Genomic DNA, 129,410 nt, shown 5'->3' on the forward strand with positions numbered 1-129,410 from the left:
GGTGCTCAGCACTCAGCAGCCTCCACACCTCGGCGGCCAGGGCCATGGTCTGGTTAGCTGGGCCGCGGCCAAGTAGTTGGAGCCCAGACCTTGAGTCGGTGAGGAGGCGGACCGACTTGGTCGATGCCAACTCCCCGTCCTCCAGGCCGGCCACAGCCGCGAACGCCTCGCGCATGGCGGTCAGTTCTGCTCTTAGGCTGGAGCAGACCGCCCCTGCAGGAGCGCGCACGGTCTCTTCTCTGTTGAGGTGGTGGAACTGGATCAGCGCCTGCGCCGCCCTGTTCCGTCCGCCGCGAGCCGAGCCGTCCGACCAGATAGTGACGTCCGGGTGCGGGAGCTCTGCAATGGCTCGCAGGGCAGCTTCCCTGCGGACTGCAGGCGGGTCCGACCGGCGGGTGGCCACGGGCAGGTCCACCCTGAAGGTGATGCCGCTGCGGTGGCCCAGCCATGGCGGGTCGCAGCTGTAGAACGCCGAACCTGTAACACAATAGAATTGCAATTGTAACAAAGACCTGCATGGTCAGCACACATCTGTCATCTGCAGTGACTGTCATCCCAAGTTGGTATGAATTGGCACAAAGTTGGGTCATGGTAGCACTAGCAGACGTAGCACAAGCTGTTGTGATATGCCATACCGTAGGACTAGGTCGTAGGTTGTAAATTTTAGGTTTAAGGCTGTAGGTTGTAGGTCAGGTTAGGTAAGGTTTGGTTAGAAAGACCCATTCTCGTGCATCGGGCAGCTTGTGCTACATCTACCTTACCAATACCCAATTTGGATTCCCAAAATTGATGGCAAACAGGCTTTTTGTATAACAAGTGTGGTTAATTGTTCTAATCCCCGCTGCAATGTGAGGGTAACTGCTTTTCTACAATCACAAAATTTGAATTCATATAGGTAGGTGTTTACATGTTCAGAAAATGATACAAAATATGACACGATTATAGCTGCAACTGGATAATGGATACCAACCTCAACTAAAAGTTTCTGCAGCCTTATAACCTAACAAATGACTAAATTGCCAAAATAAATCCCTTAGTACAATAGCTTGACTCTAAAAAATAACAGAAATTTTGCATGCAGACCCTCTGAAATGGAGGGTTTATGAAAAGTAACAAAAATAAACATTCACCAATATCAATATGTTGTTATAAATTTCATATGTAGCATAAGCGCCAATACTGCCTTCATTTACAATGTTGCTACTGTTTTCCACTCACAAACGCTGCCCTCCGTGGACAGCAGCAGCAGCAGTGAAACGTCACCCGTGGTGTGACATCATCACCCATGACGTAATGGAAATCCAGTTGTTACCAAGGCCCGAAGTTGAGAGTTGAGGTAGCGGAGGACGTGGGTTGCCGTCGCGGTGCTGCGAGGTTGGAACGATTGAAATAAGAAGGGCCTAAAAAGGGAAAAATATTTGGAATAGGTAAGTTTGTTATGTTGCAGATTTATTCATACTAAAGATAACGTGGTACCTAATGAAAATAGGTACAAGGTAGTTTATCATTATGTCGCATTTCCTGTTTCAGTTTGTTTACATGAGCTCATTCAATTTGTTTTCCTCCTTCAAGTACCTACTTATGTGAAAACAGGTAATGCTGATCATTATTATGGAAATGTCATCCTCATGAATCATGATCTGATGATTTATCAGGTCTGTTTTCTTAAAAGATCTTAGGGAAGTACTAAGTAATTCATTTCTAGAAGGTATACCCATTGTGTCAAGCAATGAAAAATGAAACAGTTGAAAGTTTTAAAGCAATCTGTCACCCGGTGTAGTTATGACAACCATTGGAATTTTTCTGAGGCGAGGTCATGTTACGAGACCTGGCGAGTGGTGACCTGACCTTGACTTCCTTGAGAGACAGGTGTCTGAAATTTTCACAATGTGCAGGAAAGATCATGATAGATTTGCCAAAAACGGTAGCTCTATGCGCCTCCATTTTTTAGATATGAAAACCGCAGGGGATGTTCAAGCATACCCCCTTTCCCAGCAGAGAGTGGGCTAGTGGCCTTTCTGCATCACTCATTGTGGTGAATGAAATAAAGACACCATTTAGATCATTCAATTCATCTACAATAGGTACAATATAATTTTGCTTACAAATAATATGTCATCACTGATCATGGTATTGTTGGCATGCCAATGTTTTAATGGTTGATTTGTTTAAAACTTTGTGTGAAATATCACTGTCCACTGAAATGTTTGAAGCTGCTCTCCAGTGACAATTGTTTGTTCCCTGTCTTGCTTTCCAGGTATCTGACTGGCCCGCATTTTTGTGAGACCGTAGAGAGGCCCTGAAACAGCAATGATCACTGACGTGCAGCTGGCAGTGTTTGTCAACCTGCTGGGAGTCTCCCTCTTTTTGCTGGTGGTTGCATACCATTATGTTGCAGCCAACAACCCTAAGCATGCCTAATAACTGGTGAGTGACTACCTGGCACTGACATATTGGAAATGTGAATCCATGTGTAGAAAAAAACTAAGAGACATGGAAAACATTATGGATAGACATTATACATTCATGATTCAAGAGACACTTTGTTGTTGTAAAGGGTACTTTTTCAATGACTTAAGTTTTTTTAACCCGCGCCCGGCTGGGGGTCCTGGATTTCCACGCCCTGCTGGGGGGGGGGGGGTGGTGTTTGAACACCCCCCCCTTTCTAACTCGGCTCCTGGGCCACGTAGCGATACGCGGAAGGCGGCGTTCGAAAGAGCGTCAAAAATAATGAGGAAATCACTTCGGTTAATTTTTTGGTCAGGTCAAAGGTCAGGTCACCAGAGGTCATTGAAGGCAAAATTTCGCCGATTTCCAGGTCGAATGTCGAAAATTTCCAAGAAGCCAACGCATAACTCGGGAACCAATAGAGCTACAGCGCCGCGGAAAAGCGCATTCGATAGCCCTATTAACGCCCTTTCTGAGTAATCCTCTCAGATTTGACCTAACGTCAACGGTTTTGCCTGCAGGGGGCAAAAACTGCAAAAATAGCCGATTTTTTCGGAAACAGTTTTTCTGCAATAACTTTTGACCCAAGCCTTGTACGAGCTTACTTTTACCGGCATCGTGTTCCTCTCGTCAAGACGCATCGAATGAACTATAACTTGACCTTGAAAGGTCAACATGAAAATTTGACCTCAGGTCAAGGTCATGACCTGACCGGAAAGGGTCATGTTGCATATCAGTCGATCCGTATTGTCGAGCTGAACACATCTAAGGCGTTTTCATCGCTCTAGCATGCCTCTATCAAAAGTTATTTGCGAAAAACTGTTATATACCATTCGTGACTTAAGATGACCTCAGGGCATAAACAGGGGTCACGGACACCATTTTCATATACAGTGTGTCTAAACCACTTGTAATTCAGTGTTTGGGAGTGTTTATAATGTCTTTCGTCCAAAAGAGGCGCATTTCAATTTTCTCCCATTGACTTATAATGGGGAGGTCGCAAAATTGACCTGACCTTAGGTCATCGATATCAAAATTTTGAGATATACATTTTGTACATGCTATTGCTCTTAGCAATCGCTGAAAGTTTCAAAGCGATCGGTCACTCGGTGTAGCTATGACAGACATTGAAACTTTTTATGAAGTGAGGTCACTTCAAGTGACCTGGTGACCTGACCTTGAATGACCTTGGTCTGAAATTTTCACAACATGTGTAGAATTGATGTATAATAAGGTGTACCAAAAACGGCGGCGCTCCGCGCCGCCGTTTTTGAGATATTCGCGAAAAACCACAAGGGGGGAGGTGTTCAAACACCCCCCTAGCAGGGCGCGGGTTAAGATCTTGCCTGCATTGTTATTGAATTTCTTGGTGATGTGTCAGTGAGCCCACTTGATGACAGCAGTATTTAGTCATGTACTATCAGTGCTGATGATGAGCTGTGTGATTGAGTACTACAGCCACCTGCCACACAGTTATAACATTTTTTAATGCGTTATGTCGCACATTTTCAGATTGCTGGTTGCTGCGGCAGTGGAACTACTGCTGCGAGTCTCGGGGAAATGCTCTACCCATCTGCCACCGCACACAGCTCTGCACGCGGGCGCATTCCGGTCGGTGTGCGCCATTCCATGTCACATTTGGTGGGGTCCGTTTCAGTGATACTTTGCTTATGATTGCAAATAAAACGTGTGAAAACTGTGGTTTAGTTTGGAACTCGTTTGACTCTATTGTAGATTATTGTCGTATTTTATAATTATCCTAATGTGTGGCGTTAAAGCCACTAAGCGGGGCACGTAATGCTCCGAGACGAACGCGTCTAACGTTTTAACCGCTAGCTGAGTATTTGTTAAAGTTTTTTTTTTGCGTTAGGTTGCGTTTTTATGGTGCTGATTGCTGTTGTTCCATATCTTGGGAATTCGATCGGAGTTCAGGTTTGCCGCACGTTTGGACGAGGGCTGCCCTACTAGAGGATGTTGATGTACGACGTTGGGTCCTCAGACAGTCTTAGTAAAATTCTCATGGACAGGAGTATATCAGCCGACATGCAATGACGAGGTGGGGTGTATTATTACATAACTGCAACAACACCAATTTTCCGCCAGTAAGACGCCTTTTGGGGCGACAAACGAGCGATCACGAGAGTGAGCCCTGCACGTGCGAGAGTGCGACGGGACGTTTCCAACAGACTTGTGCACGGCACCGTACCAAACGGTCTTTAGCGGTTCTTGAATTGTGGAAGCACGTGCAGACTGGGTCTCTCCTAACTTTTGCGCACGGCACCCTACTCGGTGCCCTGCACCCTATTCCCCAAGATTACTTTACTACTCTGCAAGCTACTCCCTGCAAGTGGAGTGCAATGGACCCAGCTGTTCTCTATAGTTGGAAGCGACCCTTGCACGTATGCGCCGCAGTCACCTCATCCGTGACACAGGAATTGCTCTGCTCCATTGGTGCCTACCCAATACCCATATGGCATGTTGAACGTGATGCATGCGTTAGGAGTCGCCCACACAGTCCATGACTTGGTACCTAGAAGGGATGAAGCTACCCTTCAAAAATCACATATGAATCGGTCAGGTGGTTGCTGGGCCAGTGGGCATAACAGAAGCGCCGACTCGGGAATTTCCGTGATTTTAATAATCGTTACAAGCGACTTTGCTTCGCTCGATCGCTCGTTGGTAACAAACATACCTACAGTGATCTGTTTGACGGCTCAGTGTGTCATCACATAAATCGATTTCATGCTTTCAGAGGGCCCTTTCGTGTACCCAGAGCCTTTCTTTAGTTTAGAGGGCCCCCGTCAAGCTATCAGGGGCCCTTCACTAGCTCTGAATAGGGTCCCTCGGAATTCAACCTAACTATAAGATATGAATATTGAATAAAAATTAAAAAAGAGGTCCCTAAAAATAAAGTGTCTGAAGTCCGCTCTAAAGGGCAGGATACATAGGTAAAGCCCCCATACCTACATGTGGCTTCCCCGATTTGAAACAGCCCGTCCCGGAACTTTTGAAACTTCGAAGGGCCCTGCCGTCAGCTTCGGGGACAGGGGCACATGGAAGGCCCCTGGCCCAAGGAGGGTCCCTAGGGACCCCCTTCGTTACGCCACTAAGGGGGGGGGGGGGCACACCATAATAAACATAGATCAACCTAGGGTACCCCCAAATCTAGTTTTATCGCCGGTTATAGGCCACTTTTTATCCCTTGGCTTTTTCAACATAAAAGAAAACATTTGCAAAAAAGTGCAGCATTCCGTCTCAAAGTTGCGGGAGCACCGCCCCCACGGCCCAAGCCTGCTGTCCCCACTGCCCCCCCCCCTCCCCCGGTTCCCGCGCCTATGGTGTGATCTCGATAAAGTAGACGCACACGAGGGCAGCTGTCGGTGTCTCAGGGCCCTGTCCCCTCCTGCTGATGGGTGAGCGCTGGGTATCGCTGTTGATTGCGGCCAGCCCAGTGGGACAGACTGGCAGTCAGCTTTTGTCGCTGCACCGGCAGTGCTGACACCGCGGACGGGGCGTTTGCGCTGACTGCTCAGTGACTGTCGAGGCCGGTCTGACCCGCACCTATCCGTCAGCCGTCCCCTGCCTTTCCGGCTACCGCTCCGCCCCCCCCCCCCTCCCCGCCCCTTCCTCGACCATAGGGTAGTGTTCCACCTGCCCTGTCAAACATGTCCAGCCATGATCCCCGTCATTTTTCCATTAGGGGAGACCGGAGCAAAGGGGACGCCCTGTGCTTTAGCCTTTTTAACTCGCGCCCTGGTGGGGTATTATTATAACGCGACCTGGTGGGGGGGGGGGCTATTTTTGCCCCTTCTCCTCGTCACTCTGAAACTACTGGACGGATTCGTAAATCTCTAACGGCGTTCAATAGCCCTTTAAAAACTGTTTCAGGGAAATTAATTTCATTGAACTCGGGGTCACCGATGACGTCACAACTCACAAGTCACGTCAAAGCAAAAGTTTTCACCGGTCATGGGTCTTGTAGGGAATGCGTTACCTATAACATCGCGTAAAACGCATTTTATCGAAAATCGTCGATAGAGCGTCAGTTGTTTACATATGTTGCTAAAAAAGTTCACTGATACCAGGCCAGGTCAGCGTTCATGAACGTTCATGAGCGTTCACGAACTGTTCGTGAACAGACCACGGCTCGTGAACATGTGACCTTGAATGCCCAAGTTCGTAAACTTTCAAATAAACAAGCAAACATTATTCACGAACTGTTCGTGAACAAACATCCGATCACCAAACCCTGATAAAAAATCACGATTCCATGCGCATGACACATGATAGGTATAACATTGGCAAATTTTACACTACCTACACAGACACAGTAGGTAGGTAAAAAACACATAAAAACATGCCTGCAACTGTGTGTGTCACTGTCTGACTTTCGAGAGCGATAGCGCGAATGCTATCGGAAATGATGAATTGTTCATACGATCGTGAACAGAGAATTATTCTGTAACCTTCAGAATGAACGAATTCGTTTACTATCAAATTAACCCTCGCCGGACCTATTGGTTTTCTACATACGAGCCGGCCGAGGGGGGTATGTAAGTAATATGTATGTACGACCCCCCTCGCCGTTTCGCCCCTGGTGGAGCTAGCGCGTCGCTAAAAAACGAGCGTGTGCGACGTTACGAGACGCAGAGATTGATACCCGATTTTAAGGTCCTACTATGCTTTTCAGACCCCATGAGACCCTAATTTTCGGCGATAATTTATTTAATATTTGTCCAATTTGCTTCAAATTTTCACAATGCACATTTCAGCTCAAGCGCCAATTTTCGCCAATATGGTCTCTTAACAAAATATCAAATTTTAGGGTACTTGTCGTTGTCTCGTAATGTTAAAATCGGCTCCGTAAATCCGTCAGTGGAGTAGAGGCTATCCGTGCGTAGGTGTGACGTCACAAACACGTGACCATTAAGCTCCGCCCTCCCGGCGGACGGGGTAGTGACCTTGGCCGGTCAGTCGGCTGCGTGGAGCGGGCGGGGCAGTAGCTGTCGCACCGGGGCGGCTCGCATGGACCGTAGCTGCCGTGCAGTTGTCGTTGCAGCCGTAATTTCATCGAATGAGCTAAATAGCGCGCATAAGTAACGCACCAGCTGAAGCCCTCGACTAATTGTATCTATCACAAATATACGCTGAAGCCCTCGACTAATTGTATCTATCACAAATATACGTACACCTTGTTCAGTCACAAGAAATATATATTTCCACACAAGATTCGGGGCTTGTGAAAAAAAACGCGCCTAAAAGACGCTGTTGATTTCAAATGATTGCGTAAGATTATGTAGGTATCGCGTCAGACTACGTCAAAATTGCAAAACAGAATCACCATTGACATGATGCAATTTATGTGTTTGATGTATGAAATTTGATTAGGAATGTATGCCGGCGTGAACGATTTATATCATCCCGGTGCAACTAAGCATTGAACACCTTCAGGACTAATCCCTTTGATCATCGACTTAGGTTGGGGAGGTCGCCAGACTAACGTTGCCCCCAGAGCTTGTGTGTTGAAATGCAAACATGAAAAATAAAAGCCTAGAGATAGTTTCCTCACCATTGAGGACATACCTACTGTTACTTAAGTTTTACAAAAATAGATACGAGTTTATTGATGATCGTTCTCGTGTAGTGCCCAACGTCCGCCTGCCACATTGCTATTTGTTTTCGTGCACGTCTTAACAATATAACACACACATGACACCGCGATAAAGGCCATTTCTACCATACGACACATTACGCTTCTGCCCCACCCGGCGCCCCGCACCGCTTCACGAATCACGAATACGGTCGTTTCGCTGGAGCGATGCCCCAGGCAATCGGCCGTGCCCGAGACTCTTCATCCTACTCTGTTGCTTTCTGCGCCTTCCTCAGAAACATTTATTGGCACTGCCAAATATCCAAATATATCAATATTTTTGGGTTAAGCATAGGCTTACACATGATCTTATAGGTAATCGGGTAGTGACCTGGCCGAACCTGACGATGAGATATAGGTGCAACTCCGGCTTAAATAAATGTTCAGAGTCTAAGAGTCTATCCATCTTTCCTTCTACGGCCGGTTCCGTTCCAATATATCCTACCTTGATTCTGATCATTCTGAATATTCTGAGCTACTGAATATTCTGAGTTCGACGTTTAAATACCAAAATGAGGTGAAGAGGATACCAAATGCCCTCAAACGGGACGCCGGTGAAAACAGGGCGCCGGAGGGCATATTAGTCACGTGACATTTGTAACTTCATCCCCTCCGTGGGCCTTCTACATGCTAAACGTCACGTGTGAATTTCACGAACCTTGATCAAATCGCCCCAGGCGCCCTGTTTTCACCGTCGTCCCTCAAACGGATAATTTTTTGGCTTTCGTCCCGAAACAACTTTGCCAGCTTCACTTGTCTCCAGTATGTGGTCCCGCTCCGACCTCTCCGCGGTGCTGACACCGACTGAAGCGGCATAGACCCATCGCGGTCACGGCCAGTGGGCGGAGTTTAGTTGGGCCCGGCGCAACGTGATTGGCCAGCGCTCCTTTCTAATCCGGTGCGGTAGCGAGCGAGCCTCTATCCGGGTGCAAAAACTGATTAACATTACGAGCCAACGACAAGTGCTCTAAATTTTGATATTTTGTTAAAAGACCACATTGACAAAAATTGGCGCTTGAGCTGAAATATCGTCTGCCAAAATGTCAAGCTAATTGGACAAAAATTGAAGAAATAATCGCCGAAAAGCAGGGTCTCATGGGGTCTGAAATGCATAATTACCCGATTGGTACCCGATTTTAAGGTCCTAGGTCAACCGGTGACCTCTGAGGTTGTCGCGGCAGCTGACCGGACCCGTCGCAGTCGGACACACAGCGCATCCGGCCGTCACTGTATTCCGAACACCACTGACCCCGGCCGCCCGGCTCGCGGCCGACCCGAGCACCACGTGACCGGCCCAGGCCAAGGTCACCTGAAAGGCGCCGCATCAACAGGCGCGCCCTCGACATTTCCCCCCTTTAAAAAAAAAACGGAAACGTTTTCTACACAGCACAACAAAATATGATGCAGTCACACATAAGTACAACAGAACAGTTGGCGCACATAAACACCCTGTTTTCGACGTTTCCGGTTTCACACAGGACACTCAAACACACGCTTCATATTTCGCATGTGCGTACGACGAATGCGACCCCGATCATCCTGTACGTCTACATGGCGACGGCCCACACGTTGCACCACAACATAAGGTCCCAGCCAAGGATCATCCATCTTTGACCTAGCTCCAAAATTTTTACACAACACGCGGTCACCAGGTCGATATTCTACATCCTTAGCTCGGTGCCGCCGGTCATAATAATGTTTGTATTCACACATTCGCTCAGACTGCCGCTCCCGAGCCCGCTGGAATACCTCCGATAACAACCGCAACCTTTCAGAAATGAAATCATCTGAGTACTTTCGCACGTTAGGCGGCACGGGCGGACATCGATAGCAGCGCCTCTATCGGTCACTAGGGAAAGCTGGGCTGTAGGCGACGAAATGCCGGCTGAGTTGTCACAAGTTAAATAGGTTTATAGACATCCGTCTTATGAAAAAGTTGAACTTTTGCCTTCAATATTTCTACAGGCAATTTTAGAAGTGCCTTCACATAGATTACAAAACCGTTTAAATTATTTCATTCACTTCAAGCCTTCCCTATTGTTCTTGATGATGCAGGAACTATTTCTAATTAGTGTTTCTAGCTTAGTTAAAGAGCATATTGTGCAAACGATGAAAAAAGCATAAATGGAAGATTTTAAATGCAATTTTCTGTAACAAATAATGGTAAATTCTCTACACATCAAGGAAAAGGTGCATGCTAATTGATAATTTAAAGTTCTTGGGGCGAGTTGGTTTCTTCTTTTCTTACGTCGCCCCAATGGCCGCGCATACACTTGTGATAACGCCTATCGACTGGACGAGTAGCTAAATCAGAAATAGGGCAATGAGGGTATCGTAAAAAGTACAAGAAAAATGGGCTGAATCCGTGTGTCCGGCAATGGCATGGCTCATTGTTCAACGAAAACAGGATTCCCGGAAGGAGCAGCTCCCAATCGGCTCCATTGGAAGACGACAGTGCTCTGAGACGCCGTTTAATGTCTAAATGTCGCCGTTCAATTTTGCCCACTGCCTGATGGCAATAGCCCACACTGACTCTGGTCTGAACCCCAAAGAAGGTACACATTTCTTTAACCCTGTTATTTTTCAAAAGGTTCGAACCAGCATCGCATTCAGTGCGCTCAGGCGGACCAAACGTCAGAAAGTGATGAGCTAGTGCATCAGCTACACAGTCCGCCGAACCCGTTTCTAACGGGTATGCACTAACAAATCCTGAAAATTTGTCAATACAAGTAAGCAACTGGCATTTTGATGAAATGGTACTACGAGGCATAGAAACGATATCTATGACTAGGACCGCATTTGGGCAATCAGCCCCCTGTGGTATCAAAGGCGGATTTTGAGGGCGTGTGTCCTTTTTCTTGCTGCAGCGTCTACAGCTACGGACGTATTCCTCACAAAGACGTTTCATACCTGGCAGCCACACCCGGCGGCGAAGTACCTCGCACATCTTACCCGCACCGCAGTGCGCCGCTGTGCTCACGTCGTGATGACAGCGCAGAAGCTCGAACCGTTTGGCCGCCGGCCACACGATCACAGGCGTCGTCTCAAACTCGCGCTGATATCTGACAAGCACCCCGTTCTGCAGCGAGAATTCCGCTATACATTCCCGTCTAAGCGCCACGGGAGTGGATCGAGGCCATTTACCATGCCGCAGACGGTGAGCAATGGATCTGCAGTCCCTATCATGTTTTTGGTACCAAATCAGCGATTCTCTGGTAAGCGACAACTGCGATAGAAAATCTTCAGAAATCAGGTTAATTTCCCCTGATTCTGAATCCTCGTAGGCTTTGCCACGACGATCTGCTTCAACAGGAGTTGCAAAACCAGCACCTCCGTCGCCCACAGACGCCTCTTCCCTCGCCGGCTGAGGATCCGGTGCTGTCGGCCCGCACCGGCCTGAAACACCGCTCTCTGTGGCGGCACCATCCGCTGCAGCCGGACCCGCCGCGCTGCCGCACCCAGACGCCCGTCTATCGCCGCCGGAGGCGCCACAGCCGCGCTCCGGCCGGCTCAGCGGCTGCCTTGATGCACCGCCCTTGTCAACTCCCTCCGGGGGGGAGTGAACCGAGTCCTCGTCTGACACATCCTCATCGGACACAGACATTTTCCCGTCAGTCCGCTCATGAAAACGCGAAATTGCGTCCACATGTTGCATTTGCGATGCAGGCCTATGCTCGGTTTCGAAGTGAAATTGACTCAAAAATGCTCTCCATCGAATCAACCTCGGGTTCACGCAATCCTTGTTTTTCAAAATTTGTAGGGCGCTTTTACAATCACAAAGCCACTTAAACTCCGCGTCGGCTAGATACTTGTACGGGGACCCGCAGTTGCTACTGTACACGAACCCCAACTCTAGCCGTCTGCCCTGTCCAGTAACAACCGATAACATTGATATCGACTGCCGGTCCCTGTACAAGAGCAGCTGAGGTTTTCTGTGCGTGCCCTCTGACAGCTTATCGTGGTTCCCTGTGAGCGTGCTGGGACAATTTACTCAGGGTCGCTGTACAGTAGCAACTGCGGGTCCCCGTACCACTTTTTAACCGCTTGAATAAAAGAAAAAAGTTCCAACTCGAAAATGGTCCACTTCCGTTGAGCCCGGCTATACCTGTTTCCACTGAAAGCAATCAACCGCTCTCTGCCATCAGGGAAAATCTGTGCGAGCATTTGACCAGACCCAGTGGACGAAGAGTCCGTATATAGGAGAAAAGGGTAGCCCCTCTTTGGATAGCTCAATATTCTATTTCCGCACAGCTCTGCTCTTAGATTATCAAAACACCGAGTTAATTCATCATCCCAATAATACTTCTCGGCGTTGCATAATTTTACCAGCGGCTCGGCTATACTTGAAAACGAGGGGACATATTTTCTAAACCAAGAAAATAAACCAAAAATTCTCTTCGCTTCTCTTAACGATTCGGGGCGCGGCATGTCCCGGATCACGCGAATCCTTTCCGGATCCATCCCGATCCCATCTGGGGTAATCAAATGGCCCAGATACTTAAGAGATGTCTGAAATAATTTGCATTTCTCAGGCGCTACTTTCAATCCTGCTGACTGTAGCCGCTCAAACACAGTATGAAGTAACTTAAAATGGTCTTCTACGGTCTCAGACACCAATAGGATATCGTCACTGTAAAGGTAACATCCTTCAATGTCCCCCAACACTTTTCGCATTGCAATGTGCAAGAAGTACGAAGACTGCATACACCCCATGGGCATTCTCCGAGGGTAGTATGTACGTCTTACCGAGTGCGTGGAATGCGCAAATCTTGCTCGACTCGTGTGACAACTGAAGACACCAAAAGGCGTGGCGCAAATCTAGTGATGAAGCCACTTTCCAACCTCCCAGAGAAAAGACGAAATCATCTATTTCAGGAAAAACAAATCGCTTTGGTAGCAAGCATTTATTCAGCACCCTTAAATCCTGTACAATGCGATATTCATTCGAACCCTTTGGAATCAATAAAATAGGACTGTTCCAGTTCGCCGGCTCACCTTCCTCTAACACCCCGCAGGACTGTAATTCATCAAGCTGAGATTTTAACTGCTCCTCCCGAGACCAAGGAATAGGATAGGGCTTGACAAATTGAGGGCTTGTTCCTGGCTGTAATTCTAAATTTACATCATCACCCCTAAACTTGCCAATGTCAGCATAGCCGCGAGAAAATACCTCCGGGAATGTAGCTAGTAAGGCAGCGAGTTTGTCCCTTTGTGCGCCTGTTATCGGGTCACCTATCACAAATTCCGACAAAATTTCATGTGTCCTTGCCAACAAACCGCCCATCATCCGCCGAAAACGAGTTCACCTCAATGTTGGGCTCATCGGCAGGCTCGCAGCCATCAGGAGCGGCAGCGGCGTCACCCTCACACATATCAACATCTGCGACTGCTTCTGCATACCCGATCACACTCCGCCTGTGCATTGTAATCATCTGATTAGTGCGATTCCTAATGTATATTGGAATCACGTTGTCGGAGAGGGGTTTCAACAAAGCATCAGCCACTTCTACGTTACTGGACCGCTGTCCAACGAAAAGATATTCCGCATCCGACAACTTCCGATCTATCTTAACCCGCGCCCCGTAGGGCTACCGGCGGACCCTACCACCCGTAGGAGGGGGGCCGTTTCGGCCCCCCCTAAGATCTCGGAAAGTTACCGGCCGATTTTCAAAATTCAAACGGCGTTCGATAGCCCCACCCAGGAACTACCTTGTGACCAAATTTCATTGACCTAGGTCAAACCGATGACGTCACAGGTCAGGTCAAAGGTCAGATTTTCACCGTTCACAGGCAATTCAAGAAATGTGCTGTGAAAGCGAGTAAATTGGTAATTTATTGAAAACCATCGATGGTACATTGTTCGTCAAACACATACTTTGCTATCTGAGGTCACTGATACCAGGTCAGGTCACAGCGAGGTCAGGTCACCGGGGGTCACAATATGAATGTGTCGTGTGATACATGTTTTATGGTCCATTTTACATGACAAATGCGATTATGTGGGTTAGGCAGCCTTTGGGGCCAGCCTAGGTCACGTTTTGGTGAAGGTCAGGTCAAGGTCAGGTCAAATTAGGTCAAATTTCAAAGTTGATATTTTTGCATAAAATGGGTATCGATTCGATGCAGCTCGTCACGGGGAGTCTAATGGTGGTCTTCGTTTTGCTCTACGAGTTCTAGAATTGCCAAAAATTGAGTTTGAAAATTTGACGTCATCATTTTTGAACAGTTTTTTCGCTATAACTTGGCCAAAAAAACGAGGTATCGATCTGAAATTTGGTATGTAGATAGAAGACGGTAGGCACTATCACATATATTCCGTTTTTTCGAAACTCAAAAAACTTTTTGGATTTTTTGGCGAATATATCCAAAAAAAAAATGCTTTTTTGATTTTTGGGGGTCAAAACTCAAAAATTTCAAAAATTCGAGATAGCAGTTTTGTAGCCCTGTCAATTCTACACCTTTTAGGTCCGATCATTTTTCTGTATCTTTAAAGCTGTAGTCCTGACAGGTCTTCTCGCGAAGGTCTTTTTTCGGTCGAAAATGACAGAACATGACGTCACTCTGACGTCATTTGTGGCCAACCTATCATAGCCTCTGGTAAAATTTTTGGTCACAATGTGTAAAATTGATGCCCGAAGGGGTCCTGAAAGTTTGGTGGCGATATCTCCAGCCGTTTAGGAGATATCGACCGAAAAGGACAGGGGGGCCGTTTCGCCCCCCCCCCCCCCCCTACGGGGCGCGGGTTAACCTCTAGGCACACCGCTGAACGAGGGGGAACATTGACAGCCTTTTACAGCCTTAACTTAATCTTAGCACTTTGAGAAGGGGAACAATTAAGAACAACATGGTTATCAGACAAAAACCGCCACCCGAGCACAACATCATGGGTCAGGTTGTGCACAACAACAAAATCAACACCTGTCAATGTTTCACCATTCCCCAGCACGTCTACACTGAGACGACAGGTTCCCAGCGTGTTCAGACTGTGTCCAGAAGCAGACACTAATGGGACGGGCGGCTCCAGTTTCGCGTTAGGGGCGAGGACACTGAAAACTCTACTGTCAATGAGATTTTCTGTCGCCCCGGTGACTAGAAGGCAATCACTCACCGCGAAACCGTTGATGTTCACTTTGGTGATAGGAAGGTTTACCACCGTCCGCCCCGGCGCACGTTTGGGCAGTCGCGTTTGAGATGCCCGAAGCCTCTACACGCATAGCATTGCGGCGGACGTCTGCGCTGGTGCTGTTCGTCCTCTGGTGAGGACGAATCCCGCCTGTCGACCGAGGACCGGCCCCCGGCCCGCCGGCCCGGCGAAGATCGCGGTGACGAGGCGCCCAAAGCGACGCCGCCCGGTGACCGGCCACGTGAGTCACCACGGCTCCGCCACTCGTCACCAAAGGGCCGCCGCCCCGGGGAGCGGCCGGGAGACCGGCCACCTCGACCCAGCGGCGGGCCTGGTGATCGTCGTCGGAATCCACATCCGTCGCGCCCCGGAGGCACGTTGTAGCGTCGAGAAGTCGTCACCCGGTCCACGCTTTGACGCCGATCCTCCCGGGCTCGAGGCGGCTCCGGCCGGCCGTCGGCCGCGTCCACAGCATCACACTCGGCCCAGTGAACTCTGGGCCCCTCGGCCCTAACACCGCCGTCCTGAAGAGCTTCCTCTCGCAACAACTCGTCGACAGCTGCCTGAAACGTCGCAACACCCTGGCGAGAGAGGAGGAGCTTCTCCTGGTCACTGAGGCCCACCAGCAGATGTCGGTAGAGAGCCGCCTGATAACTGGTGCCACAACAGTTTTTCACTTTCCCTGTCGCGTCGAAAAACTCGGGACATGCCAGCCGTATCATTCTCTTCACTTCCAGAGAATACTCGAGGGCCGACATGCTGCCCTTCTTGAGGCCGCTCAGCTGCGTGGCAGCGGCCGCTGTAGAGGTAGTAGAAAAGGCGTGACGAAGGGCTGTCGTCACCTCTGCCCCGGCGGCTGCGCCCTCGACGACTCGCTGTGCCAGTCCGCGGCATCTGGCTGCGATTATACTCGGCAGCTGCGACACCGGAATACCACCCAAGTGAGATAAGCGCTCACACTGTTGAAGAAACGACTCCAGAGACGTTGAGCCGTCAAACAGCGGAAAATCCCCAAGTGCCACTCGCATCACCGGCTGGCTGCCGGCGTCGGCTGCTTCGTCCGGGTTCCCCATGGCCGAATATCACCGAGACACTGTCTAATAGTCACAGAAAGCGGCCACACCGACTAACAAGACCGATCCCACCGCTGCCACCATGTCGCGGCAGCTGACCGGACCCGTCGCAGTCGGACACACAGCGCATCCGGCCGTCACTGTATTCCGAAAACCACTGACCCCGGCCGCCCGGCTCGCGGCCGACCCGAGCACCACGTGACCGGCCCAGGCCAAGGTCACCTGAAAGGCGCCGCATCAACAGGCGCGCCCTCGACAGAGGTCAGGTCAAGTGCCCCAAGGTACGGTTCCGTGGTGAATAACTTAGCAAAAAAACGCCACAGAGCCGTGATTTTGGCAGCATCGTGTTCGCCTCGCTCAGGCGCGTCGAATGATATACCTACTTTTTGTTTGGGTGAGGTCAACTTAGGGTGTTGATTGTTGACCTCAGGTCACGGTCAGGTCAGCGCCCCTAGGTCACGAAGTTGGTTGAAAGAGATCATGTCGCATATCATTCGATTCGGCAGGTCTTCCTGAGTCCATTGGTGGCTTTCCCGACTCGCTAGCTCAATTTGATCGGGAGTTATTGACGAAAAACTAATATGACCCTAATGGCGTCATAAATGACGTAACGCAAGGTCAACATTGCAAAAGTGACGCATCAAATCTTGCAAGGAGTGCATCAGCCATCAAATCATGATTCTGTGTGCTTGTGATAGTTGGAGATCGTTCCCGGCGCCAGAATAGCAGTTTTCATTTTTCCCATTGACTTATACCTAATGGTGAGGTCACGAATATGACCTGACCTCATATGACCTTTAGGAACAATTCGAGATATGCAAGTTGTGAGACTGGTAATGGGTACTAGATCCTGCAAGTTTCATTTCCCTGTGAAAGCTCCTCTGGCAGTGAGGGCGTTGCGAAGTTGCGACATCTGAAGACCGTGCAGAGGTTCACTTATGACGTCATAGGTCAGTGATCTGACCTGACCCGAAAATGCGGTTGGTTTCAAAAGTTTCGTCTTGGAGCAACGGTCATGCATGCCAAGCTTCAATTTTCTATCGCCAGCGTGTTCGGAGCTATCGCGAAAAAAAAACCTATGGGGGGGCGGCACCCGCCCTCCCGTCGGCCGGCGAGGGTTAAAGGGACCCTCCCACCTTAACATTAGATTTGAGTTGAGATAGCCAAAATGGGGTCCCTGGCTCACAATTACCGGTTTCGACACTCACAACATCGAGAAATGCCTTAAATCGGAAATATTGAATTTCAAAATTGCAGCATTTTGATTCAGAGGGGCTAATGCATAGGAATACCCCTCTGAATGTGTGACGTCAGCGCAGATATCTAACGATTTTTAAATGTTTGACTAAAACGTTTTGTAGCACGCGGTGGTATATGCTGCTTTGCGCCCAACAAGTGCCGCACTTTCAGCTGCCAAACTATTGCTTCCAAATAAAGTCGCTAGGAACAGCGGAGATCCCAAAAAGTAAACAAAAGTAAAAGTCTAATACCTATCTTGAAAACCGGTGAATATTTTTCTGTGAAATTTGGTAGATATTCGTTTTCGCTCTTTCTGAACCGAGCGACATCACTTTCATGCCAATTCATAAACTTTTTTGAAGGTGGGAGGGTCCCTTTAAATGATATTATTGCTTAACCTTCCAGGCGGTGGGGGGGGGGGGGCAATTTTTTGCCCCCCCCCTTTAGTTTTTTCGATATATCTCGAGAACCGCTGCGCCGATCGTCACCAAACTTTCAGTACCCTCCCGGGAGCAGCTAGCGCACATGGTGACCAAAAATTTTTCCAAAGGCTATGATAGGTTGGCCGCTAATGACGTCAGAGTGACGTCATTTTTGCCATTTTCGACCCAAAAAAAGGTTTCGCGGGAAGAGCTGTCAGGCTTACAGCTTTAGAGATACAGAAAAATGTTTCAGACATAAAAGGTGTAAAATTAAAAGGGCTACAAAACTGCTATTTTGGTTTTTTCGAATTTTTTGGATTTTGACCTCCAAAAATCAAAAAATAGATTTTCTGAATATAATAGCAAAAAAATCCAAAAAGTTTTTTGAATTTCGAAAAAACCGGAATATATGTGATAGCCCCTACCGCCTTCTATCTACATACCAAATTTGAGATCGATACCTCTTTTTTTGGCGAAGTTATAGCGAAAAAACTGTTCAAAATTGATGACGTCAAATTTTCAAACTCAATTTTTAGCAATTCTAGACCTCGTAGCGCAAAACAAAGACCACCATTAGACTCCCCGTGACGAGCTGCATCGAATCGATACCCATTTTATGCATAAATATCAACTTTGAAATTTGACCTTTTTTGACCTGACCTTGACCTGACCTCCACCAGAAAGTGACCCAAACCGTACCTGATGGTCTTATAACCAACACCATTGAGTTGGAAATGAAAAACTGGCCATAAAACATGCATCGCATAACCTTAGTAAAGTTGGGCTCATGTGGTGACCCTTGGTGACCTTTGGTGACCTGACCTGTGACCTGACCTGGTATGACCAGTGACCTCTAATAGCAACATATGTACTAGACAACTGACGCCTTATCGCTGATTTTCGACAAAATGCGTTTTACTCGGTGTTATAGCGCTTTCCCTAGAAGCCCCGTGAACGGTGAAACATTTTATCTTTGACCTGACCTGTGACGTCATCGGTGACCCCGAGGTCAATGAAATTTGGTTTCCCTCGACAAATTTGACAGGGCTATCGAACGCCGTTTGAATTTTCCGGATCCGTCCAGTAGTTTCGGAGATACGGGGGGGGGGCAAAAAAGTGCCCCCCCCCCCCCACCGCGCGGAAGGTGGCTGGTAGGCCCACCGCCTGCCGGGTTAAAGCTGATCTAGCAAAAAAAGTAGCCATATATGTACATATACGTTCTCTGAAATATCTCTTTGAAACACCATCGGTCGTTTATTTTACGTCTATCTTCCGCAGTTTTTGAGGTAATCACATTTGACCCCTCCCTCCACCACGTTCCAGTGAACTTGTACCCCCAACGTGTCACGGTTTAATTGACAACTACTTGGTTGGTGTCTGATAAATTCAGCATAGGTCACCTCACACCTGAACGTTTCATAGCGACGCTTTCCTTGGATTATTTCAGACGCAACGTGAATTTAATATCGTTTGACATCATCAAAGGTGATATATGAGTTGTACCTGAACATACAAATCTTAAATGGAAAATGGGAAGGACATAAAATCAACCTCAGAGTGTGTTGGTCTGATCACCGTAGGCCTCGCACCGTTTTCCTCACGCGAACCAGAACGTTCTGTGTCCGGTTTCTGCTGTCGCACCCAAACAAAAGCTCACGTTTTTATATTTTATTACAAAACGTATAATTGGTCTATATGTTGTTCAATGGGCAGTCAGCGAGGGCAGGTCGAGCGGCCTCTCTGTATAGAGGCCTGCAGTCACGAATCACGATCAGTTCACGGCCGACGGCCAGGCAAAGCTGCCCGCCCGGGTGGACTGATTAGGACAGCTGCCGCCCGGCTGTCCGCTATAGGTGGGCGGCCTGGGACAGCTGCCGCCCGGCTGTCCGCTATAGGTGGGCGGCCTGGGACAGCTGCCGTCGGGGCCGGCTATTTGGTACATGGGTGAGATGTGCCGGCCGCCCGGGCCGTCTATTTGGTACATGGGTGAGATGTGCCGGTCGCCGGGGCCGTCTATTTGCTGGGCGAGCTGGACTTGCAGCACGACCTCTTGCAGCCGCAGCTGCCGCAGGAGCAGGATCCGGCCTGGCAGCAGGTGCCCACCGAGCAGCACACGTTCTCTGCGGACAGAGGGTCAGAAGGTCAGACCGTCAGCCCGGTCAGAGGGTCAGACCGTCGCGTCGGCCCGATCAGAGGGTCAGACCGTCGGAGGGTCAGAGGGTCAGACCGTCGGCCCGGTCAGAAGGTCAGACCGTCGGAGGGTCAGACCGTCGGAGGCACTGGCGGTCGCAGGGGGGGGCCACGGGGGCCATGGCCCCCCCTTTGGTGCCGAAAGGTGGGGCCATACTATCTTTTGGCCCCACCTTTCAGATCGAACAAAAGTCCTAGAAAAGCTTTTCGTATGTTTCATTTTCTTTCTTGCGCCATCAAAGGACGTAAATTTCACTCATAAGTGGGCTCAGTTTCGCATTCTGTCAATTTGGCGGTCAGCGTCGCTGGCACCGGTTCACGAGTATGGCCGGATCTTATATGGAATATCAGCGTGGGTTTACTTGAGGCTCTCGTAGGCCCAGCATTCAGCAATGGCTGGCATGAGACCCTCTTCGGCAGTGGCGGGTGGGCCCTGCTAAAGGAGATTGGCTCCAAGACACTAAAGTAAGACCTCATGGGTTGGTGCTGTGCACCTCAGAAGCTCGGTGGTGACGCCGTATGCCGGCTTGGTTTCTTAAGGATTAGCGTGGGACCTACGGGGCCTGCATAGAGTTTGCATGAGCTAGTATGTAATCTCAGAGGCATGTGTGTAATGTGTACACAGTGGCGGGGGCCGGGGGGGGGGGGGACATCAGGGCAATGCCCCCAAAGGTCAATAAAGGGGGCCATCATATCATTTGCCCCCCTCAAACAACCAATTGGCCCCCATATAGGTGTATGGGGCCCTGGCAATTATTCGATCGTCACGAGGCTAAAAAAAAAACCACGCCCAGCTAATAATACAGCTCCCACACCGGTCTTTGAACGTCCTACACTGACCTCTGAGGGAACTTCAGTGGCGGTCAAGCGCCCACGTTGACCGCTAAGAGCCTACATCAACCTCTGAGGCCCCACATCTGGCCTATGAGGGCCCCTAACCAGCCTCAGGGGTCCCAACCGGCGTCTGAGGGTCTCACACCGGTCTCTGGTGGCCTTATTTCTGTCTCTGGTGTCCCAAGACGAACCTTTAGGTGCCAATAAGGGCCCCGCACTGGCTGCTGAAGACCCGATGCCGGCCTCTAAGGGTCTGCATTGGCCTCTGAGGAGGGCCAATCTTGGCCTTTGAGGGCCCTCTGCTGGCCTCTGGGGTCCAACGACGGCTCATGCCGGTCTTTTAGGGCCCCACGCTGACCTCTGAGGGCCCATGCTGGCCTGTAATGAGTAAGGACCCACATTAGCCTCTGAGAGCCCAACTCGGTCTCTGATGGTCTCAAACTACTGGTCTTTGTAGTTTGCAGGCCCTGTACTGGTCTCTGAGAACCCTAAACTAGCCTCTACATGAAAACATACATGGGTGGGTTTCTGAAGATCAGAGGGCTCACGCAGTCTCCGGCACAGCCTTACGTTGGTCCTGATCGAGATTGCTTTACGTCCTGATGGTCCCGCGCTGATTCCCTCATATTTCGAGGTCGGGACCCCATGAGCCGGTGTGGGTCCTGGGGCTGGCAGAGACTGATGAAGTCCTTAGGGCTCAGGGCCAGTCTTTTTAGCAGTAGGACTAGGCAGGTTGAGTGAGCCCCAACAGAGCCGTTGCGAAGCCCCGCAGGAGTCGCGCGCGGCCCTCAGATGCCAATTCTGAAAGCTCGGAACCTGTGGGGGTCTCCAGAGGCCGGTGTACCTACTCTCTCCCGCCGCCACACAAGTAGGTACCTATATGGGTAAATGTCATAGTCTAAAAATGCTCTCTGGGTTTCACATGCTTGTTCAAAGCAAAAGGTATCTGTACTTTTTAGCAAGATGTATCTGTACTTTTCCGAATTGTTTTATAGTGGTAAGGTCATGAATCCGCGTGCCTGACCTTCCAGTATACCTATGCTGGAAGGTCAGGTCCTATACCGATCCGTCGTCATGGACGGTGCAGCGGCCCGACCGGTGGGCACACCGTGAGACGGTAAATGGAACTGGTGATTTTGCCTTAAATTGAGCTCAAAGATTTCACGCAAGAATGAGATGGATGAAGCATAAGTAATGCCAACTGTGCGGCGCCTCGTGGACGTAAAAAAACTAGCCGATCACCCCCCCCCCCCCCCTCCCGGTGACGGATAAATGTTATGTCCCGCGAGTGACTTTGGCCCCCCCTTTTGCTAGCGGCTGCGACCGCCAGTGGTCGGAGGGTCAGAAGGTCAGCCCGTCGGCCCGGTCAGAAGGTCAGACCGTCGGAGGGTCAGAGGGTCAGAGGGTCAGGGGCCGGTCAGCCCGTCGGCCCGGTCAGAGGGTCAGCCCGTCGGCTGCCGGCGGCTGTGGCTGACTGCGGACTGTGAACAGTCAGTCCGCTGACCGGAGACCAGCGTCGGGCCTCAGAACGGCTTTAACGCGGCGCCGCCCGGTCCAACGGAGCTGGCAACGGAGGACAATTCTCCACCCGGGCGTGCTGATCAAGGTTATTGCAGGGTGACTAGGGCCTATAGCAGGGACAGGGATGGGGATGGGTGGCTTGTTCGTAGGAAACCGTCTACCTAGGTTCACGGCTGTGGACGTTTGGAGTGAGCAATATAGCTCGGAACAACGACATGAATCATAGGTTCTGAGTGTACCAACACGACAGCCTTACATTGTTTCTTTTTAGTTCATTTTACCTATCTTCAAAGGAAAATAAAAAATAGTTGTGCTGGAGCCGACTATGTTGCTTATTTCCGTTTACCTTCAAAATTTACCCATTCTTTCAAATTATTCCCCTCAATCATCCTATATACCTACGTATGTGCCTATAAGGTAGGTACAGGTCTCGCGGGTTTTAGCGGTAGATTTTGCACCTAGAAAATTTAGTGTACTTCAGGCTATATCTTTGTCGTCTTAAGCTTTTTAGTGTTGAAGATGCGATCGACTTGTTGGGTAACAAGCCGGCCATGATCGTGTAAAATGACTTCATCGTAGATCGATTAGTTTCTGAGCTATAACCAGAAATGTAAAAGTGCAAAACCTACCGCTTAATCTCGCGAGACCTGTACGTCACTCCAAAGATTGTGTTTTGTTTCCCAGATTATAATAATCGATCAAAATACTCTGATCGATTATGAGATATCTCAACATAACAATTATCAGAATACGTCTATGGGCTGCTGCCCAACATTTCCAAAGTGTTCGCACGAAATCTAGCCGGAGGCCGATTCCCCCTCCAGAAAAAAAAGGTTGCACCGATCACATTTTGGCCAAACTAGGTGTGCCAGTACGTTACTCACTGTTGCAGCAGCAGTTTCCGCACTTCATGTTGATAGTCAGTGGTGTCCGTCTGTCTTCCTCCAGCGCCCGAAACTTTGTGAATCAGTGCCCAGCTGCGACGCGCGGTCTCTTTATACCCGAGAAAACTGCAGGCGTTAGTGCCGGGTGCAAAACTGCGCCGCCGCCAACGATCCGCTCTGCGCGGCGCGGACGGTACTGGGAAGCGGCTAGTACTGGGTGCAAAGCCGCAGTGCCGTGGGCAGCGGGCGGGCGGACGGGCGGGCGGGATGCGGACGGTACAAATCCGGCCGCTCCGCTCCGGCGGCCTGCGGCGGCTTAGTGAGGTAATTACACTTCCGCGGCGCGGCGAGGGGAGGGAGCCATCGGACAACAATGCCCGGGTACCCACACCGAGGCGGGAACATGGCGGGGCTGACGCAGGCCGCTATACCGCAGTGTTACTCACCGAGCTCACTGGCGTCAGAGAGAACCGGCAACAGTTTCTAAGGCCCCCTGGGTAGGCAAGGTCCATTCTAAACAAGCATTTCAATTTATACTTATTCATATGATCATAGTTAGCACGATTCATGTACTGTACATAGGGGAAAGTGGGGTAAGACGGTCAGGGACGGTAGGCAAGACGGGCATCCCTTCTGCAGACCAAACCAATAGCGCTACGAGCGAGAAAATTTTTGATCAGAATTGCCTTTCCCGCTACACACCACCATTGAAGTCTGGTGAATTTGTGTTCAGTCGATAACCTTTTATTTTGATTTCTTTAAAACACTCATTTCATTGAAAATATCCATAATGTAGGTATTGTGCAAGCTTTTGTGTGCAGCAAAAGGGACTATCCCACCTTCTAAAATGTTGTTAAAACCAGTTAAATTGTGCCCGACTTTATAGATTGGATGACCAGGAATACGGTTCTGGCATTTATTTTTCATTAAACATCTTAGGCTTCCCATATTCCAAACACAAACTTTCAAATATGTGACGTCACAGCCCAAAATTACCTCCTTCCCCAGGCCACATTACCAGGGCTCAAAAAAAGCTCCGTCCTGCCGATGAGGTCGGCGACCACGAATGCTATAACATTTCCCAGTGGTGCGACCAAAAACGCGAAATATCAAACAAATTTTCGAAGAATATCTTTAAAAACTATATAAATATTGTTAAGAATATTGCCATAACTTCAGCATCACTTATGCGCATCATTAAGTCATTGGTCACCATGGTTCTTCCACGATACAACCTGGACACTGGACGGTGAGCAAACATACCACTGTTGTAGGATAAACTACCACCTTCCGTACACGGGAATACTACCACGTTTCCCCATCGGCGCTCGTCGGCGTTTTCTGTGCGACCACCCGTGTTAAACCAATGGGGAAGAGCGGTTGTCAAAATCGCCGACGAGCGCCGTTCATTGGTCGCCCAGATGGTCTCCTACTACGCAGTAGGTACGCGGCGTGGCGTATTACGGGACGGGACGCTCACCCACCGCGCCGGCCCGCGTATTTACAAATTGCAACCGAGCTCCGCCGTGGGGTAAGGTGGGCAGGGGTTTTCGCACTACGGCTGCGGTTGAACTACCGTCTGTGGTAGAAACTTCAGGACGATGGCGCGTTTCATACGAAATCTGGCGCAATGTTTGTTTGCTTCTGTACTTGTACTGTTATTTGCTGTGAATTCTTGAAGTGGGAGTGTTTCAATAACAATTTATGGATTATTTGAGTTTCTTTATATAAACATAATACTGATATGATCAATTACTTAGTTTGGGAATTGATACACATTTTGTAGAGATTTGTCTGGCAAATGGTGTAACAAACCTCAAGCCTATCATGATCTGAAGCTGTTATAGGTAACATCAAAATTGCTTCAATGTTACCTTGTACCTTGTTGGAAAGACTGGAGCATGTTTCAAGATGATGCGTAAAAATTCAAGATTTGTGCGAAAGCTTGTGACTGAAGAACGAAAACAGTTTGATATGATGGCTCAATCAAACGTGGAAATGGACGACAAAAGTAGAGTTTCAACATTCCAGCATGTGAGAATAACTTCAGAAATTCATAGTTCTTGTAGTATTGCATTCTTCTTATGTACAGTTAATAGGTTTTGTTAGGGTATTTCAAATTCATTGTGTCAGTTGTGAGTTGAGACATAGATGGATTGCGGAAAGTTTTTTAGAATCATTGTATGGTACCTAGCTAGGTACCTACTTGTTCGGTAAAAAGGTATGTGTTGAATGCCATGAGAAGGTTTTTTATGATTTAATATATGGTCGTTGTTGTACCTACAAAAATGCAAGCTTACTAGCAACTAGTTTCTGAATCAAATTGAAAGTACCTATTTGCCATGAATGTAAATATGTACCTGCAAAGTATGTCAATAAATTTGTGTGATGTTGACCAGAGAGTTTTATCATCTGGGCATTTATGTCGCTTCCTACATTAGGTGTTAAGCATAGTAATTACGGATGAACTTTGTGCCAATATCTTCAATGCACATTGCACAATGTATTAGCATGTCTACAACCCTCACTGATCCTGCTATAGCTATAGGCATTTGGCACCAGCTTGACCAAGGGCATGAACTTCACAGTTGCACAACCTTTTGTTTTGTCATGTACCACCAGTCATTTTTTTGTGCACCAGTCACTTTTTTGTGCACATAGCAGTGCACACAACAATGTGCAGAGGGCCTACACTAAAACAACATGATTAGTGTGCACTATGCACAGCATTGTACCCTGATTATTTGAATATTTTGACCACTCAACAGTCAACAGTCAGGAGATAATTATTTAATATCACATTTATTATACATCACTTGTCAAACAATAGCATGATGACACACATTTTGACAAGCATTCATGGTAGTATTCCAATAAGTTGGACAGTCACCTCCCTGGGCGTCATTTTTCCGGGAAGGTACCTCTGCAGTGTTGTGGTAGGCTAGGTTGAATTGGGTTAAGTTAGGCGAAGTAAGGTGGTTAGGACCAGGTCAGACCGTAAGGCCTGGTCAGGTTGATTTTAATCTTTCATTCTAATTTGACATAGATACCTATTCCCTATGTTTTTGCTCCAGCCTGAATTTCATTAGGTAATGAGTTAGTTTTGCTTTGTTTTTATCTGTCTTGTTTTGTGTTTTTGTCCCTTATATTTTGCCCCATAGGCAAGGGTGGATCTTTTCCAGGAAAGGTGGTGGAGCATGATTGGAGGCGCTCAACCAGACGGCATAGGAGGGCTCGATTTCTGAACGCGCACTGATGCCTGATTCAAGCCACGCTGTCTTCATGCGGGGCGGCGCGCTACTTAAAAGTCCCTAAAAGAACGGGAAATGATGCCGATAGAACCTTCAATCATTCTGGGCTAACGCTTATGACTTGGAAAAAGTCGCGATCCCAATTCAATCGAAAACCTGTGGGCTCTTGTTCAGCAGGAGGTGTATGAAGAGCCACCCGCCATAAGCACTGCTCAACCGCAGGCACAGGTTTAGACGGCGTTGGTCCGCATCAAAGCCAGTGTGCTGGAGAATTCATTGGCTGAAATGCTCCAGAACGTTCACCACTGTGTTTTTATGAAAGGTGGCTACAAGCTCAGTTAAAAGAAAAAGTACCAGATTGTTTTGCTTTTTAATTACAGCGGGAAGAAAGGTGTCCGGATAATTTCGTTACACCCCCTGTAATGTTCAAATCCTCCTCCTATAATTGGGACAACACAAGAGCCCGTTGGAGGGAGGCCTGAATAAAAAAATAGTTGCTAAATTCGAAATCAGCTCCAAAAACTAGCCTAGAAACATGTAAAACTCGAAAAAGGAACCGAGGTCATCAAAGGTCATTGAGCTGACCTGACCTTCAGGTGACCTTGACACCCACCCTAATGCATGGGACCAGCATCATATCACATGTTTCAACGCTTGAAACCACGTGAAGACTGCAACCGCGCGGCTAATGCGATCCGACATACGCCGAATCGCGATTCGGGCCAAACATGGTCTCGAGAAATAGGTCACAGGTCAAAGGTCATTTAGGTCAGGGTCATGAAATTTTCAGGGTAGGTGTAAAATTGATAAAATCGGGGGCATTGAAATTTTCGTCGCGATCGGACGGTTTTTACACGAGTTACTCACGAAAAACCGATAAAGCGCACCCAAAAAGGCAGAAATATGCACAAGCGATATCCTATACTGCAAAAAAGTGCATCATTTTTTTAACGTCGCCGACAAATTGTAATTACCCTAAGCTCAGGCAGATGTATGGTAGAAAATGCCCCAAGTGAAATACACTACGGCGGAAATAAAATACCCTACGGCGGAGCTCGGTTGCAATTTGTAAATACGCCCGCGTGCGTTAGGCTCCGCCCATAGCTCCGCCCACATGCGTGACGTCATTCGTGTTAGTGGACACACGCGGAGATAGGGGACGACATGGGCCTGCCGGCCGCCGATCGTTGACTCGTTGACAAGACACTAATTTCCATTCTGACAGCAGGGGAGGATAGTTTGGGTCTGTATTCGGCCTGAAATTGATTGCTTACAGTAAGTTCAGGGTTTTTGTATGATTCTATGAAGTATTAATGTTTGTATCTCATAATTTGGGCTAGTGTGTTTATGGTTATCATCTCCTAACTCAACAGTCTCTCTGTGCCGCAAATGTCACAGTCGCGTCATATGACAGGTTTTAGGTAGAATACGATCTATTTTTCACTAAATCGGGGTTAAGGCTATTTCCTGATGGAATGCAAAATGAAAAAAATATAAAACAGTACCAATAGATATGGCGGTCCCGCAGGCCGCAGGTATCCTTCCTCGCTCCTCGGAGTGCACCTATTTACTTATACTTAGGTAGGTAGTAGGTACTTACTTATACTTATAATGTTTGGAATTTTGAAAGGCCACTTGGCCTCAAGGATCCAGTCCTTTCAAACTCCTTACTGACTCATTGTCCTGACTCAGTCATTTAGGTGAGTTGTGTGTTTCAAATGTGCCCAGTGTTTGTCCAGGGCACGTAGGTCGAAAAACAAGGCACACTGGCCCAAGTTCAAAATCCGCACCAACCCTTCAAACTGAGCCAGAAAATTTGCACCAAAGCGGGCCGAGAGCCCAAAAATCCGCACAGAACCCATAGCAGTAGGTGGAACTATGGTCATGAGTACCCAAATATAGGAACGTTCCCATTTTTGGGAACGGAGTTCCCAAATATGGGAACGGGCGTTCCCATTTATGAGAACGGAAGGTAATTTTTCGGCCGTTCGCCCACTAAAACTCATTAGTGCATCACGTCTCAAAAAAGTGCATGCTAATTTAAGTATCTACTAAGTCTCTATAAAATTATCTTTAATCTGACCGTTGAACAAGGAAATTGACCGTCGAATGATATTTTTAATGATTTTTTGAAATGACGGAATGGTGAAAACATGGGTTATGCTACATTTAGCATGCAATTTTAAGGAAAATGAAGCGTTTTTTACATTTTGAGGTCAAGTATAATAATTTTCGCCTGGTTATGAAGTTTCATACTAGCGACATCAGATGCTGACATATGCAAGCGAACACGCGGACAGTCCCGAGGTAATATTGTTGACTTTTCGTGTCGGGGCGCACGACCGCGTGGAACGTCAGTGATTTTACCGAACTACTGTTGTAAACTCAGTTTCAGTGGTTTAAAATTATTCAGCTGTATTTTATCATCCCGGAAAGACATATTTTATTTGGATGCTAGCTGTTTAGCGTTGCTTTATAAGGAGCGTCACGAGCGTGGTTTTTGTCTTCCGTGTTTCCAGGCATGATCGTTTTGGGGGAATTTCTCTTATATAGGTCGCTCTGTGTGGCTTATTTATAATTTTTATGCTGATTTCGATCATTCCTCGTGCCCATCCTACCAGGCCTTTTGCCACTTACACTCATTAAGAAAGGAAAAAACTAGATTTTCATTGGGACTAGGTGTTTTGAGGGTGTAACATATTCAGCGTTCCCATTTTTGGATACTTCCTTGTGCTCGTCAACTATCGGTGATAAACAGACAGGTGCTTGACATGTCTCCACCCTCGGCGCGGACGGTGGATATAGGTATGGAAGACCTTGTTGAACATCGCTGAGCGTTGTGAATTACGTAATCCTGCAGAGGGGGGCGTGCCCGCTGCGAGATCGACGGGAATAAAAACGCAGAAGACCGGGCGAAACATGCGACGGTCTTGCCGAGGGGTGTTCACGGGCACCGCACACTGCTGCGTGCGGTGTGTGCGGTGCGTCCAGCAGGCGTGGGGGTAGGGGATGGGTAGGCGGCTCTGACATCACGGCTGCGTGCGGTGGACGGTCCGCTGTGGCCAGTCCCGACCGGCCACAGCGATCGCTGTGTGCGGTGACGGAATGCTGACGTAGGGACGAAGTGGGTGGAGCTTCGAGGCTGTGTGCGGTCCGACCGCACACAGGGCCCGTGAACAGCCCTCCGGAAAGGTCATCTGATGATTGTTGCGTTAACAATAATTTGCGGCGTTGGACGTGATGCTTGTTAATGAAAAGAGCCCCTGAAAGGCGTCGGTGAAATCGTTCCCAATTTTGGGTACGCCGTTCCCATAATAAGGAACGCTTGCAGCGCCAGTGTACGAGAGCGTTCCCAAATTTGGGCTCGCGGCCCGGATGATGGACTGCTTTAGAAATAGGGGAACGATTTGAAACTACGATGGGCCTTACAATATCAAACTCTTTCCCAACAATATTGATACAAATATCAGGCGGTTCACGATCGTTTTATATTTTTTGGACGTCATTTAACGGTTCTTTTTCTTGTTTTAAATAATGCCTACATGGCGTTCCCATATTTGGGTTTATCGTTCCCAAACATGGGAACGAAAATGCGTTCCCGAAAATGGGTACGCTTGACCATAGTTCCGCCTACTGATAGGCAATTATAATGCAAGGGACTTAATTCATCTACTACTAGATGGCATGTTTTGCGCTCTAACTGTGCGTTTTGATATATGCGTTTGATGGGGCATTAGTTTGGGGGTGGCAACTTATGATTTTTATTTGTCTTATTTTGCCGGAGTTGGATATTTGTTTGAACGGCATGGTATGCTGGTGCTGGTTGCGGGCTGTTAGAGCCTTTCTCATGGTTTGCCTTTATGGAACTCAAACCCACCCTACCCTACCCTAACCTACCCATACCCTACCTTACTCATAACCTACACATAGTTACCCTTCTCATACTCGATTAAAGTAACGTACCAAATTTGAGCGCAATCGGCCCAGCCGTTATTGAGATATAGAAGCGGCACACTGCACGTGCGCATGCGCTAGCTGAGATTCCAGATGACTTGTGCCAGCCACCTTTCTAAATTGTCCCCAACAGTGAACAAAATTTGAGCGAAATCGGCCCAGCCGTTCTTGAGATGTAGAAGCTGACCCCTCACGTGCGCACGTGCAATCGATCCACCCTACCTGTGACAAACGACCATGCATCGCCAGGTGAGTGCCCCCTCCACCCACAGTCCAAGTTTCAGCTCAATCGGCCCAGTAGCAGCTGAGTTATTCCTAGTACAATCATGTGCTGTTTCCTGGTAGGCGCTTATTTGAAGCATTTGGGTTTCCGCTGGGCGGGCGGTGCATTGCAGCCCATGCTTTGATAGCTATTGTGAAAAAGTGGACTGACCTGACGGACATAGCCATCGATCGGATTTTGTCGAAAAATACCTGTAACGTTAACAAAACACGGTCGTGTGTTTGAGTCATTTTCACAAAAGTTTATTGACTTTTCGACAATATTTTGGGTGGATATTGGTCAGAAAAGAATGCTCTTTCCGAATATGTAGGTTTCATAGCGATTGATCTGCGTTTTCAATGCGTTTTGATGTTGTAAAGTACATCGCGCTCCGCACGAATTAAATTTTCAAACTAATTTTTCATTAATAAGGAAACGGTACGGATCATCACTTATTATCTGCTATCCGCTGATTACACGTACATTTGCCTGCAAAATGGCACCACACCGATTTCATTCCGTCAAGCCGTTTTCCAGCGGCATCGATTTTCCCGTCACAATGCACGAAATCGGTCATTTTTTCGCAACCGCGGGTATTGCCTTGCACGTGACGCGTGCTATACTATGAAACCATATCAATACGCTAGGCCCATCTCTCCTCTATCCATTGGTGGCAGCCGCTTCTCTCTGTGACCACCGGTTGCCGAGATCTAAGCCCGGAAAGCGATACATGTCGGCCCGTTTTTCGCCCGTCGTTGGTGGTTTGCGCCGGCACCGTGTTATCTCTATGGAAGCGACCTTTTGCACGTGCCGACGGCGCACCCCTGGGCCAATCCGTCCCAAATTTTAATCCAGAGGTGACATCAACCCACCGATTCGGCATGCCAAATTTCACGTCGCTACGTGCCGCCGTTCCGACGCAATAAGACACATAAGACATGACACACGGATGGAGAACGCACAGACATGTTATAAATCATAATGGGTGGAGACTTCCATTTCGCGTCTAGCTAGACGCGTCTAAGTCTTAGACGCGTCTAGCTGGACGGCGGCTGCGTCTATCTGGCGACAGCTAACTTTAGACGCGTCTAGCTTGGAAGTCTCCGTCCAACAGTTAGACGCCAAGTTAGACGCCAACTTGGACGTCTGCTCAGTTAGACGCCAGTTGGACGCCAGTGGAAGTCTCCACCCAATATAGATAATTATTTCCCGTGCAATTTCAGTTTCAATTACCGCTTGAGCAACACTCACCACGGGACCGCGCCGCGCACTTGTACCGGAAGTTTGAAATAGAGCAAATAGACGGACGTCTGTGAAAATAGGGCGCTGGAGGGCATATTGGGTCACGTGACATTCGGAACTTCTCCCCCTCTGTGGGCCTTCTACATGCTAAATGTCACATGTGAATTTCACGAGCCTTGATCAAATCGCCCCAACAAACTTAAGTATGAGTAAAAACAATGATGTCATTCCAAAGTAGCGCGCTGATTGGCAATCCAAACCAGCTGATCGCAAATGTGACATATATAGCACACAATCACCAGGGCAGTCACCACCGCAACCAGTCTTCGTTCTAATGACGTCTTTCTCACGATAATTCCCGAGGCGAGAATGGATTTGTTCTGCCGCAATTGTTAGTTCATAGAGTAAATTTAAAACTGTGGTCCGTCACCGTGCGTCACTGTGGCTGGCACGCATTTATAGGGCTTTCCAAAGAACAGTCAGGTAGCCCGGCAGGGAACCCGGCCGAGTAAGAAGACCAAGCGAAGTCCGCACCGCACCAAGGTCCAAGCCAAATCCGCACCAGCCGAACAAGCCCGCACCGACGAGATCTCGTCGAAATTGCCATACTTTGCAGTCTGGCTTTGAAGGCGTTCAGGTTGGGGGCATCGTCAACTGATGGCGGGAGTCCGTTCCAATCGTTGATGACTCGGAACGAGAAGACTCAAGACATTTCGATGCACTCGGAATACAGCCCTCGGTTTTGACAGCTTCCATTGTTGTCCATGGGTGTTGCCTGTCGCTGCCGCCGCAAAGAATCCCTCTGCCTCGAGGTCAATCCCCTGTATGAGCACCTGATAGACAGTTATCATGTCGCCCCGGCGTCGGCGATGGTATAGAGACGGCAGGTCGAGAATCTGGAGCCTCTCCTCGTATGGCTGATTTCGGATGGCGACAACCAGCTTCGTAGCTCTCCTCTGGACCTTTTCTACGCGCCTCTGTTCCTCCCGATTGACAGGTCCCCAAATGGAGTTTGCGTATTCCAGGTGAGGTTCGGAACAGCAGAGGCAGTGTTCTCGTCTAGGAGGGCGAAGCTTCGATGGATCACAAACAGGATATGACTTCGAAATCGCCGCGGCTGCCTGCTCACGGAACTTGAGTTGGTGGTCCACATAGATTCCGAGGTCCTTCTCCACTTAGGTCTGGTCCAGCTGCGTGGTGCCCAATGTGATAGACGTGGTTTCCATTGTGGGAGCCCAGATGCGGTGACTTGCATTTTGTTCGGTTGAAGTGCAGCTGCCAGCGTTCCGACCATTCAACAAGTGTATCTAGGTCAGCTTGGAGGGTGAGAACATCTGATGCCCGGTTGGCACTCCTGTAAATTTTTGTGTCGTCTGCGAACATCTTAATTGAGGACGAGACTTCACCGGGCAGGTCGTTGACGTACACGACAAATAGCAGCGGCCCCAATACGGTTCCCTGTGGTACCCCGCGGCCCATTCCGACCTTGAGCTGTTCACACGAACCCTCTGTTGCCTCCCTGTGAAGAACGCCTACACCCAGTTCAGAAGCTTGCCATCAACACCGCAGGCCTGCAGCTTCAGAAGCAGGCGCTGGTCACTGGCGGATCCAGGCTTGCGTTTTTTTTTGGGGGGGGGGGGGGGCAACTCATGCAGGAGCCAAACCTAGGGTACCCCCATATCCTGTTTTCTCATCGGATTTAGGCCACTTATTTTTCGTCACAGCCCTGACACTATGAATATTTTTTTAAGTAAAAAGAAAGATATATAAATGGTAGCCCACCCGACCCATGCCTTTATATTACTTTGTAAACACTTACCATTGCTTTTGTCGACCAGTTCAAGTTAACCCGCTTCGAGTCAGTGCTTGGGTCCCTTTGCGGGCCGGGAGGTGGTAAAACACGCCCTGTCTAACTCGGCTCCTGGGCCACGCGCTGATTGAACTATGTTTCATTATCGTTTGGGGGAGGGGGCAAACGGGCCACTTTAGGCCTCTGGGAAGGGGGCATGGCCCTAAATGCCCCCTCCTTGGATCCGCCAGTGTAAGAGACCATTGGAGCTGCAGTTGGGTACCTCAGACGTCAGGGTACGCCCTCAGATGTATAGGACTCGCGTCGAGACCTCTTATGCTATAGTGGACTGAAAGGACCAAAAGGAGCCCGTCTAGGGCTCCCGGAGATAGACATGGGCGCTCAAGAGTCCGCCAGAGCCCCCAATGAGGGATAAGTGAGGGATACCAAGTGCCTGCAATTGCATATTGCATAAGCCATAACGCCTTTACAAATCAATATATTATGTATCAGTGGCAGATCCAAGGGGGGCCACATGGGTCATGACCCCCCTTGGTGCCCGGGGGCACCACAGGCCTGTCAGGGGCACCACCGGCCTAGCAGGGGCACCACCAGCCCGCCAGGGGCACTACAGGCCTAGCAAGGGCACCACGGGCCTGTGAGGGGCCCACAGGCTTGTCAGGGGCACCCCAGGTCTGTCAGGGACACCAGAGACCTGCCAGGGGCACCACCGGCCTCGCAGGGGCACCATGGGCCTGTCAGGGGCACCAGAGGCCTAGCAGGGGTACCACAGGCCTTACAGGGGCACCACCGGCCTTGCAGGGGCACCACCGGCCTTGCAGGAGCACCTTGGGCCTGTCAGGGGCACCACAGTCCTGTCAGGGCCCAGGGGCACCAGCGGCCTAGCAGGGGCACCGCAGGCCTGTCAGGGGCACCACCGGTCTAGCAGGGGTACCACCGGTCTCGCAGGGGCCCCATGGGCCTGTCAGGGGCCCCACCGGCCTCGCAGGGGCACCACCGGCCTCGCAGGCATCACGGCATCACGCAGGGGCACCTTGGGCCTGTCGGGGGCATCACGGGCCTGTTGGGGGCACTTTAGGCTTGTCAGGGGCACCACAGTCCTGTCAGGTCCCAGGGGCATTAGCAGCCTAGCAGGGGCACCCTAGGCCCGCCAGAGGCACCACAGGCCTGCCAGGGTCCAGGGGCACCACAGGCCTAGCAAGGGCACCACGGGCCTGTCAGCGGCACCCCAGGCTCTCGTGCCCCCCCCCCCCCCTGGATCCGCCAGTGATGCCACACCACGCGAAACACCGCCAACTGCCAGCTGCCGCGCCATTAACACGTGCCAACAACAGTCTTTTTTTTTCAAGGTCGACTCCGCTCGCGCAGCTTTTGACTGACCCTCACTGCTACCATATTGCTTCCATATTATGTTGTGGAAAGCTTTACTTCACCAAGTGGCTAAAAACCTCCATCAAGGTATATTTTCTTAGCAATTTTTCTAACGTTTTTTTTTTTTGGGGGGGGGGGGGGGGTTAACAGGCCACTTTAGGCCTTTGGGGGGGGGGGGGGGCATGGCCCTAAATGCCCCCCCTGGATCCGCCAGTGGCGCTGGTGTGGAACGGAGTTGAACGCTGGTGTTTTATTCTATGTATAAATGATTTTCTGAACTTAAGCAAAAATTTTACTGCCTATGTGTATGCAGATGATACAGCAGTCTTTATGGAGTGTGCAAATGAAGCAGATTTACAAAGTTCTATCGATATCATTGTGCCCGAGATATCTGAATGGTTCTCTGCAAATCAGCTGTTGCTATCAGTCAATGCTGATAAAACCCTGTCCCAAATATACTCAAACAAGATCAAGAAAGACAAACTTAATGTTATGCTGAAACTAGGAGGTGTTGAAATAAAAAACTGGAACTGTTAAAGGTAGTGTGCCACCTTCCAATGATTTCCCATTTTGTTTTTCCTAGGATAAGAAGCTTCTGTTTTTACCTGATATCGCAAAAAATCAAAAATGGGCCTAAAATAGTGCTTTTTTTCGCCTAAAAGTTTATCGGTTTTTCGATATGTATAACAACTGTAGTGGGCTGACCTGCAAACAGGCATCGGCAACAAACGCGAATGCGGCGCACATGTGACAATAAGCAAAGGTCATTATAGAGTTACGACGTACGGGAATGAGTTATCAGCTGTCTAATCGTAGACAACACAATGTCGAATTTAACCCTATTCCTGGCGGGCTCCGCCGGGACAAGAAACTGGCGGGGGGGGGGCCCGATTCGGCCCCCCCCCTGAGATCTCGAGAACGAAGCAAGATAGCGACAAGCGGTAAACGGCATCGGATACGCACGGCCAAGATCTACAATTTTTACAAAGGTCATTTTCAGGTCAGGTCAAAGATGACGTCACAGGGGTCGAAAAAGTCAAAATGGCGGCGCTAGATATGGAGAGTTTTTCTCGAATAACTTTCGAATTAGTCAAGATAGGAACAAACTAAGGGCATCATCGTGATCCTCTCGTCAATCCGCATCGAATGATATATATGTTGACCTCGAAAGGTCAAGGTCAAAGGTTGACCTCAGGTCACGTGACCTCGAGGTCATCATGTATATCATTCGATGCGTCTTGACGAGCTGAACACAATGAGACCATCCACGCGTCTGTATCTTGTTCCTGTACGGAGTTATTGGCCAAAAACCTTTGGTGACCTTTGATGACGTCACATGACCTCACAGCTGCCCAACAGCAAAACAGACCTCAAGGTAGTGAAGGTTGATCGTATATGAAGTCATGTATGGTATATGGGGCCATACCGACCCGTTTTAGTGGTAAAAACAGGGAGTTGATTTTTCCCCCATTGACTTATAATGGGGAGGTCGCGAAATTGACCTGACCTTAGGTCACCGATATCAAAATTCCGAGATATACAAATTGCACATACTGGTACCCTAACTAAACCCTGAAGAGAAGAAATTGATCGGTCAAAAACTCTAGCTCTGGCGTGATTGCAAACTTTTCTGAGGTAGGGTCACCAAACCGCCTCTGGTGACCTGACCCGAGGTCAGATCAACTCAAAATTTTCAGACATGTTGCGTAGAAGCCTTTTAGGAAAAGTCAGAAAATTTGAGCTTCCTAGCTCAACGCGTTTGGGAGAAATAACCAAAAAACCTCAGGGGGGGGGGCTCCTGAGGCCCCCCCCGCCAGGAATAGGGTTAAACTGTAAGCCTGTATTGGTATTGTTTCTTTAATTTGGCTGTCGAACATTAATTTATGGTTTGAAATATTATTTTATGTAAAATAACTGATATGAAACAGCCGTCTCTAAAGTTATGACCCCATCTCACCACATGAAAGTGGCAGAAATGACAATGATCAGCTGACGCATTTTTCTTGGCCGAAGTCAGAGCGCGCGGCCCGACGCACCACCACCGCACCACAAAGTATGAGCAGAAGCCGCGCCCAAAGCCAGGGCCCCGGTAACGTGAGGTAGCCGAGTCGGGGCAGCGTGCGCTGATCCAAGCCGGGGCCGCGGCTTTGGGCGCGGTCTACCGCATCCCCGCGGGCAGCCCCGGGCTATCACATGATACCGGGAGGACGCGCGGCCCCGGCTTGGGTCAGCGCACGCTGCCCCGACTCGGCTACCTCATGTTACCGGGGCCCTGGCTTTGGGCGCGGTCTACCGCACCACCTATCAGGCGTGTTCGAAACCGCAGGAGATGATGATGAACGGGTTTATCGAAACTTGATTGGATGAGCCTATCGGTAATAGCGATTTCAGTGTGTGCATTTATTGTTCATAGTGGTGTGAAATGTGGTTGGGGTACGACCGACAACCCGTCGGGGCGAATTTCGCACTGGGGTACTCAAAATTTGAAGAATTTAAGACGTTTCCATGAGTTTTGAAGGTATGGATAAGTTCTAAAAATCCGGTTCTCCTTATCTGGGCCATTAACTCCATTCGGTCCAGGAAAGCTGGCACACTACCTTTAAATACCATGGGATGTTTATTGATGATGATATGAAGTGGAACACACATTGATAAACTATGCTCCGTGTTATGGTAGAAATGTTGGTATGATTACCAAAGTGAAATATTTTCTTAATGACCATTTATTAATTATTACTGCTTTACAATGCTTTTTTCTTGTCATATGTCAATTACTGTTGCTTTCTTTATAGCAATAAATACGCCTCAAGCTTATCCAAAATTGAAAAAACTCCAAAAACGAGTTGTAACTTGTAAGAGTTATAGATGGTCAGCCAAAGACGGCACATGCTGATCACATTTTCAAAAAACTTAAGTTTCTCAAAGTAGAAGACATAAGAAATCAACAGATGCTACTCATCTTGAATAGAAAAATATGCAACAATTTACGATATGAAATAGATCGGATGTTTCGATTTCATCGCATCGGCAGGAGCAATCGATCTCCTAGACCTTTTTTTACTTACAAAAAGTTTAACCCTCGCCCTGGCAGGGCATTTTTCATAACACGGCCTGGCAGGGGGGTTGATGCGACCCCCCTTCGTGATTGGCTCCTATGGCACCTAGAAACACCAAATTAGGTAGGTAGGTGGGCCCCCTGGAGTTCTCGCCCCTGTGCAAATTTGGTTGCTCCAGGTCAATTTTTAGGGGGGTTTTGGGGGGTATAAATGTAAAACTTTCGCTAAAAACAGGTCAAAAGTTTTTCGCTTATATCTTTTGATCTAATTAAGATAGAGAAAAAAAGAAAAGCACCAGTGAACTCAGCACGTCAAGGCGCGTCGAATGATATACTTTTTTGCTTGCTTAAGTGTACTTAAAGTTTTTCTTAATTTTTAAGTAAACTTTAATTAATTAATTAAGTTCAAGTTAACCAAATTGCATATTGCATATCGTTCGATTCGGCTGATCACCAGGAACACAATGACACCAGTTTTTAAGCTCTAGCGTCATCATGTGCCAAGTTATTGGCAAAAATGTCATTTGACCTCAGTTGACCTCATTTGACCTGACCCATGGATAAGTACACCAAACAAAGAAGCACCAAGTGACCTGCTGTTAATTACTATGGTTTCAAAGCACAAAAGTGATGGAACAAAGCCGATATCTCCAGTATTTTCCGAATTTAGTATTTTCCCATAGGCTTAACATTACGACGTAATGACCTCTAACTGACCTCAGGTCAGTGACATAAAAAAAACCCGAACTATATGTTATACAACTCGTTGAACTTAGCACATCCTCAAAGTTTGAAGGAAATCAGTCCAAAACTGTGAGTTGGACAGGTGCAAAAAGAACATTGAAATTTGACCATGACCTTGTACCGGTCTTTATGACCTGGTGACCTGATCCAAGGTCACCCGGACCTGAAATTTTCAGGTCGTATGTAAAAAGGTTGCCCCAGAGGCTGTGCCAAATTTGGTGCCGCCGCCGTTTTTACGCTATCTTCGAAAAACCTTAGGGCTCAAGCAATAACATGGACAGCACCTAGAGTTTGGAATAAAGTTATAACCCCTCTGTTTCCTCAAATTCAATCAGTTCCTCCTTCCAAACATGCAGTGAAAGGGATTGTAAAGGAGCGTTTAATTCATCAATACTGAGTACTGATAGCCGCACTACTCACAGGTGATGTCCTGTCCTTGACTAAATATATAGTACCATGGTATTGGAAATAGATATATGTATTTATATATGTATGCAATTATACATAGTGTATGTAATATCCACCTATGTATATACATGTACATTGTAGGTACATGTATTGTGTATTTGTACCTGCCTGGATTGATTGTGTTCTCTGGAGTATATACATATTGTGTAAATGTCAGCCGATATTGGTTTCAGTTGCTTTGCGGGTGTCCCAAAGGCCAAAACTGGTCGTAAGCTGGTTTTCATTTACCTCTTGCCGGAAGATGCTACATATATTTTCGACTAGATTTACATCCTAACTGTACACAGGCTATGAGGCATTCTTCCTAAAAACAGAAAATCTGCTTTCACCACTGTTGCGCTGTTTACCTACATGCCTGAACATGGCACGACCATTGGCTTCTGGCAAATTTGGTTTCCAAAACTAACCTATTCGTGGCAATTCGGCTCACGGCAGTCAGTTTTTTTGTAATGCCAGAATGTTACCGCAGTTGTACTCTGTTAACGGTCGTGTTTGGGGCATCAAATGAAGCTGAATGAGTTCACCGTGGCTCCAACTGTCTCACACTTTGATTTTTGACGGGTGCCCATGGACATCTCCGCTGCTGCGGCGTTTTCGCCATCTGACGTCCACACACGACTTTTTTTGTATATTTTAAACATTATAAGCTCAAATCTCATCCCGTAGTTCTTTGTCGGAGAAGCTTCATCTATTTCGTTGCACCAGCTGCTCCGTGCGACCATTCACCACTCATCATTCTACCCTGTTACTTATTCTTGTGATATTTTGCCGAAAACCCTAGCAGCGCTCCAATGTAGGTACATCAGACCAGAAACATCGTCACGGAGCAACCACAGACTGTCACAGTGAACCTTTTCATCCATCGCCCGGAAGGCAAACGCTCCACGCCGCGCTGGCTGCGAGCTGACAGCCGTTTCTTGTGACAGGCTGTGTGACCCGGCCGGCGGGTGCAGTTCTCGGGGCGGACCATGGACGGCGTGTCGGCTCGAAACTCTGTGGTGCCCACCCGCACGGCGCGCATCATGATGGAGGGCGTGGGCGCGCGCGTGATGCGCGGCCCCGACTGGAAATGGTGCAAACAGGTGAGAGAGGGGACTGGGAGACGGTGGGGGCAGCAGTGACCGACTGTCGCCATCAGTGGAGCAGTGCGAACCAGACGTAATCGTTAGCTAGTAACTAGCTCGTCGTCTGACTCCAAGAGTAGTACCTAGCTGCCAGTTTGTGGATCATCTTGTGTGCAGTCGAATTGGGATCTTTTATTTACTTGTGATCTAGTTCTGTCCAAATTAGCATCATATGTGCTTTAATTGTTCCATTAAAGTTTTAAGGATTTCAGTATGTTTTTACTTGTTTTGCCATTTTAATGCCAGGGACTACCGATTGCTGATTCTATGCAACTTTGTGTTTGTTCTGTGTAATCTCGAGGAGCGTATACCATTCACTGTGCAGCCGACTGTTGTTCTCTTTGATCGCCGTGCGATGCAGCTGTGTGGCTATGTGCTGTGTCCCGGACACCCAGTAACCGCGCGGCTGGCCGGCAGGACGGCGGCGAGGGCCACGTGGGCACCGTGCGTAACTTTGAGTCCTCTGAGGAGGTGGTAGTCGTCTGGGACAACGGCACGGCGGCCAACTACCGCTGCGCCGGCGCCTACGACCTGCGTGTCATCGACAGCGCGCCCACCGGTGAGGGATGCACGCCGCCGCCGCCGCCGGCGGACACGTCCGTAGGGACGGCGGGTCTCCGGCCGGGATGGAATGGAAGGGGGTAGCTGACCTCGGCGGGCGGGATGTTAATATCCCGTCTTTTGTTGGCTTATTTCATTTATTTTACTTGATTTACATACTTCATGGTTATTAGGGTGGTCCTTATTTTCGAAAATCGTATTTGGATACCTTGCGCCCCTTCAATCGGTGCCGTTTAGCGAAAAAACATGTCTGTCAAAATTTCAGAACCCTACTGCATTATTTACGGGTAGTTCAACGCTCGTTCGTTCGTCAATGTTCGCTCAATGTCCGTTTCGTCGATCAACGTTCGTTCCCTCTTCCTCAGGTGTAACGATTGTCTGCGTCGCAAACTTCTGGGTACATGGTGTCCCCCAGTTATGAACTCCTTGGCTCCAAGTTCCCAGTAGCGGCGGAACACCTTCAATTAGGGGGGGGGGGGGGGCACTGCCGACTTTTGGTCCCATTCTTTCCATGCAACGCCCATCGGGCTACTAAAATGGCAAAATTAAGGGGGGCACGGCGCCCCGGTGCCCTCCCCGTTCCACCGCCTATGCATGCTCCCATCCCGCGGCCAATCTCTCGCCTACTTCCTCCACCGCCACCAAATCCTCTAGGAAACGGTCCGGGAAGCGGCCAACCGGACCTTAGAGAAGGTACTATAGTAGAGGAGTTCTGGGCCAGGGCCAGGAATCCCACCCAGCACAAAGGGAGGGCGGTCAAGAAGGTGGAAACTCTCTTCGACGAGTGGAAACGCCTGAAAAAGAACAAGAACAGGACTTCCGCCACCCAAACAAGCAACGAGGACGCATTCAAGAAACAACTGGAAAATATCTTTGATATCGCCCACGGTGATGCAATGTCCTTGATACCTAACCATCCCGGAAGATCGCGCCTTCCTTCTCGCCCAACGTGAACCAGGGAGACGGGATAGAATGGCAGAGGCAGACATGGCGCTCCATTCCCAAGAAAAGAGGAAGAGGAGGAGGGATGACGCCGAAGAGAGGAGGAGGAGCAAGGCGTCGCGTCGGAGGAGGCGCGGGCGGCAGCCGACCAAGTGGAGCTGGAAAGCATAACCTCGAGTAGCTCCGAATCGTCCCCACTTCGCGGAGCCGTGAGGCCTGGCCCCAGCATGGGTACAGCCACTCTGTCATCCCGAAAGCGTGGTCGAACCACGGCCATCACGCCGCAACTTTCCGCTAACGTCTAACGTCTAACGTGTGTGTGTGGGGGGGGGGGGTCGGTTAGACCCCTCTGCCTTTTGGCTCCAGATCGCGCTAGAGCTTTGCGAAAAAACGAGCGTGTTGCCCGTGACGAGAGCAAGAGCTTCGTACAGTGAAGATGTATTGTTTTTGGGGGTGCTGATCACGAATTTCATGCTAGTTTTGATCACATATGATGTCTTCGTGCATTTAGACCAGGTCGGGTCAGGTCAGGTCAGGTCAGCCATTAGGCGTCCTGCCGGCTACCCATAATAGGTCTCAACTACCACTGGTGGCGTCGTAACACATAACAAAGGCACCAAAACTACTTCGTAAATGTTCAAATGGATGCTAAATTCGAAATCAGCCCGAAAAACTGCCCTAGAAACATGTATACCTCGGAAAAGTGACACGAGGTCATCATAGGTCAATGACCTGACCTGACCTGACCTTCAGGTGACCTTGACACCCATCGTAATGCATGGGGCGAACATCATTTCACATGTTGGACGTTTATAATCGCAAAAATATTAGAAACACGCGGATAATGAGAGCTGACATACGCTGAATCGCGACTCCAGCCAAACATGGTCTTGAGAAATAGGTCACAGGTCAAAGGTCATTGGGTCAGGGTCATGAAATTTTCAGAGTATGTATAAAATTGATCATCTCGAGGATACTGAAAGTTTCGTCGCGATCGGCCGCTTTTTACGTGAGTTATTCGCGAGAACTCATGGGGGTCCATCCCACCCCTACACATACGAGGGTTAATATGCATTGAGCCACCAAAAAGCATCCGCCGATTTCGCTTTTTTGCTCTTTTTCCACGTTTCTAGACGAATGGCATCATTTGAGGGGGCGCAAGCGCGAAAAAATACAAATAAAAATTTTGTATGGAAATAAGGACCACCCTAATGGTTATAAATAGTTTGAATGACATACCTTGCGGCTCGAAAATGTGTATAACGTAAGATCTTTCTAGTAACCAAATGCAGAGCCGTCCAGTGTAACGGCCTCGGGTCTTAACCCTCGCCCGCACATGGGGGGGGGGGTGGTTGCCACCCCCCAGGTAGTTTTTCTGCTCTGCACTCAACATTTTTAGAGCTAGAAGGCTGATTTTTCGTATAGCTGCTCGTCTATCCTTTCTTGATGTCCACTGAAAATTTCAAGTTTCTGTGATTTTTGGTTTCGGAGATATGACCTTGTTTTTCAGGTCATGTCATGACCCAAATGGCCAATTCTCAACATCTTGCGTTTGCCATGGGCCTTGTGAGCTTTTGACACCCTGATTTCGGCCTTTTTTGCCAGTCTTACCTCCCACCTATCATGGAACATGTTGTTCGACGATGTACAGGGGTCAAGGTCAGGGTCAAGGTCAACCTAGGTCATCTAGGATAATTGCGTTTTAGGCAAGCTGAATTTACTTTTTGTGAAGTTTTTTGACTGCATTTTTGGTAAAAGCTTCTCAGATCATGATTTCATGTGATATGGACCCAAAAACAATCGGTGCACACATCAGTATACACACAGACACACACAGACATACAAACACATATAATTGACCTTGACCTAACTTGACCTGAAATGACCTCAGCAGCAAAATTCTGGTCGGATAGTGTGACAAAGAGGTTCTAGCTGGCTTGGCACCAGAAAACAGCATCGTCATCGGTATTTGATAAGCAGCGCACTTGATATCCAACGGTGACCCAAAACAGCAACATTTTTTAGTTTGACCTGACCTGGAAGGTCAATGATTGACCTGAGAAGGTAAAACTGGGTATCATTGGATTCGTCTCTTCCCAAAGAATCTTTTGGTCTTTACTGCTAAGCTCTATCTCCAACAGGAACGAAATGGCGGGGGGGGGGGTGGCAACCACCCCCCACCCCCATGTGCGTTCTAGGATGGGAAAATGGCATGTGCGGGCGAGGGTTAACAAAGGTGGCATTTGCATGTCTTTGTGGTGTCACAGTCATGAGATACTGTGCGTCAACCATTCACGGTTGTATTCACAGAGCTAGTTCGGAGCGGTTTTACTATACGGAGCGTGTGTTGCGGTCTGCGCACCGCAGCTCGGCGATTTGACCTGACCATTGCCCCTGTACGACAGGCACCAAGCACGAGGGTACTATCTGTGATACCTGCCGGCAGCAGCCCATTTTCGGGATCCGCTGGAAGTGCGCCGACTGCTCGAATTACGACCTGTGCTCGGTGTGTTACCATGCCGACAAGCACCAACTGCGTCATCGCTTCTACCGGATCGCAGCGCCCGGCTCAGAGAGGTACGTGCGGCGCCCGCCCCGCACCCGGCTCAGAGAGGTGCGGCCGCCGCCCCGCGCCCGGCTCAGAGAGGTACAGCCCGCGCCCGGCTCAGAGAGGTGCGGCCCCCGCCCCGCGGCCGGCTCAGAGAGGTACGTACGGCCCCCGCCCCGCACCCGGCTCAGAGAGGTGCGGCCCCGCGCCCGGCTCAGAGAGGTACGTACGGCGCCCGCCCCGCGCCCGGCTCAGAGAGGTACAGCCCGCGCCCGGCTCAGAGAGGTACGTACAGCGCCCGCCCCGCGCCCGGCTCAGAGTGGTACGTACGACGCCCGCTCCGCGCCCGGCTCAGAGAGGTACAGGGACCCGCAGTTGCTACTGTACAGCGACCCTGAGTAAATTGTCCCAGCACCCTCACAGGGAACAACGATAAGCTGTCAGAGGGTACTCACAGGAAACCTCAGCTGCTCTTGTACAGGGACCAGCAGTCGATATCAATGTTATCGGTTGTTACTGGACAGGACAGACTGTTAGACTTGGGGTTCGTGTACAGTAGCAACTGCGGGTCCCCGTACGTACATCCGCCGCCCCGCGCCCGGCTCGGAGAGGTACGTATATACGGCGCCCGCCCCGCGCCCGGCTCAGAGAGGTACGGCCGCCGCCGGCCGCTCGGCCGAGTCTGGGCCGCTCCGCCCCTCGTCGAGGCGTGGTGGGACAGTGGAGGGTGCGAGGGAAGGCCATCCGGTCCAGCCGGGTGGGCGGTGGATGACATGGTGGGCCTCAGCAGGGTCGGAGTTTGAGCTGAGCCGCTGAGCGGATGGCAGGCACGCGACGAGGAAAGGAAGCTGTATGTAGATGGCAGCACGCCTACTCAGCACTCACTCAGCATCAGAGAACGCCTTGATTCTGATGCGCTGTTCAGGGTCTGGATGCAAGCCGGCTGGTCCGAGGGGCTAAAGTGTTTTGTTCGGAAATGCGAAGTGTGAACTTGGAGAATGTTAAGCATCGGCTTTGTTCGTAATTCGCTCGTTCTTAAGGAGTTGGTAATTAAACTGTGTAAGCGTGTTCCTGTTGAATCCATAGATTGCATTTTCCTTGCCTAGATAAGACCGAAACACGTAGTGCGAAGTGAGTTATTATTTTGCAGTTCCTGTTGAGTTCACGAAGGCAGGGTGGTGAGCACGCAAAGGCAGTACGATATTACCGGCTAATATTCGCGCATCACAATGTCACTAGCTGCTCACACTGTCTGCCTGCCTGCCTCCAGAGTGCTGGTCGAGCCGCGTCGGAAGAGCAAGAAGACGTCCGTGCGGGGGATCTTTCCGGGCGCTCGGGTGGTGCGCGGCGTCGACTGGCAGTGGGAGGACCAGGTGAGAGTCGTACTGCTCCCTAGGCTGGCGGTGCAGATCAGCTGCGTGGCCGCAGTTATGGTAATAGTCGGCTGTGGTCGCATTTATGATAACTTATGGTCGCAGTTATGGTCGCGGTTTTCTTGTTAGAAGGTCCCCAACCTCCCAGCCAAGAAGTCCCTATCATATTTTTTTTTTTTAGGTGTTGATATTTCGCTTCATGGTCAGTGCTAACCGTATCTAAAGTTTTTCCTGACGCTGCACCAGTGTTTACTTTCGACCGGTGCCCGAATGAGCAGCGGCAGCGGCGGCGTCCCTGTACCGCTCGACGCCACCTGACGGCCACCGCCGCTGCTGTCCACAGGACGGCGGTAACGGGCGGCGGGGCAAGGTGACCGAGATCCAGGACTGGTCGGCCGCCAGCCCGCGCTCCGCAGCCTACGTCATCTGGGACAACGGCCAGAAGAACCTCTACCGGGTCGGCTTCGAGGGCATGGTGAGCGCCCGTCTCGGAGGGCGGGAGCAGGGATTGGGATGGTGTTGAACTGGTGATGTGTATGTGGTGTGGAATGATTACGTTTTACCCTGGCATCTGATTGTAGTGGCAGCAGTTTAGTGCCAGCAGATCGGGCGACCGATGGACAGTACAGACCAAGTCTAGACCAGTCTAGACCGAGGATCGTTACCATTAGCTGTTAACGCATGAAACACGAAGTTCATCTTTGAAAAAAATTATGTACGCATGTAATCCAGTCGATGCCTTCTCTGTTAGCTTCCTATCTCCCCCGCTCTGTTATACCCATCTTTGTCTCTTCCTCCTTCCATCCATTCCGCAGTTTGTAAGCACTCTACTTACCAGCTCTAACTGTATGCCCGCACAGGCCGACCTGAAGGTGGTCAATGACGCCCATAGTGTCACGGTCTCCCCCTTCCTCCATATCCCTCCACTGTCACTAACCAGCTCTGACTGTATGCCCGCGCAGGCCGACCTGAAGGTGGTGAATGACGCCAAGGGCGGCACCGTGTACCGGGACCACCTACCTCTGCTGGGGGAGCAGGGACCGGGCCGCAGCGCCGGACACGGGTGGAGCATCGGCGACCAGGTCAGTCGGTACTTTTGAGCCGCTGCACGGACTGGGAAACTTGTGCGGCTGCTTTGAAACTCACATGTTTATGTCATATTCCCGGCTCAGGCAGTTATAGAGCCCAGTTAAGCCATTACCACTCGCTTTTCCTTTTTCTTGATCTAGGAAATAAGCATTATCTTTGTATGGGTTTCATTGCAGTTTCTTTGTTACTTCGCTGAGTGTGAGTGATTTGCCTTCTGGCTAGCTCCGCATTCATCCTCCATGGTTTGGTAAATGCTCAATCACTCGGCTGACTGTATAACTGAGCTGACTCCCCCTCCCCTCCACTGGTCATGTATTTACCGTGGTCTAACGTCCGCCCTGGCCCCGACAGGTGAACGTGGACCTGGACCTGGACATCGTGCAGTCGCTGCAGTACGGCCACGGCGGCTGGACGGACGGCATGTTCGAGTGTCTCGGCACGGCCGGCACCGTGGTCGGCATCGACGAGGACCACGACATAGTCGTCTCCTACCCCAGCGGAAACCGGTGAGCGGCGGCGGCGAGCGATGTGGGGTACACCCGGCGGGGTGGGACAGGGGGCAGTGGTTGGGGCGAACGGTGGGAGCGACTCGGCTGCTTTTGTGACCCGTGTCTCAAAGGAGAAGATGCCTTTTGATGGTGACCTGGTTGCGCGATTAATACCGGTATGTTATTGCGCGGTATGTTTTTCTCGGCTGTATTTTTTACATGATTTCCGTGTTTTCTTATTTGATTCGTAGGCACAATTTCCTGAACAGTCAGTGGGAGGGGCTGACAGAGTCTGTTGTTATCCCGATTCTGTCAGCCCCTCCCATCCAATTCTCCCGCCGCCGACCACGTCCTCTGCTCTGACCGTACTGTCCCTCTCACCGCCGCCGACCACCCCTGCTCTGACCACACTGACGTCTGACCGCCGCCGACCACCCCTGTTCTGACCACACTGCCCCTCTCACCGCCGCCGACCACCCCTGCTCTGACCACACTGACGTCTGACCGCCGCCGACCACCCCTGTTCTGACCACACTGCCCCTCTCACCGCCGCCGACCACCGCTGTTCTGACCACACTGCCCCTCTCACCGCCGCCGACCACCCCTGTTCTGACCACACTGCCCCTCTCACCGCCGCCGACCACCCTGCTCTGACCACACTGACGTCTGACCGCCGCCGACCACCTCTGTTCTGACCACACTGTCCCACTGACCGCCGCCGACCACCCCTGTTCTGACCACACTGTCCCACTGACCGCCGCCGACCACCCCTGCTCTGACCACACTGCCCCTCTCACCGCCGTCAGCTGGACGTTCAACCCGTGCGCGCTGAACAAGGTGTCGAGCGCCAGCAGCGGCGGCCCGGAGTCGGCCGGCAGCCAGTTCGCCGTCGGCGACCTGGTTCAGATTCACAGTGACCTGGAGCGCATCAAGGTGCTGCAGCGCGGCCACGGAGAGTGGGCCGAGGCCATGCTGCCGGTGAGTCGACGATCCCAGGGAGCGCTGGAGGGCCGTGCTCACCGCCGACCGCTGGGCTGCCGGGGGTGGGGACTGGAGGCGCCAGTGAAGGGCTGGTGGGGACTGTGTGCGCGTGGTTAGTGACGGTCCGATATTTGAGTGTTGTCGCCGAAGTTCTGTCGCACGAAGTTAGCCATTGCTGGTTGCAGAGTGGGTGGCCAATTAAGTCTTGACTCAATGGCAAATTTTGTGCTTAGGTTCAGACTTCAGCTCATTTCATCATGCTCGCGACTGGTTTTTGTTTTGACAAATTTCCGCCCCAAATAAACCTCCACGACCAACTTTTTCCTACTCGCTTTCTTTCTCCATTCCCGACTAATTTATTTTGTTTCAACAGTTCCCTCTCATCCACCCCGGTCAGTTCTCCCCAATAATTGCATCCCCTTTCCCCGCGCATCTCTCTACCCTGAGTCCCTGCGTCTTACCCTGGTCCGGCCGCGCCGCCAGACGCTGGGCAACATCGGCCGTGTGCAGCAGATCTACCACGACAACGACCTAAAGGTGGAGGTGTGCGGCACCTCGTGGACCTACAACCCGCTGGCCGTCACCAAGGTGGCCTCCGAGGGATCGGTGGCGTCCTCATCCAGCGGAGGTGACCGAACGGTGGGGGTCGGGGGGGGGGGGGCTGAGGGGTCGGGGGGGGGGGCTGAGGGGTCGGTGACAGCGGAGATGAGCGGCAGAGAGTGTGGTCGCCGGATGGGGGGATGGAGACACTGCAGGGCCGTCTGCTGAGCTTGGTGTTCGTTTGAAAGATGCGGTGAACATGCGTGGACTTTTCCTGGGAGCGTTATTTAGATGGCGCTTCTATATTTTATCAGTGGTAATTTGTCATCTAGGTTTCGACATCTGCCAACTACTTTTTGTGCGCTTATTTAATTCAACTAACTAGTTAGTAAATCGTGCTTTGAATGGACTGTGTGAGATAACCAGCTCATGGTCTTTGTTGTAATATCTTATCAGCCATCCTCGGCTTCTTTGTCATTCTTTGTCAACTACGACCTCTTAATATAAGCGTCGATCCTGGATTTGGCTGTATAGCAGATTGCCCAAGCTCTGGCTGCAGCTTTGATCGCTTACCTTTCACCTTACCCTGTCTCTCGCCCATCCGCAGAGCGTCTGACGGCCATGTTGAAGAAGCTGTTCGACTCTCAAGTGTCCGGCGACGTGAACGAGGAGCTGGTGAAGGCGGCCGCCAACGGCGACATCCAGAAGTGTGAGGAGATCCTGAAGCGTCCGGACGCGTCGCGGGACGGCGTGTTCGCCGGGCACACGGCGCTGCACGCGGCCAGCCAGAACGGCCACCAGGAGGTCATCAAACTGCTGCTCATGCACAAAGTCGACACCGAAATCGAGGTGAGAGGATAGGTGGCTTTGTAGAGGACTGAAAGGATGGTTGAGGAAGAGGGTGTGATGTCTTAGTATAACTGCAGTGAGAGGGTGGGTGAGAGGGGGATACAGAATATGTACAGGGATGAGACGGCGGGCGGGCGGGGGGGGGGGGGCGGTAGGATGGGATGGCAGTGTTAAGATGAGATTGAAGTGGGTTGGAGGGATTGAGTTACTGAAATGAGAGGTGAACGTGTGATGTAAAACTGAGCCGACGGTTTGCACGGGCTAGCGAGAGATCGGCAGTGGGGAGGGGTGGTGTAATTCTAGTATAGTGGTGCCTGTGTGCAGGATATGATCACTGACCGGGCGGCGTATGTCTGTATAGAGGCTCACTGACCGGTCGGTGGTCTGTTCTCAGGACAAGGACGGGGACCGGGCCGGTGTATGCCTGTCTCTGATCAGGCGAAGGTAGCTAACCGGTCGGTGTGTCTGTTAGTGAGGGAGTCTGTTAGGTGTCTTGTCCTTCCACCCAGGACAAGTTCAGTGACCGGGCGGTGTATGTGTCTGTGTCTGACCGGCCGTTGTCTGTCTGTTCCCAGGACAAGGACGGTGACCGGGCGGTGTATGTGTCTGTGGCTGACTGGCCGTTGTCTGTCTGTTCCCAGGACAAGGACGGAGACCGGGCGGTGTGACTGTCTGTTTCGGAACAAGTTGGGGGACCGGACGGTGTATGTGTCTGTGGCTGACTGGTCGTTGTCTGTCTGTTCCCAGGACAAGGACGGGGACCGGGCGGTGTTGTCTCCGTGTATAGGTGGTCACGTCGGTATGTCTGTTCTCAGGACAAGGACGGAGACCGGGCGGTGCACCATGCCGCGCACGGCGACGAGCCGGCCGTCATGGTGCAGCTGATTCAGGCCGGTGCCGACCCGAACGCGCGCAACAAGCGCCGCCAGACGGCGCTGCACATTGCCGTCAACAAGGGCCTCTACAACCTGGTGCAGACGCTGCTCGAGAACGGCTGCCACCCCAGCTTGCAGGTCAGTTACTGCCCACTGGTGCGGGGTACACACCGCCGACAATAGGGTATCTGAGAACGGCTGCCACCCCAGCCTGCAGGTCAGTTACTGACGCCAGGGTAGCTGAATGTAGAGGACGGCTGCCACCCCAGCCTGCAGGTCAGTTACGGACGCCAGGGTAGCTGAATGTAGAGGACGGCTGCCACCCCAGCCTGCAGGTCAGTTACGGACGCCAGGGTAGCTGAATGTAGAGGACGGCTGCCACCCCAGCCTGCAGGTCAGTTACGGACGCCAGGGTAGCTGAATGTAGAGGACGGCTGCCACCCCAGCCTGCAGGTCAGTTACGGACGCCAGGGTAGCTGAATGTAGAGGACGGCTGCCACCCCAGCCTGCAGGTCAGTTACGGACGCCAGGGTAGCTGAATGTAGAGGGAACGGCTGCCACCCCAGCCTGCAGGTCAGTTACGGACGCCAGGGTAGCTGAATGTAGAGGGAACGGCTGCCACCCCAGCCTGCAGGTCAGTTACGGACGCCAGGGTAGCTGCTGAATGTAGAGGACGGCTGCCACCCCAGCCTGCAGGTCAGTTACGGACGCCAGGGTAGCTGAATGTAGAGGGAACGGCTGCCACCCCAGCCTGCAGGTCAGTTACGGACGCCAGGGTAGCTGCTGAATGTAGAGGACGGCTGCCACCCCAGCCTGCAGGTCAGTTACGGACGCCAGGGTAGCTGCTGAATGTAGAGTGAACGGCTGCCACCCCAGCCTGCAGGTCAGTCACTGGTTCGGGGTACACACCGTCGACGGTCGATAGAACGGCTGCCACTCGAGATTCCAGGTCGGTCACTGACGACAGGATCACTGACAATCACTGACAACAGGCTCGCATTAGCCACGCGTTTGCAAGCTTTTCGTGGTTTCAAACGTTCAAACATGTGATTTGATGTTGCTCCCATGCCTAATTATTATTAATCCTCCATAATTATGCACACCATTTTTCGTATGATTGCGATAATGATGAATTTTTAAAAAGTATCGTCACGCAATATTTCAATTCACCGTCATTGTCATGGCCCAGAACCGTTCAATTGCCTAGCACATCTGTACTCTTAAAAAGTCGAAACTCTTTATGTTTGAGTACGTCTTTTAGGTATCTTGGTTAAGGAACGTTACGCAAGGTCATGATAAGCTGCAGCTTCTCGAAGTTCTTGTATGTTCCTTGCTGTAGTACACCTGCCTGCGCACGAATTCTGCTCGAATGCGGCCACAGCTATGAAAGAAGAGTTATAAGAGAAGACAGAGGGAGCAGAAATTATGTTCGAAAATGAATTAAACCCTCCCGTTTCTTTCCGTTTTTCTGCCGCGTCCTTCCCCGCTGAGCGCTCTCCTCGTGGCGCCAGGAGAGCTGCCGCGCTGCATGATTAATGTCCGCTGGGCCGCCGGAGATGGATGGGGATCCAGGACCTGGAAATTGCTCTGTCCGGGCGCCGGACGGTCCCCATTTCTCTTTTTTAACATACGCGCTTACATATTTTTTTAAATGTCTTTTAAATCGATTCCCCCTACAAAACGCGCATATTTGTCTAGTGTGTACTAGCAAGTTGAATTGTTATTCCATTAGTTGTAAAGAAAAAAAAAATAGTCGTGGGTGTTTTTCTGCTAATATGACGATATTTTGTGTGATTTCTTTATGATAACTTTATTCATGAACTTGATCGTGACAATGAATGAGCGTCGTTCCGACCTGACGTCGCCCCGTCTCTGAGCCCCGTCTGGTAGAATTTGGACCGGGTGGCTCGATCCGAGCAGCAGGCATCACTCTATCACTGTCAAGACGTGACTGCCGTCATTAACGTTAACATCTCTGGGTCTTTTAAACATCCAATATGCACGACATTTTATGTCTCTTTCTTTGAACTCAGCCACTCGGCACTAAATTAGGGCGGTTTATATTGAGTCGGAGTGGCACACGTAAGTGCTGGGTTCCTGCCTGGTGCAGCCAAATTACCGTTTCTCTGATGAGTCGGCCGGGACCGTGTTATTAATGCAGCCGCTCGGCCGGGGGGGGGGGGGGGAGGGGGCTGTGCGTCAGTGGGTCGGGGGGGGGGGGCAGCGCGTGCGGCGAACGGTCGCTGGCTGGCCGGGTGGTCGGCCCGCCGCTTTGATGGCGTCTGATCCAATCAGTGTCGGCGCTGGGTGGCCGAGTGTCCCCCCCCCACCCCCCCTCCTCCCCGGACGGGGGCGGAGTGCCCTCCCTAACCCGGGCGGAGGCCGAGCCCGGGCCGCGTCCGAACGGCCCCGGCCGCGGGCGGGCCGTCCACTGCGCCGCGGCGGCTCAGAGCTGGATGTGGCGCCCGTGTAACTTCCTTATGGGTTTCCAGCACACCGTGCGGCTCTATATTTCATTAGCTAATTCTAGTTCGGTTCCTAACGGCGGTATATTGAACAGACCAAACTAAATGCGCTCGCAAATCTGCAGTTAATTTCTATCGAAAATGATCAGTAGCTGGATAGATGGTTCCCGAAAGGGTATAGTCGCACAGGTCGGCGATCTAAGAAAGGCGATGATTATTGGTGTGGAGTAAGATGCAATCCTTTCCACATAAAATCACAACGATGCTTCTACGTTTGTGGTGTTGAATGAATACATGGATGATTTTTTCATCGAATCCATATTTTAATCATTTGTCTGTGGCTCGTCTTGAAACCAATCGTCGCTAGCGAAGCTGCGATCTTCCCCCTCCCCCAGAACCGAGCTTTCCCCATGCTCGTTACCCGTTAGCAGCGGCTGTACTGACCGTCCCTTCCTTTTCCCAGGACCAGGACGGCGACACGGCGCTGCACGACGCCATCAGTAAGAAGCGGGACGACATGGTGTCGCTGCTGCTGGAGCACAGCGCTGACATCACCCTGGCCAACAACAACGGCTTCAACGCGCTGCACCACGCCGCGCTGCGCGGCAACCCCAGGTCAGTCACCGGACACCTCTGCGGCCCAACCCCAGCTCAGTCCCTCGACACCTCAGGTCAGTCCACGGCACTGCGCGGCAACCCCAGGTCAGTCCACAGTCGGTTCTGCGGCCCGACCCCAGGTCAGTCCACGGGCACCTCTGCGGGGCAACCCGAGGTCAGTCCACAGTCGCCTCTGCGGCCCAACCCGAGGTCAGTCCACCGACACCTCAGGCCAGTCCACGGTCACCTCAGGCCAGTCCACGGTCACCGTGCGGCAAACCCAGGTCAGTCACCGGACACCTCTGTACAGCACCAGGTCAGTCTACGGTACTGCGACCCAACCCCCAGGTCAGTCCACGGACACCTCTCTGGGGCTACTGGTCAGTCCACGGACACCTCTGCGGGGCCACTGGTCAGTCCACGGACACCTCTGCCCAAACCCGAGTCAGTGGACGCTTCCGCTGCTGGTATCATCTATCCTAAGACACATTTTGTAAACGATCTGTGTCGGGAGCTCATACAAAAGCGCAGGTTTACGTCATCAGTGTTATTTAACCCTCGCATGTGTGCGGCGTTTGCCAGCTTCTAATGTGTAGTGGGGGGGGGGGGGGGTCGGTTGGACCCCCCCCTTGCCGTTTGGCCCCTGATCGAGCTAGAGCTTCGCGGAAAAAACGAGCGTGTTGCCCGTGACAAGAAGAAACCGATGATACCCAATTTTAAGGTCCTAGGTCATTGGTTGACCTTCCAGGTCAGGTCAATGACCCAAAGTCGGGAAAATCGGGACCTGTTAGAAAGTCGTAAAGTGTGGCTGCTAAGGGGTTTTTCGGGGTGCTGATCACGAATATCGTGTTAGTTTTGATCACAGATGATGTCTTTAAGCATTTAGACCAGGTCGGGTCAGGTCAGGCCAGGTCAACCAGTAGGCGTCGTGACGGGTATTCGTAGTACGTGTCAACCGCCTCTGACAGCTTCGTAACATGTTACGAAGGCACCAAAACTACTTCATAAATGTTCAAATGATTGCTAAATTCGAATTCAGCTCCAAAAACTAGCCTAGAAACATGTACAGCCCGAAAAAGTGAACCGAGGTCACCCGAGGTCACCAAAGGTCAATGACCTGACCTGACCTTCAGGTGACCTTGACACCCACCCTAATGCATGGAAGCAACATCAAATCACATGTTTGAACGTTTGAAACCACGAAAAGCTTGCAAACGCGCGGCTAATGCGAGCCGACATACGCAGAATCGCGATTCCGGCCAAACATGGTCTCGGAAAAGAGGTCACAGGTCAAAGGTCATTTGGGTCAGGGTCATGAAATTTTCAGGTTAGGTGTAAAATTGATCAATGTGAGGGTACTGAAAGGCCGATCGTCGCGATCGGCCGCTTTTTACGCGAGTTATTTGCCAAAAACCATGGGGGGGGGGGTCCATCCGACCCCCCCTACACATGCGAGGGTTAAATGTATGAGTGGTTGAGTGCTGCCTCTCGGACGCAGGTTTCGTGTACTTGCAAGCAATTAGATCGACCACCTTGACATTCAATGCCGATGACGAAGTATCTTGTCATTTACTTCCGAACGCTGGCAAAATACAACTTTGCTCTCAAATCCAAGTACCATGTGCCAGTGGTGTTACGACGAGTGCCATCAGTTCACTCGTACCGACCATCCCATTTCCATTGACGAGCACACCCGACTGTCCGCCCGCCGGTACCGAAGTTGTCGCGCTGCCGGGTGGAACTTGGCCGCGCAACTGGCGGTGACCATCCTTTGGTTAAGGAAGCCCCGTGCGGCAGCGGTCACCGGGCGGCCGCTGCGGACGGCTGGACAGTGGTGTCTGGCTTCCCACCTGCCCGCCGCCGCCGCCGCCGCCGGTACCGAGCCAGCACAGCGTATCGATCCCCGGCAGTCCCGGCCGGCCGAGGTAGCCTGAATGCACGCGCGTCGCCGGCGCTGCCGTCGGACCGGTGACGCGGGCTGCGCGGGTGGGGCTCAGTGCGGATGGAAGGCTGGATCGACTATACATATACGGGTGGTAGTGGGTGGTGGGTCGCACACTGGATCGCTGCTCATACACAGGTGGCCGGCGAGCGGCACTGGAGTCGTGCCGTGCGTCATCTGGCACTGGAGCCGCGTGCTCTACTAGAGTCCTTTGCTCTACTGCCCCGGCGCTGAGTGCGAGCTGAATAAGCGCCGTGAGTTCGTCGGCATATACGGGCTGAATATGGCTACGGATGTATAGCACATTGGATCGGATTCTTACACATTGGATAAAGCACATCTCCGTCACATCTCCGTGGGTATTATCTCTAAGTAATCTTGATCACTGCCACCATCATCTGCCGCCGGCCCCGCCCATTCCCCTGGTCTCTCCCCTCTCTCCCTCTCCGCCCTCGCTCTCTCCCTCCGTCTCCGCGCCGTTCTCGGCCGTCCGTCGGGGGCCCGTAACACTCTCATCCGTCGCCGTCGCCATCCGGACTGCGATCAATGGCACCGGTCGGGCCGCTCGAGCCACCCGCCCGACGGACGGACGGCCTACCGCAGGAGCGAGCTGCTCGGGCCGGCCCAGCCGTACTGCCTCTTTGTAGGCCTTATCATTTATTTTTTATTGGACGGAAAGTGGCCACAACTGGCACGCTCTATTGTTACATTTGAAACATTCACCTGGCAAATGTCTATAAACAAAGGCGCCTAATGACTTACTTGGAGACTGGAGTACCAGTCAAACGGTCCACTGATGATTCTGGTCACGGGCGAATGTCAGCTTATGCCTCAATCGCTCTGTCACTCTGGACGGTATAATTTGAGTCCTCTCCTAATTCATATCTATTCGAAAATAAAACGTTCAGATACCTTGGTATAAGCGTCCTCTGAAGAGGTGTGTCCAACTAGCTCAGTGGAGGCCGTAGCCCCGCCCGGTGCCGACCCGGTCCGGCCGCAGTGGTGGCAAGTGGCGGCTAGGTGTCGCGGTCCGCCCGCACGTAGATCACCGACAGCTTCTGTGGACCGAGCAGATAATGGCGGCTAAGGCGGCTCTATGGGTGAACCTACTTCTGGTCTGTGATCGGTAGAAAGTAGAAACCAGCGACCACCGACTTCTGAGTACCTCAGAGCATCGGCCACTGACAACTTTCCAGCTGTCATTGGCGTCTGACTACTGGTGACTGGTCGCTGACCGCTGCCACCTGACCAGTGGTCAGTGACCGTTGATCCGTCTGCTCAGCTGTGCACCGTTCGCCATTGATCGGCGGTCGTTAGACGGCACCTAGCAGCCGGTCGGCGTGAACGAGCCGGCCGCCCCCGCCCCCGCCCCCGCCCGAGTATCGATTGGCGGGCACTCAGGTGAGCCGGGCCGACCGTCGGCCCCTCCCCGTTAGCGGCCAGCTGACGGACCGCCGCCGCCGCGGTCCGGACTGGGGCCCAGACGCTGCGGCGACGGGCCGCCAGTGCGGCGCCGCAGTCCGGACTGGGGCCCAGACGCAGCGATGGCAGGTCCCCGGCAGCCGCCGCGGTCCGTAATCGGGCCCAGACACTGCGGCGACGGGTCCCCAGTCTGGCGGCGGTTGGGTCGGCTTCGAGCGACGGGCCTCCGCCGGCAGTCCAGCTGGCTCCGAGCCAGGACTACCAACGCAACCGCAGCGGCAGTAGCGGTGGTCGGTCGGGTCTGGATCAAACGTACGGTGGATTTCTGTACGCGTTTTCTCCCCTGGTCCTCCGGCAGCGCTCAGAGTGATGAGGCGGTAATCGAACAACAACACCGGTGTGGTATTAGGCTGATGGTAAGACAGCGCGCCGGCTGTGCGGAATGGTTATGGGATTGGTGCGCCACTCCGGCCCCGGGGCCCGACAGGCTGATTGACGGATGTCCGCGGAGAGGGAGAGAGAGAGAGAGAGAGAGAGAGAGAGAGAGAGAGAGAGAGAGAGAGAGAGAGAGAGAGAGAGAGAGAGAGAGAGAGAGAGAGAGAGAGAGAGAGAGAGGGCCACTCTCCCCAAGAGTCCAGCGGGTGCCGCACCCAGCCTGCACAGGCGCACTGCTGCAGCGGGAACGGCGGCCGGCGTGTGTAGCGAGGGTGGTGCGCATCTTGGCTTGAACAAACCCAAACGGCTGGTATCGCTCGTTGACTTAGGAGCTGTTATAGCTTTTAACAAGGACCAGTGGAGACCAGCTCGGCGACTGAAGTACTGCAGGTGCAAGTACTTCAGGCTTAAGTGAAAAAGCATCAGTCACCATGCAGTGCCTGCTCAGAGGGGATGCAACCGAAGTCTGAGTCAATTTTGTAAAGCCAGAATCAGAGTCTGAGTCACTGAAAAACCATCGACCCGACGACCCTGATGACCCACCAGTCCACAGCACATACAGAGTTTTGCCCGATTGGCTCTGGGAAGCTTGAGAAATGGTAGCATTTTAGCTCGACACTTTCGCTCCACTTGCGTCAGTTCCGGTGTGGATGGTAGCTGATGTGAACGGACCACTGTAACTGGGCAATCGGACGGCACCCCGCTACCGGTGACACGGGCGGGCTGACCCGACGGCAGACCATGGGGCAATCGCACGGCGCCTCGACGCGGGCACGCTGACCCGACAGCGGCTGTCCGACTGATCTCGGTGATCCGCTCTAATGGCTGGGGTCTGATACAACCCCCATTGGCTCCATTTCACCAGACATACACACAACCCGCGCATCCCACTGGCGGGGTTTGCTTTTTGTTTGTAACCCAAAGCTATTTGGAACTATGTTTGCCCTATTGAAGCAAACACCAGTTGGAACTTATGTTTCAGAGACTGCATGTCAGCGATACTTACTATCCGCCATCCGGAGAGCAACGACCTTTGCCGAGTTCTGCATCGCCGAAGTTGAGTTCCGTGGTGTCACGGGTGTTGACTGTTAACTGTCGTTCTTATCGAGCTCCGTGCTGCGGTGGCGTGGATCGCTGTCTTCCTCTGATGACTGCCCCGTAGAGTGCCGACCGACCACAGCTGGTTGAAGGGGACCAATAGAGGCAACTGAACTATTCGGCCCGAGTCCAGCCAGCTGCCGCCGGACGGCACAGACAGACGCACAGACGGCCGGCGAGATGCCCAGTTCGATCGGATCCCGCCGGCTCAGGCAGAGGAGCAGACGGCGGTTAGAGCTGCTCCAACCTGACACGGCAGGCTGTTCAACATTGTCGATGATACGCTGATGACATTGCGCTGATACGATGTTGCGCTTTTGTGAGCATTCTTTTCGCCGGCCAGATTTTGTGTTGCTACTTGCTACCATTGCCGGCGTTGGGTAGCTGGAGTCTTGCCAGTATCGTTTTCGAGCCGCGCCGTGGCCATTTGTGGTCACCGCCCAATGAAATTCAGGCTCCAGGGATGAACGCTAGTCCTCTGGCATCACTTTCCACTGTTACGGCGGCTTTGGGCTTTGCGAGTAGTGATGGCACACGGGTGCTACTATCCGGCTCCGTTCGATGACACGGGTCGGTGTCAGTCCCGGGCCGGTCGGTGTCTCGCTCCCTGACTGCCCTGTGACCCGTAATCACCGGGTCGGTGCCGCAGTCCCGTGCCGTCCTGTCACACGTTATTCGGCTAGGCTGTACCGCAGAGCAGATATGTTCGGCGGGCAGCATACCTTCCAGGGCCCGAGCGTGGCGCCCGGCCGCGAGCCCATCTTCTAGGGCCTGTGCAGCGCCCGCAGTCCCATGCCGTCCTGAGCTGTAGCCCGGTTCGGTCGACCCGGGGCCGACGGTCGGCCGATACAGCTCCCCAGTTTGGTCGATGCCGGCCGCCGCGCCCTGACGGCTCCAAACCGCCCGCACCGGTCCTGGGAAATAATGGACGCTGTTAGACGGCGCGGCTGGCTCCTGAGCGGGCTGCCGGCCCCCGCCGTGGCCCTTGTTGTGTATCAGCGCCCTGCCGTCGGCATTAATTGGTCCGTGTGCGGCCGGCGCGGCGGTGTCGGGTTCCGTGTGGGTGGGGGATCCTGTCTCCCGGCCCCGCCCCGTTCCGACTGCGCCCTCTCCCCCTGCGGCGGCTCGGCCCGGTCCGGAGCGGAGGGCCGCTCGATACTGAGACGAGTCGCGTGCCGCCGCCGCGCCACGCAAACAGCTCGCGGCTGTCTGAGGCGGAACCGGGCCGACACTTGTGTTTGAGCGCACGACGGCCGTATAAAAGGCCGGCCACGTCCGGTCGTGTTGATTTACGGGGCTGCTAATGTTGGGCGCCGTGTACTCGATCAACATACGCTATGAAATTATGGTGTATGTGGATCCAAGAAGGAGCACGGGGGACCAATTAGCTCAGTTTATCGTTCCTGGTCGTGTACTGTCGTAGAAACAGGCACTGTCTCAGTAAGGTCCCGAGAGGATGCGGCATTCAGTTCTTCTATTCTTCTATGACTGTTCCAATGAGCATGATGTGAAAAGGCAGTAAATTGAAGCATTGCAACCAATCCATTGGCCATTGGGGTATGTCATACCTAATCATTCGGTGTAAAATTCTGGCCCGTAGGTATGGCTTACGGTGTGGCTGACCGAAGGCAAACCGAACTTTTCCAAGTCTACCACAATATGTGGGTAAAGACAGCGGGGATTTAAACCGAATTCTTTTATGTTTGACGACCAAGCTGTAGGCACCCATTTTCACCCAATTTAGCCGACTTCTGTCCTGTGTCTGGGGCTGTGCTATTCGAAAATGTTTGTCTTATAAAGCTTTCAAATCAATTCACGCAAAACCTTGTTTATGCGCATAGCCACAAATTCAGAATCGTGAATGTATCTTCCAGCTGATCCACTCCCCATTCCCATGGGCCATGGCAATGGCTGGGTTCGTCCGTCGTCGTAGCCGCCCGCCGTCCGCCGCGCCTGGCGCTGTTTGGATAGGCTGTACCGCTGAACAGACGTGTTCGGCGGGCAGCCTACCTTCCAGAGTCTGAGCGGCGCCAGACCGCTATGGCGAGCCTATCTTCCAGGACTCCGAGCGAGCCTACCGGCCATCAACACTGCAATCAGTGAAATGGCAGGCCAGAGATCGGAGCGGCCCCCGTGGAAAGCCGGCAGCAATGGCCGCCGGCGATTCGTTCATTAATTGCTCCTAACGAGGCTGCTGGGCTCGTTGGCTTCGGTAACGAGGAACTCTAAACACGATAATGTTTGCGGTGCTTTTTAGGCTTATTGAATTGGGAGGAAATGTGGAGGGCTCGGAACAAACACAATGTGATTTGGGCATGTTATCGCTGTAGTTATGATAATTATGGTAGAACATCGCAAACATGGCAAGAAACGTTAGAGCTTCGTTCATCGAATGAATGCCGGGCTTCATCTCACAAGGGTCGGCCTGCCGGTGTCCTGGTCTTTTCCATTCAGTTCCATCTATTGTACGCGGCGGATGCGTTAGACCGGCCGGGTCAGAGCGGGACGAGCCCCGGCCGGCGCCAGCTCGGACCATGTAGCGAGCGGCGTGGCTCTGCGGCGGCCGGCCGACGAGCCGCCCGGCCGCCGGCAGCGACCAAAATCAATGCGCCACGCTGCCCGCAGCGCGGCCGCTCCGTCCGGTCCGCAGCGCGGCCGCTCCGTCCGGGCCGTGGTCAGCCGGTGGTCTACACAGTAGAGCTGGGACGACGGCCGGCCTACACACTGGAGCTGGGACGACCGCCGGCCTACACAGTGGAGCTGGGACGACCGCCGGCCTACACAGTGGAGCTGGGACGACCGCCGGCCTATACGCAGTGGAGCTCGGACGACCGCCGGCCTACACAGTGGAGCTGGGACGACCGCCTGCCTACACAGTGGAGCTGAGACGTCCGCGGCCGCCGCCGGCCCGGACGGTCTCCCTGTGACTGATGGAGGACCGACCCTGCCGCTGCTGACTGAGCGATAGGGTCGGAGAGGCACTGTCTGCGGGCGCGGGCTGAGAGGTCAGGCCATTGAGCTGAGACTGAGGTCAGACCACTCAGCGGAGAGGTCAGACCGTTGAGCGGAGAGGTCAGACCTTTGACCTGAGGGGCCAGACTATTCAACGGAGAGGTCAGACCTCTGAGCGGAGCACTAAAAGGACAACATTTCCAGCGGCCCTGCGGCATTACGCGATCAGCCCGTTTATGCTGAAGGTACTGCTAGCTGATTTTGATACGCTATTGTCCACTGAGCCGGCCTCGCAATGAGCATCACACGCTCAGAAAGCTGAAGCTGGAGTAAAACTTGGCTGCCGAGTAAAACTTGAGCGGAAACCTTCGTACTCCACAAGCTGCAGGCTCATAGTTTTATTTTCCGTCACGGAAAGACAGATGGAATGCATCGTCCGCAACGCACCCCCCTCTCCGCCGAAGAAGCGCTTGTTTTGCAAACATGGCTGCTAAGCGCTAACGGTCCGTAATCCACGCTGGCTCCGGCCGATTTGTGATTCTCGATGCAATGAGAGGAGGGGCTTCGACAAGATCCCCGTCACGTCTGGTCCCCAATTGAGCCCGAGATTTGCGGTAAAAGCCAGCACGATCCTCAGGAGAGAAAGCTTAGTAGAGCAGAGCCTCAATTGAATTACTAGATTCAACTGAAGATTGTAGACACCAGTTATAATTAGTTTGTACACTACGTCTATGTGTGCCAATAAGCGATCAGTAACCAGTAACCACCTTGAAGGCCTTACCCCGTCGGGGTTCTGGGACAATGGGCTTTGGTCCGCCATCGGTGCAGTTTGTTGTGGACTCTCCTTGGATTTGGTCCGGGTAAATCATGCTCTGGCTGGATCAGGACTCGTTCAATTTGGGAGAAGGACAGGGCGGATATGTGGCCCGATAGGGTTGTGTTGTGACCAGGCCTGATCGTGTGATGCTCGATACCGGTGATCACAGTCTCACTGCGCTGGGCTCTCCATACATAGACGCACGGTCGACCAGCAGTGCTCCGGCAGAATTTTTGCCTGGCTAGGAACAGTCATTGAACGGATGTTGTTGGGGACACGAGTCGCACATATCTCTGACTGTGACTCTGCGGAAAGTATGATCTAACTGAGCTGGTTAGATGCTCTACCCGAGCTGATTGCTGCTGCTCTCGGACTTGATGATTATGAGCATATTTTTAATTGACCGAATCCTCAATGTAATTAAAAATATGCTCATAATCATCAATATGATTTTCCTCACTACGCTAAACTCTCTTAAATGCTCTCGGACTCATGGATCCTCTACCGGAACTGATAGATGCTCTACCTCAACCAATGGAGGCTTCACCCGAATCGAATACATGTTCGACCTGAGTTAAATGGAGGCCCGGCAGAGCTCTCCGGGCCGATGTCCGTCAGCTTCTGAACGTGGATCGGGTCGCGCATTTAAAGTAGGCTGTCAGAAGTTGGCGCGATTTCTGAGATGTGATGGGTCCGGAGATGAAGCCCGCCTCGCCAGCAGACTTGTAAACGACTCAAATTTTTTTTGAGTCGATTCTTTGTTTGAGTCTGGAAATTTGAATCGATTCATCAAACGACTCATGATGTTAAATTTAATTGATTCGAATCAACTCATGACTCATCAAGTTCCTCGATAAAATGATTCGAATCAACTCATGACTCGAGCAACTAGCCAACGGAATGATTCGAATCAACTCATGACTCACACATTTTGATGAATCGATTCAAATCAACTCATGACTCACACGACATTTTTATTGAACTTATTTCATTCAACCCATGACTCACTATAGGCATTTGTTGATTATTTGACTCAAAGCTATGATAAAATGAATATGCCGCATACCACAATCGTATTAAGCAGCATAGTAGCCTTGACCAAAGATTCAAGCAGCTACCTAGTAGGACTAGGTACATAGGTAGGTACCTACCTTACACCTACCTATCTTCAACACTCAACAGTCAACAGTGCAATGTCAGATAAATTTGTAAGTAACTCTGAGAGACAATTATAATATAAGTAAGGACTAAGGAGTAGCATAGTAACCTATCTCTTATTATTACCTAGAAAGTCTTATTTGAAAATTCAAAAGCACAAGTTCCGAGAGGCATTCATGTTTTTTTTAATCAAACTTTTTCTACATGATAATGAGACAAATGTTACTACTTCTTACTTATCAGATAAAATTCTTCAAACAGTACAACCTTAAAAATAGGATTAATCCCACCTGTGAAACATTCAGCTTCAGCAGGGACTCCATGGGCCTCGAGGAGGCCATGACCTTGCATGAGTGGCTCAGGCCTCAGAATCAGATATGATCTTGAGTTGAGACTCATTGAAAGTAGTTAATGTAGGTATACAATATACATTCTCCAAACGGCATCTAGTTTAGCAGTGCCAACTGGCTGCCAGCTAGATAGAGCCCATCCGTCACTTACCATTTATGTTGGCACGTGGAGATTAAAATGAAGGAATATAAAAAGATATTGTTAGTCTACAATTTTAGATTAAAAATGACGTCATTGAATATTAATCGATATCAGGAGCACCGGAGCACGTTTCTTATAGGTATCTTGCGGAACACTGACCAAGTGGCTCTTTTGGTAAAAATAAATTGTCATTGGTGCAATTCGGGCAACGTCATCCGGCCAATTTGTCACGAGATTCAGACGTGAAAGTTATCAACTGCGCCATTAATGTAGTTTTCTTAAAACATGCTATGACTTTCACATTCTATTCTCGAATTCATGACGTCACTCATAGTACACATTTTAGGCGAATGGAGATCGCTGAGGAAATATTTCAAAGCCGCTCCTTTACATTATTCTGAAGATTCTATGATGTCATAAAACAAGTTTCTTTTTAAACTTCTATTTCATGGAAAAATGTGCATTTTGTGGTTTATTGGCAGTTGAGCATCGCAATTTTGCGGTTTATAGGTGAGTTTATTTATATTATAGCATAGCCTATAGGTAGTTTATAGGCTATAGGTAGTTTGGGCGTATTTGACTCTATAGACGCCCAAACTCTTATGCTGTTGATTGATTATTGGGACCAAATTGGGACTGGGAGAAGGGGAGGCAGCCGCAGGTGTCAATTCTGACTTCTGACATGTAAAATGTAGGTACCTAGGTAGTGTAGCAGGCACTTGGTTTGGTAAGACTAAGTACCTACCAACTGCCAAATGCTTTTGGCTCATTAGGCGCCTGTGCCTGAGCCTCTGAGGCTCTTGTAAGTCTGAAATATGGAGTTAAGTGATGGCTAAAGCTGAGGGGGTGATCTAGCATTGATTATCAGGGTGTTGATGGTGACTTGTAAACGACTCAAATTTTTTTTGAGTCGATTCTTCGTTTGAGTCTGAAAATTCGAATCGATTCATCAAATGACTCATGATGTTAAATTCAATTGATTCGAATCAACTCATGACTCATCAAGTTCCTCGATGAAGTGATTCGAATCAACTCATGACTCATCGAAAAACGGTTTGATTCTGAGTCGATTCACGAATCAACTCAGAGTCGTTTACAAGTCTGCTCGCCAGTAGTGTTACAAATCTTATGCGGACGCGCTGCGCACCGGATCGATTGGAAGACGCGCACCATGCTGTCAGTAACTCTGAGGTATAGTGAGTCCGATCTGGTATTCAGGCTTCTCTTGGTCTGGTTCTCGGATGTCATTTGACGGGTATTGCTCGCCAGCACATTAATTTTACTAGGGTGCAGTGCCAGTTACATATGTTTTTATGAAATGTTCTCCAATATTGACAGTGCATCACTTACCTATCTGTGTTGATTCGCTTCCTTCTCCTGGTGTGCCGTATCATCCCGTTCTTCCCGCTGCTGTCCGGCCGTCTATCCTGCTCTGTCCGTCCGTCTGTCGCTCCCGTCCGTCCGTCCGTCTGTCGCTCCGTACACCCTGATCCTCCCGTCGCTGGGTCGGTCGGTGCTGCCTCCACCCGGCTGCCGGCCTGCCCGCCGTGTGCGGGCCGGGTCGTCGGTCGTCGCTGCCGACGACGCCGCGCCGCCGCCGTACGCCCGACGGCCGCCGACGAGCCAGGCGCGACTGCCGACCAGAAACCGGGACGGTCCGATCAGCCCCTGATCAAACAGATTTGTTTGTTTTTTGTTTGTTTTGTTGGGTTAGGCCTTTTCGGTCTGACAAGAGTGACCATTGCAGAGCCGGAGGGATGATAGGAATTAGGGGGAGACATTGGTCTGGGCAGGCACCCTACACGGTTCGTCGGAAGGTCATCTCAGGCTCAAAAGAAACGGTATATACCATTCGAAAGCTGACGGCGAGCTGAATCCAAAAATGTATTTTTTATCAAAATCGATCGATGGCCTTTTTTTGAAAATTGCGTTTTTGTAAAAACTTAATAATCTTTTATTCAACGGACTGTCCCGGACATTCTTGAAAACATAAACATGTATTTTTGAGTTCCAGTGAAAGCTGAACGTCAAAAGAACAATATTTAGCGAAGCAATATTTCCAAACATTAATATGCGTCTCCCACAGCCGACAATAAGGCGCAATCACACAGCTCAGTGTCACGATGGACCAAAGTCAGCCACACAGAAGCGTGGAATGACCCTTATCGACTCGCAGACCCGGCGCTCTCGGCCCGCCTGACCGGCCACGGAAAGAACGTTCGGCTCTTGTTCTACTAAACAAATGTCATATTTGTCACTTTAACTGTCCACATCGCTATTAAAGTTATTCAGGATACTTGTGAAGAAAATTCATTGTTCTGCTCGATTTACAACATGCTTTAATTTACATTTTTCTTATACATGTTTTGCTCCATCCAGCTGCGATCAGTGCCCGCGCAGGGGAAGTGAGCGGGGTTTCACTGTCAGAGGCTGTACTGGTGACAGCTGCTCGGCCATGCGACCGGTCAAAGGTTACCCTGCCCCGCCGGGCGCTACCCCCACTCCACCCGAGCTGAGGCCGGTGCAACCTCTGACATTTCAGCGCGGCCAATATTCCTTATATGGGCATGATACCAAGCTCAATTGAGCAAAGTAGACATGAACAAATGCAAATTAATGTATGATGTGAAGATGACAGAACAATGAATTTTCTTCACAGGTATCCTGAATAACTTTAATAGCGATGTGGACAGCTAAACTGACAAATATGACATTTGTTTAGTAGAACGAGAGCCGAACGTTCTTTCCGTGGCCGGTCAGGCGGGCTGAGAGCGCCGGGTCTGCGAGTCGATAAGAGTCATTTCACGCTTCTGTGTGGCTGACTTTGGTCCATCGTGACACTGAGCTGTGTGATTGCGCCTTATTTTCGGCTGTGGGAGACGCATATTAATGTTTGGAAATATTGCTTCGCTAAATATTGTTCTTTTGGCGTTCAGCTTTGACTGGCACTAAAAAATACATGTTTATGTTTTCAAGAATGTCCGGGACAGCCCGTTGAATAAAAGATTATTAAGTTTTTACAAAAACGCAATTTTCAAAAAAGGCCATCGATCGATTTTGATAAAAATTACATTTTTGGATTCAGCTCACCGTCAGCTTTCGAATGGTATATATCGTTTCTTTTGAGCCTGAGATGACCTTCCGACGAACCGTGCCTAGTGAGTCGCCGGGGCTGAGCCCGTCCAGAGGACAGGCCACCCAGCCCCAAGGCACTCACTGCACCCGGCTACGGGGTGCGCTCCCTCAGCAGCAGCGGTGCCGCTCCAAGGGAGCAGCCTGCATGAGATAAAGTTGCCTGTCCAGCCCGGAGAGGGATTGCGGCGTGGAGGAGAAGAATTCCAGTATCCTGAGGATAGAGATCAAACAGAAACAACGAGCAAAGCAAAGCATGGTGTCGGTGGTCTGAGTTTCGTGTAAAGTTTCTCCGTCTCCGCCTCCTCTCGTCTGTCATCGTCTCTGCCTCTGTGTCCGTCTCTGTCGCCGTCTTTGCCTCCGTTCCCGCCTCATTTTCTGTCACTATCACCTATTTTCTATGTCTATTTTCTGTCTCCGCCTCCGCCTCCGTCACCGTCTCTATTTTCCTTGTCGGTCCGCTGCGGCGGCTCTGTTTCCGTCCCGCCGCGGCCTGGCGGCTCTGTTTCCGTCCCGCCGCGGCCTGGCCCCATTGCCATTCACTGAGCTGGGAACTTGTCAGCTGCGGCAGCTCCGGACGACACCGCTGGCTCGGACAGCGGGGCGGGCCGGCGGACAGTGGTGAGGACAGTGACACGGCGCACTGCGGGACGCGAGACATTGACAGTGCCCAGATGGAGTGAGAATGAACCGTACTTCATGGAATTGTTTGCTTGTTCCGTTTGTTGGATCAGGCCCTTTCGGTCTAATGAGACCATTTCAGAACTGCAATACAATGGGAATTAGGGGGAGGTATGGCTCTGGGCGGTCACCCTGGTGCGCCGCCAGGGCTGAGCCCGTCATAGTGGACAGGCTACCCATCCATCCACACAAACGGTCACCCCCTGCACGTGAGCCTGCCCCTTAGGTACCACTCACGTCGGATGGAGGTGACCGTCCAGCCCGGAGCTGTGGTTCCGGGGCTTGTAGAGAGGGGTTTAAGCGCCTTGATAGATGAGATGGATCAAGGTTTTCCTGGAATGGCGGCCCGGTAAGGTCGATAGCACAGGTGAACAGAAGTCTTGGTAACCGTTTGATTGGACCCACCGCTGCGCTTTTACTGTGCCGATGGAAAGGGACTTTTACTGTGCCTTCGATTCCAGTATTGAATCCGCTGCATATCTAGTACACGTGGCAGATAAGCTAAATAGGCTGAAGGGTGATTTTTCTGACCATGGGCCTGCTGAGGCGCCGGTGATGTATTCTCTGGCACATCTGTGGCTGCGTGGCGCCATCTACTCTGGACCCTGATGAGTTGTAGGTAGGTGGCGCCACCAGTCAGACTGCGGTACGCTGCTCCATCTACTGCTGGACAGCTGAACCGTGTACGGGAGGGTTTTCTCGGCTCCCTCAAGTCGTATCTGTGTTACGGTCTCTGCGTTTTGGCTGAGGTTTAGAAGTGGTCGATAGAATGTCCACGGAGGATTTTGAAGTGTTTCACCATAGAAAGCAAACCAGATTTGGCGCGAATTGAACCTGGACTGCCTCGTCTTGATACTATACGCAGTGATCGTCAGAGATATGCAGATACGGTTTCATTCCTACATAAAACAAACCTGCCTTGTTGCCATATTTTGTCTAAAATCAGTTCAATGGAAGTGGTCAGTTATTCCATATTCGTGTCTTTCAATGGTTGCTGCTTATTACAATTTATTTCGAATCTTCAAATAATACACAGAGGTCAAAGTTCTAGTTCATGTTCCATTGAACGCATGCAAACCTTTTTACGGAAACAATGCAACAATCATGATCTTCTTTTTTCTTCAGTGGAAGGGTTTTTATTTTCCATGGTAATCCATTCCACACCCGTTAGGGTGAAATTTATTATTTACACATAAGAACGCCAAACACATAGCATACAGCAGCTCTTGTACCTCTGTCTGGACACATTACACATGTATTGGTCCGATTGCACACTACACAGTGCTCTGCTAAGCGGCAGGACATGTAACTGAGCTTCCCCGGCATAGCGGGGCGCAGAGGGCGCCACCGGTCTCTGAGACTCTCCTCAGCCGCCACCAGAGACCGCTCGGGCCGGCTGTCGGTAGCTAGCTCTCCCTCAGCTGGCGGCCTGCACTGCCCGGTCTCCGGCGCCGGGTGAGGTCCTCCTCTGTCACTAGAAGGCGCTCGGTTCCCTCAGCTGTCGGCCGGCCCAGCCCGGGTTCCGGCGCCGGGTGAGGTCCTCTGCCGCCAGAGGGGCGTTCGGGTCCCTCCGCTGTCGGCCGGCCCTGCCCGGGTTCTGGCGGGTCCCGACCGGCCCTGCCTCAGTTCCGGCGCCGGGTGAAGAGGTCGGCCCGGATGTCGCTCGCAGCTGTCGGGCGCATCTCTCTGAGAAGGGGAGATGCTGGAGGGCCCGAGGAATGTCGTCACCCAGCAGCTGTCTAAGATTTTCCTGTGGGAGAGCGGGAGAGACTGAGGAGTGAGCCGAGTACATGGTACGGCCCGGGCGGTGTCCCGCGGCTGTTCAGGACGGCGGCGAAGGGAGACCAAGGAGGGAGATGGGTAAAAAAAAAGGAGGGAGATGGGTGCGCTCGGCGATAATGGGTGGCCGGCGGAAGAGGTATCTCGGAGTCAAACCTGCCAAACTGACTGTATGAACCCAATGTCTACGGATCACAGTCGACAGAGTTATGGTGTCTTCAATATCTGGCAGTAGCGTCATACATAAGTTGAAACGAACTAAGGTCGTAGACGAATGTTATGTGACAAGGCAATTTTTTAACCATTTACCAAGCTGTGTGGTGCTTATTTGAAGTCCACTTGCTGGACCACTTGTTGCTTTTCTTACGTGTTTCCTGGGCTTTTGTCAGCGATTAGCGTTAGGATCAAGAGTCAACGCCAGTTTTGACTGTACTGCGTGGATCTAGAATCTGCTGTCTTTGAGTGCGAAGCAACATGCATTTCAAAACTGCTTTGAAAAAAAAATCAATTCTTTCCTTATCTTTAAACGGCATTCGTGCGAAAGAGGTATTAGCCCAACGGAGTCCAGCTGAGAGCATCTGGCGTTATTTATTAGGGCTTTAGAGCGCGCCGACTACTTAGGCCATTTTGCGCCCATCTGCTGACCGATTTGGGAACACCACTCACCTGGGCTGCGCGAGTGTTACCTCCAGACCAGCGGCGGTAGCGGCGCCGTATTTGGAACCGTCCTCTTCCAATGTGTTCCACTTGCCAGGCATGGTGTCGGCTCGGCCGCAGTCAGTCGCAGTTCTACCACGCAACCGTCCAGCGCTCTCGATGTTACAGCCCGTCGCTCCTCCATACTTCTAAACATTCCATACATTCAATGTCATACAGGATGTAAAGAAGAATGGGAATTCGACGGGCTAGTGCGGCTGGCGCTGCGACGGACGGCTGCTGACAGCTGTCCTTTAGCGGAGAGAGTGTCGCACTCACTGGCTGACAACTGCCCAACCGGCCAAGGGTCTTGCTGGTACGCCGAGTGCGATCCGAGAGAGCGCGCGTGCGGCGGCCACCGGAGCTCTGCTGCGACTGAGGCCGATCTGCCGGCGGCAGGACTGCTGGCTCCGTCCCCGCGGCCGTCTCAGCCTCCCAAGACGCTCCGCTGCGATTGGCCGCCGCGCCGCAGACAGAAATAAGCCAGCCGCGGGCGCATCTCGACTCCAGCTGGCTGGGGAGCCGAGGAACGCCCCCGCCCCGTCCCGCCCCGTCCCGCCCCGTCCCCAGCGCGCGGGCGGGACGGAGCCGCAGCTGCCGCCAAAGTCACCACCGCTGTCACCACCGCTCCACATCGGCCCGTCGGTCACCACTCGCCACCAGCGCACCACTGCACCACCGCTGTCACCACCGCTCCACATCGGCCCGTCGGTCACCACCAGCGCACCACCATGAGCCGACTTGTGGAGATCAGCAGCTGGTGTCGCTAAGACTGCCACCACCGTCACCAGTCAGTAGTCACCACCATGGTGATTCTCATCCCTTCACCAGGAGCTGGTTTGCGGGAAAAGACACGAGTAGCTGCGTTACTCGGTCATAATCCTCAATGGTTCTGGGTATTCACTTGGTTTCCAAGAAGTGGCAACGAAGCATCCATCCAAATCCTATTTTTTAGGTGAACCATAGAGGTACCACTGTTTGACTTTTTATGCGGTGACTTGATTTTTGAAACGGTATAATTTGGAGAAGGTCTTATATTTATGCATTGTAGTCGTCGAAAATTTCTTATTTTAGCGGTTAAACAACTAGCGTGCAGAATTGCGCATGCCAAAGAAACATTCATCGTAAGTCTCATGCAATCATCTTCTTGAAGATTGGTCTTACCAAAGTCGCATTTCGCAAATGAACGCTCGATTCACAAATGAAATTAACGCCTCCTGTCCCCCATGGTTTGACTGCCTCACTTTTCTTTTTATTCTATCCATTGAATATTCAAAAGTAGCTCTCTGTGCTCTTAGTTTTAGGTCACTTTTTCAATTGCTATGATATTCTTTCTGTCATGATTACAAGTAGGTATTATAAGCATTATGTTGTTTTAAAGTCATTTTTTCCCAGGAAATTAGTTATGTATAGTCACTTTTCGGATTATTCTCTGGGATAATAATATATAACTCACAAGTCCATATATTTCGGATGATGTTGCTCACCCTTGGTCACTGGACAAAATAAAAACAATTACATATTTGAAAAACCACACACCAAAATTATTCCCTAGACGGGTTACATTTTTCAAAAATATATCACTTGCCAAAAAACTGACACGGTCTTTTAGCTTGCATGTTCCTCTACATAACAAGTAGTGCAACCAATCTTCTATATGGATACCTACTACCTATACTTGTGTCTACAGAGATACATCGGACACAATAGATCAATTTGCACAACCGGGTGTACATATGTTTAGTTCCTATGGATGACATCTTATGCTCATGTCGACCTATTTCTAAGGGTGAAATCCCATATTGGACTAAGGCCAAATTTTCCTACATCTCTGTTCATGTATGGATCTTTTTCTTTTATTTCTATTGCTTCGCGCACGATTCTCTTTTTCCAGTTATTCTCACATGCCAAAGTTTTGCCTTCCATGGGGTGCATGTTTCTACCGCACTGCCTGGTTATTATAAGCATTGCTTTGCTATTTCTTTAGGCGAATGTAGTTCGAAAAATATGAATAGATGGAATGGCGAACCTAAAGCCGAGGCTAACCAGAGCTTGTTTCCTATACCCTGAGCTCCACCGTCGGATCGGTAAACTCCGGGTTATTGGGACATTTTGGAAGCCGAGGCCTAGCGTTCCCACATAGCGAGATACGATCCGTCCCTCAGTACTGACTTCAATTGGCTGCGGCTGCTCCCATCGAGCAAAACACAGACCATCCTTGTCGATAGTCTCATAACATACAATGCATATTGCGTACATATATCGAGCACCTTTTCAACTCTGACTCGGCCGAGTCGGGAATCACGCTCTACCAATTGAGCTCCGTGCGAAAATGCCAGCAGCTGACGAGCCGTTTAGTTGTTTACTATAAACCACTCACTTTAACCCGCGACCTGGTGGGGGGGGGGGGGCTATTTTTTGCCCCCCCCCCTCCACACTTTTCTATATATCTCCAGAACGGCTGCGCCGATCGTCACCAAACTTTCAGTACCCTCCCGGACATCAATTTTACACATTGTGACCAACAATTTTTCCGAAGGCTATGATAGGTTGGCCGGAAATGACGTCAGAGTGACGTCATGTTCTGCCGTTTTCGACCCAAAAAAGGTTTTCGCGGGAAGAGCTGTCAGGCCTATAGCTTTGCAAATACAGAAAAATGATTAAGACATAAAAGCTGTAAATTGGACAGGGCTACAAAACTGCTATCTCGGATTTTTGAAATTTTTGGATTTTGACCCCCAAAAATCAAAAAATATATTTTTTGGATATAATAATCGAAAAATCCAAAAAGTTTTTTGAATTTCGCAAAAACCGGAATATATGTGATAGTCCTTACCGCCTTCCATCCACATACCAAATTTGAGATTAATACCTCTTTTTTGGCGAAGTTATAGCGAAAAAACTGTTTAAAATTGATGACGTCAAATTTTCAAACTCAATTTTTAGCAATTCTAGACCCCGTAGCGCAAAACAAAGACCACCATTAGACTCCCCGTGACGAGCCGCATCGAATCAATACCCATTTTATGCAAAACTATCAACTTTAAAATTTGACCTTTTTTGGCCTGACCTTGACCTGACCTTGACCTGAACTTCACCAGAAAGTGACCTAAGCCGTACCTGATAGTCTTATAACCAACACCATTGAGTTGGAAATGAAAAATTGGCCATAAAACATACATCACACAACCTTAGTAAAGTTGGGCTCATGTGACCTGACCTGTGACCCTTGGTGACCTGACCTGTGACCTGACCTGGTATTTCCAGTGACCTCTAATAGCAACATATCTACCAGGCAACTGACGCCCTACCGCTGATTCTCGACAAAATGCGTTTTCCTCGGTGTTATAGCGCATTCCCTAGAAGACCCGTGAACGGTGAAACATTTCATCTTTGACCTGACCTGTGACGTCATCGGTGACCCCGAGGTCAATGAAATTTGGTTTCCTTCAACAAATTTGACAGGCCTTTCGAACGCCGTTTGAATTTTGCGGATCCGTCCAGTAGTTTCGGAGATACGAGGGGGGGGCAAAAAATAGCCCCCCCCCCCCCCCCCACCAGGTCGCGTTATAAACAGACCCCACCAGGGCGCGGGTTAATAAATTAAATTGCCTGTAAGCAATGTAACACATGCATGCAGTTACAGTTAGATAGCCCGACTCAGAAGGGCTACCGCGCTGGGCCGTCGGGCCGTAGCTCGGTCCGGCTGTTGTCTACCCTGTACGGGTAGACTGTACCGCCGAGCTCCGCTGTGCGGCGGTACAGGCGCCGTCGGCCAGACAGGCGCTGCCGCGCTGCTGCTGCCGGTCCATCTGCTGGTGCTGAATGGACTGACAGGCTTATTTCATCATGCGGAAAAGGGAAAAGTGTGGTGAGGATCGCAGTGCCTTGCGTTGTGCATGATCGAGCAGTTTTTCATCAATGTGCTGCGACCACTTGCTGAAAAGCATCCGTTGCATTAGGTACTCATGCACTCACGCTTACGAAACAAGGTGAGGCCCAAAGGCCGCTTGGATCGTTCCGACTGTTCCTCAGTCGAAACTCTCAGGACGCTGACTGGGTAGCCGCTGGTATGGAAATACTTAGAATATCCCCCGAAAAGTTATAATCAATCAGCAATGATAATAATCCGCTGGTTGTGCTTTTCTGGAGTAAAAGTGTGAGTTGCCTTTGAAGTTATGATGCCAGTACGCCCGCCTATCAGTAACATTTGAGCCCGCCACCCAGTCGGTGTGTGGCCGGCTGCCGGGTCGGTGCGGCCGCTCGTGGCAGGGTGCGCCCGAGTGGGGCCTCGCGGACCAGGCTGCGTCGTCACCTAGCGGCGGGACGGCGGTGGAACGGGCGCTCCCGCCGGCCCTATTTCCGTCCGGACCAGGCCGGCCCGCCTCCCCGGCCCGACCCGGTCTGCCCTGACCCGGCCCGGCCTGCAGGGAGACGAATCAATGGCGCCGCCGCCGGCTATTTCGGCCGCCCGGCCGCCGCCGGGCCCGCCGCCGCCCGGCTTTATATGGCAGCCGAGGGCGGCCGCTGCCAGAAGGTAACTGGAGCGGCCCTCTGGCGGACGGTGACGTCAGGGGCGGCCCAGGGCAGGAGGCCCGCCGGGTCAGGCCGAGGGGCGTCGGTCACCCCTGTCCAGATGGGAGCAGTGGAAGGCCAAACATGTTCATGATAAAAAGTTTTATCCAAGAAAAGGGGGCGTAACAATAAAAGAGTACTCGTCCTCTCAGGCAGCGGAACCAGCACACATCGACACCTTTTTTTTAAACCCCACATCTGCTCTCCCGTGAATTTCCGGGAGGCACGAAAGATCTCCTTTTAAAAGTGTCCAATCGTCCGATCCTGATCAAATATGTGTGTTCGTAGGCCTGTTCTGGTATTGCTCTATCTGCCAAGACAGGCAAACTTGAGAAAAATCGAGTGATTGTACCTTTTTTGAAGGCCTCTAACCAACTTGTCTGAAATTCACCGGAGAACAAATGTGGGGTTTAAAAAAAAGGTGTCGACTTGAGGTTTGATGCCGAGTATGGGATTTGATGCCGTGTGTGCACTGTGCAATTGCACCGATGTAGACGTTACTGACGTGAAAGCTGCAGCTGTAGTCAGTTGAAATGCTCTTCCGCCCAGTTCCCAGATTTTTATGAATCGCCATTGCGTGAGAAAAATGATTATTGCATTTTTCCACCCTGATCCCGTTCACCGACTTCATAACCACTTTGTGGATATCCCTCATATACATATATGGATAATAGAGTAAATTTCAAAGGGCGAAAGTCGAAAATCGAGCGTATCGAACTTGCGTAAAACATTGCGCTTTGTTCTCCCATTTTTAGATAAAACATACAGAAGCAGTTTTCAGAAACAGTGTATGCAGAAACAGTTTTCTCTCGGAGTGTGTCCATTTCGACTCGGACAAAAAGCAACACTTTTTGTTGCCTGCTTTAATGAATGCCCTCTGAACAATTGAACATACCAATTATTTCTATTTCTTTATTTAGTCTATTGGCTTTGGCCTTTGTATGCTGCTTGCGGTACTGCTTAAAGATGATTAGTTGGTCTCATTATCCGCGGAACTAACTGCTTGCAGCTTAGTGGGTGCTGTTTATTTGTTGATCCTTCCTTGCCCTGCAGAGCAGCTCTTTCCCTGTAGGCAGTCCGTCCATCGGGCGAGGATCTATAGCTGACAGGTGCCCGGACACCGCCACCGGCCGGCCAGGCTGACGTGCAGAGGTCTGACCGTGCCAGGCCGGCCGGCCGCTGCCCTGCTCCGTGCCAGGCGGCCGTGCACCACGCGCCGTGCACGACCGGTCACGTGCGGCGGCGGCGGCCACGTGGCTGGCACGGCGCCACCGGACGGGGGGGGGGGGGCGACACGCGGCCGCGCTACATTCCTGCGTCGGCGGCGACACCAGCTGCGGCCGACGCTCCCCCACGCACCCGGCCCTCCCCGGAGCCTCCCTGGAGCCTCCCCGACCCTCCTCGGAGCCTCTGCGACGTCTCACCGAAATACGGCCGCGGAGGGGATCTTCCCTGCTGAGCCGAGTCGCGCTCCGCTCCGCTCCTCTCCCCCTCTCCCGCCCCGCCCCGGCGCCATCCGGTATGTGCCGTGAAACAGCGGCACGCAGCGCGGCGGCGCCGGCAGGTTTCCGGTGGCGGCGCCTCGTCTCCCTCCACCCCACCTCAGCCCCAGCCAAATCCTGGCCTGTCCGAGTCCGCCCCGCCCCAGCTAGCTCATCCTAACTACCCCAGTCCCAGCTCACCCCACCCCAGCTCATCCTGCCTGCCCAGTTCCACAGCTGGGCTCGGAAAGGAATGGAATCTGAGACGCTCCTGTCGCGGCGCAACTCGCCTCGGCTCCGTCTTCTCGGTCGGCTCATTGCTTCTGGCTCGTTTTTCTACGGGATGTTTGCGGGCCGGTATTCATTGTCACGTATAAATAAATGCTCGTTTCCCCAGCAAGGTTTTGTCACAGATAAGCGGCTCACAAGGTATCTGGACAGTGGACATATGAGCTGCTGATCTCATTTTGAATTAAACGTATTTTCCCGCTTGGTTGTACGAAACGTTTTTTTTCGTAGGACTCCACCTGTTATAGAGCTAGCAGTTTTTTTTTTTGCAACAGGTTTGTAACAATCGATGTTCCTTGTCTTCTTTTCGCTACTTGTCCCATACCAAAGGATATTTGACGTTTTCTGGCTAGTTGACCTCCTTGCGGTGAGTGTGAGCGTTGCCCTGCCCTCCGTACCTCTGCGGTGGGAGTGTGCCGCGCGTTCCCCGCTCCCTCCTCGTGCTCAGTGCGATGCGTGCCTCCCCCTGACCCCCCCCCCCCCCCTCTGTCTGCTCAGCGCGATGTGTGCCGCTCCCTGACCTCCCCGTTCCCCTCTGTCTGCTCAGCGCGATGCGCGTGCTGTTGTCGAAGCTGTCCCGGCCGTGGCTGGTGGACGAAAAGAAGGACGACGGCTACACGGCTCTGCACCTGGCCGCGCTCAACAGCCACGTCGAGGTGGCCGAGCTGCTCGTCATCCAGGGCAAGGCCAACATGGACCTGCAGAACGTCAACCTGCAGACGGCCCTGCACCTGGCCGTCGAGCGGCAGCACGTGCAGATCGTGCGCCTGCTGGTGCGCGAGGGCTGCAACCTGAACGTGCAGGACAAGGACGGCGACACGCCGCTGCACGAGGCGCTGCGCCACCACACGCTCTCCCAGCTGCGGCAGTTGCAGGACATGCCCGACGTCAGCGTCAGCAAGGTGAGAGCGCACTGTGGGAAATAGGGGAGCTGAGGTGAGCGTGCCTGGACGGTTGGTATGAGTCATGAAGGGAGCTAGCACCTACCGGCACTATTTTATGCCGGCATTATTCCTATCGTTTTTAAAACACCTACGATCTTTTTAAGACAGGCGCCTTATGAATGACAATTGCGATGATACTTGTGTCAAATGCCAAACATTTATACAAGTGTATTTGTAACTTGATAAATGCTGACCGGTATACTACTTACGTCTGATTTCGATTCCCCTATGGTTGTCCTCCCCTGGCCCACTGCTGACCTATGACCTGATCTCTCCCCAGCTGGTGATGGGACTGGGCAGCCAGGGCTCCGACAAAAAGTCGTCCGCCTCGATCGCCTGCTTCCTGGCTGCCAACGGCGCCGACCTCACCATCAAGAACAAGAAGGGACAGACGCCGCTCGACCTGTGCCCCGACCCCAACCTCAGCAAGGCGCTGGCCAAGTGCTACCGGGAGAAGTCCGTGTGAGTGAGCTGGCGGCGGGGAGTTAGGTGACTGAGAGGTAGCCAAAGGCGCCGTCGGAACATGCCTTCAGTATTAATCACTATGCGTCACGCAAACGGCATATGCTCAATGCTCATACGCAAAATGCTTGGTCAAAATAACTTACCCCTGTGATGTCCCGACGGTCAGTGATACGTGCTATGCCTTTGCCCGATTCGATTTGCTCTTGATATCTCGTGGAGGCACCTATCAATCATGACCTCGTCTAACCTAGTGTGACCCCTTGGCCTGTCATGGATATATCATGACCTCGTCTGACCCAGTGTGACCTCTGTGACCGCTGTGACCTGACAGGGAGGCCACTGAGCGCGTCATGACCTCGTCTGACCCAGTGTGACCTCTGTGACCGCTGTGACCTGACAGGGAGGCGACTGAGCGCGTCATGACCTCGTCTCGGTCGAGCGGCGCGGCGAGCGGCGGCGACGCGGCCGGTGACGCGTCCACGGCCGCCGCCGCCGAGGAGTGTATGGTCTGCTCGGACAACAAGCGCGACGTGCTGTTCCAGCCGTGTGGCCACGTGTGCACGTGCGCCAGCTGCGCCGACCGCGTCAAAAAGTGTCTGATCTGCCGGCGCGAGGTGCTCAGCCACTCGGAGGTCAGTGCCGCCGCCGGGTGGGGGAGGGGAGGGAGAGTCGCGGGTGGTGGGCTCACACGAGGCGTGGGGTGTTTTCGACGCGAGGGAGTCAGAGCCGTCCGTTCGGCTGTATGTGTCGTCTGATCTCAGTCCAGCTGTTTGTTATGCCATCAATTTTACACGAGAATTCGGTCGTTACTGTCGGTCACAATTAAGAATGTCAGGGTAATGGAAAGAGGCACTGTGTTCTGGTCCTCATGTAATTTAAGACCGCTATTAATCCTAACCAGCGGGGCTGTCTACGTCCTTATTGAGAACTCGATGTGTCCGCAGCTCCAGTTAGGTGGTTAATTTTCACTGCACTAACGCACTCGTTTAGGTACTCTGCTTGTCTCCGGTAACTGGCCGTTTGCTCACCTACCTAACACGTTACATGGACATCTATGTGATCGTATCGACCTATTCATCCTCCCTCAGCCGGCTGACCCCACCCCACCCCTCTTCTGTGCGTCGGCAGCTGGAGGACTGCATCATCTGCTCGGACAAGCGGGCCTCGGTGATGTTCCGGCCGTGCCAGCACATGGTGGCCTGCCACTCCTGCGCCACGCTCATGAAGAAGTGCGTCAAGTGCCGCGCGCCCGTCGAGGCCCGCGTGCCGCTGGCCGTCTGCTGCGGCCTCGAGGGTGAGTATCGAACACCTACCTACTGGGCGGTAATCGTCCTTTATCAGTCTTTTAGTGCACATCTCCCCAGGCTGCTAACTCCTCTCCGGGCACCTGACCACCTTTGGTGTGCCTCAGGAGCTCTCACGTTGTCTGACTCTGACCTCACTCTTGGTAGCCATCCTCTTTCCCTGGCTTTTTTTCCAGAAAGTGATCCCTTTCAGTCTCTTGACATACCCTACCTCCCCCAGGGCCGGACAGCGGCGGTGACCTGAGTCTGACCTCCATCTCCCTCCATCAGGACCGGACAGCGGCGGTGACCTGAGTCTGACCTCCGTCCCCCTCCCTCAGGGCCGGACAGCGGCGGTGACCTGAGTCTGACCTCCGTCCCCCTCCCTCAGGGCCGGACAGCGGCGGTGACCTGAGTCTGACCTGTCTGTCCCCCTCCGTCAGGGCCGGACAGCGGCGGTGACCTGAGCGACTCGGATCTGGGCGCGACGGGCGGCGCCCCGAACAACCCGGCCAGCGCGGCGGCTGCGGCGGCGGCGGTGACCTGACCTCTGTCCCCCTCCCCCAGGACCGGACAGCGGCGGTGACCTGAGTCTGACCTCCGTCCCCCTCCCTCAGGACCGGACAGCGGCGGTGACCTGAGTCTGACCTCCGTCCCCCTCCCTCAGGGCCGGACAGCGGCGGTGACCTGAGTCTGACCTGTCTGTCCCCCTCCGTCAGGGCCGGACAGCGGCGGTGACCTGAGCGACTCGGATCTGGGCGCGACGGGCGGCGCCCCGAACAACCCGGCCAGCGCGGCGGCTGCGGCGGCGGCGGTGACCTGACCTCTGTCCCCCTCCCCCAGGACCGGACAGCGGCGGTGACCTGAGTCTGACCTCCGTCCCCCTCCCTCAGGACCGGACAGCGGCGGTGACCTGAGTCTGACCTCCGTCCCCCTCCCTCAGGGCCGGACAGCGGCGGTGACCTGAGCGACTCGGACCTGGGCGCTACGGGCGGCGCTCCGAACAACCCGGCCAGCGCGGCGGCTGCGGCGGCGGCGGCCGCTGCCGCTGCTGCCAACGCGGCCGCCGCGGCAGCAGCCGGGCCCGGCCGGATGGCCACCAACGCGGCGGGAGCCCAGCGGCCCATGAACAACCACTCGGACGTCCAGAAGCTGCAGCAGCAGCTGCAGGACATCAAGGAGCAGGTCAGTGCGGACGGGAAAACTGGGTTCGGAACGGGGATCAACAGGGGATTGTGGACAAAAGAGACTATATGAACTTTATCTTTCTGTTACACCCTATATGCACACTCTGTCCTATCCCCTAATCTGAGGAGTATGATAGGGAATTGAGGCATATGAGAAACTGAGGTGGTATATCTCTCGAAAAGCTATTTTCAAAAGCAGCTTCTTCCACAGTTATAATGGCACGGGAAGAAATGAGAAACTTTTTCGTTTGCGCCCGCCCTCTGCCTGCTGGCAGTATCCGCCCCATGACGCTGTGCCCTTCTGACCATGTCCGCAGACAATGTGCCCGGTGTGCCTGGACCGGCTGAAGAACATGATCTTCCTGTGCGGCCACGGCACGTGTCAGATGTGCGGCGACCGGATGCAGGAGTGCCCCATCTGCCGCAAAACGGTCGAGAAACGCATCCTGCTCTACTGCTGAGGGTCGCCGCCGGCTCGGTGTTAGGAAGCCGCGTGGGGCGCCCTCTGGCGGACACCGCACTCCACAGGGGGTCGAGACTCGGACTCAGGTGTGCTGTCCGCCCGCGACTGCTGTGTCCGCCCCTGAACCGTGATTCGTTCCTGAGTCGACCACACGGTTCTCGATATTCTCAGAAGTTCGTCGGCTGCTTTCCCGTTTAGATCAATCATTCGTCCTCCGTGCTGTGTACAGAGTTTTACGCCAGCCACCGCGCCGTGCGTGGTGCCCTCTGCGCGCCCAGGCGGGCACTGTCGCGCGGTGCCCTCTGCATGTTGAGGGTAGCGCAGCTGCTGCATGGTGGTGCACTCTGTGTGCTCGGGGTAGTACCGTCGCGTCGTACCCTCTGTTCGTCTACGGCTCCCGATCCCAGCCGTGGCTGCTGGCGCCGCCCGACGCCCCGAACCGGCCGCGCGGAGAGGGCGCTACCGACGACAATCCGACGAGCTGCATCGGCGTGTGGAAAGGCTTTCTGAAGTGTGGACGTGTGCTGATGCGGTTGATTAAGTAGGTTCGTGTCTGTGAGGAGGGTGATTGGTTCCACTCTAGCGCCGGTACTGTGGGGAACAGCCGTGCCGCGGTAGGTGAGTCCGGCTGTGGCCGTGCTACGGCCGTGCGCTCGCCGTGGCCGCGTGTGATGCCGTCCGGAAGGGCCGTTACATTGGCGAGGCGAGTGGGACGGATTGTGTCTGGCAGAACCAACTGGAACCGTCAATTAAGTGCATGAATGAGGTCACGTATTTGCCCAGCGCCCGATGTTTTAGCGTGGCGCTACTGCTTTATCTCAGAATGCAAGCTGCGTATGTATAGCTACGAATAATCTACACTGTTGGTTGCTTGCGTTAAATGTGATGTCGGATAGGATGTAATTGTATATTGAATACCAATGCATGATTATTATTTACATGTGCATATACAAAATGTGATCTGACCGCACGGTGGCTTATAGCGTGTGAAGATGGCTTGTAGGATCATTTGGACTGTGCATGATAAATTTGTTTGGGTTCTTGGTACCATGCCGTTCCAGCAAGGTAATTGCAAATATCGACACCTTTTTTTAAACCCCACATTTGTTCTCCGGTGAATTTCAGACAAGTTGGTTAGAGACCTTCAAAAAAGGTACAATCACTCGATTTTTCTCAAGTTTGTCTGTCTTGGCAGATAAAGCAATACCAGAACAGGCCTACGAACACACATATTTGATCAGGATCGGACGATTGGACACTTTTAAAAGGAGATCTTTCGTGCCTCCCGGAAATTCACGGGAGAGCAGATGTGGGGTTTAAAAAAAGGTGTCGATATTGTTTGCCCGTAAGAAATGTCCCGGTCGGCTGGATCTTGTACCCTTAATTTTAAGGCTGAGTAACACGTTCGATAGCATGCATCTCAAATGTTGAACAATGTGACGTATTAAAATTGTCACGTATGCACGATACCAAAGGGCATCCCTTGCGCCCTCTGTATCGTAGGAAGTTGATATATAGCATGGTTTTGTCGTGGCGTTGCCTCCTTCCATTTTGTAACCATTGTTAAACCAGTGACAGCGTGGAATGTGTTGATGGCGAGAGAAAAAAACAATCTGGCGGGATGCTGACGCGGCCATCGGTGTGTCTCCAGTGTCTTCAGACGCTGAGCTGAGCTGCGTTCGCTGAGCTCCGTTTGTATTTGCATTTTCTGATGTTGACTTTATAATAAAAACGAATGTGTTTCAAAGACCTTTGTATAATATCTTCTCATAGATAGGATCGGTTGTATCTGATCGCTTTGCCCCGTATAGGAAATGCTTTTGAAGCATAACCACGGGCTGATGGCCCCGAAGAGGACTGATCAGTGATCATCGATCAGTGGTCTGTGGTCAAGTGGCTGGGAAGGCGCGCATACCAATGGCACTGCCATACCGATTTCGTACTCGCCTTCCGACTAATGCTTTGAAATGTGAATGGAAGTAAAATGTACAGCGATGGCGACAAGACAAACAGCCGAAACAGGCATGGAATGTGCTAAGCTACATAAGACGTTAGACCGTAGACGAGTGTAGGTACTAACCTACCGTTTGTAAGTAAAACGGAGAAATGGGTCTGTAGGTCGGGAAGAGATTCAAAAGAGAAATGTTTTGAAAAAATACGTTGTTTTCGATTGTGATGATTTTTCCCGCTTTCTTAGTAAAACCTGGTCAAATAGAACATAAGTGAAATAAAAGGCAGATGAATATATTAATTTTAATTTCTTTGCCAGAGGAAGAGTCACAGATGTGAGATGAAGTATTTTCCTATATCTAAAGTTATTTGGGGAAGTGAAAATGAGGCCATATTTCATTTTGTGTGTGATATCTGCGCATCAATGACAATGTGGCGCACAAGGCGCGACAGCTAAAATTAATTTTGATTTTCGTCATCATCATCAGGCTTTATTGTGGGTTTTTCTCGCTCTTTTTGTTTATATTTCAATTCATATTTTTGTAACATCGTTGATATACGGCCTTGCGTTGGACGATTTCAGGTAAATTGCTTTTCAATGTAGAATATAATGAGGGTTTCATCTCTTCATCCTTGCCGGCCTACTATAAGTCGAAGTGGTTAAGTCAACTTCACTGACTTCAACTTATTGTTTGCTTACTGTTACCGCTGTTGGATTCAAAGCTGAAACATTTTACCCATCAGTAGCAAGATCCTATATACAATCACAATCAGTAGATCAAGATCAAGATCAATATGAAAGATTGAAAGCATTCAAGTTTGTAGGTGCTTATGTACAGCCCTTGGTATGTAACTGCTTGGGCCTTGGGGTAACGGTGGGGCAGGCGCAGGTGTCGCCAAAGTGACGCCTGCCACACCGTTACCTTGCTTGGTAGGTATTTTTTTCTAGACAAAGTGAATAATGGCTTGATGGTTTTTCTGTTATCAGTTGATCAGAGACATGATAAATATACAATGAATAACATAGATATGCCATGTGTCTCTCAATTTTGAATTGTTAATCATTAAACAAATTGTACACCAAGCATGGCAACAAAACCAATCTGTGACTTCAATTGTTTTAGGTTAAAAAAAAATAATGAGTCAATTGTATGCCTGGAGTTGGACCCTACCTATCAACCCTGTAGCTAAGTCACTGAACTTGCAGTGTCAGGTTTTTAATGGTATAGATAAATATCTCCAGTGTGTGGTCTGTGTTGGTCAGAATTTTCTTTTCAACAGTGTGCAAAGAGTACTGTGTCCTGACTCCTGCACTGTGTCATGTGTGTGCTCCACACTCCTTGCTATGGGAATTGGGAATTCATTCTTAAAAAATGTTGAAACACATCTTTGAAGAAAAAACTTTGAGCATTGAAACAGCAATCCAGCATCCAGACTTCAGTTAGTAAGAATCACTGGGTTTTGTTAATTATTATAATTTTAAAGATACATCTTATTTAGTAGTGCTAATCAAAATGTTTTGCTGGAAGCCAGCCTGTCACTGTCTTGTGGCTGTCTTGTTAGGTAGCTCCAAGGTAGATGAAGTACTGATATCTGATGTCTCCGGCACAGCAGGCCGCTGCGATGTCTGGCGCGCCGCTGACGCAGGCCTCCAGCCCGCCGCGGCCGCAGCCGGTGCCGCCCGGCCGGGTGCTGGTGTCGCTGCGCTGGCAGGGCTCCGAGCTGGCGGCCGTGCTGCGCGCCGGCACGCTGCGGCCCCTGTTCTCGGACCGGCTGGGAGTGGCCGACTTCCTCCCGGCGTCGGATACGGCCGTGCTGCTGCTCACCGAGCGCGACCTGATGAGCCCACAGCTCTGCCGCCGGCGGCTGGTGACACTGGCGCAGGCAAGCATGCCGCACAAGGTCAGATCGCTGTCTTCGGTTTTACGCTGCGGCTACACACAATACAGCTTTGGGCATGCTGTACATGCACTATGCAGTGTTTGCCTTGTGCTTTCCTCCCACTGTTCACACAATACTTTGTTGCAGTCACAAAGTGTTGTGATGTGACCTGTGTTCGTCATATCGTTCCGTCACTGCCCATCTCCGACCGCCCGGCCGGTGAGGAGGCCCCGCCCGCCCTGTGACCGGCCGTCCCTGCTGCTGGCCGCCAGGTGGCCGTGCTGGAGCGGACGCCGGTGACGGCGGCGCCCTGGTCCGAGCTGCAGCTGGAGGCGGCGCTCGAGCTGCGACTGGCCGCGCTGCCGGTCGGCTCGCTGGCCGAGCTGCCGCAGCTGCTGGCAGAGCTGGCGGCGGCGGCCGAGCGCGGCGCGCCGCAGCCGCTGGCGGGCCGGCCGGCCGACGAGCCGCCCGCGGCGCGCCGGGTGGCCGCCGCGCTCACTGCCGTGCCCGGACTGGGCGCCAAGAAGGCGGACGCGCTGCTGGCCCAGTTCGGCTCGCTAGCGGCGCTGAGCGCGGCGGCGGCCGAGCAGCTGGCGCCGCTGCTGGGCCCGGCCCTGGCGCAGACCGTGCACCAGTTCTTCAACGGCTGACAGTTGACTGGGACCAGATCAGCTCTTCAACGGCTGACGGCACGGCTATTAGCAGAGATCGTGCTCAGGTCCGTGCACCAGTTCTTCAATGGCTGACGGCACGGCTGTCTGACCGGTGAACTGGAGCGGTGACCGACCGCGAACGGAGCGTTCACTCAGGCTGTGAAATAGTGCTAAATAATTTAATCGAGTCGGCGGTATCTCGATGAACTCTACTGTTTTCGCCTACGATGCATAAGAATAGTACACACGTCTGTTCCCACGACGTATAGCGCGGCATGCGTTCAATTGCTGTAAACGTAACTTGTGTCAGTGAGTGATTATGTTTTTAACCGTTCAAGTGATGCCATGTGATAGGTTCTCGTATCGTGCCAGTACCGACCATGCGTTAGGTACCTACTTTACGCATTTCTATCCAAGTTTCTTACTTTGAGCGTATCTCAGCACGCGGGTCCGCACCATACGTAACAGCATTCTTCGGAGATGTATTGAGCTCAATGAATGAAATGCGATGCATATCAACAAATCTTTAAGTCTTTGGAAGATAATGGATTTTTTATGTACCGTTTTTATGACCAATGACTCGCAGCATCTCACGATAGCTGAATGACGCCTATGAACAATCACATCACGGCTATAACGAGACATCTTACCCACACTTGCGTGAAACAGTCCGCACAGCGCGTATTCACACCAGCCTTCCCTGATCATCCGTAGTGCTCCACGGGAGACCCGACGCCGACAGCTCACCGGTCGGCGGTGTCAGCGGGGGCTCAGTCGACGCCACAGTCGGGGCCAGCCATGACCAGAGACCATCGGCCCATTTGAGTTCGTAAAAGACTTGGCGGTGATAGCTCGGTGATGGAATAGACCCGTCGGCTCACTGCGACGGTAACCACAGTTCTCTGCATGGCCTGGACGGCGTCAGAGTAACCACGTTCCACGGTCCGCACAAACACGAATGCACCGGTTCCCACTCAGACGGTCAAGTTCTTCCACTGTTGGTTCAGACGTTCACATCTGCGCGGCCCGGACCCTCGCTATCCCTCACCGGTTCTGGTGCGCGGCGGCGGTGATGTCCCGGCACATGGCCGCGATCTGCTGCTCGTCCATGTGCTCGCAGGCGCAGATGGCGGCCGCCACGGCCGCCGTGTACCGCAGGCTGTCGCTGCGCGCCCACACGCGGCCGTTCATCCCCACGGCCATCTCGAAGCGCAGCTCGGAGCCCAGCCGGCCCAGCAGGCCGCACAGCGGCGACAGCACCTTGCGGCACACGTGCAGCGGCACGCGGAAGTCGAGCGCTCCCTCCGCGGCCAGCACGCCGAGGCCCTCGGCGCGGCCCTTGGAGTTGACGCACACCAGTTCCGGCTCCATGTCCTTGTTGGCGACCAGCAGGCGCGCCAGCACCAGGTCGCCCACCTGCACGTTCGGACGGTTCTTCTTGGTGGCGCCCTCGAAGGACAAGTAGGAGAGCACGGCCGGTTCGTGAGCGCCGATGTCCACCCGGAAAAAGTCGCCGGCGCGCGCGGTCACGGTGCCGATGACGCACTGTCCCCGGACGGGCACGTACCGGCGGCAGTGTGTGTCCACCCAGTGGGTGCGCGGCGCCCGGAACCGGTGCACGCCGGGCTGGAGGACCACGCAGCCACGTGGATCACGCCGCAGTCCCGGGCCCAGGTCCACGTCATCCTCGGCCTCAATCACATCACCTGGCAGAACAAACTCCAGTCCCTCTGGGGAGGCCATCTTGCTATGCTGGAGGATATCTGATGGTGTCTGAAACAGGTGGGGAGGGGCAAGTTAAAAAAAAACTTATGAAAACAGCTGTGCACACTCTTAGGCAGATCCAGACAGTCTACGGCACTGTGCATGTATGTATGTTTGAAGTATCATCACAATCATGGACCATCCACATATGGCATGGTGGTCACAGTGGTCATTGGTGGACATACCTATATTATCATGACACTGTGCATGATGGGGGGGGGGCATCTACCCCGAATGCCCCCTGGAATCTGTCAGTGTGCAAGCTTAAAAATGCTGATGATACACGATTCTCGATCATGCACTGCTGAGTGCTGACTGACGATATATTGAATTTACTACATGTCGTGCTAGTCAGGGGGCATGGCCACTGGAGTGAGTTAGGAATAGGATCAAGGCCCTAAAGGTAGTAAGGATGGTTTAGAGTGCACTTACGGCTACTTAGAAGCCAAAATTATCTGCTAGCAAATGACAAATGATATTCTAGCTGAAAATGATCAAAACCAAACAAACGCACACCCAAAGGAGTGTAAAGCTGCTCGGAAAGGACCACATCCAACAGCTAAACACTCGCTAACTTCCGTAGCATTCCACATTTCAATTTGCGAAATAAGCATACGAACTCGTTGTTATAACTGTCCCACCTGCGCCAGTTTCACTAATCTTGGATATTCCTGTTCAGCGGTAGTTCAGCGTTCAACCCAATGTCTGTTAATGCTGTTTTTTTTTTTAAATAAATACCTATCAATAACAAATATTTTTGCAAATTATGTTTTCTATTACCTTATTTGATAGTTTTGTCAATAAAATTAGCCAACATCTGAAAATATTCAAAACATTATTGGAGAAAATGTACGTTGACGTCATTTCAGAGCAACCGAAACTGCTATCGGTCTACCACTGAACGGACTTGTTGATTCGCATGTTGTCAGTCAACATTGCATGCAGTAAAGCGAAGAATTGAGTGAGCAAGGGTGTGAGTTTACAATTTATGAGATTTGAACGCTGATTCAGTGAAGTAAAGTGATTATTTGTACATTAGTTTTTCAGAGAAAGTTATCTAGCATTTGTAAATCTATGGCGCTTCATCGATGTCAGAATTGGATACGACCTGTGGGAAATGTGAGGAATTCTGTCTCATTTATTCAGAAGGTATGTCGCGTCCATATTGAAAAATAATTCAGTTATGTATTAACGTGGAAGCATGCATCTTAACTTATTAAGATTAATATCAAATGTATTTAACTCACATCAGTATCAGTTTAACCCAGATCTGCCCACCGTATCATTTATGATACGATGAGTCGCTCGACCGTTGCTAGGCAACCGACTTCCATCCGAAAGACGCCGAAACTTTATTTTGTGATGTTGTGTTGTCAGTCGTGTGTACTATTTCTAGAGTGGGTAACCTTTTCTATATTTCATATATTTTCCGTGTAGCATGATTAAACAAAAACAGCTGCCCACAGAAGTCGTAATTTACCAGACCCAATAATGCCGACGTTAGTATGCTAACTAGTGCTTTCTGCCAAACTGCTCAATTTTGTGGCAGCATAGTACCAAATGTTCAAGCTCACACACCAGGTGGTTGAATACATTCTTGCGCCAAAGCTGGCGTGTCAGGAATGATAACAACATATTCGTATCATATATGATACGGTGGGCAGTTTCTCACATTAGCCTACACAATTACTTGTCCCTAATCCGCATGTTTTCCGGTCACCTCGGAGCAAATTCTAGACATTCTAGTGGTGGATGACGATGTTGATGGAGGTGACGTCTTGGTAAAACCATCGGAGGCGTCCTACGACACGGACGAGTACTCTGGTGATGATGAGGATGTCACGGAAGAACGTGACCTCAACCGGCATCCTGCTCGGCAGCTGTGTGTTAGGGCCAGTGTGCAAGGAAGAATAAACTTTCCGAAACGCGATTCCGAGAAAGAAGACGTCTCGGAGACCTTCAGAGATGCATGGTTAAGCAGCGTCGTTGTTGCATCCCAGCAACAGAAGTCGAGAAGGTCCTTGAAGCGACATGAAAAGTGGGCAAAAGGGAACACATCCATAAGTCTAAATGGAGCACGTGCCTGAAGTCTGAGGTCGAGTGCAGTGTCACGAAGGAGGATATCTTGTCCTTTTTGTTTATAGTGTCAGAGAACTCGAGGTCAGACTTCGACGATGTCAAAAGCGTGAAACACCATGACCTTCCGGACGAGCTTGAGGACTTCGTCATGTATAAAGGAAGGGATGTCTCATTCAGAGAGGAATCACGGTATTGTGTGACTCGAAGCCTGAAAGATGCATACTGGTGAAGACGATCACAGGACAGTGCCCTTGCTTCCACTTCAGATCTTTCGTCTCTTTGCTTCGAGACCTTCCTGAGCTCTGACGCTGGGCCAGCAACGTTTCCGCTTTACCTCGCATCTCTGAAGGTCTTCGAGACGTTTTCCGTCGGAATAGTGCCCCGGAAAGTTTCTCTTCCTCGCACCTCGGCCCGAGCATTCAGCTACGGAGCAGGATGACGGTTGATATCACGTTTTCTTGTGACATCCTCATTATCACTAGAGTATTCGTACGTGTCTTAGGACGCCTCCGGTGGTTTTTACGAAGACATCATCTCCATCAACATGGTCATCCACCACTGGAATGTCTAGATTCTCTGCCAAGATAAGTCCCAGTGACTTGAAGACAGACGTTAATTGGTAAGTTACTGTCTATTAGTGAAGAACTGGCCACGGAAATTGTATTTGATACCTTCCAGCCCCAAAAGTAAGCATTATGTCAGAAAGCACTAGTTGACCTACTTACCTATAGGTATCTATGGGTATGGTCAATAACGATTTACTGTTTCCTTGGTGTCATTATTACAAATAAACTCAAAGCTGGCAATTCTGAGACGTTTTCACAAGTAAAATTATAGGCAAATGCAAAGGCTCGTTAAGGTGCCATAAAAGTGCGAAAATGCCCAGCGTATCATATATGATACGGCAATTTCCGACAAAACGAGTACAGCCAACAACAAATGACACATGCTGGTAAGCAATGTGATTCAAAAGTACCCCAAAACCAGCGATACAAAAAAATCTGAAAACATTTTTGTTCTGGGCAGATCTGGGTTAAATCAAAGCAAAATCGCACAAACAGAGTTTTGTTCGGTTATTTTGATTGATATATTTTTTGAAGGTCTTCATCATATTTTAAAGTTCATTTAGAAATCATGTGGCAAATTGTAATTAAATATTGACGATTGATCCTTGGGTAGGTACCTACCCAGTACCGACCACTGACTGCCTGCTGTGTTCAAAATATTCTGATGGAGGCCAGGGCAATGAAGTGTTTGCTACTTCACCCTTCAAATTTTTTCAGGCTTTCCTGAAAATGATCTGCCAGCAGTGCAGGTGAAGGGCATCGAGGCTCAAGTTCCAAAGGATGACCAGAGATTCCCTGAAACACTGTTTTGGCCTGATGAATTGAAGTGGGCCAACACCAACAGGTGAAACAGAAGAATATGACTTTGTCAAAATTTTGAAAGATGAATATCCCCATTTTAGATTTTAGCTGGTGAGTACCCTGTAATCTGCCCCCCCCCCCCCATCAGTATCATTTGTCCCTGTACTTGTCATATTTCCCTGTCACATGTCCCTGTCAACTGTCACCACATCTCTGTCTTCTATCCATGCCCTGTCATCTGGCTGTCACCCTTGTCATTATCTTCATATCACTGTCAGTTTTCACCCCATCCCTGTCCCTGTCTGGTGTCTGTCACCTGTCCTGTCACCTGTCACTGTCACCATGGTCCCCATCACCCATTCTTGTTGCTTGTCCTGACACCTATCACCTATCCCTGTCATCTGTTCAGTCACTGGTCCTGTCCCCTGTCCTGTCCTGTTACCTGTTCCTCCTTACCCAGTCTTTGTCACCAGTCCCTAGCATCTGTCCCTATCACCTGACCATGTCATCTGTTCATGTCACCTGGCCCTGTCACCTGTCTATGTCACCTGTTCTGTGACATGTCACCTGGCCCTGTCACCTGTTCTGTGACCTGTTACCTGGCCCTGTCACCTGTTCTGTGACATGTCACCTGGCCCTGTCACCTGTTCTGTGACATGTTACCTGGCCCTGTCACCTGTCTATGTCACCTGTTTTGTGACATGTCACCTGACCCTGTCACCTGCCTTGTCACCTGTCCTGTGACCTGTCACCTGACCCTGTCACCTGTCTATGTCACCTTTCCTGTGACCAGTTTGTGCCATCTATCCCTGTCATGTAGTCTTGTGCTCTGTTCCTGACACCTCTCTCTGCCAGGTCACCATGTCACCTGTTCGTGTCACCTGCCTCATCACTTGCTCAGTGTCTTTTCCCTGTCACCTGTCCCTGTCCCTTTTACACTGCCAACCACTCATGTTACTTGTCATCTGTCACTGTGCTCTATCTCGCGTCCCTCTGGTACCTATCTGATGTTTGCCCCTCCCCCCCACCCCGGCAGCCACCGGCGGCCGGCTATCTGTCGCCCCCCCTGATATCTGAAGCTTGCCCCCCCCCCCCCCCCTCCTCGGGCAGCCACCCCACCGGCGGCCGGCCGTCTGTCGCCCCTCTGACACCTGATATCTGCCCCCCTCCCCCTGCGGCCAGCTTTCTGTCGCCCCGCTGATCCTTGACATCTGTCCGCCGGCAGCCACCGGCGGCCGTCGCGGCCGTACCAGCCGCCGGTGGACGTCCACTCACAGCTGTCGGAGGTGTTCCGGGCGGTGCTGGGTCCCGCCGCCGGCGCCCACACGGCCGTCGGAGACCTGGCCGCCAAACACCGGCTGCTGACGGCCTGCGCCGACCGGCTGGGGCACCACGTCACCAACAGCCAGCTGCACAACATCACCACGCTGGGTGAGTGGTGCTGCACAACATCACCACGCTGGGTGAGTGGTGCTGCACACACCACGCTGGGTGAGTGGTGCTGCACACACAACGCTGGGTGAGTGAGTGGTGCTGTAAAACATCACCACGCTGGGTGAGTGGTGCCGTACACAAACGCGGGTGAGTGGTGCTGCACAACATCACCACACTGGGTGAGTGGTGCTGCACAACATCACAACGCTGCGCTGGGTGAGTGGTGCTGTACACACAACGCTGAGTGAGTGCTGCTGCATAACAGCACAACGCTGGGTGAGTGTGTGCTGCACAACATCACCACGCTGGGTGAGTGGTGCTGCACAACATCACCACGCTGGGTGAGTGGTGCTACTGCTGCACAACATCGCCACGCCGGGGTGAGTGGTGCTGTAAAACATCACAACGCTGGGTGAGTGGTGCTGCACAGTGCACACACAACGCTGGGTGAGTGGTGCTGTACACACAACGCTGGGTGAGTAGTGCTGCACAACATCGCCACGCTAGGTGAGTGGTGCTGCACAACGTGACCACGCTAGCCCGGCAGTTGCTGGGGTATTTCGCCACCCACCGTTTGCTGGGGGGGGGGGCGTTAAACGCCCCCAGCCGATAACTCGAGAACCAATAGGCGCAGCGAAACACACGAGGCGGCAAACGAAAGAACGCGACGAGACGCTTCAGATGAGTACTTTAAAGTTGAATTTTGAGGTCACAGGTCGGGTCAAGGTCAGGTCAAACACCTGAAATCGGGCTTTCAGTAGCATGGACTTCAAGACTTCGCAATGAGCGCCTCTCGTCATAAACTCTGTCAAAACGGTGCACAATCCATCATATAAGGCCTACAAGAGTGTCAGCCCCATGTAGGGGTCAGTTAAGCATAGGTCAGGTCAAGGTCAGGTCAACCGGGTAGGCACATATCCCCGAAAATCAAAACTGATATTCGCAGCCTGTGACACATGTTTTATGGGTAATTTGGGGCGTAGAACACGATGGTGACATTCATTTTATCATATGTGTACGTGTTTGGCTCAAAAAGTTCAATTTAAGAAATGTATGTATCATGGTCGTGAAGTAGTCACGAGAAATTGCCAAGATTCAGTCAAGATTTTGGAAAATGCGGAAACGATAATCAATAATCGAAGATAGCCATTTGATTGTTCATGGTATTGGCAGTCTAATGCCGTTTACGGCATGTCTGTATGTCTATTCTGTGATTTTATATGATTTTTTGAACATATGCCGTTTTTGGTCGAAAACTCAGAAATCATGACGTCACTAAAACCTCGATATTTCAAAAATTTTCCGACCGATTTTTTTGAAAATTTTGTCACAATAGACTTAAATCAATTCCCTACAGGTACCAAAAATTTGGCGCGCCTGCGGCGCGCCGTTTTTATGCTATGGCCCGGCGAAAAAAGTGGGGGCGTTTAACGCCCCCCCCCCAGCAACTCGCGGGCTAGGTGAATGGTGCACTGTACAATTTACATTCAACATTGCCTCGTTACATCAGCGTGCTATATGACATCGTTACATCGCTATTAATTGTGATAGGATAGGCCACAATTAATACAGTCGCTACTTATTGTGTATGATAGACCCTGATGACTACAGTAGTTCGTGCGAATGTTATCATCGTCAAGTTTCTAAAGCAAGTTACTGATTGCAACGTGTACGTTGCCCGTTAAAAGTCGATAGGAAGCAGACAGTGATTTATGCAATGCGAATCGAATTCCGAGCATGTCACTCACACACAGAAGCCCACGCTAAACCAATACCTGCGTGTCTGAACTAACATGCAGGTGTTATTTTCATGTGTCGCTCACCCGCCTCATTTCACTCAGGTGACGTCATTTCGTACTACTCGGAGCCGGTGACCACCAGCACTCCGCTGGAGCAGCTGAGTGAACAGGAACTCCCCAAGAACATACACGTTCAGCTCGAGTACCTGCGCTTTCACCCCGGTGAGTGCTGGCCGGCGACTTCGCATCGTAATCCTGACATCATCAGCCCATGGGTACAAGTACACATGTCTCAAATTGTCTTTGGTGTCCCTGTGGTTTCTTTATCTAAGGTTTTGAATACTGCTTGCGACTTATGTCAAATAACTTCTATGTTCAATGCTGTCAGGGTCCTTTTTAATTTTTAATATCGGTTCCTTTCAGAAACGGATACTAAGTTTGGTGGTGTGACTGCCTTCCCGAAAAGTTCGACAGTGGTCTCCTCTATAAAGTACAAGAAGAAGTACCGCGGCTACGCGACGCCCAAATCCTGGCCATACAAGTAGCCGCTAGTCCTTTGCAAGCTGTTGTAATATGTACCGTCTGTTGTGTGTGACAATATAGACCATCTTTATACCGGTGTTGGTTATTACTTCATTATTTTTTTATCGAACTCACCCGACGTGTATCAATGTATTTGACCACTCTTTTGTCGAATTGACTTGACATGTTTCAACGTATTTGACTCAGGACTGGTTTTCATTATATGTCTGATGTCACAAATCTATTTTTACCTCAAACCCACGGAAAGCTGCGTGAAATAGCGAAAACAACACACAGCTGCCCTTGCCGGGCGGAGATGGTGCGGTCTGACTGTTCAACTTTCTGCTGTGACAACGGTGTTCGGTAATCCAATAGCGCCTGAGGGCCCATTCTCTGGCCGCGAGACCCGTTCGGTGACCTGCAGCCTGTGGCCGACCTCTCTTACGGCGACTGCTCACCGCGCCTGACTGTAAGCACCCGGTGAGCAGTCTCTGTAAGGGAAATCAGTCAGTTGTCGTCGCAACATCCGCAAACGATCCGAGTGGCGAATAGTGCTTTCTGCCTAGTGCTACAAGAAGATCACCGTTGCAGTTGCAAAACGGATGTGACACCCTGTAATTTCACCTCATTAGACGGGGCAGTTGCATGATATTGTGTGCGAGTTTTTGCTACCAATGATCCAGCATTTGCTCCAAGGCCATATATAGTATATAGATTTATAGATTTGCTCCGTTTACATTTTCGGGCGTTTCATTTGACATGTTTGATGTGGCTCCCTCGGATAGCTGACACGGGTCAGTGAGTCTGCCGACCGTTCTGCTCTCCTCTTTAACCCACCTACCGCACCAGGGCCCTGTATCACGGCACGCCGCTGCCCGCCGCTGCCACGCATTGGCGCTCGGTATCCATGGAAACGTAAACAACCTTGTTGATTCGGTTAATTCTTATGAAAACCCAGCGCCAACCCCTGGCAGCGCCGGGTAGCGCCGTGCCGTTAACCAGGGCTCGGACGTAACGCGGCTACAGCGGGCGCTGCCTGTGCCGTATCATACCCAGCGGCAGAGTGCAGCTACCGACCTCCACTGCCTGCAGAGCGGACCCGGCGTCTGCGGACTGACGACCTCGCCCGGACTCGCGACCAGGTGAGTGTTCGACTCCGGCGTCACGACGTGTGTTAATGTCGTGATGCAAGGCTTCAAGGGTCACCTCCGGTAAGACTGGGATGGTGCTCATCTTTTCCTTGCTACAGCAGCAGACGTGCATACCGGGAAACGACTCGGCCCCGTCACTGGGTCCTGTGTTGAAATGTTTATGCTACAGACACTTCTTTTTAACTAAATTTGTTAATTAAACCTAACTGTTAACGTGCTTGTCCTTGTGTTATATGAGTGCTGGTTCTTCATTACATCACTCAATTACACTCCAGAGATTTTAAAGGCGTGTTCTCCTGTTGCAGGTCCGCCCTGGGGGTCAGTCGTCCGTCCGGCGCCGGTAGATAACAGGCAAGCGGCCCCTCTGATCCGCACTAAATGCAGCCATATCAGTCTTAGAGCTAGTGCGCTTGCTTTGTGAATGTGTACGACAGTGTAGGTAATAAGAAAAAAAAACGCATTATTTCGTAGTTAGAGCCCATCTTTACTCTCATTGCTTTGTTTTCTCAACGTCGCACTTCTTATCTTGCTTTCCTTCATAGAATGCTCGCCCTCCGCCTTCCCTGTCTATTCGCACGCTTCTTGGGCATTCACTTTAGTGAAAATTCGTTTATCTGCGCAGCTGTACTGCATTTCGCTAAAAAATAAGGCGAAAATTGTTAGAGCAATTGGGAGTGTGAAAAAGGTCGAGGGACTTTCTTAAACAGACACTGAAACTTCAGCTATGACATCATGGTCGAACAACTACAACCGTCAGTAATTGTTTCTCACCACCGCCAAGCACTGGCTGTCTGGGCGGGCCGCGTTGACTGTCTCTGCGCCCCTATATTTTCTGTCTGATGACGTGGTCATACAGCACCACCTGCGTGTAATTGGGCGACGAGACCAGGCTGCGCGTCGAACTGTCGCCGGGAGACTCGACCCGCGGGTCCACGCTCACCACCTTGCGGTCGCGGCGCGACTTGAACACCAGTCCGTGCACGCTCTCTGAGAGGACCTGCCAGTTGGGCGTGTTGTTGCAGCGCGCGTGCTGCGTCTTCCAGTTGAAATAGGCCATATCGCTGAGCCGCGGCATCAGGCGCGCCCGGCCACTGAAGTACTCTGAGAAGTCGTCCGTCTTGAGCCGCTGCGCGTAGTCGACGTAGCCGGAGATCTCCTGGTTTCGCTCGTTGAGATTCCGCAGGAAGATGACGGTGGTGAGGCTGCCGTCGCGGTTGGCCGCCTCGCGGTCGGCCAGCGCGCGCAGCAGCGGGTCCTCCAGCAGCAGGCCGTCCGAGGCCAGGGCGTCCTCACGCGCGTCGCGGCTCACCTTGGACGCCTCGTACTCGGCGCGCTTCTCATCGAACTCCCTGCGGCGCATGAACTCAGCCGTGCCGCGGTAGCCGAGCTCGACGACGGCACGGGCCAGCGTCTGGTCCTCCAGGTAGAACATGTCCTGCCAGGAGGCGATCGAGTCCAGGTAGGCCTCGTACGTCTCAAAGTGCGCCACCGCGTTGACGGTCTGCAGCTGCTCCTCGCTGGCCATTGTGGCCGGTTGGGGTGGCGGGCTCCGGCCCCGGTCTTCAAGGTGGTGGGAGCGCTCGGGCTAGTATTGGTAGTATCGGAGCTCGTTGTTACTTGGTTGGGACTCGGATGCACGTTTGTTGGGCCAATTTACTGTGAATTTATGACCGGATAATGTGTTTTCAGCGCGTGGGATGAGGCAATGGTTTGATTGTCTTGGAGTCGGACGGCGATTTGCTCGCGAGCTGTTTCAGGGCTTTCGTTCGTTATGCGTTTGGGATCAGGGTATATTGAATTAGGTTTGGGACTGGTTTGGGACCCCTATTTCTTCGAACTCGAACCAACTCGAACAAGATTCTGAGACTTTTCAGACCTCGTGAGTTTTCCGTCACGTAATCCTTCATTGAAGTGGTGGGACAGGCATGCACCATGGACCGAAATTGCACGTGTCTAGGTAATGGCTCTAACTTCGACATGAAGCAAAGAGTCGAAAAATGGTCTCAACGTTTAAATATGTATTTAAGCAATAACAACAGCATTTGCATTTCGCAGTTCGGACATCTCGTCTGACTTCCTGCAATTGCATGCTCTTTTAACCCGCGCACCGACGGGGGGGGGGCGGATATCCGCCCCCCTGAGGTTTTTCGCGGATAGCGGGAAAACCGCGGCGCGTAGCGCCGCGAAATTTGGTATGACTATTCTCTCATCAATTTTACACATGGTGTGCAAGTTTGAACCTCCTAACTTTTAAGGTCAGGTCACCAGGTCACTTTGAATGACCCAACCTCAAGTCACTTTTTTTGCAACTTTGTCACCGTGCCAGAGCTACAGTAGATGTCGGAGGCCTTTGAAAGTCGCAGGATGTTATTAGGTCATTAGTAGCTACAATTTGTATATCTCGGAATTTTGATGTCGGTGACCTAAGGTCAGGTCAATTTCGCGACCTCCCCATTATAAGTCAATGGGGGAAAAATCAACTCCCTGTTTTTACCACTAAAACGGGTCGGAATGGCCCCATATACCATACATGACTTCACATACGATCAACCTTCACTACCTTGAGGTCTGTTTTGCTGTTGGGCAGCTGTAAGGTCATGTGACGTCATCAAAGGTCACCAAAGGTTTTTTGCCAATAACTCCTTACAGGAACAAGATACAGCCGCGCAGATGGTCTCATTGTGTTCAGCTCGTCAAGACGCATCGAATGATATACATGATGACCTCAAGGTCACGTGACCTGAGGTCAACCTTTGACCTTGACCTTTCGAGGTCAACATATATATCATTCGATGCGGATTGACGAGAGGATCACGATGATGCCCTTAGTTTGTTCCTATCTTGACTACTTCGAAAGTTATTCGAGAAAAACCCTCTCCATATCTAGCGCCGCCATTTTGACTTTTTCGACCCCTGTGACGTCATCTTTGACCTGACCTGAAAATGACCTTAGTAAAAATTGTAGACCTTGTCCGTGCGTATCCGATGCCGTTTACCGCTTGTCGCTATCTTGCTTCGTTCTCGAGATCTCAGGGGGGGGCGGTCATCCGCCCCCCCCCCCGTCGGTACTAAGTTGGCGCAGACCCCCGTCGGTGCGCGGGTTAACCTCTGTAGGAAAAATGGTTGGCCATCGACTGCTGATCATCCCTCAGTGCTCTCATTGCAGTCACATAGAAACACCTAAGGCGTAAGACATTTCATTATCGTTCAACCATAGCCCAACCTCAATCTCACAGTTACTTTATATCGTGATCTACGAATCACTTTCGCACAACTTCCATCCAACATCTCATCAATAAACAATGCTAACGAACACGATAGCGCCGCATTTTCCTTACTATAGCAGAAGTAGCTATCATATTGGGCCCTCTTTTTAACAACGGCTACAACAATCCACACGGCTCAGTCTACCCCGCCTGCCGACTGCTGTGACCGGACTCGGCCGCCGCCTGTCACCCTGAGGTTCTGCTCGCCCAGTCGCCCTCCCCGGTGTGCCGCTGTGGCCGCCACCGGTCAGGGCAGGTAGCCGAGCGAGTCCTCGATGTCCTGGTCCGAGTAGCCGTGCCGCAGCCGGCGGCCGGCCGGCTCCGGCTCGCTGTCGCTGCCGCTGCCGCTGCCGCCGCTGCTCAGCAGGTTGGTGGTCTGACTCAGCCGCAGTCCGGAGAAAGTAGCCGCAATCTCGGTACTCTTCTTCAGCGTGAGCACGTCCTGCTCTCGCCGGCGCTGCGAGCCGCCGCGGTGGAACACCCGGCCCGCCTCGTCGGCCGCCGAGACCACCAGAAACCGGCCGCCGCCGCCGCCTCCGTCATCGGCCGCCGAGCCGATGCCGGTGTCTGTGCTGCCGGCTCGTGACAGCGAGGTGGCCCGGCCACCGCGCCGCCGGTGGCCGCGGCCGCCGCTGCTGCCGCCGCTCGACTCCCCGGTGGAGGCGCCGCGCGGCTGCTGCCGACGGGCCCGCTCCGATAGCAGGTCGGCCGCGCTGCGGCGCCGCTCCGCCCGCTCCCTGTCGGCCTCGTCGGCCGAGGCGCCGCGCTGCAGCGAGCAGTAGCAGCGGTCGCTGCCCGAGCAGCTGTCAGCGTCACAGGTCAGCGGCAGCTCGATCAGCGAGCGAGACGGCCGGCGCTCGCCCCCGCCGCGCGGGGAGTCGAAGCGGTCCGCGTCCCGATCACAGCCGCAGCGGGCCGGGGAGCGGCGCTGCGTCCTCCGCCGCGACCGGTCGGGGGCCGGCTCGCTGTCGGCCGACACCGAGCCAGATATCTTGGCAGGGAACTCGTCGGCCAGACTCTTGGCGGCGGTCTCCTTTTGCTTGGCGTTTCCGCGGGCGTTGTAGAGCTTTCCGAACGGCGTGTGCTGTTTGAGGTAGGCTGACGGGGACTGGAAGCCGCCCGTCCGCCAGCCGAACCGCGACAGCGACTTTTTGGTGGCCTTGAGCACGTTGCTGATGGTGCTGCTGCCGTCGGACGTGCTGGTCTCGCTCTCGCTGCTGAAGAGCGCCCCCTTGCGCGTCTGCTTCTTCATGATGCTCTTGCTGCGCTGGTACATCTCGTCCTTGCTGAGTGTGAGCGCCAGCCGGAGGAGTAGCTCGCGGTGCTCGGGCCGCAGCTCGCTGAACGACATGCCGCCGGGCGCGATCACCCGGCGCAGCACGTCATCCACGGTGCGGATGCCGTCGCGCTGTTGTAGGTGCGCCAGCAGCTGTCCCAGGTCCACGGCCGGGTCGGGCGCCGCCGGCGGCGGTCGCCGGTCGGCCGACGAGCTCACCACCTGCAGCGCGCTGCGGCTCGGGTCGGACGAGCTGCGGGCCAGCCGCCGGCCGCCGCCGGCCGCCGGCTCCCTCTGCCGGGCGGCCTCGGCGGCGGCAGCCACCAGAGCCGGCACGGCGCCCACGCTGCCCGTCCGCCGGCGCAGCGAGCCGTCACTGGGCGCTGCGTCCCGCGCCCGGCTGCGGACACTCTCCCTACTCGGGTCCCGCTCGAACCCTCGGCCGCGCGAGCTCCCCCTGCTGCTGCTGCCCCGGTAGAACTGTTTCGGGTGCATGCTCTCTCGGCTGTTGTCGGGACTCAGCTCTTCGCGTCTGCGCATGCTTTCTCTGCTGCTGCTCCTCTGAAACTCCTTCCTCCGTACACTGTCCCTGCTGCTGCTCCTCTGAAACTCTTTCCTTCGTACGCTCTCCCGACTGCTGCTCCTCTGGAACTCGCGTCGTCGCACGCTCTCCCGACTCCTGTCCCGGCTCAGCTCACCGTGCCGCCGCAGACTATCTCGGCTACTGTCGCGGCTGAGACCGCTCTCTCGGCTCTGGTCCCGGCTGTGGTCCCGGCTCTGGTCCCGGCTGAGACCGCTCTCCCGGCTGTGGTCTCGGCTGTGGTCCCGGCTGCGGCTCCTGCTGGAGCTGTGGGGACGCTCCGGGTCTATCTGCTCCCCTAGCGAGGCCCCTCTGTTTGACCGGCGGTCGGAGCGGCGCACTGCGTCCTGTCGGCTGGGCGGGCCGGGCGGCGGGGGCGGGGCGCGCCGCCGTCGCTGCCGCCGGGCCGGCCCCAGTGCGTCCTCAGAGCCGGAGCCGCCGCTGCCGCTGACCAGGATGGGCGCGTCGGCGGGCCGCGGCTGCCGGCGGCCGCCGCTGCCCGCCTCCGGCTGCATCCGCATCAGCAGCGCCTGGTACAGGTTGGCGGCGATCACGATGGCGTCCTCGGCGGCGGCGCACACGAACCCGTGGCACTCGAGGGCGCCCAGCGTGCCGGGCCGGCGCATCACGCAGGCGAGCAGCGGCGGGTGGCGCGCTGCCGGCGCGTCCGCCGGCAGGCTGCCCTCGTCATCATCGAGCAGCCGGCCGCGCTCGGGACTCTCCGGGTCGCAGATGAGTGGCAGGAAGCCGAACCGCAGCCGGCCGCCGCCGCCGCCGCGACTGGCCACGAACTTGACGGCTGCCCACACGGCCACTGTGGTGAAGGGGTTGAGCAGCTCCTGGTCGCGCCCGTAGCGGACCCGCAGCCCGGTGTCGCTGATGGACAGCGAGTCAGAGAGCTGCGCGGCGCGCCTCCGCCGCAGCCGCGGCACGTACAGACGCTTCAGCGGCTGCTGCAGCTGCTCCAGACGCGTGGCGTTGTCGGCCACCTGCACGGCGCCCAGGTATTCCACTGCGAACTCTGTGCCGTGGCTGGGCCGGCCGACGGCCGCCTCTGTGGGACCGGGTGTGACGACCGGCCGGGTCCAGAGGGGTGCAGAGCTGCTGACCGGCACCAGGGCGCCTGCCTGACCTCCGGGGCCGCCGGCCTGACCTCTGGGACCACCTGTCTGACCCACGGGCCCGCCGGTCTGACCCCCGGGACCACCGCCGCCGCCTGGAGGGGACCACAGGGTGGTCGTGGTCGGGCGCGCCGGCACCACGCGCGGCGGGGGCGGTGGCGGCGGCGGCTGTTTCCGCTCCGGCGGCGCCTCCACGGGCTCGTAATCGCTGTGTGAGGAGCTGGTGGTGGCGGCGGCTGCTGCGGCGGCGGCGGCCGGTCGGAACAGGGAGTCGATCCGCTGCTTGTAGACGGAGCTGCTCGAGTCCGAGTAGGTGCTGGACGAGTCAGCGTCCAGCCGGAAACTGTAGCCGTCCGACACGGGCCGGCTGGTCAGCATGGTCCGCCGGTGGCGCCGCCCGGCGGAGCGCCGAGCAACTGAGCTTCGTACGGCGGCCGGCTGACGGCGCTAGTGGCGACACCTGTCGGAGAGAGGCGAGAGTGGTCAAACAGACCATTTGGCAAACATCTGTCGGCTTTGCGATGTGACAAGTCACGATACGGTGAGCGGGCGGCCGTCGAAGCGGATCGGCTGAGAGTGGACGCCGCGTGTGGTGGGCGGTCGCCGGTGGTCATCGCTCACTGCCGACCGGGGAGACGGCTCCTCCGTTAGCGGCCAACGACCAGCCGGACGCCTTTCCTGCTAGGTGCAGTGACTGAGGCGCTGAGGTGTAACACCGTCGGCGTTGTTAAATAAACATTGAAGCCTGTTGAGCCTGCTTCAAGATCCCCGGCTGCAGCGTGTTCCCGTGAGACCCATGGGACATAACTGAACACTTCGAGACCTGGACAATATCCAGAAGTCTGTGACCAGGTGAATGTTTTCTGCGTGCTTACGTGATTCGAGCACGGAACTGGGAGCCTGAGACTGAGAGACTGAGGCTGTGGTTGGAAGAACACGCCATCGAGACTGTGCACATTGGCAGGTCTTGGCAGCCAGATTCAGCTGTTTGCCCCCAGTGCTGATACGGCTTTCGCTGAAGCAGATACCCGATCGGATCACTTGCCGTGTGCCGTATTGTAAGTCGCTAAACGAAACCAATAATTATGTGTAGTGATAAGTGGTAAAACTGCGAAAAAAGGTCATATGTTTATAGCTCGCGGCATTTGTCCGTTGAAGTCGATGTGAAGTATTCGTTCATTTTGCCACAGCAGTTCCAGCTCCATGGTCCAGGAAAAGTTTTGTCCTCTACTTATAACACCGCTTCCTAATCGTTTCTATCCCTAAGGGATAACGGTTCTGGTTGCACCCCTGCGTTGTGAGGTGACAGGACCCTTGGCCACGGGACAAGATGTCGTGAACGGACCTCGGGTCATGGATCACCGAGCTAGTTAGGGCCAGGGCCAGTTTTACACAAATTTTACACAAATCCACACGAACGGCCGTGTCGCAAAATGAAGGTCAGATTTTTTTATCGGGGAGGTGAACCAGACAGTTGGCATGCTCGCAGGCCGAAATGACACAGCTTGCCATTGCTGACCAGTTGAGACATCTGCCTGCAGTTTTCACAGTCCGGCGTTGGTGGAAAAGCATACGGCTACTGGCAGCGCTGCCGATCGTCCCGGATCGGGCGTTCGCCCGCCAGTTCGACCGTGACTGACATAAGCGTAGGAACCATGGGTGCAAGGGCGCAGCTGCACCCACAATATTTCTCCAGTGGGTGCAGACAATGTATTCTGCTACCACAATAATCTGAACCAAAAACCCCTTTTCTCATCAACACTACTTTCCATGCAGCACGGCAAATTCAGGATATGTTGCCAACTATCCATCTTTTGAAGCATTTGCTTTTGTGATGGTCTTCAAAACTTACATTTGTGCTGAAAAAAAGGAAATGGAGCATGTGATTGAACACATACCGAGCCGATGATCCACTGTCAAAATTTTTAGCCCGATATCTTCGAAAATGGCTAAGTTGGCCGCTTTTACTTTTTGCGGTAGTCAATATTGACAATATTAACCCTCACATGTGTGCGGCGTTTTCCAGCTTCTAATGTGTAGGGGGGGGGGGGGGGGGGTAGGGGCTGATCGAGCTAGAGCTTCGCGGGAAAAAAAACGAGGGGGTTGCCCGTGACGAGAGGAAGCCGATGAATGATACCCAATTTTAAGGTCCTAGGTCATTGGTTGACCTTCCAGGTCAGGTCAATGTTCCAAAAGTCGGGAAAATCGGGACCTGCTAGAACTGCGTAAAGTGAAGCTGTTATCGGGTTTTTCGGGGTGCTGATCACGAATATCCTGTTAGTTTTGATCACAGATGATTTCTTCATGCATTTAGGCCAGATCGGGTCAGGTCAGGTCAGGTCAACCATTAGGCGTCCTACCGGCTATCCATAGTAGGTGTCAACTACCACTGACGGCGTCGTAGCATGTTACGAAGGCACTAAAACTACTTCGGTAACGTTCAAATGGATGCTAAATTCGAAATCAGCCCGAAAACTACTCTAGAACATGTAGTACTCGAAAAAGTGAATCGAGGTCATCAAAGGTCAATGACCTGACCTGACCTTCAGGTGACCTTCACACCCACCGTGATGCATGGAACGAACATCATTTCACATGTTTGGACGTCTACAATCACAAAAAGACTGGAAACGCGCCGATAATGTGAGCTGACATACCTACGCCAAATCGCGATTCCGGCCGAACATGGTCTCGAGCATCAGGTCACAGGTCAAAGGTCTTTTGGGTCAGGGTCATGAAATTTTCAGAGTAGGTGTAAAACTGATCAACTCGAGGGTACTTAAAGTTTCGTCGCGATCGGCCGCTTTTTGCGAGAGTTATTTGCGAAAAAACCATGGGGGGCTCATCCGAACCCCCTACACATGCCAGGGAAATAATGCTTCCAAATGCACTTATCGGTAATCGGTCGCTACCTTTTCGACATGGTATACAGTATACACCCCCCTCAAAGCTCGTAACTCGTAACGAGCCTTCGCTCGGGTGTCGCTCCCTACCCCCCCCCCCCCCCCCCCGCTTGGCCATGGCTGGATATCTGCACCCATGCACCCACAATGTTCCAGCCGTTCCTACGCCCATGGTGACTGAGATCACATTGAAAAAGGCGGCCGGTTAGAGGTTAGAGGAGGCAATTGGTGACAAAAGTGGCCAAGCTTACGCGCACGGGCTATCCTGTCTCCGGAGAGGATCGTGAGACGCTATTGGAAGAGCTCCCTGAGGCTCATTATCTACAAGAGCCTCCAGCAGCTCAGTCGAGGGATGGTCGATGACAGGTCGATATGCATTTTCACGCAGGACGGCGTGCCAGCTCATCGCTCTGCCAAGGTCCAGCGGTGGTACGAATCGAACCTGCCGTAGCTCTGGAGGAAGGAGGGGTCATGCCGGCTACCATCTACATAGACCTTATCCTGATCGAGGAACTTAAGGATATCGTCCAGCCAGACTTGGACAAACAGAAGCCGGCGGTCAGCCTCAGCGCCTTGCCGTTACAGCTCAAACGGGCATGGTAAAAAATCAAGCCGTCTGTGCTGCCAACCTGGTCGCCAGCGTACCAAATTGCGAACAAATCCCTGTTCGTGGGGAATTACTGAACGTTGAAAAGCATCGCTGCCTCTTATAGAGCAACTTGGATAACACATTTTTTTTTATACGACAAAACTTATGCAGGACCCTGTAGTCTGCGATGTGGTTGTCGAGCGTATGTCAGTTAGCCGTTCGGCATGGTTAAGGATGCCTTTTTATTTAAGCAGGGCTTTTTATCTGTAATGCATCATTTTAACTAACGATTAGCCGGGTAGCTTTCGACATTGAAATTACCCGTCGGTTCCCCAAACACGGCCGGTAGCTCGTTTCGTATCTCGGCCTCTGCTTCTCGCCGCTGCACTGATGCCGCTCCTCATTCAATCACTGAGTGCGGTACTGGGGGTGATTCGTGCCGCCAGGCTGCTGTCGGCCGCGGGTGCATTACACCGATAGTGTCTGCACTGAGCGCGGCGCGGCCGTTTCCGTTTCGACTCCCGCCGTGAGACTTGGTCGGCGTTGCGGATATTGTGGCGGCGTATCGACGATATGATGTGCGATGCTAGTCACGATGGGTGCCCGCGTGCGATATACGGCGCGGGCGGGCGCGGCTGTTCCCACCCAGCGGAGCCTGCAGTCTCCGGGGCTACGACCGAATCGGCGGACCGTAGAATCGCTCGCCAACGGAAGATTGACGAGGTGTTTAAACTGCGATTTCGTTGAAGAGCATGCATAAGTTACTTGCTATAACTTATAATGTTTAATCATACCGAAGGATTGTGGATAACAACTAAAGTAGCCGTACTCGCAGATACAGTGGGCTCTGTGGTCTACCTGGCCGCGGCCCGCCGGGTTGTCACCGCCCATACATTCTGCACCGGCGTCCCTGTCCGGTGGGTTTCTGCGGCGCGCGGCGCGCTGCGGTGAGGCGCCGGCACCCATCGGTCACGCATGTGCCGCTCCTGGGACGGCTGGGTGCGCTCCGCGCCGTTCTCGCCCCGCCCTGAGCTCGGCGCGTGCACTGTTCACAGCTGGTGCGCGCAGAACGTGCAGTAACTGCAGGAACCTCCGGGACCTCGGGTAGGACCAGCGCCCGGGCGGTGGTGGGTCCGGTGCTGCTGCTTCTTGTCTAGAGCACAGACGGAGTTATCCCCGGCAGCAGTAGGTCAGTATCTGACCACTCCGACAGCTATCCTTTGTAGTGAGAGGACACAAGTCAGCCTGCCCGCGATGACAGTTCCAGAGTTGGTTTTTAGCAGTTATGCGACAATCGATGGCCCACTGGGAGCGCGTGACGTGCATCTGTTCACGATTCCTCTCACATGGGGATGCCATCTTACAGAGACGGACTGGCACGAGGCGCTGCTCAGCCGATAGTGACTAGTCGGCCGGCCGTGACCCACCACCTGCAGCCAGTCGGTGACACAGAGGTGCGTGCACTGTGCAGGTGCTCGCAGAACGTCGGTCCCACTATTAGACCGTCGGACTGGACCATAGCCATCGGACTACGGTCTCAAGGACCAGTAGAGCACAATGCCTGCCGGACCGCCTGGGACTGTCGGATCCATAGAAATAAAGTCGGATCGCCCGGGATCGATGGACCTCAGGGCTCGTCGGACCGTGCCGCTGTGATGACGGGGCGCCGCTCTCCCGGCCGGTTCATCCCCGGACAGGGACAGTCCAGTTAGGCGGCTGTGTATCGGGATTTGGCGTCCGTTCCGGGCCGGCGGTCCGCCTCAGAGGCGCGTTCCGGTCCGATGCGGCGGCCGTCCGTCCGCTCCTCGCTCCCCGCCCGCAGCCACCTCTGCAGCCGCCGCCGTCCGTTCCTCCCTCCCCGCCGCCCCGCAGCCACCTCTGCAGGCGCCGCCGCTGCCCGATGTAATCACGGCGCGTAATGGCCGGTATCGGCCGCCGCCAGCTACCGGCTGCGGGTGGGCGGACGACGAGTACTTTCAATGAACGCTATCTGACTAATTAAAGGGACCCTCCCACCTTAACATTAGTTTTGAGTTGAGATAGCCAAATTGGTGGCCATGGCCTGAAAATACCGGTTTGGGCATTCACAACATCGAAAAATGCTTTAATTCGGAGATATGGAATTTCAAACTTGCAGTTTTCGGATTCTAAGGGGCTAATGCATTGGTATGCATGCCCCCTTAGAATTTGTGACGTCAGCGGAGATCTAACGATTTTTAAATCTTTTACTAAAACGTTTGGCAGCACGCGGTGGTATATGCTGCTTTGCGCGCAACAAATGCCGCACTTTCAAATAAAGTCGCTAGGAACAGCGGAGATCCCAAAAAGTAAACAAAAGTAAAAGTCTAATATCTTGAAAACCGGTGAATATTTTTCGATGAAATTTGGTAGATATTCATTTTTGCTCTTTCTGAATCCAGCGACATCACTTTCATGCCAATTCATTAACTTTTTTGAAGGTGGGAGGGTCCCTTTAAACAGGTACCACGTCTTGACGCCCCCAGCGCCGATCTACTGATACCTACATGACTCATGGCGGAGCTGAGAAAGGCTACTGGGTGGTAGCGAGCCCATGGGGCTATGGTTGGAGCGCTGTTTCTGTGTTGATGTGGCTTCAGAGATTCACTCTCATTACCCGGTCCGCGGGCATGGATGAATGATCTATTTATAGCTTGTAGAGATTAGCGCTGCTCCTTCTGGTAAAATGTGCTCGATTTTTCAGGCGGATAGGCAAGATTTGGAGGCTCACTCTCGCTGGTCGGCCGATCACAGGATTGGTGCCAAGCAGGGATGCGGAGCCGTGGAAATTTCAGACGGCTCCGGCTCCAGCTCCGGCTCCGGAGAAAAAAAAAACGGCTCCGGCTCCGGCTCCGGCTCCGAGTAAAATGATCCGGCTCCGGCGGCTCCGGCTCTGGCGGCTCCGGCTCCGGCTTCTACTCTGTACATCCCCTATGCGATCAATTAAATACGGGTGGAAGAAAAAAGTCGATGGGATTGGTACACGTTGCTTCTGTATTTGTTTAACAAGGCTATTTTGAATACCACATTGTTTTACGCCTTGTGCTGTCAAACCGAACTAGGTAAATAATTGTTTCCTCTTAAGAAAAGGAGCCGGAGTCGCCCCCTTTTTTGACGGCTCCGGCTCCGGCTCCGGCTCCGGGCTATATTGTTTCACGGCTCCGGCTCCGGCTCCGGCTCCGGCTCCGCATCCCTGGTGCCAAGTGACGGACTGGGTCCCCAGTTTGCCCGGTCATCGCTCTGCTACTGGAGTCTCTCTCTGGCTGTCCAGTCCGGGCCTGTCCACCGCTCTCCACTCGGCCAGTCCGTGCCTGTCCACCGCTCTCCACTCGGCCAGTCCGGGCCTGTCCACCGCTCTCCACTCGGCCAGTCCGGGCCTGTCCACCGCTCTCCACTCGGCCAGTCCGTGCCTGTCCACCGCTCTCCACTCGGCCAGTCCGGGCCTGTCCACCGCTCTCCACTCGGCCAGCCGGCCGCTCTCCACTCGGTACACCGTGAGTCGGTCGGCCGGCACCTGCTGTCGGTGCCAGATGGGCCGAGTGGCCGTGTCGCGACAGCCGGATATCGGTGCCACTCCGCCCGCCGCCGCAGACGGCACACTCTGCCTCTGCCAGGGCGCTCTACCGAGCTGATAACTTTTTAAAGCGCTGAAGACCTCATCGGCACCCCAAGAATGCCTCGCCCCCCCATTGGGTAACAAGAAAAACCCGACATTTGGATACGAGGATGACCTTCTTGGCGAAGAGCAATCGCGCTTGCAACATTGTGCCTATTGGGTGCATTCCATTCGTTGCAATTCGGTATGATGATGAGCGTCTTCCGTTTGGAATATTGTGTATGTCCTCTCCCATGAATACCTACCTTTCGCCCATCCCCGACGCGTCGGGAGGTGGCCGCCGGGTCGGTCGGATTGTTCGCTAATGGCGTCACCCACGGCCGCCGCCGCCACCTGACCCAGCCACCTACCTACTCATCGTGTATGCAGTCTCGGCGGAATGCGCTACAAGCCAGACGCCGCGGTCGCGCCCCCTTTCGCCGCAATGTGAGTGCCAACTAGTGTGCAACATCAACAATCAGGGCCGGCTTTTACTGCCCGTCGGTGTCTGCCTCTGCTGCAGTGAAATGCGGGCATGTTACGGTCGCTGCGCACTAATTTACCTAACTGAGACGGTTGCACGTAGGATAACACTATCATGCAGACCTAAACTAAGGCGGGCGGAGGCAGCTACTCAGTCTTCGGCCGCGCCAGGATCCAGAGGGCTCAGGTGATATTCCTGTTTTCGCGCCGACACCGGTGACCTCAGCGCGATAGCCGGAACGAAAGCCATTTCTGGGAACCACTCGGCCTGGACCGTGTCCGTCCGAGCACTCCCTGTGTCCGGGGGGGGGGGGTCTGAGGACGGTCCAGGTCACCGACACCACCCGGCGCCGGCACCGGCGCGGCGCGGAGACGGGCACCGGGTGACGCCGATAGCGCCCTCGGCGGCCGACCCGCGCCGCCGCCGCTCACCCCGCACGTGCCGCGACCCGATGCAGGCCGCTCGTCCGGCCGGCACAGCCGCACATTACCAATGGTAATCAGCGTGGGGTGGCGGCGCCGGGCGAATTCCGTCCGTGTCCGGTACAAAGCAGCGCTGTCAGTGACCGCGGCCCTGTCGCCCGGCCGGTGCCCCGCCGGCGGCTCCATCTGATGTGGCGACGGGGGATCCGCTACCCATACCTATATGGACCCGCCGCTGTGTTGCGGTGTCCGCTACTGTGCGGCCGGGGAGGGACGGCCAGTGGTGGCTGCGGAGGCCGCCTCCCTCGTATGCCCGCGGGCGGCAGAGGCTGCCTCCCCGATCTCTCCGCAGGCTGCAGAGGATGCCACCGAACACATCTGGCTGCTGGTCTCCCTAACGTAACCGCCAGCCGCGGGCGCTGGTCTCCGCAATCTGACCGCGGGCTGTAGTGAGTGTAGGGGCTCGTTTCCCTGATCGAACCGCCGCGCCGTCCGCGGAGGCTGCGCTGCCTCCCACATCTGGCGGCGCCGAAGTTCACCGGTCACGGTTCACCGCCCGCCCTCTCCGCCGGGCCGCGGCGCGCACTCGGAGCGCTAAATCGGGAGCAGCATCTCGGCGGGGCCGGGGTGCTGAGCGGGCGGAGCCGGCTCCCAGCGGGTACATACCGCGCCGAGCGGAGCCGCTCCAGGGGATGATCGATGGATCACCGCCAGCTATCGATGCATATCACAGCATCTCAACGCCCATTAGCATGCTCATCGAACGTTCCCTTTCACACGGCCCACGGTGTGTAACTGACCTATCCACCCGGCTCGCTGGGCGCAGATTGGTTAGTCACGGTACCGATTGCCCACTGCGGGGCAGTCACAGGCCCACCGCAGTGGTGACGCGACCCTGACCTGCGGACGCGCCCTGCCATCCGGCTGGTCCGACGGCGCCACCGCCATCGATCCAACAATGGCGGCCGGCGCCGTCATCGCTCGCCCCCGAGCTGCTGCGATGGCTTATGAATGGCCCGCCTCGCATTGTTGACATCGCTCGAGTTTCAAAAGCGCCTTCCATTGAGTTTGATGCGGGTAGGCTCCATCACTTCAGCATTCAGTTTGGTTACCGATATATAGTGACTGAATAATAGAGAATCGGTTTGTCGATGTGTAGGTTGATATATGGTACCAATATGTCATAGCTGGCAGCTGACCTGCTACGCTGGTTTATGTGACAGTCGCTGAATTCCAATGGATTGACGCACTGAACAACTTTTATAGTCCGTGCGGCGTGCACGTTTCTGCTGTAGCTCGTAACTATAATGTGGTGTTGAAATGTGATGTGTTTATTTTACCCATTTGTTTAAATGTTACCAATTATCTTGTTACAACTATTGTTCATTGCACTATTATATTTCCTCGCCTATTACAATATAGGTACTGCTCTCAAGCAGCTTCCGCGAAATGTGCAGGAACTCAGGTTTGTTTTTCAATTGAACTACGCAATTCTAACGAATAGTGATTTTAACTTTTGAACGCAACCCTTCGGTTGTAAACATTTTAAATATAATTTCCCGGCCTCCTTAGACCACTTGGTATCTCTTCGGGTAAAAATTTAGTACTGTTCTGTTTGAAAGTCATTTTCCCTGCTAATTTGCAATGGAACAAGCTGATATAAACCGTAACAGGTACCTAATTTTTTTTCGGCAAAATATGGACTGCTGAGAAGAAAGTGTCACTACTGGATCAGGGCTGCGGAGTCGGAGTCGCAGTCAGTCGGAGTCGATAGTTCGGCCCGGAGTCGGTGTCGGAGTTGCCAAAATCTTACCGACTCCGACTCCGGTGTCGGAGTTAACGCTGTATGGCTGCATGTCCCTGCACCGGAATGAATGACTCGAGATTGACGATGCTCGAAATTAGATTTTGTCGAAAAAGGTAATTGTGCTTTTTTGGACGAACGTTTTCAGCGAGCGAAGCAGAAGAAGTTGAATTCCCCAGAAACTGCTTTTTAATCATGCATGTTATTGTTAATGCATATTTGCAACGAAAGGGCTCGGAAGGCACGTAGGATCGTTTCAGGCAAGATGAAAACATATCCATTATTAACTTTAATATCATGGTATGAGGGGTAAATGATAACAATAACAAGTCAAATGTATATTTAGACACACAAAGCTTTCGGTACGAAAATACCTTGATCACTGTGTTACAGAAATGAGGACAGAAATATATAGGGCCTTGACAGAAATGATCACCGGCAGCTTGTAGGGGAAGGTGGGGTAAGGCGGACCAGCTAAGGTTTGAGGCCGCATATCTTGCTACACTGCTCTCGTAATTCATATTATTTATAGTCTTCGGAATGCTCAATCCTTCCTCTGTTGATATGTGTAAAGACTAAATTTCAAATTAAAGACATCTAGGTGGTGGATGCTCTTAAAGAGGGACATGTCAAAAACTCAGACAAGAAAAAACGTGGGGTAAGATGGACCACCCAGCAGTGCCTGCTATCCGTTCATGTGTGTTACACTTCTGCTCTGTACTCTTGTAAAAAAAAGTAACCAGAATGGTAAAATAACAAAATGAGCCTTTATTCTTTACTCATGTGTGATGGAAGTGCAGCTAAAAGCTGGGAACATGTGTGTTGATTGTCGTTTGGCATGAATGCATGCTAACTGAACACTTGCATGCATGGCTCACATGCAACAAAGACTCCTTCCTAAAAAATTAGCTTACTTAAACTTGTGTCAATGTTTTGGAAAAGAACTTTCCATATGCAGGGTACAATGGACCACCACAGGGTAAGATAGACCACAGTGGTCCGTCTTGCCCCAAATCTAAATTCTGTCATTATCATGACGTATATGTCAAATAGCCCAACATTGCAAAACCTTGCCTTTCCTAAAGTGTGACTTTAACTAAGTTTATAACTTTGTTCTTCACAGTTAAGGGCAAAATAGAAACTAATCATGCAAGAAAGGCGCCGTAATTGAATCACCCGTAGACCTCTTATATTAGATCGGTTTGACGAAAAACAACATTTTTCTCAATAACTCAAAAGCTATGCATCCTAGCAGCATGAGCTCAAGGTGGCCATTGTTACGAAGGAACACAAACATAGTAAGTGCATAAAGCAGTAGATGCCAGCAGCGGTTTAGCCGGGACGGTGGTCCGTCTTGCCCCGCTGGGCCAACGCTGGGCCGTCTTACCCCACCTTCCCCTACACAAATATAAAATAGCACTCGAAAAATATGTCACAGTCACGAGATTAACTATCTGGGTCCTGCCACTAAGTTCACAGCGCATGTTGCTAAAGTTATAAATCCAGTTCTAGTATTGATGGTATCACGTGCAGATATGTGAGCCATCAATACCATCAATACCATCAATACTAGAACTGGATTTATAACTTTAGCAACATGCGCTGTGACCTTAGTGGCAGGACCCCGATAGCTAATCTCGTGACTGTGATATATTTTTCGAGTGCTATTTTATATTTGTGTACAAGCTGCCGGTGATCATTTCTGTCCTCATTTCTGTAACACAGTGATCAAGGTATTTTCGTACCGAAAGCTTTGTGTGTCTAAATATACATTTGACTTGTTATTGTTATCATTTATCCTAACTGTCGTGGATAATTTACATATATCATGGTATGAATTTTAATGGAACCGTCCGGAGTCTGAATCTGAGTTGGTGTCCGAGTCGATTTTTGAAGTCGGAGTCGGAGTCACCCTAAAATACATCGACTCCGCAGCCCTGTGTTGAACACTCAAGTCATAAACACGAGTCTCTTATCACGAGGCTCACGAGGGCGAGGCTCCTGAAAATAAGAATGTAATGCTCCGTAGGCACTGCCAGAACGTAGAAGAACGATATGCCGTAGATAACACTTCACAAAGGGTCCAAACAAAAAATAGTCTTCTGTGCAAAGATCTGACAGCATTCACAGCATTGACAGCATTGACAGCATGCAAAGATCTGACATGGCAGTGGAAAAGTCACTTTTCTGCGTGCAATATGAATTTAACCCTCGCCGGACCTATTGGTCTTCTACATACGCGTCGGGGCCGAAAGGGGGAGGGGGTTACGAACCTCACTCGGTTTCGCCTCTAATTGAACTAGAGCCTCGCGGAAAAACGAGCTTGTGCGTGGTTACGAGACGCAGCGATTGGTTCCCGATTGTAAAGACTCAGGTCCTTTGGTGATCCCCCCCCGCCGGTCAGCGAGGGTTAAACATAATAAAAAAAAAAAATGCGCGGAGTGCGTATCGATCTATCGGGGTGGGCACATACTAGGGTATACTGAATGAGGGTTAGAAGGGGCACCTACCGTCCTCTGGTGACGATGACGACCGCTGCTGCTGTGACGTCTCTCACTGGGACGGCGCTCCCATCCGTCGGTACCGGCGCCCCCTCTGCGTCTGTCCGGTCACTGCAGGCGCGCACCTCTGCAGCCGGCCTGCCCGGCGGACCCCGCGCGCCCTGCGCCGTCCCGGGGATGTCACCTGGTTACACGGCAGCGGCGCGCTGCTCGACACCCCGCGCTGCCGCCCGCGACTGGCCGCCGGGCGCGTCCGAGCGGTGCAGGCGGCCGGCCGGCCGGCGTTCCGCCTGGCTGGACACTGGCAGCCGCCGGCAGACAGCTCCTCTCGCAGCCTCGTCTCTCACAGTCAGAGACGAGGCAGATGTGACGGTATCTCTCAGTTCCGGCCGACATCTCACACATCGCCAGATGGCGCAGAACCGTACCATACCGGCCGATATTTCGCACAAAACAACCGTAAACGTGACCATACAACATGCAGCCGTAGCCAGCATCCACCTCATACTCGGCCGTGCGGCATACGGTGCAGTCGCAGAGAAATTCACTCAAGATTTTCGGTATGGAATGCTGTGGTGTTACCCTTGTGCGCCGCTGCAGTCTCCCGCGCGCGGGATATCTTTCTGTTCACTATTGCAGTTTCCAATGGCGTGATGCAGAGCGGTGGCGGCGGCGCCTAATGTACCTATGTACTCTAGCAGTTTCGGAATGTTTGCTTTCCGGAAATGTCAAAATAATAGGCATCCCGAAATCTCAAGACTTATTTCCATAAAGAGTTAACATATTTTTTACTGTGAGTGTGACATCCACTTCCCTTTACTTGTTGAACGAAACGTATTTTTTACTGAGACATACACTTCCATATGCCTAGTTGCTTGTTGAACGACGTTCTCCTGAAATGCTATTTGTTAGAAGTAGCCCCTGCCCCCTACATGCCGAGTGACGGTCATGTCCACGCTCGTAGGATTAATGCAATATAACATGGATAGACATTGGATGTTGAACCAAGTCCAAAAAGGACACAATTATCGGGGAGATTTAGCACCGCCCGGACACATGCGGGATAGCGTTATTTGTATGATTGCAGTCTCCCTTGATGTGTGATAGCTTCCCATTCGGCATTGAAGTTTCCTGACAGTTTTTTTTCGGCTGGCATGTAAATAATTACATTACACCCTGTCGTAAGTCGTATCATCTAGGTACATAATTAGACGTGTGTCCTTTCGTAAACTGAATCTTACGTCGGTGATTAAATGGCGGCTGTTTTTTATAGGCTAGATAGATACTAGATAGAACCCACGCTGGCGCCGCGAGCCGACGCCGCAGCCCGCAGCGCGCAGGCGACTCCTAGAGGGCCGTGTGACGTACATAATGATGTCAGCGGCAGCCGATCAGCGGATGTTGACTGGTTTATTGCGGCGATAGCCCTATTGAACTCTGCAGGGATGAGCGTCTATCCGGCATTCAATACCGATGTGATATCGCCGGTACCATAAAAACTACTAGGTAAAAAAAAAAATGAGGCACGGCTTCTCACCTTATGTCTTTTTTTTTCTCCTGGAGACATTTTCACGAATGTCTCCTGCATTCGTGATCCATTCATTTGATCGCCGGCTTCTCACTCAACAAGTGGCTGGCTTTGATATAGGTAGGTACTTGGGGCAGACGTATCGCTAGCAGCGGCGTTTGGATGACGTAGGTGAGTAGATGTAACTACAGGTATTCTTTTCGAATTGCATCTTTTCTCAATTCTCTATAGTGTCGCTGTAGGACATTTTATACCCCGCTGATGCAAACCAGAGCGAGCTATGAAGGATCGACGCCGGGTGACTACACATCAACGCAAACAGTCAGCGGCAGGCAGCGCTGGCTTTATGTAAAAGTAGAGCTATTGACCTGTTACAGTAGAGCTAGTTGCTCGTGCAGTGCTTCACACCGTTCCATGCTTCTATCCTCAGGATACGGAAATCCTTCTCCTCCACGCCGCAACCCCCCTCCGGGCTGGACAGGCAACTTTATATCATGCTTGCTGCTCCCTTGGAGCGGCACCGCTGCTCCCGAGGGAGCGCACCCCGTAGCCAGGTGCAGTGGGTACCTTGGGGCTGGTCGGCCTGTCCTTCGGGATGGGCTCAGCCCCGGTGACTCACTAGGGTGCCTGCCCAGACCAATGTCTCCCCCTAATTCCTATCATCCTTCCGGCTCTGAAATGGTCTAATTGGACCGAAAGGGCCTAACCCAATAAAAAAAGCAGTGCTTCAGCTTCCCTGGCCCAGCTGCTCATTGGGAAAGTGTCCAGCTCGCCACCTGAGCTGACCGGTGCAGCGCCGCAGCGGCGAGAGCGGGTTCGAGCCGTCTCGGTTCAGTTCACGTTATTTGTTTCCGACGCATAGCCTATACCTACCTACCGGCGTCAGTAGGCCAGTGGCGGTGGTTACGGCACAGTGCAGAATGCCGAGCGCCAAAAATGATGACGAAATCACTTCGGTCACTTTTTGGGTCAGGTCATCAGCAGTAGCGGCGGAACACCTTCAATTAGGGGGGGGGGGCACGGTGCCCCGGTACCCTCCCCGTTCCGCCGCCTATGGTCACCAGAGGTCATCGAAGGCAAAATTTCGCCGATTTTCAGGTCGAATGTCTACAATTTCCAAGAAGCCCACGCATAACTCGGGAACCAATAGAGCTATAGCGCCGCAGAAAAGCGCATTCGATAGCCCTATTAACGCTCTTTCTGTGTAATTCCTCATAGTTGACCTAACGTCAACGGTTTTGCCTGCAGGGGGCAAAAACTGCCAAAATAGTCTATTTTTTCGGAAACAAGTTTTCTACAATAACTTTTGATCCAAGCCTTGCACCAGGTTAATTTTACCGGCATCGTGTTCCTCTCGTCAAGACGCATCGAATAAACTTTAACCCTCGCATGTGTGCGGCGTTTGCCAGCTTCTAATGTGTAGGGGGGGGGGGTCGGTTGGACCCCCCCCCTTGCCGTTTGGCCCCTGATCGAGCTAGAGCTTCGCGGAAAAAACGAGCGTGTTGCCCGTGACGAGAGGAAGCCGATGATACCCAATTTTAAGGTCCTAGGTCATTGGTTGACCTTCCAGGTCAGGTCAATGACCCAAAGTCGGGAAAATCGGGACCTGTTAGAAAGTCGTAAAGTGTGGCTGCTAAGGGTTTTTTCGGGGTGCTGATCACGAATATCGTGTTAGTTTTGATCACAGATGATGTCTTGAAGCATTTAGACCAGGTCGGGTCAGGTCATGTCAGGTCAACCAGTAGGCGTCGTGACGGGTATTCGTAGTACGTGTCAACCGCCTCTGACAGCTTCGTAACATGTTACGAAGTCACCAAAACTACTTCGTAAATGTTCAAATGGTTGCTAAATTCGAATTCAGCTCCAAAAACTAGCCTAGAAACATGTAAAACTCGAAAAAGTGACCCGAGGTCACCCGAGGTCACCAAAGGTCAATGACCTGACCTGACCTTCAGGTGACCTTGACACACACGGGAGTAACATCAAATCACATGTTTGAACGTTTGAAACCACGAAAAGCTTGCAAACACGCGGCTAGTGCGAGCCGACATACGCGAAATCGCGATTCCGGCCAAACATGGTCTCGGAAAAGAGGTCACAGGTCAAAGGTCATTTGGGTCAGGGTCATGAAATTTTCAGGGTAGGTGTCAAATTGATCAATGCGAGGGTACTGAAAGTTTCGTCGCGATCGGCCGCTTTTTACGCGAGTTATTCGCGAAAAACCATGGGGGGGGTCCATCCGACCCCCCTACACATGTGAGGGTTAACTTGGCTTTGAAAGGTCAACTTGAAAAAAAAATTGACCTCAGGTCAAGGTCATAACCCGACTGAAAATGGTCATGCTGCATATCAGTCGATCCGTTTTGACCGTATTGTCGAGCTGAACAGGAAACAACAGGAACAGGAAAAGGGCCACCTTTAACATGGGGATTGAAACTGAGATAGCCATCTTGTAGCCCGTGTCCGAAAACCTGGCTGTCTAGTAGAGGTGGCAAAAGATGAAAATTTTGGGAACCAGACTCGAACCAGACCCGGCTGAACATTTCTGGAACCAGTCGGACCCGGTCTTAGTTGGAACCGGAACCAGTTGGACCCGTTCCCCAAAAGTCAATTAATTCAAACTACTTGTAGGTATCATTAGTTGCATCATGTAAAACAGCCTATTACCCACTGGGAATACTCAAGAGCTACTGTGTGCCAAGAAACATTCACTTCATTCACTTCATATTTTGCAATAATGTGTAGTGTGCAATACCTATGTATAGTTCATGGTAGGACCCGGTTGGACCCGTCAGAAAATTTCCAGGAACCGGTCTGGACCCATATGGGTCCAGACTGGTTCTTTGGACCGGGTCCCCGGGTCCACATTTTGCCACCTCTACTGTCTACCTCCTTACGGCCGATTTCGGCCTCCATTCGTAGTTATCGGCAATTTTAAAAGAAAATACGCCAGGAATGCGTCCTTATCTATCTATAGGAATCTTGTCCTTATCCCAGGAATGCGTTCTTATCAGACAATACAGCCACCCGCGGCGAGGCTTTGGTTTTTTATGCAATCAGCTCCAACCAGCTCAGCTTTAACCAATCAGCTTATCTGACACAATCCGACGAGTCTGTCTTCTGAACGCTGATTGGCTTGAGTGTGACGTCATCGCTATGCCATCATACAGTAGGTGCCGTAGAGAGTATCAACATAGTACCAATATGTTAAATAGTTTTAAATACTTTTTCGCGAATTGTGCACTTCTGGCACCAGTTTTAAAAAGAAAATGAAAAATAATAATGTCAAAATGAAAAACAACGATATCTTCATATTTCACGAAGGTGGCCCTTTTCCTTTAAAGGAAATAGTTCACTTTTAACATGGGGTTTTGAGCTGGAATAGCAGTTTCGTAGCTTGAGCTGAGACTAGCACAAATCAGGAGCTTTTACGGCTCAACGATCACCCTAGACGAAGATATTCCATTTCTCGTTCCGAAAAGAGTGCCTTGTAGAGGAATGCGTGCCTTGCACAGGAATGCAGCCACGTCATCGTCAGCCAATCAGCGTGCTGCTTACAGCCAATGCAGTATTCGTAGGTTTGAGCTACGCAATATGATTGGTCAATGCGTAATAAGCTTCCGCGTCAAACATTATTTTACATAGAATATAGTTCGTCCTATATTAAAATATAGAAAATAATTGTTTTTACAAAAAAGGTTTTATTTTATTTCATGATTATTTTGAGCATAAAAAATCAAAAATCAATAGCAAAATACTGATTTCAGGAAAGTGGACTGTTTCCTTTAACCCGCGCGGGGCTGGGGGGGTAAATTTTACCCCCCCCCCCTCGCGAATTTTTGCGATATCTCAAAAACGGCGGCGCGCAGCGCCGCCAAACTTTCAGTACCTTTTCTTACATCAATTTGACACCTTCCCTGAAAATTTGAGTGAAATCCGTCGGAAAATTTTTGAGAAATTGACGTTTTAGTGACGTCATGTTCGCCATTTTCGCCTCAAAAACGGCAAAAGTTCAAACGCCGCTAACATCTTCATTTTTAACCCGCGCCGTGCTGGTGGCCTGAACTTTCCGCCGAGTGCTGGGGGGGGGGGCGTTTTCACGCCCCCCCGTCTAACTCGGCTCCTGGGCCACGTAGCGACACGCGGTAAGCGGCAATCGAAACAGCGTCAAAAATAAGGACGAAAACACTTGGGTCATTTTTTGGGTCAGGTCAAAGGTCAGGTCACCAGAGGTCACCAAAGGTAAAATGTTGACTATTTCAACATTTTGGAAACTGCCAACGGCTATCTCGGGAACCGATAGAGCTACAGCGCCGCGGAAAAGCGCATTCGATAGCCCTTTTACAGACCTTTCTGATTAATGTCCTCAGATTTGACCTCAGGTCAACGGTTTAGCCTCCAGAGGGCAAAAACTCCAAAAATAGCCGTTTTTACGAAAAACGTTTTTTCGTCAATAACTTTTGACTCATAAGCGCCATGACATTACTTTTGCCAGCATCGTGTTTCTCTCGTCGAGACGCGTCGAATGAACTATTCGTTGACCTTGAAAGGTCATTTTGAAAATTTGACCTCAGGTCAAGGTCATGACCTGACCGAAAAGGGTCATGTTGCATATCAGTCGATCCGTATCGTCGAGCTGAACACATCTGACGTGTTTTCACCGCTCTAGCACGTCTCTATCAAAAGTTATAGCCAAAAAACTGCTGGCGACCGTTCATGACCTGAGATGACCTCAGGGGCACACAGAGGGGTCACAGGTGCATTTTTCCTATTCAGTGTGTCATGTTTACCTATGAACCGATGTTTGAGAGCGTTTTGAACGATATTCGTCCAAAAGAGGCGCATTTCAATTTTCTCCCATTGACTTATAATGGAGAGGTCGCAAAATTGACCTGACCTTAGGTCACAGATATCAAAAATCCGAGATATACATTTTATACATACTGTTACTCATATCAATCGCTGAAAGTTTCAAAGTGATCGTTCAGTCGGTGTAGCTATAGCGAGCCTTTGAACTTTTTCTGAGGTAAGGTCACTTGACGTGACCTGGTGACCTGACCTTGAACGGCCTAGGTCTGAAATTTTCACAACATGTGCGGAAATGATGTAGGAACACGTGTACCAAAAACGGCGGCGCTGCGCGCCGCCGTTTTTGAGATATTTGCGAAAAACCTGAGGGGGGGGCGTAAAAACGCCCCCCCCCCAGCACGGCGCGGGTTAAAGGCATCAAGACGTAACATAAAAGGTTATACGTAATTTTACTTTGTCTATCAAATGGCTATCTCGGTTTTTGGAAAATTTTGGATTTTGGCCTAATTTTTTTCAAAAAACTGATTTTTTTGGAAAAATGATTATAAAATCCAAAATTTTAAGTCTATCGAAAAAACCGGAATATATGTCAGAGAAGTGGTCTATGCGCACCTACATTCCAAATTTTAGAAGAATCGGTTCCAAAATGTAAGAGTTATTAAAAATTTTATGACGTCACGACACACAAAATTTAAAAAATGGCTTTTTTGGAAGTTCTAGACCTCGAACGGAAACAAAAATAGCACCATTCGATTCGCCGTGAAAAACTGCATCAGATAGACACCTTTTTAGGCCTTAACAACCAACTTCAAAATTTGACCTCACTTGACCTGACCTTGACCTGACCTCGACCTGAAATTCATCCAGAGGTGGTCCATATCACTTATTGAGTGTGCCTATTGAATTCTATGAGTAAAATGACCCATAAAACATGTGTCGCACATGCCCTTTTCTATATTTTGTTTTTTGGTGACCTGACCTGACCTGACCTGACCTTGAGCTGAACGACCACCAAAGAGAAGCGGAAGCGCAAGAAGCACTGCATCGAGGAAGCCGGGAGGTCGAGAGGATGGTCGAGCGCGGCCTTCGTCGAGGATGGGTCGCCAAGTCGCATCGTCGTGGCGCCGTGGGTAGACTCGCCTGTCAGCTGGCCTGCGGCACCATCTCTCGCAGGACACTGGCCGACGTGCAGTCGGTGGGAGGCGCAGAGGCGGCATGGACTCGTATCTTCGGGTCCCGCTCCGCCAGTGAAGCTGCCGCCGAGGAGTAAGTAAGTAAGTAAGTCCTGACCTTGACCTTGACCTCTGAATGATATTGTATGCAACTAATATTGTCTTGGTAGCCTAAGAACACGTTTTGGGCGATCAGTCTCAGTCCATGACTCCATTCTTCGGCAACTACGGTGCAAGGCCGATACTGTAGAAACTTGCAATTTGTACCCTTGACCTGACCTTGACCTTGACCTCAAACTTTAAATTAAGTACATGTTTTTAGTAGTTCGTGATGAGAGCTTTCGATTGGTGTTTGAATTTTCCAAATCGGACCATTAGTTCGGGAGATAACAGGGGGGGGGGGGTAAAATTTACCCCCCCCCCCCACAGCCCCGCGCGTTCGGCTGGAGACCCCAGCGCCGCGCGGCGTTTTCATCGCTCTAGCATGCCTCTATCAAAAGGTATTTGCGAAAAATGTTAGATACCATTCGTGACCTGAAATGACCTCAGGGACATAAACAGGGGTCACGGACACCATTTTCATGTTCAGTGTGTCTAAGTGACTTATAATTCAGTGTCACCTGCCGACGCTTGCCACAGCTACTTGAGTACCTGAATATATTGTGGTGCACTGAGCAAATAAAAATGAAATTAAATACTTTTATCCATAATCCAAATCATATAGTTAAATTAGAATTATCGTCGCTGGGGAGCGACGGCCGCAAATCCAACAGATATATTTTTGCTGCGTTTTAGTAAGAGGTACGGTTTGAAAAGCCGACGGCGCGCTTTATTCATTTGCTGCGCAGTCCGTGCTTATCTTGATCTGCTTATCTGTGGAGCGGCCAGCGGTGGGATAAAGTGCGTGATATTTTCACTTTTTCTCAATATTCTTAGTGTTCCACAAGAGCAAACAGCTCAATAATCAATTCATCACTTATAATGTAAGTTTTCTTTCATTGGGTAACAGTTCATGGGTAACAGTTGTTGAGTATTGAGTAATGAGTGAGTCACTGATACTGAAACTATTGCAATGGTGGTGGGGGTTCCCTGCATTCGCTGGCAAATTGCAATGGTCAGAGTGACATCATTTATCAATAATAATGCTACTCCTCCTTTCCTTCCATCCCATCTGCCATGTATCACAGCTTCTGATGGTACTGGAGACTAGCACAAATCAGGAGCTTTTATGCCTCAATGACAATGATAACCCTAGGCAAGGATATTCCATTTCTTGTCCTGAAAAGATTGCCTAGTATGCTTGGTTTGCAGAAGAATGCCAAGAATGCAGCCACCTGTCACAGAGGCCAGCATCACTGTCGGCTAATCAGCATGCAGCTGGCTTCAAACTATGCAATTTGGTTGGTAAACACATAATGATCTTATGCTGCCTCCAGTGACCACTAAAAACCCTCTGCTTAAAATGAAATTTAGTACTTCCTATATGAAAAATAAAAAAAAATTCCTTTTGTGAATATTAATTGTTTTGTTTTCTGCTCATTTAACCCGCGCATGACTGCGGCGGGGCTCTATAGAGCCGGGAGCCCCCCCTCCCGTTTTTCAGCAATATCTTCTAAAGCGTTTGACAGATCGACATGAATCTTGCGGTACCCTCAGCAGCATCAATTTGACACCTTGGGTTAGAATTTCAACTTTCTAGCTACCATAGTTTGGCCGGAAATTACGTCAGAGTGACGTCATGTCGGCTGATTTTGATGTAAAATATTGAATTACGGCAAACGCTCTCAAGAGCTCAGTTTTGAAGCTAAATCCATTTTCTTTGCATGAGTGGAATACAATTACATGTAACTATCAAACTGCTATCTTGAATTTTCAAAATTTTGAAAATTTCAAATATATTTCTTGACAATTACAAAAAATGTATTTTTTGATTTTTCAAAAAAAGATTTTTTGCAAAAACCGGAATATATGTGATAGAACACCTTCTGATGAACTACACTAGCAAGTTTTAGTCCAATATCTTCAAAAATAGCCAAGTTATTCGCATTTTTGTCAACATTTTACAATTACATATATATCAAATCCGTTTTTATTACGTTTTTGACGTCGCACAGCAATATAAATGGCACCATGGCACCATCGTGTTCCTGAGCTCAAACTGCATCTGATAGGCGCCTTTTTTGTTGAAAACTTTGGTTTTCAAAATTTGACCTTTTCTGACCTGAAGGTGACCGGACCTCCGGTAAATGTAACTGACAATGACCTCAAATGACACAAACGACACTATTTTCGAAATCTACGAGTAAAATGGACCATAACACATGCGTCACGTGACCGATACATGATATACAATTTTCGTGACCTAGGATGACCTGGCCTTGACCTTAAAATTTCGAAGTAAAAGTTCTTTATCCTCAGAGTATCTAAGGCATCTTTGACGGAGTGCGTAGACCAAAAATGAGCCTGATCGGGCTTGTCAGCCGGCGGTCAGAGCCTAAATTGTGAACTAGCAAAATTGTCGATAATTTTTATTTTGACCTGACCTGTGACGTCATCGGTGACCTCGAGGTCAATGAAAATAGGTTTCGCTCGACAGTTTTTCCAGGACTATCAGACGCCGTTTGAATTTTGACGATCGGCCCAGTAGTTTCGGAGATGGAGGGGGGGGGCTCTGGAGAGCCCCCCCCCCCCCCAGTCACTCAATTTGTGTCAAGTTTCAAGATGATTTACATGCCTACTTCTGGGCCCCTGTCTGCTGATCAATCCTACATTTTCCCTCTATTGCTGTTTTACCAGCCCTCTGCTTGTTTTCAGCTGCATTGGCTTTTGGATGACACAGCAATGGCCTCTTCCTTTACTACTACTCAGCAGCAGCTGCACCCAGTAAGTAGGCAAATTGGTTTTTCTATTTTAAAGGTTTGGTAAATTTGAGAATGGATGGATTGGTTCCAAAATATGCAATGAGATACAGGGATTTTGTGCCAGCAGTTTGGTAAGCTGAAATCGGTTTCAATTCATTTTTCATCCTAATTAAGGCCGCACCGTAGGGGCTGGATATTATTCCCTTCCTACTGCAGTTGGAGTTACCTTTCCCTCTCCGGAGCCGCAGTGTCCGGTGCCTGCAGATGTCGCTGGTGTGACGCCGCTCTCTGTGCAGATGTCGCTGGCGTCGGTGCTGTCGGCGCCGCTGGCCGGGCGCGGCGAGCTGCTCGGCCGACTGTTCGCCGAGTCGCCCCTGAAGGAGCTGGCCGCCATCTACCCGGTCCTCCTGGAGGAGGTGTTCGGGTTCGGCGGCCGGCCCGGCTGGAACCTGCAGCTCATCACGCGCAAATGCCACCCGGTGGAGTTTGAGAGGGTGCGTACTAACTGCTAAGTAATCAGCCTGCTGAGTGGTAGGCAGAGTGCACACTGCACAGATTTGACCGCTTTGTGGTTTTAATGCCACGAATAGCTAAATGAGGCTCGCCTCATTTCAACTGATATGAGATAAGATATTTGTATGTTTAGTGCGGTCTGCTGTACATATGTAATACCATAAGTGTGTCCGTGTATTACTGTCTGAAACACTGGCCGTTTGGTCCGTGCCCAGGTGCGCGCGCTGTTGCAGCCGACGGGTCCGCTGTTTAGTGTCATCTACCGACTGATGGCGGAGCCGCACGTCACCTACGAGTTCCCGGCCGCCTGTCTGCCGGTCAGTATGTATAGCCTAGTTACCGGTCAGTATAGCCTAGTTACCGGTCAGTATAGCCTAGTTACCGGTCAGTATAGCCTAGTTACCGGTCAGTATAGCCTAGTTACCGGTCAGTATAGCCTAGTTACCTACCGGTCAGTATAGCCTAGTTACCGGTCAGTACAACCTAGTTACCGGTCAGTATAGCCTAGTTACCGGTCAGTATAGCCTAGTTACCGGTCAGTGTAGCGTAATTACCGGTGGGTGTAGTCTAGTTACCGGTCAGTACAGCCTAGTTACCGGTCAGTATAGCCTAGTTACCGGTCAGTACAGCCTAGTTACCGGTCAGTATAGCCTAGTTACCGGTCGGTATAACCTAGTTACCGGTCAGTATAGCCTAGTTACCGGTCAGTATAGCCTAGTTACCGGTCGGTATAACCTAGTTACCGGTCAGTATAGCCTAGTCAGTCCAGCCTAGTTACCAGTCAGTATAGCCTAGTTACCGGTCAGTATAGCCTATTTACCGGTCAGTATAGCTAGTTACCGTCAGTCTGCCGGCCTGTGTGCCGGTCACTGGGGCCCGGCGTCGCGGAGTATGGGGCGGCGACCGGACGAGCTCCTTGGTGGCAGGGGGTACGGCGGGGTGATGTGTAGTGACTCGTCATATACGAAAACACACTTCATAGAATGAAGACTGACACACCTCACTGTAAATGGCGCTAGTTGCTGGAAAGTAGAAATGCTATATCCCGCCATCCCCGCCAGCTGCGCTTCATAGCCCGATGTGTCATTCGGGTAGTTCCCTGGGCTCGGTAGTTTGGGACAGAGTGGATAAGGCACCCAATCGGCTGTGACCGCTCTCCTGTGTCCAGCCGGCCGCTGTGCCGGCCTCTGTGACATGCCTCGTCGTCTGACGGTGAGTCTGCGCCGTGCCCCGCAGGGCGGCTCGGTAGGCGGCGGCGGCGGCGCCGTCTCTGCGCTCTCCTCAGGCCAGTGGTCGCTGCTCAGTCCCCAGTCGGCTGCCGGCGCCGGCGCGCCCGCCTGGGGCGGCTCGCTGATGCTCAGCCCGTTCGAGCTGTACCTGCACCACTTCTGCTACTTCCTACTGAACCCGGCGCAGCAGGCGGCGCCCATCGCCTGGACCTCGCCCGGCGACGCCCTCTATCCGACCCTGCTCGAGGACCTGATGGCGCACTTCCTGCCGTGCGGCGGCGGCTGGGTACCGGCGCTGCCGCAGCCCACGGCGCACCGGCACCTGCACCAGCTGCACCACCCCGGACTCGGGTCAGTAGTTACTAGAGGGAGTCCGGGACTCGCGACTGGGGGGGGGGGGGGGACGGCCGCTGGTCGCTGGAGGAGGGAACCCAGCTCTGACTGGGGAGTGGATATGTCGCTACAGCTGTCAGACTCGACGCTGCAGCCGCGGTAGGATGTATGACTCTGAGTCGGAATGCACAGTTTTCTGGCTCTCTGAGTCGCTCTGAGCACTGCAGCTGTGACTAAGTACCCGAGTCTCCGGATTGACCGGTGTTCTGACCGCCGCTGTGTCCGTGTTGTTCCAGTCTGACGCCGGAGCCGCGGCGCCAGGTGACGACGCCGCCGCGTCTGCTGCTGCGGAGCTCGCTGCTGCGGCCGGCCAGTCCGGGCGGCGCGGGCGGCTCGCCGGCCGCCGGCGGCCTCTCCCACGGTCACGGCCACCTGCCTGAGACGTGGCGCAGCGAGACGCTGCTGAGGACGCTGGCCGCCTTCTGGCTGGAGACGGGCGCGCCGGGCGGCGACCAGCGGCCGCCATCGCCCGGACAGGTCAGTCGAGCGGGGGTCGGAGGGGGGGGGGGGGGGGCTATATCTGACCAGCGGCCGCCATCGCCCGGTCAGGTCGGTACAGCGGGGATAGCAGGGTGAGGGCATAGCTGACTGCGGCCGCCATCGCCCGGGACGATTTGGGACGATGGGACGATTTTAACTACTACAGTGGCGCTTTGCACCCAGTGTTGTACATAGATCAATAAGTCAAATTATCGGCACTACTACTATATGGAGTCATCGCATTACATTTTTACACCGGTCTGATTGCATTGTGTATTGCATATCTTTCCCTGTGATCACTTCACTAGCCATATGACCACGAGTAACTTAACCAGTTCCAAGAGGGTAGTCTCAGATATTTCATGTGAGTGATGTGAGCAGAGTTTAGTATATACAGACTCAGTGGCTCATTGCAGCGACATTAGTCTGACTGAGGTGATCAAGTGGTCGGCCATGCGTTTTTCTTTTTGTGTGCCACATTTAGCCGCTACCTGCAGTCCAAGCAGTTCAGTCAGTGTGTTGATGGTTGACAACATGGGTTCAATGTCACATGATGCATAAGCGCAATCTTTTAAAAGTAATGTTCTGTTAGCTGTTCTGAACCAAGCAGCCAATTTTAGGACAGTCCCGTTTGTACTCTACCGTAGGTTCACCTGAAAGTTTGTTTTGTTCAGCCGGTTTCTGCGTGTTCCAGAATGACTCCTTTTCTGCCAAGTCGATTCTGTACGACCTTGTAAGTGTTCAGAGACTGTTGTATACGCTGTAGCGCTAACCGTGGCTTTCTCCTTCCTACTGTCGAGTGTCACCTGCTTCTGCTTATTAATAGGCTTCGAGCTGCGCCTCTGTCGCTAGTTAACCAGCCACTGCAGTATACTCGTATAACCGACTATTACCGGTAACCTGTGCTCCGCCGGCCGGGCCTGCCGTCGCCAGACGCTGCAAAGGGACGGTCTTTCTGTACCTCTCTGCTTCCTGTATTTTTCTATAATCCAGGCCATTTGTGGAACTTAAGAGGAATCAGTGTGCGGTAGGGTTGTTGATTTAGCTGTTGATATATTTCGAATTTGTTGAACGACCAACGCATTTTATTTGTGAGCAAATCAATCGTAACAAAGAGCTGAATGGTACTGTATTCGTAGGTAAACTCGTATCACAGCATTGATAGCAAGATGTTGTTTCGAAGATAGACGTAAGACGTAATAAGGTGCACCTGAGACGGCATGGGACGTAAATACACGTGATAAGTGTAGTCTTGTTCTAACAGCGTGTTGCTTTGGATACAACCAAAAGTAGTGGAAATCAAGCATCAAAGATGTGTATCTTTTGAACAGCTAGCCAGCCTTTTCATTGAGAGGAATGTTGGTGCTCTTTTTCCTTACTAACCAGTATGTGTGTGTGTGTGTGTAACTGTAGATACGATATTGTACTGCGTGCTCGGTGGAGGTTTGGTCGGTGACGGACATTTCTGTGTATCGTTTTAGAGTACTCGACAGATAGACGGAAAAAAATTCATTTAAATGGTAGCAGGCTTTTTCTCAAGATACCTTTTTACGAGCGAGCGAGCGCAGCGAGCGAAGTGAGTCTTTTCAATATAACGGAAAAATCTCAGTATGAGCGGCCCGGCCCGGCCCGGCCCGGCCCGGCCCGGCCCGGCCCGGCCCGGCCTGTAACGCTTTTGAGAGGCTTATATCTCAGCAACCGCTGGACCGATTGGCCTGCGGTCTTTTTTGCTGGGTAGCCCCATCCCTTCTACCCCGTAATTGACTAATTTTGATACATCTCAGTGACCGTCATGGCACGTGCCACGTGAAAAGTCAAGGGTGTTCAAGCTGTTTTGCAAAAGTAGTGATTTTGAGAGGCTCATATCTCAGCATCCGCTTGGGCGATTGACTTGCGGTAATTTTTGTAGGGTAGCAGCATCCCTTCTACCCAAAATAGGATACTCTCGATGCATGTGGGTCACCCCCAGTGCACGTGCAAAATACAACAATAAGAGGTGTCAAATTTGTTCCCATTTTAATAACTCGGTAATTACTGGGGCGATTTCGATGAAACTTAGCATA

General features: G+C 51.8%; 8 protein-coding genes and 1 long non-coding RNA gene across 16 annotated transcripts in view; 5 read left to right on the forward strand and 4 right to left on the reverse strand.

The window, feature by feature from the left end:
- Nucleotides 1–1,323: 1,323 nt before the first annotated feature.
- On the forward strand, nucleotides 1,324–4,147 carry LOC122369411. The gene is made up of 3 exons (XR_006254395.1): nucleotides 1,324–1,427; nucleotides 2,258–2,427; nucleotides 3,961–4,147. It is a non-coding gene; the product is annotated as an uncharacterized LOC122369411 (long non-coding RNA).
- Nucleotides 4,148–19,608: 15,461 nt separating this feature from the next.
- Nucleotides 19,609–23,789, reverse strand: LOC122369422. Its single transcript, XM_043344157.1, has 3 exons — nucleotides 23,776–23,789; nucleotides 23,385–23,597; nucleotides 19,609–20,075 (listed from the first exon to the last, which is right to left on the reverse strand). Exons 1-3 carry the CDS (start codon nucleotides 23,787–23,789, stop codon nucleotides 19,727–19,729), a joined length of 576 nt encoding a protein of 191 aa, XP_043200092.1. The 3' UTR covers nucleotides 19,609–19,726.
- Nucleotides 23,790–27,777: 3,988 nt separating this feature from the next.
- LOC122369412 (E3 ubiquitin-protein ligase MIB1-like) lies at nucleotides 27,778–83,010 on the forward strand. The gene is made up of 19 exons (XM_043344140.1): nucleotides 27,778–27,910; nucleotides 40,468–40,623; nucleotides 41,083–41,224; nucleotides 44,574–44,745; nucleotides 45,987–46,089; nucleotides 46,433–46,564; nucleotides 47,052–47,171; nucleotides 47,530–47,684; nucleotides 48,473–48,644; nucleotides 49,131–49,275; nucleotides 49,795–50,036; nucleotides 50,852–51,049; nucleotides 53,840–53,991; nucleotides 77,469–77,823; nucleotides 78,146–78,327; nucleotides 78,731–78,962; nucleotides 79,459–79,624; nucleotides 80,557–80,798; nucleotides 81,118–83,010. The coding sequence occupies exons 2-19, from the start codon at nucleotides 40,510–40,512 to the stop codon at nucleotides 81,259–81,261; spliced, it is 3,168 nt and encodes a 1,055-aa protein (XP_043200075.1). The 5' UTR covers nucleotides 27,778–27,910; nucleotides 40,468–40,509; the 3' UTR covers nucleotides 81,262–83,010.
- Nucleotides 83,011–83,682: 672 nt separating this feature from the next.
- Nucleotides 83,683–86,266, forward strand: LOC122369415 (Fanconi anemia core complex-associated protein 24-like). 4 transcript variants are annotated; one of them, XM_043344144.1, is made up of 3 exons: nucleotides 83,683–83,796; nucleotides 84,825–85,115; nucleotides 85,367–86,266. In XM_043344144.1, exons 2-3 carry the CDS (start codon nucleotides 84,837–84,839, stop codon nucleotides 85,742–85,744), a joined length of 657 nt encoding a protein of 218 aa, XP_043200079.1. In that variant the 5' UTR covers nucleotides 83,683–83,796; nucleotides 84,825–84,836; the 3' UTR covers nucleotides 85,745–86,266. The 4 variants fall into 4 exon arrangements, with proteins under 4 accessions (XP_043200079.1, XP_043200082.1, XP_043200081.1 ...); XM_043344147.1 differs by having other exon boundaries at nucleotides 84,825–85,097; XM_043344146.1 differs by having other exon boundaries at nucleotides 84,828–85,115.
- On the reverse strand, nucleotides 86,213–88,128 carry LOC122369413 (exosome complex component RRP40-like). Of its 3 annotated transcripts, none has more exons than XM_043344142.1 (2): nucleotides 87,944–88,128; nucleotides 86,213–87,520 (listed from the first exon to the last, which is right to left on the reverse strand). In XM_043344142.1, exon 2 carries the CDS (start codon nucleotides 87,488–87,490, stop codon nucleotides 86,792–86,794), a length of 699 nt encoding a protein of 232 aa, XP_043200077.1. In that variant the 5' UTR covers nucleotides 87,491–87,520; nucleotides 87,944–88,128; the 3' UTR covers nucleotides 86,213–86,791. The 3 variants fall into 3 exon arrangements, with proteins under 3 accessions (XP_043200077.1, XP_043200078.1, XP_043200076.1); XM_043344143.1 differs by having other exon boundaries at nucleotides 88,026–88,127; XM_043344141.1 differs by having other exon boundaries at nucleotides 88,087–88,113.
- Nucleotides 88,129–88,438: 310 nt separating this feature from the next.
- LOC122369416 (39S ribosomal protein L50, mitochondrial-like) lies at nucleotides 88,439–94,746 on the forward strand. The gene is made up of 5 exons (XM_043344149.1): nucleotides 88,439–88,660; nucleotides 90,874–91,000; nucleotides 92,183–92,388; nucleotides 94,233–94,352; nucleotides 94,554–94,746. Exons 1-5 carry the CDS (start codon nucleotides 88,600–88,602, stop codon nucleotides 94,673–94,675), a joined length of 636 nt encoding a protein of 211 aa, XP_043200084.1. The 5' UTR covers nucleotides 88,439–88,599; the 3' UTR covers nucleotides 94,676–94,746.
- Nucleotides 94,747–96,266: 1,520 nt separating this feature from the next.
- LOC122369417 (cilia- and flagella-associated protein 299-like) lies at nucleotides 96,267–97,653 on the reverse strand. Its single transcript, XM_043344150.1, has one exon. It carries the CDS (start codon nucleotides 97,326–97,328, stop codon nucleotides 96,627–96,629), a length of 702 nt encoding a protein of 233 aa, XP_043200085.1. The 5' UTR covers nucleotides 97,329–97,653; the 3' UTR covers nucleotides 96,267–96,626.
- A 1,334-nt stretch (nucleotides 97,654–98,987) lies between these two features.
- On the reverse strand, nucleotides 98,988–114,639 carry LOC122369418. Its single transcript, XM_043344151.1, has 2 exons — nucleotides 114,372–114,639; nucleotides 98,988–102,506 (listed from the first exon to the last, which is right to left on the reverse strand). The coding sequence occupies exon 2, from the start codon at nucleotides 102,422–102,424 to the stop codon at nucleotides 99,317–99,319; it is 3,108 nt and encodes a 1,035-aa protein (XP_043200086.1). The 5' UTR covers nucleotides 102,425–102,506; nucleotides 114,372–114,639; the 3' UTR covers nucleotides 98,988–99,316.
- Nucleotides 114,640–122,720: 8,081 nt separating this feature from the next.
- The window catches only part of LOC122369419 (sphingomyelin phosphodiesterase 4-like), a 19,589-nt gene continuing 12,899 nt past the window's right edge, over nucleotides 122,721–129,410 (forward strand). Inside the window, exons 1-7 of one of the 3 annotated variants that reach the window (XM_043344152.1) lie at nucleotides 122,721–122,854; nucleotides 124,686–124,754; nucleotides 125,029–125,226; nucleotides 125,461–125,562; nucleotides 126,482–126,825; nucleotides 127,104–127,344; nucleotides 128,042–128,080. In XM_043344152.1, the coding sequence (XP_043200087.1) occupies nucleotides 124,713–124,754; nucleotides 125,029–125,226; nucleotides 125,461–125,562; nucleotides 126,482–126,825; nucleotides 127,104–127,344; nucleotides 128,042–128,080 (966 nt within the window). In that variant the 5' untranslated portion in view covers nucleotides 122,721–122,854; nucleotides 124,686–124,712. The remainder of the gene's footprint in view (nucleotides 122,855–124,685; nucleotides 124,755–125,028; nucleotides 125,227–125,460; nucleotides 125,563–126,481; nucleotides 126,826–127,103; nucleotides 127,345–128,041; nucleotides 128,081–129,410) is intronic. The other 2 variants (XM_043344153.1, XM_043344154.1) reach the window with 2 other exon arrangements.

Source organism: Amphibalanus amphitrite, unplaced genomic scaffold (genome assembly GCF_019059575.1).
Source record: "Amphibalanus amphitrite isolate SeventyFive unplaced genomic scaffold, NRLGWU_Aamphi_draft 001033F_arrow, whole genome shotgun sequence".
In the NCBI taxonomy this organism is placed as follows: Eukaryota; Metazoa; Arthropoda; class Thecostraca; order Balanomorpha; family Balanidae; genus Amphibalanus; species Amphibalanus amphitrite.

Excerpts from the sequence above, each read along its gene's own strand:
- LOC122369422 (XM_043344157.1), bottom strand. Across the intron at positions 20,076-23,384 it reads CGGAAACTGCTGCTGCAACA|AGAACGTGTGCTGCTCGGTG; the intron begins GTGAGTAACGTA and ends CTCTGTCCGCAG.
- LOC122369418 (XM_043344151.1), bottom strand. The coding sequence starts at position 102,424 with ATGCTGACCAGCCGGCCCGTGTCGGACGGCTACAGTTTCCGGCTGGAC.
- LOC122369412 (XM_043344140.1), top strand. The coding sequence starts at position 40,510 with ATGGACGGCGTGTCGGCTCGAAACTCTGTGGTGCCCACCCGCACGGCG. Across the intron at positions 40,624-41,082 it reads ACTGGAAATGGTGCAAACAG|GACGGCGGCGAGGGCCACGT; the intron begins GTGAGAGAGGGG and ends GCTGGCCGGCAG. Across the intron at positions 49,276-49,794 it reads GGCGTCCTCATCCAGCGGAG|AGCGTCTGACGGCCATGTTG; the intron begins GTGACCGAACGG and ends GCCCATCCGCAG.
- LOC122369417 (XM_043344150.1), bottom strand. The coding sequence starts at position 97,328 with ATGGCCAGCGAGGAGCAGCTGCAGACCGTCAACGCGGTGGCGCACTTT.
- LOC122369416 (XM_043344149.1), top strand. The coding sequence starts at position 88,600 with ATGTCAGAATTGGATACGACCTGTGGGAAATGTGAGGAATTCTGTCTC. Across the intron at positions 88,661-90,873 it reads CTGTCTCATTTATTCAGAAG|GCTTTCCTGAAAATGATCTG; the intron begins GTATGTCGCGTC and ends AAATTTTTTCAG. Across the intron at positions 91,001-92,182 it reads AAGTGGGCCAACACCAACAG|CCACCGGCGGCCGTCGCGGC; the intron begins GTGAAACAGAAG and ends GTCCGCCGGCAG.
- LOC122369415 (XM_043344144.1), top strand. The coding sequence starts at position 84,837 with ATGTCTGGCGCGCCGCTGACGCAGGCCTCCAGCCCGCCGCGGCCGCAG. Across the intron at positions 85,116-85,366 it reads AGGCAAGCATGCCGCACAAG|GTGGCCGTGCTGGAGCGGAC; the intron begins GTCAGATCGCTG and ends GCTGGCCGCCAG.